Genomic DNA, 106,042 nt, shown 5'->3' with positions numbered 1-106,042 from the left:
ATTTTTTACATCTTTTACTCCACTAAATTCCTAAAGAAAATAATGTACTTTGTACTCCATACATTTTCCCTGACACCCGAAAGTACACTTCGATTGCTTAGCAGTACAGGAAAATGGTCCGATTCAAGCACTTATCAAGAGAACATCCCTGGTCATCCCTACTGCCTCTGATCTGGTGGACTCAGGACTCACTAAACATAAATGGTTCTTTGTAAATTATGTCTGAGTGTTGGAGTGTGCCCCTGGCTATCCATAAAAAATACAATTGGGCCGTCTTGTTTGCTTAATGTAAGGAATATGAAATGATTTATACTTTTACTTTTGATACTTCAGTATATTTTAGCAATTACATTTACTTTGGATTCTTAGGTATATTTAAAACCAAGTACTTTTAAACTTTTACTCAAGTGGTATTTTACTGGCTGACTTTTACTTGAGTCATTTTCTATTAAGGTATCTTTACTTTTAATCAAGTATGACAATTGGGTACTTTTTCCACCACTGACCAGACCAGAGGCACAAGAGATATGCGGCGCTAAAGTAGTGTTGGTGCGATAAACCCAATCCCCTATTCTCTCACGAGAATTCACGAAGTTTCCGGTGTTGTGTATATTTCCGGAAACATGGCGGCAAGCATCCGTGGCCGTCCTATCCGAAGTCTTCGGATGCGAGGTAAGCCTGAAATCACACCCCGACTTAAGCTTTATGATCTTGAAATTCTATGCCACTATTTTATTTTATTTCTGATGACCCAGGTGGGTAGCCTTACAATGTCCCCGTTGTCTTGGACAGGTCGGAATGACAGCGGGGAAGAGAACGTACCGCTCGATTTGACAAGAGGTAACGATAAGTAAATAACCTCTTGAGTTGTCAAAATGGCAAATTGGGCAGACCAACTGTGACGCCCAGGGCAAACAGGGAAATCATCCAGTTGGAAGTTAGCTAGTAATAGAAACTGCAACTGTCGTGACCCGACTTCAAATTAACCTATTGGCTAACGTTAACTAGCTAGCTATAATAATTGAATAACGTTAGTTAGATACCACAATGCAAATATAGGAATGTAACGTTAGCTAGTTAGCCAGCTATAACTAACGTTACATGCCCAAATCATTAGCCAGGCAACGTTAGCTAGCTAAATGGGTAACTACCTTGCTCATCCTGGCCATAACAACTACATTTTATAGCCAAGCTAGCTAGATAATGCTAGCCCACTAATCAAAACAACACTCAATAGAAGAGCGTCATCTTGATTCGGATGGCAGATAATGTTAGGTTAGCTACGCCTCTTTGGTGCTTGAGACTCGGCAAGCTGGTTATCAAAGAATTCAGCTACCAATAATCAGAATGCATTTTCATCGATTTCCCAGGCTCATTTCCCAGCCTCATCAACATAAGTTGCTGCAAACAATACCCATTATAACAATACTAGCTTTCACTCGGTGTGAACCCCTAACGTTATGGTTGGATATAGCTGACAGTGAGTATGAGTATTTACTAGCATCCTACATGCATACCCTCATATTGTTCACGATGCCACTTCCTCTCCCACTCTGAAGGCACCAGACTGTGTCTGTGACGGATTGTAAACAGATCAATAGCGGTTAATCAGTAATACTTTCAATAAGGCTGGTGCATGGCATTGTAAACAACAGCCTTAAAGCGTTGCATGCAAGGTCTATATCTTCACCAACACCAATTTATCCCTCAGTGTTACTTACTACTTGGATCACATTTTCACTGTGCAGTAGAATGGATTCCAACCTAAGCTTAGTGGCTGGCTGAGCACCCCTTTTCTCTGTTGGCTACATCATTATTTATATATATATATATATATATATATATATATATATATATATATATATATATATATATATATATATAGTACCAGTCAAAAGTAAGGACACACCTACTCATTCAAGGGTTTTTCTTTATTTTTACTATTTTCCACATTGTAGAATAATAGTGAAGACATCAACACTATGAAATAACACATGGAATCATGTAGTAACCAAAAAAGTGTTAAACAAATGAAAATATATTTTTGATTCTTCAAAGTTGCCAAGTAGGCTTGATGACAGCTTTGCACACTCTTGGCATTCTCTCAACCACCTTCATGAGGTAGTCACATGGAATGCATTTCAATTAACAGGTGTGCCTTGTTAAATTGTGGAATTTCCTTAATGCGTTTGTGTTGTGACAAGGTAGGGGTGGTACAGTGCCTTGCAAAAGTATTCATCCCCCTTAGTGTTTTTCCTATTTTATTGCTTTACAACCTGTAATTTAAATGGATTTTTATTGGGATTTCATGTAATGGACATGCACAAAATAGTCCACATTGGTGAAGTGAAATGAAAAAAATAACATGTTTCAAAAAATTATAAAAAATGGAAAAGTGGTGTGTGCATATTTATTTTATTTCACCTTTATTTAACCAGGTAGGCAAGTTGAGAACAAGTTCTCATTTACAATTGCGACCTGGCCAAGATAAAGCAAAGCAGTTCGACACATACAACAACACAGAGTTACACATGGAGTAAAACAAGCATACAGTCAATAATACAGTAGAAAAATAAGTCTATATACAATGTGAGCAAATGAGGTGAGATGAGGGAGGTAAAGGCAAAAAAAGGCCATGGTGGCAAAGTAAATACAATATAGCAAGTAAAACACTGGAATGGTAGATTTGCAGTGGAAGAAAGTGCAAAGTAGAAATAGAAATAATGGGGTGCGAAGGAGCAAAATAAATACAGTAGGGGAAGAGGTAGTTGTATGGGCTAAATTATAGATGGGCTATGTACAGGTGCTGTGAGCTGTTCTGACAGCTGGTGCTTAAAGCTAGTGAGGGAGATAAGTGTTTCCAGTTTCAGAGATTGTTGTAGTTCGTTCCAGTCATTGGCAGCAGAGAACTGGAAGGAGAGACGGCCGAAGGAGGAATTGGCTTTGGGGGTATATGTGTTCAACCCCTTTGCTATGAAGCCCCTAAATAAGATCTGGTACAACCAATTACCTTCAGAAGTCACATCATTTGTTTTAAGTTTCACATGATCTGTCACATGATCTCAGTGTATATATACGCCTGTTCTGAAAGGCCCCAGAGTCTGCAACACCACTAAGCATGGGGCACCACCAAGGAAGCGGCACCATCAAGACCAAGGAGCTCTCCAAACAGGTCGAACTTGAAGGAGAGGGAGCAGTTTTTCATTGAAGAATGGGCAAAAATCCCAGTGGGTGATGTGCCAAGCTTATAGAGACATACCCCAAGAGACTTGCAGCTATAATTGCTGCAAAAGGTGGCTCTACAAAGTATTGACTCTGGGGGGGTCAATAGTTATGCACGCTCAAGTTTTCAGTTTTTTGTATTATTTCTTGTTTGTTTCACAATAAAACATATTTTGCATCTTCAAAGTGGTAGGCATGTTGTATAAATCAAATGATACTAACCCCCCAAAAATACATTTTAATTCCAGGTTGTAAGGCAACAAAGTAGGAAAAATGCCAAGCGGGGAAATACTTTCACAAGCCACTGTTTACAGAAGATAACATAGACTAGGTCTTTTACCAAATAAGGTTATGTCAAGAACAGCTGAAATAAGCAAAGATAAACAACAGTCCATGATTACTTTAAGACATGTTTTCAAGAACTTTGAAAGTTACTTCAAGTGCAGTCGCAAAAACCATCAAGCACTATGATGAAACTGGCTCTGATGAGGACTGTCACAGGAAAGGAAGAACCAGAGTTACCTCTGCTGTAGAGGATACATTCATTAGAGTTACCAGCCTCAGAAATTGCAGCCCAAATAAATGCTTCAGAGTTCAAGTAACAGACACATCTCAACCTCAACTGTTCACAGGAGACTTCGTGAATCAGGTCTTCATGTTCGAATTGCTGCAAAGAAAACACTACTAAAGGACACCAATAACAAGAAGAGACTTGCTTGGGCCAAGAAACACAAGCAATGAACAGTAGACAGGTGGAAATCTGTCCTTTGGTCTGATGAGTCCAAATTTGAGACTTTTGGTTCCAACTGCCGTGTCTCTGTGAGAGGCAGAGTAGGTGAACGGATGATCTTTGCATGTGTGGTTCCCACTGTGAAGCATGGAGGTGGGATGGTGTGGGGCTGCTTTGCTGGTGACACTGTCAGTGATTTATTTAGAGTTCAAGGAACAGTTAACCAGCATTATTACCACAGCATTATACAACGATACACCATCCCATCTGGTTTGTTCTTAGTCCCACTATCATTTGTTTTTAAACAGGACAATAACCCAACACACCTCCAGGCTGTGTAAGGGCTATTTGACTAAGAAGGAGAGTGATGGAGTGCTGCATCAGATGACCCGGCCTCCACAATCACCCGACCTCAACCTAATTGAGATGGTTTGGGATGAGTTGGACCGCAGAGTGAAGGAAAAGCAGCCAACAAGTACTCAGCATATGAGGGAACTCCTCCAAGACTGTTGGAAAAGTGTTCCAGGTGAAGCTGGTTGAGAGAATGCCAAGAGTGTGCAAAGCTGTCATCAAGGCAAAGGGTGGCTACTTTGAAGAATCTAAAATATATTTTTTCATTACTACATGATTCCATATGTGTTATTTCATAGTTTTGATGTCTTCACTATTCTACAATGTAGAAAATAGTAAAAATGTAAAACCCTTAGATGAGTCGGCGTGTCCAAACCTTTGACTGGTACTATATATAATATACAATACATTCCATTTAGTAGATACTTTTATCCAAAGCAACTTAGTCATGCGTGCATACATCATTTATGTATGGGTGGCACGGGAACCGGGCTCAGTATTACTGGAATATTAAGGCTTTGTAATGTTTTGATTGTATTTCACCTCCCTTTTCTTTCACAGAACCCTCTGACAACTTGCGTGAAATCCTTCAAAATGTCGCCAAGCCACACGGCATCACCAACATGCGGAAACTGGGCCACCTGAACAATTTAATAAAGGTAGTACTGATTTATGTAATGCCGATTATGGCGACTGCCCTCATTATTGAAATATATAGTGTAGCGCTGCAGTATTGTGCCCCAACTTAACATTGTTGGACTGTCTTTAGTAGTTTGGCGGTCAAAGGTAACTGTAAATGTCACATCTTATAAATGTCATTGACCCTTTAGGCGAAAAACACAATTAATTGGAAGGTAGTATGAGATCAAACTAAAGAAAAGAAGAAATGGGACTAGTAAGATCACGATTCATGTTTGTGTTTGTGTGTGGAGAATCAGAGCAATCATTTTGTCTGCTGAAGCCGGTCGTAAAGACCCATTATTGGTCAGTTTGGACTGGAGGTGGTCTATTGTAAATTGTATGGCAGATATGTAGTTTCTTGCATCTTTAGTAGACAGTGTTTGGTTTAGGTGTCTGGTGCTGCTTCGTGCATCAAGCTGTTAGTTGGTTCAAATGCCACTTTCACCTTTCTTCACTCGTCAGGTGACAGTGAATTACTGGCAGGCATGATACTGTTTGCAAGTTTATTGCTTTCACCTAGCTTTTCAGATCAGTGCTGATGAACACTACTGAAATCCACCCAGGGCTAGGAACATGAAATGGCATACCCCCTTCATTTAGGAAGGTTAATTTAGCTTTAGTTTAGGAAGCCACTTAACACTATTGAGATGCACCCGCTGAACATATTCTCCTGAATGTAACCATTGACCTCTCCTTGGCCCTATGGTCCTGTGTGTCGTCATTGACTGTTCCTTGGCCCGCTGGTCCTGAGCTGCTGCTGGCAGGCCTAGCTGAGCTTGTCATTGTGATGCTGACAGGCAGTGATGGTAACAGGAGCTCAGGCCATGAGGCAGAGCTGTGACCTCATGTGCGTCAACACATAACTTTGAAACCAGAGATTTCCAGCGGTTGTCTAGTAAAAGTTGTTCTTTAGAAACTGGAGATACTGCATGTGATCTCTGTTTTCCAAGGTTGCAGCAAGTACATCTGCAGGTTTAGTTGTCATCCAGACCATGGGTATTATTTTCTGTGTTTTATCTTTACCTTTCTGCAAGAAAAATGAAGAATCCTACGTTAACGCGACCCATTGCCGAGAGTGTGTGTATGGCATCGAGGCCTGCATCTCCTTTTGTATTTGTATTTATTAGGGATCCTCACTAGCTGCTTTTTTCAATCTGATTCTACTGCTTGAATCAGTATCCTGATGTGGAATAGTGTTCCATGTAATCATGGCTCTATGTTGTACTATGCGCCTCCCATAGTCTGTTCTGGACTTAGGGATTGTGAGGAGACCTCTGGTGGCTTGTCTTGTGGGGTATGCATGGGTGTCTGAGCTGTGTGCTAGTAGTTTAAACAGACAGCTCGGTGCATTCAGCATGTCAACACTTCTTACAAAGGCAAGTAGTGATGAAGTCAAACTCTCCTCTACTTTGAGCCATGAGAGATTGACATGCATATTATTAATGTTAGCTCTCTGTGTACATTTAAGGGCCAGCTGTGCTGCCCTGTAGTAATTTTCCTAAGTCCCTCTTTGTGGCACCTGACCACACAACTGAACAGTAGTCCAGGTGTGACAAAACTAGGGCCTGTAGGACCTGCCTTGTTCATAGTGTCATGACATTGCCCTGTTGGGTGAGGTTATAAATACCTTTCCCCTTTTCTCTCCACTCTCAGAATGGTCTCCTGGAAAGCCCTTTGATAACATCAAACGTTTTGTGGAATGGAACAATATTTCCCTTTCTCAACCAGTTGAAATTGTCTGTTGGTACTTAAAGAATATGATGTCAGATCAGTTGTTGTCTGGGACATTACAGTTGAAGTCAGAAGTTTACATACACCTTAGCCAAATACATTTAAACTCAGTTTTTCACAATTCCTGACATTTAATCCTAGTACAAATTCCCTGTCTTAGGTCAGTCAGGATCACCACTTTATTTTAAGAATGTGAAATGTTAGAATAATAGTAGAGAAGGATTTATTTCAGCTTTTATTTCTATCATCACATTCCTAGTGGGTCAGAAGTTTACGTACACTCAATTTGTATTTGGTAGCATTGCCTTTTAAATTGTTTTACTTGGGTCAAACGTTTCGGGTAGCCTTCCACAAGCTTCCCACAATAAGTTGGGTGAATTTTGGCCCGTTCCTCCAGACAGCGCTGGTGTAACTGAGTCAGGTTTGTAGGCCTCCTTGCTCGCACACACTTTCAGTTCTGCCCACAAATTTTCTATAGGATTGAGGTCAGGGCTTTGTGATGGCCACTCCAATACCTTGACTTTGTTGTCCTTAAGCCATTTTGCCACAACTTTGGAAGTATGCTTGGGGTCATTGTCCATTTGGAAGACCCATTTGCGACCAAGCTTTCACTTCCTGACTGATGTCTTGAGATGTTTCTTCAATATATCCACCCAATTTCCCTTCCTCATGATGACATCTATTTTGTGAAGTGCACCAGTTCCTCCTGCAGCAAAGCACCCCCACAAAATGATTCTGCCACCCCCCGTGCTCCACAGTTGGGATGGTGTTCTTCGGCTTGCAAGCGTCCCCCTTTTTCCTCCAAACATAACAATGGTCATTATGGCCAAACAGTTCTATTTTTGTTTCATCAGACCAGAGGACATTTCTCCAAAAAGTACAATCTTTGTCCCCATGTGTAGTTGCAAACCGTTGTCTGGCTTTTTTATGGCGGTTTTGGAGCAGTGGCTTCTTCCTTGCTGAGCGCCCTTTCAGGTTATGTCGATATAGGACTTGTTTTACTATGGATATAGATACTTTTGTACCTGTTTCCTCCAGCTTCTTCACAAGGTCCTTTGCTGTTGTTCTGGGATTGATTTCCACTTTTCGCACCAAAGTATGTTCATCTCTAGGAGACCGAACGTGTCTCATTCCTGAGCGGTATGACGGCTGCGTGGTCCCATGGTGTTTATACTTGCGTACTATTGTTTGTACAGATGAACGTGGTACTTTCAGGCGTTTGGAAATTGCTCCCAAGGATGAACCAGACTTGTGGAGGTCTACAGTTTTTTCTGAAGTCTTGGCTGATTTCTTTTGATTTTCCCATGATGTCAAGCAAAGAGGCACTGAGTTTGAAGGTAGGCTTTGAAATACATCCACAGGTACACCTCCAATTGACTCAAATTATGTCAATTAGCCTATCAGAAGCTTCTAAAGCCATGACAGAATGTTCTGGAATTTTCCAAGCTCTTTAAAGGCACAGTCAACCTAGTGTATGTGAACTTCTGACCCACTGGAATTGTGGTACAGTGAATTATTACTGAAATCTGTCTGTAAACAATTGTTGGAAAAATTACTTGTGTCATGCACAAAGTAGATGTCCTAACCGACTTGCCGAAACTATAGTTTGTTAACATGAAATTTGTGGAGTGGTTGAAAAACGAGTTTTAATGACTCCAACCTAAGTGTATGTAATCTTCCCACTTGAAATGTGTGTGTGTACACAGTGAGGGGAAAAAAGTATTTGATCCCCTGCTGATTTTGTACGTTTGCCCACTGACAAAGAAATGATCAGTATATCATTTTAATGGTAGGTTTATTTGAACAGTGAGAGACAGAATAACAACAAAAACATCCAGAAAAACGCATGTGAAAAATGTTAGAAATTGATTTCTATTTTTATGAGGGAAATAAGTATTTGACCCCTTTGCAAAACATGACTTAGTACTTGGTGGCAAAACCCTTGTTGGCAATCACAGAGGTCAGACGTTTCTCGTAGTTGGCCACCAGGTTTGCACACATCTCAGGAGGGATTTTGTCCCACTCCTCTTTGCAGATCTTCTCCAAGTCATTAAGATTTTGAGGCTGACGTTTGGCAACTCGAACCTTCAGCTCCCTCCACAGATTTTCTATGGGATTAAGGTCTGGAGACTGGCTAGGCCACTCCAGGACCTTAATGTGCTTCTTCTTGAGCCACTCCTTTGTTGCCTTGGCCGTGTGTTTTGGGTCATTGTCATGCTGGAATACCCATCCACGACCCATTTTCACTGCCCTGGCTGAAGGAAGGAGGTTGTCACCCAAGATTTGACAGTACATGGCCCCGTCCATCGTCCCATTGATGCGGTGAAGTTGTCCTGTCCCCTTAGCAGAAAAACACCCCCAAAGCATAATGTTTCCACCTCCATGTTTGACGTGGGGATGATGTTCTTGGGGTCATAGGCAGCATTCCTCCTCCTCCAAACACGGCGAGTTGAATTGATGCCAAAGAGCTCCATTTTGGTCTCATCTGACCACAACACTTTCACCCAGTTGTCCTCTGAATCATTCAGATGTTCATTGGCAAACTTCAGACGGGCATGTATATGTGCTTTCTTGTGCAGGGGGACCTTGCGGGTGCTGCAGGATTTCAGTCCTTCATGGCGTAGTGTGTTACCAATTGTTTTCTTGGTGACTATGGTCCCAGCTGCCTTGAGATCATTGACAAGATCCTCCCATGTAGTTCTGGGCTGATTCCTCACCATTCTCATGATCATTGCAACTCCACAAGGTGAGATCTTGCATGGAGCCCCAGGCCGAGGGAGATTGACAGTTCTTTTGTGGTTCTTCCATTTGCGAATAATCGCACCAACTGTTGTCACCTTCTCACCAAGCTGCTTGGTGATGGTCTTGTAGCCCAATCCAGCCTTGTGTAGGTCTACAATCTTGTCCCTGACATCCTTGGAGAGCTCTTTGGTCTTGGCCATGGTGGAGAGTTTGGAATCTGATTGATTGATTGCTTCTGTGGAGAGGTGTCTTTTATACAGGTAACAAACTGAGATTAGCAGCACTCCCTTTAAGAGTGTGCTCCTAATCTCAGCTCCTTACCTGTATAAAAGACACCTGGGAGCCAGAAATCTTTCTGATTGAGAGTGGGTCAAATACTTATTTCCCTCATTAAAATGCTAATCAATTTATAAAATTTTTGACATCCATTTTTCTGGATTTTTTTAATGTTATTCTGTCTCTCACTGTTCAAATAAACCTACCATTAAAATTATAGATTGATCATTTCTTTGTCAGTGGGCAAACATACAAAATCAGCAGGGGATCAAATACTTTTTTCCCTCACTGTATGTAAATTGTATGTGTATGTATATTATGTATGTGTGTGTAATTCTGTGTGCTTGTTTAGATATTTAGTAAATAAATAATTAAGCCAATTTTTGTATTGCTAATTGAACTTATTAGCTAGGGTTCGTGCAGATAACCAAGTACTTACGACAATCAGAATGCGCCCAATCGAGGTAATGATTAATAATTGACTTCTATTGATATTAAAGATCTTCAGATCTGGCACTTTTGGAGTGCCAACAGAAGAAGATCATCAAAGGTAAGGCAATTATTATATCGCTATTTTTGACTTTCGTGGCGCACCTCCCTGGTTGAAATATGTTTTTCATGGTTTTGTATGCGGGGCACTGTCCTCAGATAATCGCGTGGTGTGCTTTCGCCGTAAAGCTTTTTTGAAATCTGACACAGCGGCTGGATTAACAAGAAGTTAAGCTTTATTTTGATGTATTACATTTGTGATTAGATGAAAGTTAAATATTTATAATTCTGTAGTTTGAATTTTGCGCTCTGCAAGTTCACCGGATGTTGGCCACCCCTCAACCAGTGTTCTACAAGGGCACAGACACACCGATCTCTACATTGCAGATGAGCTGAAGGCAGACATCAATGACCTTGGACCATATAAGGTATTTGCACTGGTGACAGACAATGCTGCGAACATGAAGGCTGCTTGGTCTAAAGTGGATGAGTCCTACCCTCACATCACACCCATTGGCTGTGCTGCTCGTGCATTGAATCTGCTCCTCAAGGACATCATGGCACTGAAAACAATGGATACACGCTACAAGAGAGCCAAGGAAATGGTTAGGTACATGAATGGTCATCAAGTTATCGCAGCAATCTACCTCACCAAGCAAAGTGAGAAGAATAAGAGCACCACATTGAAGCTGCCCAGAAACACCCATTGGGGTGGTGTTATCATCATGTTTGACAGTCTCCTGGAGGGGAAGGAGTCTCTCCAAGACATGGCCATATCACAGTCTGCCAATATGGACAGCCCCATTGAGGATCCCCCTGGATGATGTATTTTGGGAGAGTGTGGTAAGCAGCCTGAAACTCCTGAAACCTATAGCAGTAGCCATTGCATGGATTGAGGAAGACAATGCTATCTGATGTTCAGACTATGCTTGCAGATGTAAGAGAAGAAATCTGCCCACTTCACTGTTGCTCCAAGCAGAGGAAACTGTAGTTCTGAAATACATCAAATAGCGTGAAGACTTCTGCCTGAAGCCCATACATGCTGCAGCGTACATGTTGGACCCCAAGTATACTGGCAAGAGCATCCCGTCTGGTGCAGAGATCAACAAGGCCTATGGTGTCATCACTACCGTGTCTTGCCACCTTGGCCTGGATGAGGGCAAGGTTCTTGGCAGTCTGGCGAAATACACTTCCAAGCAAGGGCTTTGGGATGGAGATGCAATATGACAGTTGTGCCAGTATATCTCATCGGCCACCTGGTGGAAGGGACTTTGTGGATCTGAGGCTCTTTCCCCTGTTGCCTCCATCATCCTCCAAATCCCACCAACATCAGCCGCCTCAGAGCGCAACTAGTCCTTGTTTGGGAACACACACACCAAAGCACGCAACAGGCTGACCAATAGAAGGGTCGAAAAATTGGTGGCCATCCTGCAGATTCTAGGCTTTTTGAGCCTGACAACGAGCCATCTTTAACAAGGTTGGAAAGTGACACTGACGATAAGGTTTCAGAGTCTGATGTTCAGGAGGTGGACATTGAGGAGGTCCAGGGAGAAGACATGGAAGCCTGAGAAGAAGTCAACCAAAGCTTTAGTTTCAACAGATGTATGTTGAAAATGTTTTTGGGGGATGCGATGGATCATTGGGGATCATTCAATATTCCCTTTTTGTTGTTCAGTGAAATCATCCCATGTGAGGAGTCAACTCATTTAATTAAAGTTCAACTCGTAACTTGTTTTTTTATTCCTATTGGAAGGATTTAATCATTTGCAATTATGTCTACTTATGATAAGGTAAAAGGTTTATGTTTCTGTCTCCATGTTATGGTAAATATATCCAATGAAAAAAAAATCTACATTTAAATGGTATTACTATTAATTTGCATATTCCCGTTAATTCCTGTTAATTCCCACGGAAAGTTTCCACCTCTGAATATTCCCCAAATTGTGCTAGCCTAGTCTGAGCCATTGAATTACGACTCCACTTTGTCTCTATACTGACGTTTTGCCTGTTTGATTGCCTTGGGTAGGGAATAACTACACTGTTTGTATTCTGCCATATTCCCCAGTCACCTTGCCATAGTTTAATGTGGTTGTTCGCTCTTTCATTTTTGCACGAATGCTGCCATCTGTCCACGGTTTATGGTTAGGATAGGTTTTAATAGTCAGTGGGTACAACATCTCCTATACACTTCCTGATAAACTCAGTCACCGTATCAGTATATACATCAAAGTTATTCTCTGAAGCTACCAGGAACATATCCCAGTCCACGTGATCAAAACAATCTTGATGCATGTATTCCGATTGGTCAGACCAGCGTTGAATAGTCCTTAGCACTGGTACTTCCTGTTTGAGTTTCTGCCTATAGGGAGTGAGGAGCAAAATGGAGTGGTGATCTGATTTGCCGAAGGAGGGCGGGGGAGGGCCTTGTAAGCATCCCGGATGTTGGAGTAGCAGTGGTCGAGTGTTTTAGCAGCGCGAGTACTACAGTCTGTGTTGATAGAACTTTGGCAGCCTTTTTCTCAAATTTGCTTTGTCCGCTTCAATAAATGCGTCCTCAGGATATGTGGTTTCCAGTTTCCATAAAGTCCAGTGTTCTTTTGAGGGCCATCGTGGTATCGGCTTGAGGGGGGATATACATGGCTGTGACTATAACCGAAGGAAATTCTCTTGGGAGATAATACGGTCGGCGTTTGGTCGTGAGGTATTCTAGGTCGGGTGAACAAAAGGACTTGAGTTCCTGTATGTTATCACAATTACACCATGAGTCGTTAATCATGAAACATACACCACCGCCCTTCTTCTTCCCGGAGAGATAATTATTCATGTCTGCGTGATGAACTGAGAACCCAGCTGGCTGGACCGACTCAGACAGTAAATCCCGACAGAGCCATGTTTCTGTGAAACAGAGTATGTTGTAATCTCTGATGTCTCTCTGGAAAGAAACCCTTGCCCTGAGCTCCTCAGCTTTATTATCCAGAGACTGAACATTAGCGAGTAATATACTCGGAAGTGGTGCGTTGTGTGCACGCCTCCTAAGTCGGACTAGAAGACCACTCCGAGTACCTCTCCTTCGCCGGTGTTGTTTTGGGTCGGCCTCAATTGCCCTGGTGGGTGCGAACGAAGGATCCGCTTCGGGAAAGTCATATACCTGGTTGTAATGCTGGTAGTGCTGGTGAGTTACCGCCTCTCTGATATACAATAGTTCTTCCCGTCTGTATGTAATAACTCAAAACATTTTCTGGGCTAATGTAAGAAATAATAAATAAAAAAACAAAATACTGCCAAGTTTCCTATGCTCTAAAAGCAAGGCAGCCCTCTTTCTGTGCCATTTTTTGGTCAAAAGAATACCCTTTGTGTTCTGTTAGAAGGGAAACTTTTTATCCTCAATATAGCAGGGGGTGTAAATCCATAACACATACGTTTTTCCAGCAGTAGACTATGATCTGTAATGTCAAATGCCGCACTGAAGTCTAACAAAATAGCCCCCACTATCTTTTTATCATCAATTTCTCTCAGCCAATCATCAGTCATTTGTGTAAGTGCTGTGCTTGTTGAATGTCTTTCCCTATAAGCGTGCTGAAAGTCTGTTGCCAATTTGTTTACAGTAAAATAGCATTGTATCTGGTCAAATACAATTTTTTCCAAAAGTTTACTACAGGTTGGTAACAGGCTGATTGGTTGACTATTTGAGCCAGTAAAGGGGGCTTTACTATTCTTGGGTAGTGGAAAGACTTTTGCTTCCCTCCAGGCCTGAGGACACACTCTTTCTAGTAGGCTTAGATATAACATATAGAAAATAGGAGTGGCAAAATCGCCCGCTATTATCCTCAGTAATTGTCAGACCCCGGGGGCTTGTCATTGTTGATAGACAACAATAATTTTTTCACCTCTTCCTCATTCGCTTCGTGCAACTCCAACTCTAAAAAGTTCTGGGACATTGTAAAGTCCATGGAGAATAAGAACACCTCCTCCCAACTGCCCACTGCACTGAGGATAGGAAACTCTGTCACCACCGATAAGCCCACTATAATTGAGAATTTCAACAAGCATTTTTCTACGGCTGGCCATGCTTTCCACCTAACTACCCCTACTGCATTCAACAGCACTGCACCCCCCACAGCTACTCGCCCAAGCCTCCCCCATTTCTCCTTCTCCCAAATCCATTCAGCTGATGTTCTGAAAGAGCTGCAAAATCTGGACCCCTACAAATCAGCTGGGCTAGTCAATCTAGACCCTCTCTTTCTAAAATGATCTGCCGAAATTATTGCAACCCCTATTACTAGCCTGTTCAACCTCTCTTTCGTGTCGTCTGAGATTCCCATAGATTGGAAAGCAGCTGCTGTCATCCCCCTCTTCAAAGGAGGTGACACTCTTGACCCAAATTGCTACAGACCTATATCCATCCTACCCTGCCTTTCTAAGGTCTTCGAAAGCCAAGTTAACAAACAGATTACCGACCATTTCGACTCCCACCGCACCCTCTCCGCTATGCAATCTGGTTTCAGAGCTGGTCATGGGTGCACCTCAGCCACGCTCAAGGTCCTAAACGACATCGTAACCGCCATCGATAAGAAACAATACTGTGCTGCCGTATTCATTGACCTGGCCAAAGCTTTTGACTCTGTTAATCACCACATCCTCATCGGCAGACTCAGTAGCCTTGGTTTCTCAAACGATTGCGTCGCCTGGTTCACCAACTACTTCTCTGACAGAGTTCAGTGTGTCAAATCGGAGGGCCTACTGTCTGGACCTCTGGCAGTCTCTATGGGGGTACCACAGGGTTCAATTCTTGGGCCAACTCTTTTCTCTGTATACATAAATTATGTCGCTCTTGCTGCTGGTGAATCTCTGATCCACCTCTACGCAGACGACACCATTCTGTACACTTCTGGCCCTTCTTTGGACACTGTGTTAACAACCCTCCAGACGAGCTTCAATGCCATTCAACTCTCCTTCCGTGGTCTCCAACTGCTCCTAAACACAAGTAAAACTAAATGCATGCTCTTCAACCGATCGCTGCCTGCACCTGCCCGCCTGTCCAGCATCACTTCTCTGGACGGTTCTAACTTAGAATTTGTGGACAACTACAAATACCTAGGTGTCTGGTTAGACTGTAAACTCTCCTTCCAGACTCACATCAATCATCTCCAATCCAAAGTGAAATCTCGAATTGGCTTCCTATTTCGCAACAAAGCATCCTTCACTCATGCTGCCAAACATACCCTCGTAACACTGACCATCCTACCTATCCTCGACTTCGGCGATGTCATTTACAAAATAGCTTCCAATACCCTACTCAACAAACTGGATGCAGTCTATCACAGTGCCATCCGTTTTGTCACCAAAGCCCCATATACTACACACCACTGCGACCTGTACGCTCTCGTTGGCTGGCCTTCGCTTCATAATCGTCGCCAAACACATTGGCTCCAGGTCATCTACAAGACCCTGCTAGGTAAAGTCCCCCCTTATCTCCGCTCACTGGTCACCATAGCAGCACCCACCTGTGGCACGCGCTCCAGCAGGTATATCTCTCTGGTCACCCCTAAAGCCAACTCCTCCTTTGGTCGTCTCTCCTTCCAGTTCTCTGCTGCCATTGACTGGAACGAACTACAAAAATCTCTGAAACTGGAAACACTTATCTCCCTCACTAGCTTTAAGCACCAGCTGTCAGAGCAGCTCACAGATCACTGCACCTGTACATAGCCCATCTATAATTTAGCCCAAACTACTACCTCTTCCCCTACTGTATTTATTTATTTTATTTATTTTGCTCCTTTGCACCATATTATTTATATTTTATCTCTGAACTTTCTTCAAACTACAAATCTACCATTCCAGTGTTTTTCTTGCTATACTTTATTTACTTTGCCACCATGGCATTTTTTTGCCTTTACCTCCCTTATCTCACATCATTTGCTCACATTGTATATAATCTTATTTTTTTATTTTATTTTATTTTTTATTTTATTTTCTACTGCATCATTGATTGTATGTTGTTTTACTCCATGTGTAACTGTGTTTTTGTATGTTGTCGAACTGCTTTGCTTTATCTTGGCCAGGTCGCAATTGTAAATGAGAACTTGTTCTCAACTTGCCTACCTGGTTAAATAAAGGTGAAATAAAAATAAATAAAACTCACTTTATGGAATTCAAAATGACAATGCTTGTCTTTCAAAATTTGGTCAGTTATACTTGGATGTGTAGTGTTGTCGTTTGTTGCTGGCATGTCATGCCTAAGTTTTATAATTTTGCCAATGAAAAATAATTAAAGTAGTTGGCAATATCAGTGGGTTTTGTGATGAATGAGCCATCTGATTTCACATTTTTTACTATCATTCCTTATATCATTTATTTTTGTTTCATAGTATGGTTTCTTTTTATTCAGTTTAGTCACACACTTTCTCAATTTGCGCTACGTTCGCCAATCGTTTGTACAGCCAGACTTATTTGCCATTCCTTTTGGCTCATCCCTCTCCACCATAACATTTTTCAATTCCTCATCAATCCAAGGGAATTTAAGTTTTTACAGTGAATTTCATAATTGGTGCATGCTTATTAGTAACTGGAATAAGTCATTTAATGTGTCAAGTGCAGCATCTTGTTGCGAGAGGTGATCTTATCCCCCTGTTGAGTGTCACAAGCCCCCATTCCTCCTGCCTGCCTGGGCTCTGACGTCACTTCTGATTCCAAACACACACACACAACCTACCCCACCACCCTGCTCCACTCCCGCATCCTGCAGCATCTCTGGACCCTGGGGTTTACGGTGTGAGAATGGCAGTTTTGTTTCAACCCTACAGCAAAGTGTTTAAGCTCATTGATTTATAGCAATAAAACAAAGCTTTTGTCAGATTGACAATGCAAAAGATGCCATAACCATACAAGCCAGAACACAAACAGAACCCGAACCAGAAACGAAAGTGATCTATGCTGTTCCGGAACAGCACTGTTATTTTTAAAAGCATGGGAACCGGTTAATAATGTTCTTTTACATTCCGGCCATTTGTTTCCAGTCCCACAAATATTGCAACAAATCGCCTATTCAAAGCCTTCATTCTGTCACTAAGAAACGTCTGCCTGCCAGCTGGAAATCTTTGCAAGTGGCTGTGTGTGTGTGTGTGTGTGTGTGTGTGTGTGTGTGTGTGTGTGTGTGTGTGTGTGTGTGTGTGTGTGTGTGTGTGTGTGTGTGTGTGTGTGTGTGTGTGTGTGTGTGTGTGTGTGTGTGTGTGTGTGGGCTACCTGCCCCTTCCCTCTGAAACATAGGTTGCTGTAGCCTACTGACAACGTTACAAGAATTATTCCGAAATTAGGTAGAGATGTTTAAAAGAATGGATTAACTTTTTCAATGATTGTTAAGGATACTATAGTTGTTAAGTTTCATATTGGATTCATTAACTACAAAAAGTTAAGACGTGTTTAATTCTAGTGCTGCTCAAAGACCGTCCTTAGAAGCCACTCCTCTGTAAGTGTAATTCTGTGGGCCTAATTCAGATGAAGCGCTGTGCATCTTATGACATGCATTAAGGCAAGCATCCTCCATCCTCTCTCGCTCTCTCCTCAACCGCAAAATTTCAGTTGCATCTCGCGCCCTACATAGTGACTGGCAGCACAGTGTATGTGTTTGTCTTACATTATGATTAAACCATGCTGTTTGCTCTTAATGACTTTGTATACAGATTGCATTTCTTACCTGCTCTATAGCAAGCTGCTCTATCCGCACCGATTGGGGAAGTAATTTAATGTCAAGGTAAATGAGAAAAAAAAATTGATTTCAGAGTTTTAAAAAGAAACATAAAGGAACAATATACAGTGCATTTGGAAGGTATTCATACTTCTTGACTTTTTCCACATTTTGTTATTCTAACTTTGAATAAATCGTTTTTTTCCTCATCAATCTACAAACAATACCCCATAATGACAAAACAAAAACAGTTTAGACATTTTTGCAAATGTGTTTAAAAAAAATAAATAATAAGATTTCACATTTTACGTAAGTATTCAGACCCTTTACTCAGTACTTTGTTGAAGCACCTTTGGCAGCGCTTGCAGCCTCTTGTCTTCTTGGGTATGATGCTACAAGCTTGGCACACCTGTATTTGGGGAGTTTCTTCCATTCTTCTCTGCAGATCCTCTCAAGATGTCAGGTTGGATGGGGAGTGTCGCTGCACAGCTATTTTCAGTTCTCTCCAGAGATTGTAGATTGAGTTCAAGTCCGGGCCCTAGCTGAGCCACTCAAGGACATTCAGAGACTTGTCCCGAAGCCACTCCTGCGTTGTCTTGGCTGTGTGCTTAGGATCGTTCTGGAAGGTTCTCCTATTTCCACAGAGGAACTCTGGAGTTCTTGGTCACCTCCCTGACCAAGGCCCTTCTCTCCCGATTGATCAGTTTGGCCGGGCAGCCAGCTCTTGGAAGAGTCTTGGTGGTTCCAAACTTCTTCCATTTTTAAGAATGGCCACTGTGTTCATATGGACCTTCAATGCTGCAGAATTCTTTTGGTACCCTTCACCAGATCTGTGCCTCGACATAACCCTGTCTCGGAGCTCTACGGACAATTCCTTTGACCTTATGACTAGGTTTCTGTCTGTAATAAAGCCATTTTTGTGGGGATAAACTCATTCTCATTGACAGGGCCTGGCTCCCCAGTGGGTGTGCCTATGTCCTCCAATGCCCACCCATGGCTGCACCCCTGCCCAGTCATGTGAAATCCATAGATTTTGGCCAAATTAATTTGTTTTAATTGACTGACTTCTTTTTATGAACTGTAAGTCCAAGCACACCAAGACAGTTGTGAAGAGGGCATGACAAAACCTATTCCCCCTCAGGAGACTGAAAATATTTGGCATGGGTCCTCAGATCCTCAAAAGGTTCTACAGCTGCGCCATCGACAGCACACTGACTGGTTGCATCACTGCCTGGTATGGCAACTGCTCGGCCTCCAACCGCAAGTCACTACAGAGGGTAGTGCTATCGACCCAGTACATCACTGGGACCAAGCTTCCTGCCATCCAGGACCTCTTTACCATGCGGTGTCAGAGGAAGTCCCTAACAATTGTCAAAGACTCCAGCTACCCTAGTCATAGACTGTTCTCTCTGCTACCGCATGGCAAGCGGTACCGGAACGCCAAGTCTAGGTCCAAGAGGCGTCTAAACAACATCTACCTCCAAGCCATAAGACTCCTGAACATCTAATCAAATGGCTACCCAGACTATTTGCATTGCCCCCCCCCCCCCCCCCTCTTTTACACTGCTGCTACTCTGTTATTATCATCTATGCATAGTCACTTTAATAACTCTACCTACATGTACATATTACCTCAATTACCTCGACTAACCGGTGCCCCCGCACATTGACTTTGTACCGTTACCCCCTTATATAGTCTCGCTATTGTTATTTTACTGCTGCTCTTTAAATACTTGTTCCTTTTATTTCTTATTCATATTTTTTCAACTGCATTGTTGGTTAGGGGCTTGTAAGTAAGCATTTCACTGTAAGGTGAACCAGTTGTGACTAATAAAATTTGATTTGAACTCATATAAATCTTTTGAAATTGGCGCATTTTGCGTTTTTATATTTTTGTTCAGTGTACTGTAAATGTCAGGAAAATAATCCTAATGATTTTAACTATAATGTACATTCCCAAAATGTGTGTCTGTCTCAATTAATGTGTTCACTAGCCAATACAGTGCCTTCAGAAAGTATTCATACCGCTTGATTATTCTACATTTTGTTGTCAGCCTTAATTCACAATGGTTTCAAAAGTTATAATTCACCCATCTACACACACTACCACATAATGACAAAGTGAAAAGATGAGTGAATACTTTGTAGAAGCACCTTTTGGCGGCGATGACAGCTTTGAGTTGTCTTGGGTAGTTCTGTATCAGCTTTGAGTTGTCTTGGGTAGTTCTGTATCAGCTTTGCACATCTGGATTTGGTCATTTTCTCCCATTCTTCCTTGCAGATTTTCTCAAGCTCTGTTAAGTTAGATGGGTAGCGGCGGTGAACTGCAAGTCTTTCCACAGATTTTCTTTATGGGATTCATGTCTGAGCTTTGGCGGGGCCACTCAAGGACTTTCACATTCTTGTTCTGAAGCCATTCCAGCATTGCTTTGGCTTTATGCTTGGGGTCATTGTCCTGTTGGAACGTAAATCTTCTCCCCAGTCTGTCGTTTGCACTCTGAAGCAGGTTCTCATTATCGATTTGGCTCCGTTCATAGTTCCCTCTAACCTTACCAGTCTCCGAGTCCTTGCAGCTGAAAAGCATCCCATAGCATGATGCTGCCACAACCATGCTTCACGGTAGGATAGTGCTGCCTGCTTTTCTCAAGACATAGCACTTTGCATTCAGGCCAAAGAGTTACATTTTTGTATCATCAGACCACAGAATCTTTTGCCTTATGCTCCGAGTCACATGCCTTTTTGCAAAGTCCAGGCGCGCTGTCATGTTCCTCCCTTCTGGCCACTCTCCCATAAATGGTGATGTTCTGTAGAGACTGTTGTCTATGTATTAAATTGTCTTCAGCCTGTTATGGATAGCCAATGCATCCTCTGTCAGCTGATACTAAGTCTAGTCCTCTGTGTCCGTTTCAGCTGCTAAGCAGCATTGGCCATTGCGAGGAGAAGTTTGGGTTTACATATGAAGAAATCATCATCTGGTAAGTGTCACAATTTTTTTTTATCCCAATGTTCTAACTGAACTATTTTATAGCTTTGACAAATTCCCAGAGGTTGTAAGGCTCTGGTTAATGAAGAATCAGACAAAGTCCCAATCTGCAATAGATCAACACTTTATTCAGAGAGCGCTCTGTCTTCAAAATGAGAACACAATCTTTTTATAGCGCACGCACACACACACACACTCACACAAATGAACTCACATCAGTAGAAACTCCACCTCTCTTTAGGTGGACTGTATTTTTTCCAAAGTTCACATACATTGTTTGTCACCCTTCTGCAACATGTTTCATCCTCTTCTGCAAGCCTAGCCATTTCGAACAGTTTTTCTCCTCCCTAGGGTGGGGAGGCCTCTTTCCAGTTATTAGTTTCACCGTTATCACAAGTCGACAGTTCAGTTGTCCTTGAATGTCTCCACTATACCCAGCTCATATTGTGAAATAGTAACACAATGGTCTAGTCACACACATTATTGGATTATGACTCTAACACATTTCATACAATTATATGGTTTCAGGTTGGAATACTTTAGTCATTATCTTAAACATACAAATTCTTCTATCAGTAAGTAGTACCGTATAGTATAACCAAGAAAACATAGTAGGCTATTTGTATGTGGGATATATCCTAACCTGGTCAATAAATGGAAGTGAATTAATCCAAATGAGTCATCGGTCATTGCAGGCATTTTTTGGGGTCAAACTATCCGATTTGTCCATTCTTTTTCAGTATGTGTTTCTTTTCCATTTAGTTTCAGTATCTGAGCTGTTTTGTGTCCCCTCCCCAGCCTGCGGTTAGCCTTGCTGAACGAGGCCAAGGAGGTGCGTGCTGCAGGGCTGAGGGCTCTGAGGTACCTCATCAGAGACAACAATGTGCTGCAAAAGGTCCTCAGACTGCAGGTGGACTACTTGGTCGCCAGGTGAGAGCTATTCTCTGTCACCTCACCGCACCTGCATAAAGACACACTGGATTCACTGTGGATCACTTAACATAGCGTCGCTGTCGGATCAAAACCACTTATTTCCAAAACAGGAATCTAAAAAACGGATATGTCATACCATTAACTAACATACAATTTTGAAACTTCAGAAGCTTAACCCCTGTGCGGCCTCCGTCCTGTATGCGGGACGGACATCCAGCGAAAAATCATATCGCTATTAGCATAACAAAATTTAATAATTATTATTTCATTTTTTTTTCAAATGATATCGTTTTATTGATACACCTCTCCTGAATCGAACCACGTTGTCCGATTTCAAAAAGGCTTAACAGCAAAAGCAAAACATTAGATTATGTTAGAGGAGTATATCGTAAAAGTAGCCACATAGCCATTTTCCGACCAACCACATGCATCACAAATAACCAAAAAACAGCTAAATGCAGCACTAACCTTTGACAATCTTCATCAGATGACACACCTAGGACATCATGTTACACAATACATGCATTCTTTTGTTCGATAAAGTTCATATTTATATATAAAAACAGCATTTTACATCGGTGCGTAACGTTGACTAACTATTTTCCCTCAAATGCATCCGATGAAACAGAGCTACAATTTACTAAATTACTATTCGAAAACATTTTTAAAATGTAATATTGTCATTCTAAGATTTATAGATGAATATCTCTTGAAAGCACCTGTAATGCCACATTTAAAATTAACTTTACTGGGTAATCATACTCTGCGATGAAAGGGGATGCGATACTCTGAAAAATAGGCTAACGTTACAGGTCAGCGCCATCTTGGAACAATCGCATATCACATCTAGTCTTGTATACTATTGTCAATAATCCCTTACCTTTGGTTGTTGTCTTCATCAGTTGTCTTCATCAGAAAGCACTTCCAGGAATCCCAGGTCCACAACAAATGTATTTTCGTTCGAAAAAGTTCATCCATTATGTTCCATTAGCTTGTTCTTGTTAGCGCGTCTGAAGGCTGATCCAAATCCTCCGTCGGGCGCGGGACAGCCATTTCGACAAAAAGCATTTTTTTCCCATTTAGGTTCATTCAAACATGTCAAACATTGTATAACATAAATCTTCAGGGCGTTTTTCAACAAGAGAGCCAATAAGATTCGAGGGGGACGATTGCATTGTGTTTAAAGACGTTTCGAAAGGGGAGGGTAACCAGGTGCGCCGGCGTCATAATGGTGATGGCCCTCTCCGTGTGACCACGTTCCACAGCGTCTCATTCATTCAGTTTTCACAGTAGGAGTCTCAAATCACTTTGTAAAGACTGGGGACATCTAGTGGAAGCAATAGGAAGTGCTCAATGAACCATAGCTCACGGTGTGATTAATAGGCAACGTGATGAAGTTGAGTTCGCAATTCAGAATTCCACTTCCTGTTTTGATCTGTCTCGGGGTTTTGACTGCCATATGAGTTCTGTTATACTCACAGACACCATTCAAACAGTTTTAGAAACTTTAGGGTGTTTTCTATCCACAAGTATTAATTATATGCATATCCTAGCTTCTGAGTTTGAGTAGGAGGCCGTTTAAAATGGGCACGATTTTTTTTCAAAAATCGCTTTAGCGCCCCCTATCCTAGGGGAACGCCAAGAGCTATGTTTAATATGGGCAATTCCACGGTTACGGAATTACGCTTTGTCTCAATTTTTTTACTCTAAAATGGGTGCTAAACAAAAAAACACTATTTTCAACGCTTAAGAAATCATATCTCTATGCACAAGGACTACTTTGAACAATTTACACACAGTTTCACAAATACACATTTATTGGAAGAACTGTGCAGATGCAAATTCTGGTAACTGGATGGCGGTAAAATCTCCCACAAAGGTAGAAATATGCAATATCCTTCTTTTGCATATTTGGGTATTCTACAGACTGGCTATTATTGTAATGAGCTCCGCCCCAAAACACGACCACACCATTTTTCATTTTATTTTTGTAATACTTCAAGATGTCTTAAAATCCAAATCATTTACACTATACAGTACCAGTCAAAAGTTTGGACACACCTACTCATTCCAGGGTTTTTCTTTATTTTTACTATTTTCTATATTGTGGAATAATAGTGAAGACACCAAAACTATGAAATAACACATATGGAATCATGTAGTAACCAAAAAAGTGTTAAACAAGTCAAAATATGTTATATTTGAGATTCTTCAAAGTAGCCACCCTTTACCTTGATGACAGCTTTGCACACTCTTCGTATTCTCTCAACCAGCTTCATGAGGTAGTCACCTGGAATGCATTTCAATTAACAGGTGTGCCTTGTTAAAAGTTAATTTGTGGAATTTCTTTCCTTAATGCGTTTGAGCCTATCAGTTGTGTTGTGACAAGGTAGGGATTGTATACAGAAGATAGCCCTATTTGGTAAAAGACCAAGTCCATATTATGATAAAAACAGCTCATATAAGCAAAGAGAATAGACAGTCCATCATTTATTTTATGACATGGTCAGTCAATGCAGAACATTTCAAGGACTTTGAAAGTTACTTCAAGTGCAGTCGCAAAAACCATCAAGCGGTATGATGAAACTGGCTCTCCTGAAGACCGCCACAGGAAAGGAAGAACCAGTGTTGCCTCTGCTGCAGATGATAAATTCATTAGAGTTACCAGCCTTAGAAATTGCAGCCCAAGTAAATGCTTCAGAGTTCAAGTAACAGACACATCTCAACATCAGCTGTTCAGAGAAGACTGCGTGAATCAGGCCTTCATGGTTGAATTGCTGCAAAGGAAACCACCACTCAAGGACACCAATAAGAAGGAGAGACTTGCTTGGGCCAAGAAGCATGACCAATGGACGTTAGACCGGTGGAAATCTGTCCTTTGGTCTGATGAGTCCAAATATTTGGTTCCAACTGTCGTGTCTTTGTGAGACGCAGAGTAGGTGAACGGATGATCTCCGCATGTGTGGTTCCTACCGTGAAGTATGGAGGAGGAGGTGTGATGCCGTGAGGGTGCTTTGCTGGTGACACTGTCTGTGATTTATTTAGAATTCAAGGCATACTTAACCAGCATTGCTACCACAGAATTCTACAGCAATACACCATCCCATCTGGTTTGCGCTCAGTGGGACTATCATTTGTTTTTCAACAGGTCAATGACCGAGCACATATCCAGGCTGTGTAAAGGCTATTTGACTAAGAAGGGTGATAGAGTGCTGCATCAGATGACCCGGCCTCCACAATCACCCGACCTCAAACCAATTTGAGATGGTTTGGGATGAGTTGGACCGCAGAGACAGCTGCATAGTCAGCCGGAAAAGCAGCCACATATGTGGGAACTCCTTCAAGACTGTTGGAAAAGCATTCTAGGTGAAGCTGGTTGAGAGAATGCCAAGAGAGTGCAAAGCTGTCATCAAGGCAAAGGGTGGCTACTTTGAAGAATCTAAAATATATTTTGATAGGTTTAAACTTTGTTGGTTTCTACATGATTCCATATGTGTTATTTCATAGTAGTGATGTCGCTATTATTCTACTATGTAGAAAATGGTAAAAATAAAGAAAAACCCTGGAATGAGTAGGTGTGTCCAAATTTTGAATAAACAGTACCAGTCAAATGTTATGTGGACGCCCTTTCAAATTAGTGTATTCCGCTATTTCAGTCACAACCGTAGCTGACGGGTGTATAAAATCGAGCACACAGCCATGCAATCTCCATAGACAAACAGCTCAGTGACTTTCAATGTGGCACCGTCATATGATGCCGCCTTTCCAACAAGTCAGTTCATCATATTTCTACCCTTCTAGAGCTGCCCCGTTCAACTGTAAGTGCTGTTATTGTGAAGTGGAAACGTCTAGGAGCAACAAGGCCCATTCCTGTTTCAGCATGACAATGCCCCTGTGCACAAAGCAAGGTCCATACAGAAATGGTTTGTCGAGATTGGTGTGGAGGAACTTGACTGGTATGCACAGAGCCCTGACCTCAACCCCATCGAACACCTTTGGGATGAATTGGAACGCAGACTGCGAGCCACGCCTAATCGCCCAACATCAGACCCCGACCTCACTAATGCTCGTGGCTGAATGGATCAAGTCCTCACAACAATGCTCCAACATCTAGTGGAAAGCCTTCCCAGAAGAGTGGAGGCTGTTATAGCATCAAAGGGGGACCTCCTCCATATTAATGCCCATGATTTTGGAATGAGATGTTCGACGAGTAGGTGTCCACGTACTTTTGGTCATGTAGTGTATATACTGTATGCATTAATTTCTCAAAAATATAGAGTCTTAGCCTTCATTTGACATGCTCCTATGGACTTCACATGTTGGTGCTCATGGGTCCTTTTAAATGGAAATGCCCATATGTTACAACACCGTAGTTCATTAAAAGAAAGGCGTTAAGTTATTGCACTACTGTGGTAGTCTGTTGCTTGGAAAGTTATTACTACACATCATCGGTACCATAAAACAAGGACTATTCCATGGTGATGTTAGCATGGTGGGATATGATCCTGGCTGGGATCTCATACCTACTGTGTGCTGTGATCAGGTGCATTGACATCCAGCAGAGCAATGAGGGGGAGAGGACTCAGGCCCTCCGGCTGGTCAGAAAGGTAAGATCCATGCTCTTCTGTCTTCATATCGCACAAACTCTGTAATATCATGTGTATAATTACAATTGACATGGACACAGTAATTACTCATTACTTTTACACTGCAAGTGACTATTCTACACTGCATGGTCTACTTAATATTTGTACTTTAACTGGCAGCACAGAATAGTAGCATAGTATGCATAGACTGTTATTGGATGATCTGTGTTGGGCTGGGGTATTTTTAGCACTCTGCAGTTTACTGGTAACACTACCACACACACATATTACAATTAACAATGCAAATCTAACCCTATACAAAGGAATAAAGTATAGGCCTAAATACTGGATTCAACTTAAATGTTTTAACCTTGGAATGCACAGTAGAGGTCATTCTGCAACACCTGCGGTGAAATCAGAAACCTGAGGTAGATACTTGGCTACATTGACAGTAGCCCAAGTTGGTCAGCCAGCTAGCCTGTTCCAGCTGGTGGTCTGGGTCCTTTCCAGTTAATGGACCTTAGCTCAGGGGAACGTGTCTGGGAGGAAGGGCCTCAGATGCACAGACCTGCTTTACTCACACCCAGATTAGACCCACCACCTTCTGAATGTGGCAGAAGGGGGGAGGAGAGACCTATGTCTGCTTTTAAAATAAGCTTACAAAACAAGTGCTGTAGCCTTTGCACTTTCTCTCTCTGCTCCCCCTCTGACTCCCTCTCCTGCGCTTTCTCTCTTTCCTCCCCCTCTGACTGTCTCACTTCTCCTCTCCCATCTGACCGTCTCACTTCTTCTCTCCCATCTGACCGTCTCACTTCTCCTCTCCCATCTGACCGTCTCTCGCTGTCCCGTCTCTCTCCGTCTCTGTAGATGATCACAGTGAACCCCCTGCTGTTCCCCAGCTCTGTCACCAACTCTCTGATCGCCGTGGGAACAGACGGGCTGCAGGAGAGGGACCGCATGGTCCGTGCCGCTATCGCCATCGTCTGCGAACTGGGTGGGTGGCGTCTCGGCATACACATAGTTACTGTGTAATAACACTTTGTCTTCATGTGTCTTCATGTCAACCCCTCTCTGCAGCGTTGAAGAACCCGGAGGTAGTGACCAAGAGGGGGGGTCTCAGCGCCATCTTAAAGAGTGTGATTGACTGTCAGCTGAGCCGCATCAATGAGGCTCTGATCACCACCATCCTCCACCTGCTCAACCATCCACACACCAGGCAATACATACGCAATGATGTGGAGCTGGAGGTACACACGCTACCATGCGTGCACACACACATACAGACTGGGGCTGTGGCGGTCATTACATTTTGTCTGCCGGTGATTGTCAAGCAAATAACTGCCGGTCTCATGGTAATTGACTGTTAATTAACATAAACACGTTTAGCATCTCTTGGCTTCCATGCATAGCCTAAAAGCCACTGATGCAGACCTTTGGAACATCTACATGTAATATAACCTACACCATCACAATAAATCCATTATTTATTTTAGACAGGTCTAAAGAAACATGATATGAAGAAAATGTAGTCTATTTCAGAAGAACAGAATAGCATACGGTGAGTTGTCCCTGTGTTAATGGGGCCGGAGGGAATGGCTGCCATTTTATGGTCTCCTAACCAACTGTGCTATTTAGTTTTTTTATTTGCACGTAATGTTGCTACGCTCTCTTATGACCGAAAAGAGCTTCTGGATATCAGAACAGCGATTACTTACCTCGAACCGGACAAAGATTTTTTTCTTTAATGAGTCCGACACAAAGGATTTAATGCCTCCCCGAGACCAGGCCCAAATCTCCGTCATTCGCGTGAAGAAAAGACGGAAATACTGGGGGCGGAGATCGGGGTGCCTTGTGAGAATTTGTCTGTGAGTGGGTAACCCGCCTCTACAATCCGTTCTATTGGCCAACGTGCAATCACTGGAAAATAAATTGGATGATCTCCGTTCAACATGATCCTACCAACGGGACATTGAAGTCGTGGCTGAACGACAACACAGATAATATAGACCTGGCTGGGTTTTCCATGCATCGGCAGGACAGAACAGCTATGTCTGGTAAGACGAAGGGTGGGGGTGTGTGTCTATTTGTCAATAACAGCTGGTGCGCGATGTCTAATATTAAAGAAGTCTCGAGGTATTGCTCGCCTGAGGTGGAGTACCTCATGATAATCTGTAGACCACACTACCTACCAAGAGAGTTTTGATCTATATTATTCAGAGCCGTCTATTTACCACCACAAACCGATGCTGGCACAAAGACCAGACTCAACGAGCTGTATAAAGCCATAAGCAAACAAGAAAATGCTCATCCGGAAACGGCGCTCCTGTTGGCCGGGTACTTCAATGCAGGCAAATTTAAATCCGTTTTACCTAATTTATACCAGCATGTCACATGTGCAACCAGAGGGAAAAACACTCTAGACCACCTTTACTCCCTCGCCCTCCAGATGGCAAATCTGACCATAATTCTATCCTCCTGATTCATGCTTACAAGCAAAAATAAAAGCAGAAACTACCAGTGACTCGCTCAATAAGAAAGTGGTCAGATGGCAACATCCGCACCGAGCTAAAGGTTTGAGCTGCCACTTTCAAGGAGCTGGGCTCTAATCCGGACGCTTATAAGAAATCCGACAATGCTCTCAGATGAACCATCAAACAGGCAAAGCGTCAATACAGGACTAAAATTGAATGCTACTACACCGGCTCTGACGCTCGTCGGATGTGGCAGGGCTTGCAAACTATTATGGACTACAAAGGGAAACCCAGCTGCGAGCTGCCCAGTGAAACAAGCCTACCAGACGAGCTAAATGCCTCGATGCAAGCAACACTGAAGCATGCATGAGAGCACCAGCTGTTCTAAACGACTGTGTGATCACGCTCTCCGTAGCTGACATGAGCAAGACCTTTTAACCTCTCTAGGGTCGGCGGGACGAAATCGTCCCACCTACGTAACAGCCAGTGGAATCCTGTGGCGCGTTATTCAAATACCTTAGAAATGCTATTACTTCAATTTCTCAAACATATGACTATTTTACACCATTTTAAAGACAAGACTCTCGTTAATCTAACCACACTGTCCGATTTCAAAAAGGCTTTACAACAAAAGCAAAACATTAGATTATGTCAGCAGAGTACCCAGCCAGAAATAATCAGACACCCATTTTTCAAACTAGCATATAATGTCACAAAAACCCAGAAGACAGCTAAACGCAGCACTAACCTTTGATCTTCATCAGATGACACACCTAGGACATTATGTTATACAATACATGCATGTTTTGTTCAATCAAGAACATATTTATATCAAAAAACAGCTTTTTACATTAGCATGTGACGTTCAGAACTAGCATACCCCCGCAAACTTCCGGTGAATTTACAAAAAATTTACTAAATTACTCACGATAAACGTTCACAAAAAGCAAAACAATTATTTTAAGAATTATAGATACAGAACTCCTCTATGCACTCGATATGTCCGATTTTTAAAATAGCTTTTCGGTGAAAGCACATTTTGCAATATTCTCAGTAGATAGCCCGGCATCACAGGGCTAGCTATTTAGACACCCAGCAAGTTTAGCACTCACCAAAGTCAGATTTACTATAAGAAAAATGTTATTACCTTTGGTGTTCTTCGTCAGAATGCACTCCCAGGACTTCTACTTCAATAACAAATGTTGGTTTGGTCCCAAATAATCCATTGTTATATCCAAATAGCGGCGTTTTGTTCGTGCGTTCAAGACACTACGAGCACGGCGCATTTCGTGACAAAAAAATTCTAAATATTCCATTACCGTACTTCGAAGCATGTCAACCGCTGTTTAAAATCAATTTTTATGCAATTTTTCTCGTAAAAAAGCGATAATATTCCGACCGGGAATCTGCGTTTAGGTAAAAAGACGAAAGAAAATAAAGCACGGGGTCGACTCGTGCACGCGCCTAAGCCCATTGTCCTCTGATCGGCCACTTGCCAAACGCGCAAATGTGTTTCAGCCTGGGGCTGCCTCAATATCATTCAGCTTTTTTCCCGGGCTCTGAGAGCCTATGGGAGCCGTAGGAAGTGTCACGTTACAGCAAAGATCCTCAGTCTTCAATAAACGGAGACAAGAAGAACAAGATCTTGTCAGAGAGGGCACTTCCTGTAAGGAATCTTCTCAGGTTTTTGCCTGCTATATGAGTTCTGTTATACTCACAGACACCATTCAAACAGTTTTAGAAACTTTAGGGTATTTTCTATCCAAAGCCAATAATTATATGCATATTGTAGTTACTGGGCAGGAGTAGTAACCAGATTAAATCGGGTACGTTTTTTATCCGGCCGTGTCAATACTGCCCCCTACCCCCAACAGGTTAAACATGTCAACATTCACAAGGCCACAGGACCAGACGGATCACCAGGCCGTGTACTCAGAACTGGCAAGTATCTAAACTGACATTTTCAACCTTTCCCTGACTGAGTCTGTAATACCTACATGTTTCAAGCAGACCACCATTGTCCCTGTGCCCAAGAAAGCGAAGGTAACCTGCCTAAATCACTACCGCCCGTAGCACTCACATCAGCACCATCATCCTGGAAACCCTAGACCCACTCCAGTTCGCATTCCGCCCCAACAGATCCACAGTGGATGCAATCTCAATCGCACTCCACACTGCCCTTTCCCACCAGGACAAAAGGAACACCTATGTGAGAATGACATAGTGCCCACAAAGCTCATCACTAAGCTACGGACCCTGGGACTAAACACCTCCCTCTGCAACTTGATTCTGGTCTGACTGGCCACCCCCAGGTGGTAAAGGTAGGCAACAACACATCTGCTACGCTGATCCTCAACAATGGGGCCCCTCAGAGGTGCGTGCTTAGTCCCCTCCTGTACTCCCTGCTCCTCCACGACTGCGTGGCCAAGCACGACTCCAAATCCATCATTAAGTTTGCTGATGACACAACAGTGGTAGGCCTGATCATCAACAACAATGAGACAGCCTATAGAGAGGTCAGAGACCTGGCAGTAACCTCTCCCTCAATGTGAGCAAGACAAAAGAGCTGATCGTGGACTATAGAAAAAGGAGGGCCGAACAGGCCCCCATTAACATCGACGGGGCTGTATTGGAACGGGTCGAGAATTTCAAGTTCCTTGGTGTCCACATCACCACCAAACTATCATGGTCCAAACACACCAAGACAGTCATGTAGAGGGAACGACAACACCTTTTCCCCTTCGGGAGACTGAAAAGATTTGGCATGGGTCCCCAGATCCTCAAAAGATTATGCAGCTGCACCATCGAGGGCATTCTGACCGGTTGCACCACTGCCAGGTATGGCAACTGCTTGGCATCTGACCAAAAGGCTCCTTAACAGCTTCGACCCCCAAGCCATAAGACTGCTGAACAATTAATCAAATGGCCACCCGGACTACCTATAATCTATGCATAGACACACTACCCCTAGCTGTTACTTTTTATTACATTTTTTTACTTTAGTTTATTTTGTAAATATTTTCTTAACTCTATTTCTTGAACTGCATTGTTGGTTAAGGGCTTGTAAGTAAGCATTTCACGATGAGGTCTACACCAATTGGATTCGGCACATGTGACAAATAACATTTGATTTGATGTTAGGCCCTGATCTAGCTATGGCTGTGGGCTACACTAGTTTAGCAGACAAGATTTGTTTAAAATTCGTGCCATTATTTTATAGTATGCTAAATTGTATTCTTCATATCTGAATAAAATAGAAAGGATATTTTCTCCAAACAATTTCCGAGGGAGTGCACACATGAGGCTATTCTGTGTAAAATGGTTAACAAAGAAACAGGTCCTCCTATATGCTTAATTTAGAGTTATTTCTGCAACTTTAGTTGTGATACAAACATTTGGCTGTGTTTTGATTTTTAATACATTCTGAGGCAGCGTGATGGGACTCTAATAAGGATTTGAAAAAAGTAATTAAAGGCATGAGCTATGCTTTGTTTCTTGCGCAGGCTGTACACACTTCATCAGTCTCTCATTGACAATTTGACAAGCACTTGATAATATTCTCACCAGTCCTCAAATTTCTCGGCGGCATCCCCCTTGTGTGGCCGTAATGCCCCCTAAAAAATCCATACTTTGCGTTGTGCCCTTGGGCTGAATATAAGAATTATAATGCCCTACTTCCAGCTGCCAATCGTCATGCTCTGAAGCACCTCTCACTCACATGGCTCTCTCAGATATCTCAATTCTTATTAGCCAATGCCCGTCTTGTGATCGGGTCCTTATCACCGGCATCTCGGCTCCAAAGTAGGCTACAAGTGAAGACGGACACATCAGGGACGATATATTGAAGATGTTAGAAGAACTGTCCACATTTTAGTTTTCGTCAGCCAACAAGAAAGATGAGTAGGCCTAACAAACAGCAAAAGCACTAGCCTATATCAATCTACTATCCCCCATACTACAACAGTTGACATTCTATTGGTCAACTTGTCCTTCTGTTCGAGAAATAAATATTCCCAACATAGTCTGGGACAGTTGTGGGATGTGATAGATCCCAAATTAATACAACTCACATTTTTTTAAAGCAATGAAGCTGATGCAACAGATCAGAACGTTTAGCTTAAAATGTTGATAAAATATTAGGCTATTCACATAAGTGCAGCAAAGCGCACACCGCAGTAGGCTATAAACACTAATGTTGCAAAATGAAATCAATTAGCGGGAAAACACGGTTCTCAAAAGTGACCACAAATGCGGTCATGCATGTAATGCTTTATTATAAAGGTGCATTTTTATGGTGAAAATGATCTCCCCGAAACTTAAAGCTCACTCGCAGCCTATGAATGCCAGTTAGGCTCTACACCGGTTGTAAAGCGGATTCATTTGTTTATTTTTAAGAAGTTATTTGGCCACTTTAGATGTGATACAAACCTTATCAAAACATGTGCAACTATGATTTTAAAAAGTTGCTAAAAAAAAGGCATGCGCTGTTTCTTGAGTTAATGCACACCCTGGGCATCATTCACAAGTGATAATAAAGACGACATTCAAAAGTGATATTTCCATTCTTAATTTTATTTTGTCTTTACATATTCTAAATAATATATGTGTGAAATTAGTTTTGATTTAGAATGGACCATTATCATGCACCTGCCTCGGATCAGGGGCTGGGGGAAAAAATACATGTAATCTATGCACTTAAATAGCAAATGGAGGACGCTTTCCCCGTGGTTCATTTTCATGACAGCCAGGTAGGCTATACTCTTGTTGTAAAGCGAAGAAATGTGCTTAATATTAGGAAAGTTGAAAAATAAATATACTATGCCTAGCCTATAGAAAGCTGATGGGATCCTCCTCTTTTTAATAGAGGCCATCAATACTCTTTTTCATGCAATTGTATAGCCCATAGAAAGGTTACGCAACATGAGCTCATGGGTTCTCATGAAGTGTTTGATATGATTTTCGATTACATTTGCATTGATGTCAGAGTGAATAGAGGGACAATGGAGTGCTGAGCATCAGGCAGTTAGAATGTTTGGTAGGTTACTGATGACCATCAGCAGCATGAGAGCACAGTTTTTTGGAGATGCCTAGTTACCGTGAGTAAACGGTCACATGTAATTTAACTCTGGTCATGACACGTGACCGCCGGTGTGGCGGTATTATGGTCACCGTAACAGCCCTAATACAGAGAGAGCATGAGAGAGACACACACACACACCCCCAGGCATGTGCCAGTATGTACACACAGGCATCGAGCTCGAGGTTCACACCCAACACATCACACTTTGTCAGTCTACGGTGGCTTTCTTTCATCGTCTCCAGGATAGGTGAAAGCAATATGGTGCATTTGTTGTCATTTCTGTGGGAAGATACCTCTTGGGGAATTGGCTTTTTCCCCATCAGTGCAGCCTGAGGAAAGGAGAGGAAGTCAGTGTAGACTGTTGAGAGACAGCCACTAGGCTGTGAGCCATGCCAGTCAAGACTCACCCTTGGGTTGTCTTTCTCTTTCCCAGGCAGATTACAGTGATCAGTTTCATCAGCTCTCTGAAGCCTCTCTCTCCAACACATCCTGTCTGTGCAAACTGATTCTCCTCGCCCTTCCTTCATACCTGTAGCATGGCCACTCCAGTAACAAATCAGTCCTAACAGGCAGCGGTCTAAGGCGCAATGCATCTCAGTGCTTGAGGCGTAACTACAGCCCCTGGTTCGATCCCAGGCCGTGTCACAGGCGGCCGTAACCGGGAGACCCATGAGGTGGCACACAATTGGCCCAGCATCGTCCGGGTTAGGGGAGGGTTTGGCTGGTTGGGAATTCTTGGTCCCATCGCGCTCTAGCGACTCCTTGTGGCGGGCCGGGCGCCTACTTCGGTCGGCAGCTGGACGGTGTTTCCTCCAACACGTTGGTGCGGCTGGCTTCCAGGTTAAGCAAGCAGTGTGTCAAGAAGCAGTGCGGCTTGGCAGGGTCGTATTTCAGAGGACGCATGGCTCTCAACCTTCGCCTCTCCTGAGTCCGTCGGAGTTGCAGCGATGGGACAAGACTGTAACTACCAATTGGATATCACGAAATTGGGGAGAAAAAGGGGTAAAATTTACCAAAATAACTAGAACTATAAAAAATAACTGATGGCCCGCTCTCCCGAGCGCAACAAATAATTCAGATTAAAGATTCGGCGGACTTGCTTTGATTTGTGGACGCATACAATGGCTGCATTAGATTTAGTTGGGGGAGAGAAAGCAGCGAGGTCGAGTGGTGGCCATTTCCTCCTTTTAATGAGTTGAGATCTGTCGGACATTTCCTCCCCACCTAATTAAAGCTTTCTGGCCCAGCTGCACATGATTTAAAGGGTGATTTCCAGCAATTCCATGGGCTTTTTTTCCGCATATGTGATCTATTAGGATCAATAAATATCTTTGTCCACATGAATCTCCAGCCAGGAAAAAGTGGTTGTGAAGATGTTTAAAAAATCTGGCCTATTGCTGCAATGCTTGATCGTTTTGTACCGTTTAAGTATAATACCAGCAATACGAAAAATGTATCCACTCGTGATATTGTTCAATTATTTAGCCTTCAATGCTGATGATGAATACATATACACATTTTTAGTTATTCTAATAGTGCTATGTAAGCTAACGCTACTCTACTACTCTCTTGTTCTGCTCCGGCTTTCAGCAAATCCTAGCACCTTTCACAGACTTCCACTACCGCCACAATGCCGACACATCAGAGAGCCAGCTCAAGTGAGTGTTGTAAACATATAGTCTCTGTTCCGATATTCTGTTGGCCTATATCAGGGATCATTAACTAGACACAGCCGCGGGTGAAGCAGCTGGTCAGGCTGACGGAATATAATTGCAAATCAAGTGTGGACTGCAAATTGACCGTAAGAAGCCCAAACAAATATAATATTTGACTAAAGCATAATCATATTAAACTTCGCTTACATTTGTATTCGATCACATATCGCTCTGTTAAGTGTGCGAATACTTTGGCACAGATTAACAACATGTAAAATCACTTGGAGCTGATTTGCTGGTGTTTTTAGTCTTTTATGTCCAACAATAAAAATATATATATATGTAAATATATGATTTTTTTGCTGTGAAGTTTGGGGGGGGGATCATCCTCGGGCCAGTTGGGGAACCCTGCTGTAGAGTGTCTCTCTGTCAGGTGTAGAGTGTCTCTCTGTCAGGTGTAGAGTGTCTCTCTGTCAGGTGTAGAGTGTCTCTCTGTCAGGTGTAGAGTGTCTCTCTGTCAGGCGTAGAGTGTCTCTCTGTCAGGCGTAGAGTGTCTCTCTGTCAGGCGTAGAGTGTCTCTCTGTCAGGCGTAGAGTGTCTCTCTGTCAGGCGTAGAGTGTCTCTCTGTCAGGCGTAGAGTGTCTCTCTGTCAGGCGTAGAGTGTCTCTCTGTCAGGCGTAGAGTGTCTCTCTGTCAGGCGTAGAGTGTCTCTCTGTCAGGCGTAGAGTGTGATCATATTGTGTTTGTGTCCCCAGGGAGGACCGTGAAGCTTGTTTCCTGTCCAGCAGGATGGCTATAGTAGCTTCCTTCCGTTCCTGGTCTGGTTAGTCTCTCTTCTTTCAGCTCTCCATTCAGTTTCTCAGCTGGTTCCCTTTGCATTGGGGCATAGTGGTTGCATCATAACTTGAAGCATACAGGTATTATACCAACAGCTTTAAACAAGTCACAATGATCACAGTCAAACACCCTACTGAAGAGAATGCAAGGTAGTAGACTCACTTTATAAGCTAGTATCACATAATTTCCTCTGAGTGTCTTCACTTTTGCCAAGTCAGGAAAGTGTTAATGGTTGACTGTCTTTATGGCGATCCAGGTATCATTAACCTCTGTAGGGCCGGGAACTCTGGGATCCAGTCCCTGATTGGTCTGCTGTGTATACCAAATATGGAAGTGAGGGTGGGTAATGAAATATGATACTTTTTTCAATGAATGAAATGCCAATTACGCCTTCTCAATCTGTTCTTCAAGAACCACTATTTATTTCTGTCTGTTGAGCTCCTTTCTCCTTCCCCCTGCAGGAAGGTTTAATGGAGGTGTTGTATGAGATATTCAGGCTTCCTCTCCCCATCGTAACCCAGGACTTTACTGAAGCACTTCTCAGCGTGGGTGAGTATTGTTAACATGACTTATTTCTTTAGCCCATAATGCCCTGCTCATACACGTTAATCAGACTTGCGTATAATACAACTTCTGGTGTTGACTAGTTTTCTGTTGTTGATGCGTATTGTCCGGTGTTCTCCTGCAGACCCCAGTAGGTGCCAGGACAGCTGGAGACTGTCTGATGGTTTTGTGGCTGCAGAGGCTAAAGTCATCCTGCTCCATGGAGCCAGGTCCAGGTAAGACATGACACCACAGACAATTAATCAATATCTTTATTGTCCCATTAAGTAAATTCTTTGTACCGCCAGGAATTCAAAATATAGAAGATATTAATATGCCATATTAGAAGAGATTTATACACCCTATTACACTTAATAAAAAAACGGTGAATATGGGTGCCTCAGATCCAACCACCAGTGTATTCCTGCAATATCTCTTGTGGTTGTAATGACTGTCTGTCTTGCTGCTGTTTCAGGCCTGACCTGATAGATAACTACCTGGCCTTGTTACTGTCTGCCTTCATCTCCAGTGGCCTGCTAGAGGTAAGGAGACGGGGACGTCCAGATAAAAAAACGGTATTATATACTACTTATATACCACGGCTAAGGGCTGTTCTTATACACTACGCAATGCGGAGTGCCTGGATACAGCCCTTAGCCGTGGTATATTGGCCGTATATCACAAGCCCCTGAGGAGCCTTATTGCTTTTATAAACTGGTTACCAACGTAATTAGAGCAGTAAAAAAAAATGGTCATACTGGGTGTTTCGAGCCCTCAATACTGATTGGTTGACAGCCGTGGTATATCAGGGGTATACCACGGCTGTCAGCCAATCAGCATTCAGCGCTCGAAACACCCATTTTCTAAAGATATTTATTTCCTACATTTCCTTCTCTCTCCCTCCTGTAGGGTCTGGTAGAGGTGGTGACCAGCAGTGAGGCCCAGATATCAGTGAGAGCCACCATCCTACTAGGAGAACTACTACACATGGTAACACAGGGCCACCGCTCTCTGATGATCTGAATATGCTGTAACTTTCTGAGAGGCATGTTGCTCTGCTGTGGATGTGGCTCTATTCGAAGACAGTTTTTTCTGCTGTGGGTGAATGGTTTGTTTTGATCAGTTTGCGTCAACGTCTCTTTCTCACTTTCTCTCTCGTTCCCTCCCGCTCCCTCCTCCTCTCTCCATCTCTCTAGGCCAACACCATCCTCCCTCACTCCCACAGTCACCACCTGCACTGTCTGCCCACCCTCATCAACATGGCTGCCTCTTTTGACATCCCCCAGGAGAAACGCCTGTGAGTACACACACACACACACACACACACACACACACTTTTCCACTTCCTTTTACCCCCCCCCCCCCCTCCTTTTCTGTGAATTTTAGTCGGGCGAGTGCGGCGGTCAACCACTTGAAGTGTTTCCATGACAAGAAGAAGCAAGGACCCAAACCCCATAGTCTGTATCTCGACCATATCATCCGCAAGTCTGTGACACACACACGAGTACACAGAGACATCTATACTATTATGGTACGCCTCAAACACACGTCTCTGCCATCAAGGTTAGTTTTCCCCCAAGCGCCCCAAAGCCCTTCAGAGAAGCAAACTGTGTGTGTGTGTGTTGTAGGACACAGAGGAAGCACTGATGTTGAACCTGAGGGACAGTCAGATCCTCAACCACAAACAGAACCTTGACTGGAACTGGCTCCTCATCGCAACCATCCTCAAGGTCAGCCATAATAATACTGTAATACACCTGTAGAAGACTGAATGTCTAGATGTATTTCACTTGGTTTGTTGCTATTTACATGTCATTTCACATTCTCTCCCAGTGGCCCAACATTAACCTCAGGAACAACAAAGATGAACAGATGCACAAGTAAGACCCACTCTCCATTGACTATTATTATTACTACTACTAGACGTCAACGACCATTACCACCACTACTCCTACTATTACTGCCACTATTACCACTACTCCTACTATTACTGCCACTATTACCACTACTCCTACTATTACTGCCACTATTACCACTACTACTACTGCCGCTATTACCACTACTCCTACTATTACTGCCACTATTACCACTACTCCTACTATTACTGCCACTATTACCGCTACTACTACTACTGCCACTATTACCGCTACTCCTACTATTACTGCCACTATTACCACTACTCCTACTACAACTGCCGCTATTACCGCTACTACTACTACTACTACTACTGCCACTATTACCACTACTCCTACTACTACTACTACTACTGCCACTATTACCACTACTCCTACTATTACTGCCACTATTACCACTACTCCTACTACTACTGCCACTATTACCACTACTCCTACTACTACTGCCACTATTACCACTACTCCTACTACAACTGCCAATATTACCACTACTCCTACTATTACTGCCACTATTACCACTACTCCTACTATTACTGGCACTATTACCGCTACTATTACCACTACTCCCACTATTACCACTACTCCCACTATTACCACTACTCCTACTATTACTGCCACTATTACCACTACTCCTACTACTACTGCCACTATTACTGCTACTACTATTACCGCTACTCCTACTATTATTACCACAACTCCTACTATTACTACCACTACTGCTGCTGCTACTACTACTACTATTACCACTACTCCTACTATTACTGGCACTACTGCTGCTACTACTACTGCTATTACCACTACTATTACTGCCACTACTGCTGCTGCTACTACTGCTATTACCACTACTCCTACTATTACTGCCACTACTGCTGCTGCGACTACCACTACTCCTACTATTACTGCCACTACTGCTGCTGCGACTACCACTATTACCACTACTCCTACTATTACTGCCGCTACTGCTGCTGCTACTACTACTATTACCGTTACTCCTACTATTACCGTTACTCCTACTATTACCGCTACTCCTACTATTACCACGACTCCTACTATTACTGCCACTATTACCACTACTCCTACTACAACTGCCGCTATTACCGCTACTACTACTACTACTGCCACTATTACCACTACTCCTACTATTACTGCCGCTATTACCACTACTCCTACTATTACTGCCACTATTACCACTACTCCTACTATTACTGGCACTATTACCGCTACTATTACCACTACTCCCACTATTACCACTACTCCTACTATTACTGCCACTATTACCACTACTCCTACTACTACTGCCACTACTCCTACTACTACTGCCACTATTACCACTACTCCTACTATTACTGCTACTACTATTACCGCTACTCCTACTATTATTACCACTACTCCTACTATTACTACCACTACTGCTGCTGCTACTACTACTATTACCACTACTCCTACTATTACTGCCACTACTGCTGCTGCTACTACTACTATTACCACTACTCCTACTATTACTGCCACTACTGCTGCTACTACTACTGCTATTACCACTACTATTACTGCCACTACTGCTGCTGCTACTACTGCTATTACCACTACTCCTACTATTACTGCCACTACTGCTGCTGCGACTACCACTACTCCTTCTATTACTGCCACTACTGCTGCTGCGACTACCACTATTACCACTACTCCTACTATTACTGCCGCTACTGCTGCTGCTACTCCTACTATTACCGTTACTCCTACTATTACCGTTACTCCTACGATTACCGCTACTCCTACTATTACCACTACTCCTACTATTACTGCCACTACTGCTGCTGCTACTACCACTATTACCACTACTCCTACTATTACCACTACTCCTACTATTACTGCCACTACTGCTGCTACTACTCCTACTATTACCACTACTCCTACTATTACCGCTACTACCACTATTACCACTACTCCTACTATTACCACTACTCCTACTATTACCACTACTACTACTATTACTGCCACTACTGCTGCTGCTACTACTACTATTACCACTACTCCTACTATTACTGCCACTACTGCTGCTACTACTACTATTACCACTACTATTACTGCCACTACTGTTGCTGCTACTACTACTACTATTACCACTACTCCTACTATTACTGCCACTACTGCTACTGCGACTACCACTATTACCACTACTCCTACTATTACTGCCACTACTGCTGCTGCTACTACTACTACTACTATTACCACTACTATTACTGCCACTACTGCTGCTGCTACTACCACTATTACCACTACTACTATTACTGCCACTACTGCTGCTACTATTACCACTACTCCTACTATTACTGCCACTACTGCTGCTACTACTACCACTATTACCACTAGTCCTACTATTACTGCTACTACTACCACTATTACCACTACTCCTACTATTACTGCTACTACTACCACTATTACCACTACTCCTACTATTACTGCCACTACTGCTGCTACTACTACTATTACCACTACTCCTACTATTACTGCTACTACTACCACTACTCCTACTATTACTGCCACTATTACCACTACTCCTACTACTACTGCCACTATTACCACTACTCCTACTATTACTGCTACTACTATTACCGCTACTCCTACTATTATTACCACTACTCCTACTATTACTACCACTACTGCTGCTGCTACTACTACTATTACCACTACTCCTACTATTACTGCCACTACTGCTGCTACTACTACTGCTATTACCACTACTATTACTGCCACTACTGCTGCTGCTACTACTGCTATTACCACTACTCCTACTATTACTGCCACTACTGCTGCTGCGACTACCACTACTCCTACTATTACTGCCACTACTGCTGCTGCGACTACCACTATTACCACTACTCCTACTATTACTGCCGCTACTGCTGCTGCTACTACTACTATTACCGTTACTCCTACTATTACCGCTACTCCTACTATTACCACTACTCCTACTATTACTGCCACTATTACCACTACTCCTACTACAACTGCCGCTATTACCGCTACTACTACTACTACTACTACTGCCACTATTACCACTACTCCTACTATTACTGCCACTATTACCACTACTCCTACTATTACTGCCACTATTACCACTACTCCTACTATTACTGCCACTATTACCACTACTCCTACTATTACTGCCACTATTACCACTACTCCTACTATTACTGCCACTATTACCGCTACTATTACCACTACTCCTACTATTACTGCCACTATTACCACTACTCCTACTACTACTGCCACTACTCCTACTACTACTGCCACTATTACCACTACTCCTACTATTACTGCTACTACTATTACCGCTACTCCTACTATTATTACCACTACTCCTACTATTACTACCACTACTGCTGCTGCTACTACTACTATTACCACTACTCCTACTATTACTGCCACTACTGCTGCTGCTACTACTACTATTACCACTACTCCTACTATTACTGCCACTACTGCTGCTACTACTACTGCTATTACCACTACTATTACTGCCACTACTGCTGCTACTACTACTGCTATTACCACTACTCCTACTATTACTGCCACTACTGCTGCTGCGACTACCACTACTCCTACTATTACTGTCACTACTGCTGCTGCGACTACCACTATTACCACTACTCCTACTATTACTGCCGCTACTGCTGCTGCTACTACTACTATTACCGTTACTCCTACTATTACCGTTACTCCTACTATTACCGTTACTCCTACGATTACCGCTACTCCTACTATTACCACTACTCCTACTATTACTGCCACTACTGCTGCTGCTACTACCACTATTACCACTACTCCTACTATTACCACTACTCCTACTATTACTGCCACTACTGCTGCTACTACTCCTACTATTACCACTACTCCTACTATTACCGCTACTACCACTATTACCACTACTCCTACTATTACCACTACTATTACTGCCACTACTGCTGCTGCTACTACTACTATTACCACTACTCCTACTATTACTGCCACTACTGCTGCTACTACTACTATTACCACTACTATTACTGCCACTACTGTTGCTGCTACTACTACTACTATTACCACTACTCCTACTATTACTGCCACTACTGCTACTGCGACTACCACTATTACCACTACTCCTACTATTACTGCCACTACTGCTGCTGCTACTACTACTACTACTACTACTACTACTATTACCACTACTATTACTGCCACTACTGCTGCTGCTACTACCACTATTACCGCTACTACTATTACTGCCACTACTGCTGCTACTATTACCACTACTCCTACTATTACTGCTGCTACTACTACCACTATTACCACTACTCCTACTATTACTGCCACTGCTGCTGCTACTACTACTACTACTATTACCACTACTATTACTGCCACTACTGCTGCTGCTACTACCACTATTACCACTACTACTATTACTGCCACTACTGCTGCTACTATTACCACTACTCCTACTATTACTGCCACTACTGCTGCTACTACTACCACTATTACCACTAGTCCTACTATTACTGCTACTACTACCACTATTACCACTAGTCCTACTATTACTGCTACTACTACCACTATTACCACTACTCCTACTATTACTGCCGCTACTGCTGCTGCTACTACTACTATTACCGTTACTCCTACTATTACCGTTACTCCTACTATTACCGCTACTCCTACTATTACCACGACTCCTACTATTACTGCCACTATTACCACTACTCCTACTACAACTGCCGCTATTACCGCTACTACTACTACTACTGCCACTATTACCACTACTCCTACTATTACTGCCACTATTACCACTACTCCTACTACTACTGCCACTATTACCACTACTCCTACTACAACTGCCACTATTACCACTACTCCTACTATTACTGCCACTATTACCACTACTCCTACTATTACTGGCACTATTACCGCTATTATTACCACTACTCCCACTATTACCACTACTCCTACTATTACTGCCACTATTACCACTACTCCTACTACTACTGCCACTACTCCTACTACTACTGCCACTATTACCACTACTCCTACTATTACTGCTACTACTATTACCGCTACTCCTACTATTATTACCACTACTCCTACTATTACTACCACTACTGCTGCTGCTACTACTACTATTACCACTACTCCTACTATTACTGCCACTACTGCTGCTGCTACTACTACTATTACCACTACTCCTACTATTACTGCCACTACTGCTGCTACTACTACTGCTATTACCACTACTATTACTGCCACTACTGCTGCTGCTACTACTGCTATTACCACTACTCCTACTATTACTGCCACTACTGCTGCTGCGACTACCACTACTCCTACTATTACTGCCACTACTGCTGCTGCGACTACCACTATTACCACTACTCCTACTATTACTGCCGCTACTGCTGCTGCTACTCCTACTATTACCGTTACTCCTACTATTACCGTTACTCCTACGATTACCGCTACTCCTACTATTACCACTACTCCTACTATTACTGCCACTACTGCTGCTGCTACTACCACTATTACCACTACTCCTACTATTACTGCCACTACTGCTGCTACTACTCCTACTATTACCACTACTCCTACTATTACCACTACTCCTACTATTACCACTACTCCTACTATTACCACTACTCCTACTATTACCACTACTCCTACTATTACTGCCACTACTGCTGCTGCTACTACTACTATTACCACTACTCCTACTATTACTGCCACTACTGCTGCTACTACTACTATTACCACTACTATTACTGCCACTACTGTTGCTGCTACTACTACTACTATTACCACTACTCCTACTATTACTGCCACTACTGCTACTGCGACTACCACTATTACCACTACTCCTACTATTACTGCCACTACTGCTGCTGCTACTACTACTACTACTATTACCACTACTATTACTGCCACTACTGCTGCTGCTACTACCACTATTACCACTACTACTATTACTGCCACTACTGCTGCTACTATTACCACTACTCCTACTATTACTGCCACTACTGCTGCTACTACTACCACTATTACCACTAGTCCTACTATTACTGCTACTACTACCACTATTACCACTACTCCTACTATTACTGCTACTACTACCACTATTACCACTACTCCTACTATTACTGCCACTACTGCTGCTACTACTACTATTACCACTACTCCTACTATTACTGCTACTACTACCACTATTACCACTACTCCTACTATTACTGCCACTATTACCACTACTCCTACTACTACTGCCACTATTACCACTACTCCTACTATTACTGCTACTACTATTACCGCTACTCCTACTATTATTACCACTACTCCTACTATTACTACCACTACTGCTGCTGCTACTACTACTATTACCACTACTCCTACTATTACTGCCACTACTGCTGCTACTACTACTGCTATTACCACTACTATTACTGCCACTACTGCTGCTGCTACTACTGCTATTACCACTACTCCTACTATTACTGCCACTACTGCTGCTGCGACTACCACTACTCCTACTATTACTGCCACTACTGCTGCTGCGACTACCACTATTACCACTACTCCTACTATTACTGCCGCTACTGCTGCTGCTACTACTACTATTACCGTTACTCCTACTATTACCGCTACTCCTACTATTACCACTACTCCTACTATTACTGCCACTATTACCACTACTCCTACTACAACTGCCGCTATTACCGCTACTACTACTACTACTACTACTGCCACTATTACCACTACTCCTACTATTACTGCCACTATTACCACTACTCCTACTACTACTGCCACTATTACCACTACTCCTACTATTACTGCCACTATTACCACTACTCCTACTATTACTGCCACTATTACCACTACTCCTACTATTACTGCCACTATTACCGCTACTATTACCACTACTCCCACTATTACCACTACTCCTACTATTACTGCCACTATTACCACTACTCCTACTACTACTGCCACTACTCCTACTACTACTGCCACTATTACCACTACTCCTACTATTACTGCTACTACTATTACCGCTACTCCTACTATTATTACCACTACTCCTACTATTACTACCACTACTGCTGCTGCTACTACTACTATTACCACTACTCCTACTATTACTGCCACTACTGTTGCTGCTACTACTACTACTATTACCACTACTCCTACTATTACTGCCACTACTGCTACTGCGACTACCACTGTTACCACTACTCCTACTATTACTGCCACTACTGCTGCTGCTACTACTACTACTACTACTATTACCACTACTATTACTGCCACTACTGCTGCTGCTACTACCACTATTACCACTACTACTATTACTGCCACTACTGCTGCTACTATTACCACTACTCCTACTATTACTGCTGCTACTACTACCACTATTACCACTACTCCTACTATTACTGCCACTACTGCTGCTGCTGCTACTACTACTACTACTATTACCACTACTATTACTGCCACTACTGCTGCTGCTACTACCACTATTACCACTACTACTATTACTGCCACTACTGCTGCTACTATTACCACTACTCCTACTATTACTGCCACTACTGCTGCTACTACTACCACTATTACCACTAGTCCTACTATTACTGCTACTACTACCACTATTACCACTAGTCCTACTATTACTGCTACTACTACCACTATTACCACTACTCCTACTATTACTGCTACTACTACCACTATTACCACTACTCCTACTATTACTGCCACTACTGCTGCTACTACTACTATTACCACTACTCCTACTACTATTTCTACCACTATTACCACTACTACTACTTTTTCTGCCACTATTACCACTACTCCTGAAATACTGAGCTGAGCTTGACTGTAGTAAGGTGTCCCCCTTCTCACCGTATGCGTGTTCCATTTTGTGTAAAGGGTGGCAGGTAGCGTAGCGGTTAACAGCATTGACCCAGTAACCGAAAGGTCACTGGTTAGAATCCACGAACCGACTAGGTGAAAAATCTGTTTGTGCCCTGGAGCAAGGCACTTAACCCTAATTGCTCACTTAGCGTCTGCTAAGTGACAAAAATGTCAAATGTGTGTGTGTGTGTGTGGTCCAGGTTTGTGCGGAGGCTGCTGTACTTCTATAAGCCCAGTAGTAAGCTGTATGCAGGTCTGGAGCTAGACCATCCTAAAGCCAGACAGCTCACTCTGGTAGGATGCCAGTTCATCGAGTTCCTCATAGAGTCTGACGAGGTGAGGAAATAGAACAGAAAAATAAAGGTTTAAAGGTTAACTTCTATGTCGGACATTTTTTATTTTTTTTGGTGTCACTTTTTTTCTTTTTGCCTAGCCTTGATATTTACCTAGCTCCAAACCAATAGCCTCTTTCTCCTGGTTTTTGTCATTGTTGAGCTCCTTGTTTCTCCTCCCTCTCCCAGGATGGCCAGGCATACCTGGAGGAGCTGGTGAAGGACATGGTGGCCTGGCTGTCCTTGTCCTCTGGCCTGAAGCCTGACCCCTGTCTCCAGAGCAACGGGCTGCTCACCACCCTCAGCCAGCACTACTTCCTGTTACTGGGGACCCTCTCAGCCCACCTACACGGGATTAAACTGCTAGAGAAGTGCAGCCTCTTTCAGTGGTCAGTCTGGACTATTGACTAAAATAATTGTCAGTATGAGCTTGAACAGGATGAAAGCACTGATTGGTTGAAATAACAGCAACAAACCTTTTGGCCAGATGAGTCCAAGGCAACAAGTAGGCTATTGAGTGCCAAAGGTCGAGGGACTGTTGTTTGGTCCGGGCTTCTACAGAATGTCTAGGTTATGGTGAATACGGTGCCTGCCGAGACAGAACCCAGATCACTACCTGATTCCATGTGTGTGTTCTTCTCCTCAGTCTGCTGAACCTGTGCTCTGTGAAAAACCAGGACGTTGTGTTGAAGCTGGCTGTGTCTACTCTGGACTACAGCAGAGATGGACTGGCCAGAGTCATCCTTTCCAAGATCCTCACTGCCGCCACTGATGTAAGGCCTGGCCTAGGAATGATGGGTGGATGGATTCAATGGGCTTTTATTTGGGTGATGATGGAATAGTTGTTGTTGAAACGAAACTTAGCCTGAACAATCCCTCTATGTCCATCCACAGACGTGCAGGCTGTATGCCACCAAGCACCTGCGTGTGTTGCTGAGGGCAGGGGTGGAGTTCTTCAGTAACTGGGGCATGGAGCTGCTGGTCACCCAGCTGCACGACCACAGCAAAGCTGTCTCCTTGGAGGCCCTGGACATACTGGACGAGGCCTGCGAGGACAAGGTGGGACTGGGCCTGGTGGAGAGGGGCTGGGGCCTGGTGGAGAGGGGCTGGGGCCTGGTGGAGAGGGGCTGGGGCCTGGTGGAGAGGGGCTGGGGCCTGGTGGAGAGTGGCTGGGGCCTGGTGGAGAGGGGCTGGGGCCTGGTGGAGAGGAGTTGATGTTTGTTTTGTTCCCTCAGGCTAACCTCCATGCTCTGATCCAGCTCAAACCAGCTCTGTCCCACCTGGGAGACAAGGGCCTTCTACTGCTCCTCAGGTCAGTTAACACACACACACACGCATTAAGAATTACACTGAAAAAATATATAAACGCAACATGTAACAATTTAAAATATTTTTCTGAGTTGCAGTTCATATAAGGAAATCAGTCAATTGAAATAAATTCATTAGGCCCATATCTATGGATTCACATGACTGGGAATACAGATATGCATCTGTTGGTCACAGTTACCTTAAAAAAAAAAAAAGGTTAGGGTCGTGGATCAGAAAACCAGTCAGTATCTGGTGTTACCACCATTTGCCTCATGCAGCACGACACATCGCCTTCATATAGAGATGATTAGGCTGTTGATTGTGGCCTGTGGAATGTTGTCCCACTCCTCTTCAATGGCTGTGTGAAGTTTCTGGATATTGGCGGGAACTGGAACACGCTATCATACACGTAAATCCAGAGCATCCCAAACATGCTCAATGGGTGACATGTCTGGTGAGTATGCAGGCCATGGAAGAACTGGGACATTTTCAGCTTCCAGGAATTGTGTACAGATCCTTGCGACATCGGGCTGTGCATTATCATGCTGAAATATGAGGTGATGATGGCATGACAATGGGCCTCAGGATCTCATCACGGTATCTCTGTGCATTCAGATTGGCATAGATAAAATGCAACTGTGTTCGTTGTCCGTAGCTTATGCCTACCCATACCATAACCTCACCACCACCATGGGGCACTCTGTTCATAACATTGACATCAGCAAACCGCTCGCCCACACAACGCTGCAATGTTGTCTGCCATCTGCCCGGTACAGTTGAAACCGGGATTCACCTATGAAGAGCACACTTCTCCAGCGTGCCAGTGACCATTGAAGGTGAGCATTTGCCCACTGAAGTCGGTTACAACGCTGAACTGCAGTCAGGTCAAGACCCTGCTGAGGATGACAAGCACGCAGATGTGCTTCCCTGAGATGTTTCTGACAGATTGCGCAGAAGTTCTTCGGTTGCCCAAACTCAGTTTCATCAACTGTCGGGGTGGCTGGTCTCAGGCGATCCGGTAGGTGAAGAAGCCGGATGTGTAAGTCCTGGGCTGGCGTGGTTACACGTGGTCTGTGGTTGTGAAGCCGGTTGGACGTACTGCCAAATTCTCTAAAATGACGGTAGAGAAATGGTATGGTAGAGAAATTAACATTTAATTATCTGGCAACATGCTACCTCTACTTGAGACACCTGTAGGCATTGTGTTGTGTGACAAATCTCCACATTTTAGAGTGGCCTTTTATTGTGCCCAGCACAAGGTGCACCTGTGTAATGATCATGCTGTTTAATAAGCTTCTTGATATGCCACACCTGTCAGTGGATGGATTATCTTGGCAAAGGAGAAATGCTCACTAACAGGAATGTAAGCTAATTTTTGCACAAAACTTGAGAGAAATAAGCTTTTTGTGCGTGTGAAACATTTCTGGGATGTTTTATTACAGCTCATGAAACATGGCACTAACACTTTACATGTTGCGTTCATATATTTTTGTTCAGTGTAGATGCACAGGTGTGCTGTGACGTTGTTCCCACTCTTAAACCAGTCTTCTCTGTGCAGGTTCCTGTCTATTCCTAAGGGCTTCTCTTACCTCAACGAGAGGGGCTACGTCAGCAAACAGTTGGACAGATGGCAGAAGGTAAGCCTGCTCTTTTATTAATTTACCCATCAGCTGCTAATTTAGCAACAGCTACTCTTCCATTGGTCCACACTAAACACAGTACAAAGAAATCGTTCCCAGATTGGAAAAACAAAATACACTCGCTATCAATACAAATGTCAAATCTAATCCAGTGATGAGTTTTTATGTGTGTCCCTGACTGTGTGGTGACAGGAGTACAACCTGAGGTACGTCGATCTGATAGAGGAGCAGCTGAATGAAGCGTTAACTACATACCGTAAACCTGTGGACGGAGACAACTACGTCAGACGCAGCAACCAAAGGTGAGACTGCTTACCTTGCAAAGCTGGACAGGTAGCCATGATCCAGTTATCACCAGCCCTGGTGCTGGAGGGCTACAGGAAGTCTGCAGTTGTCACCAGCCCTGGTGCTGGAGGGCTACAGGAAGTCTGCAGTTGTCACCAGCCCTGGTGCTGGAGGGCTGCAGGCAGTCTGTGCAGTTGTCACCAGCCCTGGTGCTGGAGGGCTGCAGGCAGTCTGTGCAGTTGTCACCAGCCCTGGTGCTGGAGGGCTGCAGGAAGTCTGTGCAGGCTTTTTGTTTGAGCCAGCACTAGCTCGCCTGATTTGGCGCATCAGTGCTGGGCTGAAACTGAAGCCCTCATACCTTGTTGCGCTCTACCACCACAAATCTATCAGATGGGATATTGAACTCCAACTCCCCGTGTACCTCTCCTCACAGTTGTTGAAAGTTTGTATATTGTCTGTGTTTTGTTTCTAGGTTACAGAGACCAAATGTTTATCTTCCTGTGCACTTGTATGGTCAGCTGGTCCATGATAAGACAGGCTGCCATCTACTGGAGGCTCAGGTAACTCCCTTCATATTAATATTTACGTTTAGATATCCAAACGTCTTTCTTTATTGTGAGGAACCTATGAGTTTTTGTAACTAACTTAGCGTTTCATGTTCTCTCTGTAGAGTGTGGTTCCTGACCTCAGCTACACGGTTCGCTGCCCGATGCTGGACACCTGGGAGGGCATCAAACAGCTGAAGGCAGCCCTCTGGGCTCTGGTCAGTCTTCCTAACCACCAGGCACATAACTCACAATGTTGTTTGATCAGTGTTCTTGTCTCTTGTTAGTTACAGTAAGAAATGATACTATTGGTTCATAATGGTCTTTATTTCCTTTCTCTTGGCTAGACACTACAGACAGTTGGTCTGTGTCCTCCACTGCTCTGGCTTTGCTAGTGTCTGTGTCAGTATGGAGACAATGTGTTAATGACAGTGAATGTGGCTGTTTCCAGGGTAACATTGGCTCATCCAACTGGGGTCTGAACCTGCTGCAGGATGAGAACGTCATCCCTGACATCCTGGCTTTGGCACAACACTGTGAGGTCCTGTCCATACGTGGGTAAGGATACAGAGAGATGAACCAATAGCGTTAGCCTGACGGCTCACCCACAGTTACATGTCTGTTCTCTCTCTCTCCAGGACTTGTGTGTACGTCTTAGGCGTGATCTCCAAGACACGGCAGGGCTGTGAAGTGTTGAAACGGTATGGCTGGGATGCGGTCAGACACAGTCGGCGGACGCTGTGGCCCGTCACCCCTGACGAGGTGGACACACTGATGACCTCTGAACTCTCCTCCGTACCAAGCACGCTCAGTCTCGACTCCGAGTCCACTAGCTCCCAACACAATAGCGAGAGCGAGTCCCAGCCCCGTGAGTTATTCATGACACTCCTCAGCAAGCAACAAGGACAGACGGGGTTTCTGTTCCATATGATACAAAACACAGCATATATGACCTAAAATATATCATATGATACAAAACACTGCGTTATATGACCTAAAATACATCGTATGATACAAAACACAGCATATATGACCTAAAATACATCATATGATACAAAACACTGCGTTATATGACCTAAAATACATCATATGATACAAAACACAGCATATATGACCTAAAATACATCATATGATACAAAACACAGCATATATGACCTAAAATACATCATATGATACAAAACACAGCATATATGACCTAAAATCCATTGTATGATACAAAACACTGCGTTATATGACCTAAAATACATCATATGATACAAAACACAGCATATATGACCTAAAATACATCGTATGATACAAAACACAGCATATATGACCTAAAATATATCGTATGATACAAAACACTGCGTTATATGACCTAAAATACATCGTATGATACAAAACACAGCGTTATATGACCTAAAATACATCGTATGATACAAAATACAGCATATATGACCTAAAATACATCGTATGATACAAAACACAGTATCACATGAGCAATGGACAAATGAAACAAATACCAAAAGGTAGTTTTCCTTCAAGTACATCCTTAGCAGCTCTTGCTTTCCTAGTTTTTATTCTACTTTTATATACTATGGATGTATGTGTTCTTATTTATTTGTGTGTGTGTGTGTGTGTGTGTGTGTGTGTGTGTGTGTGTGTGTGTGTGTGTGTGTGTGTGTGTGTGTGTGTGTGTGTGTGTGTGTGTGTGTGTGTGTGTGTGTGTGTGTGTGTGTGTGTGTGTGTGTGTGTGTGTGTGTGGTGTGTGTGTGTGTGTGTGTGTGTGTGTGTCCTCAGACATGTACATCCTGGATGATTACAAGTGTGACATGTTGGACCAATCAAACGATGCCTCCCTCTACCTGCACTCCAAACCCGGGAAGGACCGCAGCCCCTTCACCATCCTGGCCTCGACCCGCTTCGTACGCAACCGCTTCCTCAACTCCCTGACCCTCCCCAGAAAGAAGCTGCGCTCCACCAGTGACCCCAAGGCAGTGGGGGGCAGCTGCACCCCCACCGAGCCCAAACTGGGGGGGCTGAGAAGGAACAGGACGGTCACAGAGCCCTCTATCTACTCCTCATCGCAGGGCGACGTGTTTACGCCTGTATTCAATGGGAGAGGCTTACCCAAGAGTCCCACAGTCAGCCTGGAAACCTCCTTTGTGGTGACCAGCGGCTCGGGGGAGGGGTCAGAGGGGCAGCTGGTAGAGAGGAGGCTAGACCAGGCTGGTGGAGGGGGTACTGGGCTGCGGGGTCCTGGAGAGCCTCCCTCCAGGGAACAGAGTAGCCGGGAACGTCTAGCGGGAGGAGATGGTGGTTCCTCTTCCTCCGGAGGGGGGGGAGGAGGAGGGGGAGGAGGAGGGGGAGGGACTCAGTTTAAAAGCCGCAGTCAGAGCTTCAACACCACCACTAGCGGCATCAGCTCCATGAGCTCCAGCCCCTTCCGTGAGACCGCTGGAAACCCTGAGCCCGAACCAGACTCCTCGGACTGCGTCAGCCTTAACACAGTGGTCTCGGCCAAGACCGTAAAAATGCTGTACTCCCTCAGCCCAACCCAGGCCCAGACCAACCACCTGCCCCTTTCCAAGTCTAACTCTGTCTCCCTGTTCCCCGCTGGCTACTCACATACCCTCCCCCGCAGATCCCAGAGTCTCAAGTCTCCCTCCATGACGGCTATTAAGAGCCTGGCGGACTGCAGTTTCATGTACACCAGCCCGCGGGATGCGCTAGGCTATGCTACTCTGAAGAAGCTGCAGCAGCAGAGGATCCATCCGTCTCTGTCTCATAGTGAGGCGTTAGCGTCGCCCGCTAAAGACGTACTGTTCACTGACGCTATCACTATGAAGACTGGTAGTCTGGACTCGAGGCTGATGCCGCGCAGGTCAGTTAGGTCTCTCACACACACACACTAATGCACATAGGCTATGTGTGCTGCACACACACACGTATGGGTAATGCAATATACGCGCACAAACACACACATTAACATATACAGGTAATACACAACTTCTCCTGTTGTGTTTTCAATGTTATCTTGGCTGCTAGCTGTCATCTTGGCTGCTAGCTGTCATCTTGGCTGCTAGCTGTCAGCTCACATGCTTTTCTCAATCGTACATGATTGTCTGTCTGCGTCTCTGGTCAAATCAATGTTCTCCTGCTCTGTTTAATCATTCTCCACTCTCCTTTTCATCTGTGTGTCTTTGTTGTGGCCATGTGTGTGTGAGTTTGGGTGTGCTTGTTTGTGAAGACATTGAACTCTCCATTTGTTCTAGCTCAGATTGGGCTCCTGAGGGGTTCTTCCCCACAGCCTAGTCTTGGTCGGTAGACAGAGAGAAGCAGACTGAGGTGGAGTACCTCAGGTTGTCTGCTAAGAGAGTGAGCTGTCCAGGCTCCAGCCTCGCTGATGCACATCGCAGGCCATCCAGAGTCTACCTCCCTCGGTGGGTGGACATCTCCACAGTAGTGTGTCCACCCACCCACCCCACGTTTAGATACCTGGATGTGATGGTGCTGTCAGCTTGTCTGAGAAAGGGTTAGCTGTAGTCTCTAGTAGCAACACTGGTGTGTGTGTGTGTTGTAGTGCCACCGGTTATTAGTCCTCTTTAGCAGCAACGGTGTGTGTCTGCTGGTTCAGAGCAATAACAGCTGTGTGTGTGTGTGTGTGTGTGTGTGTGTGTGTGTGTGTGTGTGTGTGTGTGTGTGTGTGTGTGTGTGTGTGTGTGTGTGTGTGTGTGTGTGTGTGTGTGTGTGTGTGTGTGTGTGTGTGTGTGTGTGTGTGTGGTGGGGGGGGGGGGCTCTCAGGTTGTCTGCTAAGAGGGTCAGCTGTCCAGTTGTCCAGCCACACCGCAGGATGTCCATCTCTATGCCTTGGTGGGTGGAGCCCCTCGTAGATACATTTAACCCCTGTGCTTATAGAGCACCTCTCCATCCCATTTGTAGAGCAGTTTTCTCCAGTGTTGCAGAACCCTTGACTTTTTCCACGTTTTTTTTTTTTTTAAGTAAACAGTTTTTCCTCATCAATTTACACACAATACCCCATAATGACAAAGTGAGAAGTGTTTTTTTTTGTGCAAATTTATTAAAAATGAAAAAACAGAAATACCTTATTTACATAGGTATTCAGACCCTTTGCTATGAGATTCTAAATTGAGCTCAGGTGCATCCTGTTTCCATTGATCATCCTTGAGATGTTTCTACAAGTTGATTGGCATCCACCTGTGGTAAATTCAATTGATTGGACATGATTTGGAAAGGCACACACCTGTCTAGATAAGGTCCCACAGTTGACAGTGCATGTCAGACACAAACCAAGCCGTAAATTGTCCGTAGAGCTCTGAGACAGGATTGTGTCGAGACACAGATCTGGGGAAGGGTACCAAAAAATGTCTGCAGCATTGGAGGTTGCCAAGAACGCAGTGGCCTCCATCATTTTTAAATGGAAGAGGTTTGGAACCACCAAGACTCATCCTGGAGCAAACTAAGTAATCAGGGGAGAAGGACCTTGGTCAGCGATGTGACTAAGAACCCGATGGTCAATCTGAAGGTTCACCTTCCAACAGAACAACGACCCTAATCACACAGTCAAGACAACGCAGGAGTGACTTCCAACAGGACAACGACCCTAATCACACAGTCAAGACAACGCAGGAGTGACTTCCAACAGGACAACGACCCTAATCACACAGTCAAGACAACGCAGGAGTGACTTCCAACAGGACAACGACCCTAATCACACAGTCAAGACAACGCAGGAGTGACTTCCAACAGGACAACGACCCTAATCACACAGTCAAGACAACGCAGGAGTGACTTCCAACAGGACAACGACCCTAATCACACAGTCAAGACAACGACCCTAATCACACAGTCAAGACAACGCAGGAGTGACTTCCAACAGGACAACGACCCTAATCACACAGTCAAGACAACGCAGGAGTGACTTCCAACAGGACAACGACCCTAATCACACAGTCAAGACAACGCAGGAGTGACTTCCAACAGGACAACGACCCTAATCACACAGTCAAGACAACGCAGGAGTGACTTCCAACAGGACAACGACCCTAATCACACAGTCAAGACAACGCAGGAGTGACTTCCAACAGGACAACGACCCTAATCACACAGTCAAGACAACGCAGGAGTGACTTCCAACAGGACAACGACCCTAATCACACAGTCAAGACAACGCAGGAGTGACTTCCAACAGGACAACGACCCTAATCACACAGTCAAGACAACGCAGGAGTGACTTCCAACAGGACAACGACCCTAATCACACAGTCAAGACAACGCAGGAGTGACTTCCAACAGGACAACGACCCTAATCACACAGTCAAGACAACGCAGGAGTGACTTCGGGATAAGCCTCTGAATGTCCTTGAGTGGCCAAGCCAGAGCCCGGACTTGAACCCAATATAATATCTCTGGAGAGACCTGAAAATAGCTGTGCAGCAACGCTCCCCATCCAACCTGACAGAGCTTGAGAGAATCTGCAGAGAAGAATGGGAGAAACTCCCCAAATATGCAGTAGCTGTGCCAAGCTTGTAGTGTCATACCCAAGACTAGAGGCTGTAATCACTGCCAAAGGTGCTTAAACTAAGTACTGAGTAAAGTGTCTGAATACTTATGTAAATGTGATATTTCTGTTTAATTTGCTACAATTTCTAAACCTGTTTTTGCTTTGTCATGATGGCGTATTGTGTGTTGATTGATTAGGGGAAAATACAATTGAATTCATTTTAGAATAAGGCTGTAATGTAACAAAATGTGGGGAAAGTCAAGGGTTCTGACTACTTTCAAAAGGCACCGTATTGGTTTTAGGACTAGGAGGCTAGATTCCCACAGTCTCATGCAGATGAAGCCTGTGGTCTTATAGATGCACTGTTTAGATGTGGTGCGGCATGCCGATTAGGAATCCCACACATTTCATTTGTTTTTGCGTTATAGTTCTCTCTTTGTCCATGTTTCCGTTTGTTGTTCATTCTCTCTCACACTCTACCTCTCCGTATCTCTGTCTCTCTCTGCCTCTTCTGTTTCTTTCCCCCGTCCCTCTCCGTCCTGTCATCCCTCTCACCTCTCTCCTTCCGCCTGGCAGGTTTCTGAAGGCGTTGAGCTTTGCGTCTCTGGACAAGGAGGATCTGCTCAGCCCCATCAACCAGAGCACTCTGCACCGTTCCTCCTCAGTGAGATCCATGGTGTCCAGCGCCACCTACAGCTGTAATGACGACTACGTGGGCCTGGCGCTGCCCATGGACATCAACGACATGTTCCACATCCGAGACGCGCCTTACTTCCAACAGAAGACCAGCCTGCCTGCCGAGTGCCCATTCTACTTTGGAGACTCTGAATGTAAGGGAGGATGGAGAGATGGGTGGATAGTGGTGGTAGTTTCATGTGAATGCTGGAGATACTTCCAGTTCAGTATGTGTTTGTGTGACAGAGTGTGTGTGTTCTCTACCCTGTGTACCATAGGTGACGGTGGTCGTCCCTATCCCCGTATTCCACTGCTGAAGCAGCAGTTCAGTATCTCAGAGCTGATGGCCAGCAGAGAGAACAACCAGAACCACATCCTGGGTGTAGAGGAGACGGGTCTACAGGAACACACTGATGACAACTGTCTCTACTGCGTAGGAACTACTGTACTGGGCCACCACACACAGCCTCAGATCAACAACACATGCAGAGGTGAGGGAAAACAGTTACACAGACACTCGCACACAGACTACTCTGAACAAACACACACACGCACTGATGATTTAACCCTCCCTGTGTTTTACCAAAAAGGCTCAGATGTTTGTGTTTCCACCTCCACGGCCTCAGCAGACCTGCTCCAGGGACTCACTGGGCCACGGCCTCAGCAGACCTGCTCCAGGGACTCACTGGGCCACGGCCTCAGCAGACCTGCTCCAGGGACTCACTGGGCCACGGCCTCAGCAGACCTGCTCCAGGGACTCACTGGGCCACGGCCTCAGCAGACCTGCTCCAGGGACTCACTGGGCCACGGCCAAAGCAGACCTGCTCCAGGGACTCACTGGGCCACGGCCAAAGCAAGGCTGCTGGGGCTTTTTGGGCGGCATTTACATTTACATTTACATTTTAGTCATTTAGCAGACGCTCTTATCCAGAGCGACTTACAGTAGTGAATGCATACATTTCATACATTTCTTTTTTTTCTCTCTCTCTCTCCGTACTGGTCCCCCGTGGGAATCGAACCCACAACCCTGGCGTTGCAAACACCATGCTCTACCAACTGAGCCACACGGGACAATGCTTACATAACAATGGCTAACTGTTTACACCTTCGGCGGTTAAAAGCGTCAGCATGCTTCAGTTCGACTGGCGGCTACCCGAAGTCGGCTAGCGAACCGAACGAGTGTGCTCGCAGATTCCCTTAAAAGACCCTCGCTTGAAAAACTAGAAAAAAGCGGCAATAGTACTGTTTGTCCATTTTGAGAAGCCGTAGCCAGTATACACTTCCTCAAAATAGTCTGAATTAGTCTATGGTAACTCATGAAATCTGTTTTAATTGTGAGGGTTTTGACGAAGAGATTTTACTACCGTGACTCCACCACACTGAGTAGTGGTTGTGTTGTTGAAAAGCAGAATTGGACTACTGTGACTCCACCACACTGAGTAGTGGTTGTGTTGTTGAAAAGCAGAATTGGACTACTGTGACTCCACCACACTGAGTAGTGGTTGTGTTGTTGAAAAGCAGAATTGGACTACTGTGACTCCACCACACTGAGTAGTGGTTGTGTTGTTGAAAAGCAGAATTAGACTACTGTGACTCCACCACTCCACCACACTGAGTAGTGGGGGGTGTATGCCTTATGATTAACGAGACGTGGTGTGATCATAACAACATACAGGAACTCAAGTCCTTTTGTTCACCTGACCTAGAATTCCTTACAATCAAATTCTGACCGCATTATCTACCAACAGAATTCTCTTCGATCATAATCACAGTCGTGTATATCCCGCCCCAGTCAGACACATCAACGGCCCTGAAAGAACTTCATTTGACTCTATGTAGACTGGAAACCACATTTCCTGAGGCTGCATTTATTGTAGCTGGGGATTTTAACAAGGCTAATCTGACAACAAGGCTCCCTAAATTTTATCAGCATATCGAATGCGTGACCCAGGTTGGCAAAACCCTGGATCATTGTTATTATAAAGTCCTCCCCCACCCTCCTTTCAGAAAATCTGACCACAACTCCATTTTGTTGCTCCCAGCCTATAGACAGAAACTAAAACAGGAAGCGCATGTGCTCAGGTCTGTTCAACGCTGGTCCGAACAATCGGATTCCACACTTCAAGATTGCTTTGATCACGTGGACTGGGATATGTTCCACATAGCGTCGGACAATAACATTGATGAATACGCTGATTCGGTGAGCGAGTTTATTAGCAAGTGCATCGGTGATGTTGTACCCACAGCGTCTATTAAAACATTCCCCAACCAGAAACCGTGGATTGATGCCAGCATTCGCGCAAAACTGAAAGCGCGAATCACTGCTTTTAATCAGGGCAAGGTGACCGGAAACATGACTGAATACAAACAGTGTAGCTATTCCCTCCGCAAGGCAATCAAACAAGCTAAGCATCAGTACAGAGACAAAGTAGAGTCGCAATTCAAAGGCTCAGACACGAGAGGTATGTGGCAGGGTCTACAATCAATCACGGACTACAAAAGGAAAACCAGCCCCGTCGCGGACCAGGATGTCTTGCTCCCAGACAGACTAAACAACTTATTTGGTCGCTTTGAGGACAATACAGTGCCACTGACACGGCCCGCTACCAAAACCTGTGGGCTCTCCTTCACTGCAGCCAATGTGAGTAAAACATTTAAATGCGTTAACCCTCGCAATGCTGCCGGTCCAGACAGCATCCCCAGCCGCGTCCTCAGAGCATGCGCAGACCAGCTGGCTGGTGTGTTTACGGACATATTCAATCAAACCTTATCCCAGTCTGCTGTCCCCACATGCTTCAAGAGGGCCACCATTGTTCCTGTTCCCAAGAAAGCTAAGGTAACTGAGCTAAATGACTATCGCCCCATAGCACTCACTTCCGTCATCATGAAGTGCTTTGAGAGACTAGTCAAGGACCATATCACCTCCACCCTACCTGACACCCTAGACCCACTCCAATTTGCTTACCGCTCCAATAGGTCCACAGACGACGCAATCGCAATCACACTGCACACTGCCCTAACCCATCTGGACAAGAGGAATACCTATGTAAGAATGCTGTTCGACTACAGCTCGCATTTAACACCATAGTACCCTCCAAACTCGTCATTAAGCTCGAGACCCTGGGTCTCGACCCCACCCTGTGCAACTGGTTCCTGGACTTTCTGACGGGCCGCCCCCAGGTGGTGAGGGTAGGAAACAACATCTCCACCCCGCTGATCCTCAATATTGGGGCCCCACAAGGGTGCGTTCTCAGCCCTCTCCTGTACTCCCTGTTCACCCACGACTGCGTGGCCATGCACGCCTCCAACTCAATCATCAAGTTTGCAGACGACACTACAGTGGTAGGCTTGATTACCAACAACGACGAGACAGCCTACAGGGAGGAGGTGAGGGCCCTCGGAGTGTGGTGTCAGGAAAATAACCTCACACTCAATGTCATCAAAACAAAGGAGATGATCGTGGACTTCAGGAAACAGCAGAGGGAACACCCCCCTATCCACATCAACGGGACAGTAGTGGAGAAGGTGGAAGGTTTTAAGTTCCTCGTTATACACATCACGGACAAACTGAAATGGTCCACCCACACAGACAACGTGGTGAAGAAGGCGCAGCAACGCCTCTTCAACCTCAGGAGGCTGAAGAAATTCGGCTTGTCACCAAAAACCCTGACTAACTTTTACAGATGCACAATCGAGAGCATCCTGTCGGGCTGTATCACCGCCTGGCACGGCAGCTGCTCCGCCCACAACCGTAAGGCTCTCCAGAGGGTAGTGAGGTCTGCACAACGCATCACCGGGTGCAAACTACCTGCCCTCCAGGACACCTACACCACCTGATGTCACAGGAAGGCCAAAAAGTTTATCAAGGACAACAACCACCCGAGCCACTGCCTGTTCACCCCGCTATCATCCAAAAGGCGAGGTCTGTACAGGTGCATCAAAGCTGGGACCGAGAGACTGAAAAACAGCTTCTATCTCAAGGCCATCAGACTGTTAAACAGCCATCACTAACATTGAGTGACTGCTGCCAACATACTGACTCAACTCAAGCCACTTTAATAATGAAACATTTATGTAATAAATATATCACTAGCCACTTTAAACAATGCCACTTAATATCATGTTTACATACCCTACATTACTCATCTCATATGTATATACTGTACTCTATACCATCTACTGCATCTTGCCTATGCCATTCGGCCATCACTCATTCATATATTTTTATGTACATATTCTTATTCATTCCTTTACACTTGTATGTATAAGGTAGTTGTGAAATTGTTAGGTTAGATTACTTGTTAGATATTACTGCATGGTCGGAACTAGAAGCACAAGCATTTTGCTACACTCACATTAACATCTGCTAACCATGTGTATGTGACAAATAAAATTTGATTTGGTTGTGTCGTTGAAAAGCAGAATTAGACTACTTTGACTCCACCACACTGAGTAGTGGTTGTGTTGTTGAAAAGTAGAATTAGACTACTGTGACTCCACCACACTGAGTAGTGCTTGTGTTACTCCCCGTGTTCTCTACATAGAGTTCCCGTGGTTTAGTCAGACCAGCCATCGTCTCTAGGTGATGTCTCAGTCCAAGTTCTCTGGTGTCTCTGGCTGCAGCGACGCTGCTGTATCACAGGGATGTCTCCTGCTAACATAGTGCTGGGTACGCACACACACACACACAGACCCTGTGTGAATGGAGCTCTCTGATAGGCTGTTGTGTGTGTTTATCAGGTGGCAAGGGGATATCTTACGACGGCCCGGCCTGTCGGGTTCTGCTGAGGAAGGAAGTGCTTCGCCTCGTCATCAACCTCAGCTCTTCTGTTGGAACCAAGGGCCACGAAACAGGACTACTGACGTAAGACACACCCACACACCCTCTCCCCCGCTCTCTTTATTGGTTAAAGGATACGTGTCTTTATTAGTGATGGTGGGGGGAATCGATACAGTTATATATCGCAATAATATTTTATCGATACTTCTACTCTGTATCGATTTGTTAGGTAGCGTTAGCTTGCTCTAGTCAGCTGTACTGGCGCCAAAGCTCCAGTATTTTTCATCCTATAGCTTGTTCTCCATCTTCTTTTTAAATAGTGAGTCAGCATGTTTTCAGCACATTTATTTCCATGACTGATTTAAAAACTACCGTAATATAAGCCGCACCCACTGAATTAAATGTTTTATTTTATTTTGAACATAAATAAGCCGCACATGCCTACCGGTACATTGAAACAAATGAACTTTACACAGGCTTTAACGAAACACGGCTTGTAACAAAAATAAATAGGCTTTAATGAAACACGGCTTGTAACAAAAAAAAAGCTTTAGAGTCAATTCCTCACGCTGCTGTTTCCAACGTCTCATCATTGACTCATTAAGACCAAGCTCCCGTGCAGCAGCTCTATTTCCTTTTCCAACAGCCAGATCAATCGCCTTCAACTTGAAAGCTGCATCATATGCATTTCTCTGTGTCTTTGCCATGATGAGGGTGACAAAATGACTACCGTAATCAGAATGATGGGAAGTTTGAGAGCGCTCGATTTAATCTAAACAGTAAACAAAAAAGTTGTTTGACCTTAACCCGTTCGGCAATTTCATTGGTCTAATGAAAGCTTCATGCCGCCAAAAAACTGAGCACGTCACAGAATGTGTTTTTTTGGAGAGAAAAAAAATTGAAAGCCGGAAAAATCCATATATTAGCCGCGTCATTGTTTAAGCCGCGAGGTTCAAAGCCTGGGAAAAAAGTAGCGGCTTATAGTCCGGAATTTACGGTAGTTTTCTCATGGTCTCTCGTGTCTCTGCAGCAGACATATAGTTAGCAATATGTTTGGAACATCAAATCGTGATAAAATCACAGTATGAATCGAATCACAATACGTTGAGAATCGTAATATACAGTGCATTCGGAAAGTATTCAGACCCCTTGACTTTTTCCACATTTTGTTACATTACAGCCTTATTCTAAAATGGATTAAATAGATTTTTCCCCACATCAATATACTCACAATACCCCATAATGACATCACAATACCCCATAATGACATCACAATACCCCATAAGGACATCACAATACCCCAAAATGACAAAGTGAAAACAGGTTTTCAGACATTTGCACATTTTATTTAAAAAAAAAATAATATATATTTACATAACTATTCAGACCCTTTGCTATGAGACTCAAAATTGAGCTCAGTTGCATCCTGTTTCAATTGATCATCCTTGAGATGTTTCTACAACTTAATTGGAGTCCACCTGTGGTAAATTTAATTTATTGGACATGGTTTGGAAATGCACACACCTGTCTATATAGGGTCCCACAGTTGACAGTGCATGTCAGAGCAAAAACCAAGCCATGAGGTCCCCATCCAATCTGACAGAGCTTGAGAGAATCTGCAGAGAAGAATGGAAGAAACTCCCCAAATACAGGTGTGCCAAGCTTGTAGCATCATACCCTAGAAGACTCAAGGCTGTAATCGCTGCCAAAGGCGCTTCAACAAAGTACTGAGTAAAGGGTCTGAATACTTATGTAAATGTGATATTTCTGTTTTTTATTTGTTTTGCAAAAAAATCTAAGCTGTTTTTGCTTTGTCATTATGGGGTATTGTGTGTGTGTGTGTATTGATGAGGGGGAAAAAACGATTTAATCCATTTTAGAATAAGGCTGTAACATAAAAAAATGTGGAAAAGGTAAAGGGGTCTGAATACTTTCCGAATAAACTGTATTATCGGAACCTACCGTAATTTCCGGACTATTGAGCGCACCTGAATATAAGCCGCACCCACTGAATTAAAAAATATATAATATTTTGAACATAAATAAGCCGCAGGTGCCTACCGGTACATTGAAACAAATGAACTTTACACAGGCTTTAACGAAACACGGCTTGTAACAAAAATAAATAGGCTTTAACAAAAATAAATAGGCTTTAACGAAACACGGCTTGTAACAAAAAATAAAAAATTTGCAGTAAGCTTTAGTTGTCTTTTTGCACTGAGTCAATTCCTCACGCTGCTGTTTCCAACGTCTCATCATCGACTCATTAAGACCAAGCTCCCGTGCAGCAGCTCTATTTCCTTTTCCAACAGCCAGATCAATCGCCTTCAACTTGAAAGCTGCATCATATGCATTTCTCTGTGTCTTTGCCATGATGAGGGTGACAAAATGACTACTGTAATCAGAATGATGGGAAGTTTGAGAGCGCTCGATTTAATCTAAACAGTAACCAAAAAAGTTGTTTGACCTTAACCCGTTCGGCAATTTCATTGGTCTAATGAAAGCTTCATGCCGCCAAAAAACTGAGCACGTCACAGAATGTGTTTTTTTGGAGAAATAAAAATTGAAAGCGGGAAAAATCCATATATTAGCCACGTCATTGTTTAAGCCGCGAGGATCAAAGCCTGGGGAAAAAGTTGCGGCTTATAGTCCGGAAATTACGGTACTGTAAGTGTCGTGATTGTATCGTAAGGTCCCTGGCAACATCCAGCCTTACTCTGTGTTTTATGGTGTCTGTCTTTACTTATTCTGCCTTCTCTCTCACTCTCTTTCTCTCTCCCTTTCTCTCTAGGATAAAGGAGAAGTTTCCCTATGCGTTTGATGATATCTGTTTGTACTCTGAGGTGTCTCACTTGCTGGCCCACTGTATGTTCCGCCTGCCATCTCGACGCTTCATACAGGAACTCTTTCAGGATGTACACTTCATACCGGTAAGGTCCTCTATACTCGCTCTCTCTACACTTATATCATCAAATTAATGAAACTTGGGTAATTTAAGATATGTTAAACTATATTTGTATGTGTGGATTAATTTACTTTTATCCAAGGTTTTCAATTCTGAAAAAATAATAATGCAATCAAAGGCATCAGGTAGAAGTAAATGAATCCACGAATACAAATATCATTTTACGTATATCTCAAATGGCCACGTTTTCATGAATTTGATATAAGCTTGAAGCCATTCAAAAACAGTACGGGACTTGAACCAGGAAGTAGGCGGGACTTTCATAGCGTATACATTGGTTAACGCTTCCAACACACTGACAGCGTCATTGAGCAAAATAGTACGCAGCATCATCTGGATATGTATGCAACAGAAGTTCAACATTTACGTTCTGCTACCATTTGTCAAGCCGTCTACACATACAGTTTGATGCACAAGTTCGAAAAATCCAACATCTGCACCACACAGAACGCGCTGCCACTGCCTCTGCAATGCAATGCTGCAAGGCAAACGCAGCGTTCCATTGGAAATGAATGTAGTTCTGGTGTACCAAAATGCAATGACACTGTCGGTGTGATCGAAGCGTAGGGGTCGAGGAGCAACTGTCTCACCTCTCTGCCACACTTCTGATTACATCAGAAATATGTATCTCATATGACCTCTGACCTCATGCTGATGTCACATCCTGCCCCCTTAGATGTACGAGGAAGCAGAAGTGATCCTGTCGAAGCCACCAAAGCCTGTCGGAGTGGATATAGACCGTCCCACGGAATCCTGATCATCGTCCCCATCGTCCCCATCCCCACCCCGTCTCCCTGTCAACCCCCCTCCCTCCAACCTTCACATAGAGATAACGACAGCAACGGAGTGGGAGAATAGAGGGAGCGGCAGGTAGCCTGGTGGTTAGAGCGTTGGACTTTTAACCGAAAGGTTGCTAGTTTTAATCCCCGAGTTGACAAGGTAAAAATGTTTCTGCCCCTCAACAAGGCTGTTAACCCACTGTTCCTAGGCCGTCATTGAAAATAGGAATTTGTTCTTAACTGACTTGCCTAGTTAAATAAAGGTAAAGAAAATGGGGGGTGAAGAGAATGAGGAACGGGGCTAAAACAGGATGGGATACCCACAGTATGTTGTTGAAGCTTAGGATGGAGGGAGCACGGATGAGAGGAGCGGAGGATCATGGATGTTAAAGAACGAGGAAAAGGGTTGTCTCCCTCCCATCGCTTAAAAAAAAAGAGGAGATGGACTGTCTGAGAACAAATGAAACCTGACACACCTCGTCCTGTTCCTCCCCATCTCCAACAGGGGGAGCAGTTTTCCCAAAAAGGGGATGTTTAGTCCGTCCAGGTCAGTGCTGGTCCCATCCTCTTCTCCCTCCATATGGAAACACTACAGAAGGTTCCAGGAGCCTCCCTCATAGTCATACCCTCAGTATGTTTCTCCTGTGTCCCCGTGCGTTTATCCATTTCAACTCTGCTCAAAGACTCGTTCTAGTTCAAACAACTGTTTTTCTATTCATTTCTACAGACAATCAAACATCAGTAGTGTTTTTTTATTATTTAACCATCACTCTCTTCCCATCTGGACACATAAAACAGAACTTCTGTGCCTTGCTGTCTGTTAAGCCTTGTGTAATTCCTCTGTCTCTGACCCTGGTCTGAAAAGACACTGCTTCTGACAATGCCAACAGCCGTGTTCTCTCACCTTTCATTGGTTATTTTTATGGATGTTGTCAGAAACTGCCATGAAATATGCTGGTACGTAACGTGTAGTGTATTATTGTTTCATCGATTGTACATATTCAAAGAGCGAGAGGCTACAGCACCTGGTTGCCCTTCCCAAACCCTACCTCTGTGCTTTGTTCTTACTGCATGTGCAAACAGCATATTGAAATATTACATCATCATTGTCACTATTCTTCTGGAAATTATTAATATATTTCTTCCAAATGCTTCTAATACTTTCATTGTCTTAAATCATGATAGGTTGTCATCACTTATTTACAAACTGGGGAAAGTAACGGTCCCTAAGTTATTTTCTCAATGCAACATTGCTGTCTATCATTGGCTGAGATGAGGGACAGGTAGATGTGATATTTTATGGATTGGCATAAGATTTTCATGGGAAACGTTTTGTTTTGCTATTATGCTGCTACACATGTGGACTTATAGGGATGATTTATAGATTGGCTGAGTGATGTGAGATCTATTTATTATATATCTGTACAATAGCAGAGAGAGAGAGATGAGAGAAGAGAAAATGTATTTATTTTTTCCTTGATACTGTATTATAATTTTAAATATTTTTTTTATTTTTTGTTGCCTGAATCGTGGTTTCCCTTGTGTAATGTGGGTCGTGTGTTTTGGGGTATTTCTGACCTATAGAAGCATACACTCTATCAAAGGGATGCATTGTTAATAAAAACTAATGTCATGAACAATCCAAATGGAGTGGTGGTCTGTTTATTTGTTGTCTGTAACAGTGTTGGTTTGGACTGTAGTCATTTAAGATGTGAGGAACAAGTTGTAAATGTTGATAGCTATTATACATTTGAATCAGCTTTTACATACACATTTTTCTCAAATAATTCTGTTCATATCATAGTGTGTATCCTCAGTATGAGTATGTGTGGTGCTGAAAGGACAGCGCCGCTAAACGACATGTATAGACATGGCAGTTGTCATGGTGAACTTATTGGTGCTGAAGGACAGCTCCAACATTCAGCCAATTCTAGAGATCTCACTGATAGACTCACTTATGATGGGTTACAAATATATCCTCAATGCACACTTAAAGTAGCCTAGCTGATAGACTACTAAGGAAAATTGAGAATGTATTCAAAGTTGATCTCCTAGGTCTACTTATTTTCAGAAATGATTTTGTTGTTTGAGTAGACCCTATATGAGTTAACGTCACACACTTCAAATCCGTAGCACGCTGAACGTTGCAGATATAAATCAGTGGCGGTAGGTGATGAGGGAGGATGATCATTTTTTTTATGAGCATGGCCGTATTTCTATTACAGCATATTGGATGACTCATTCATAGTCCATTCACCCAGCTCAATGTAATGTTGATAGGTTTAGACTACTACATGACACTTGAATTTCCCCTATACCCATCATGAGGTTGTTACAACATAGCCAATGAAGGAAAGTTTACAATGTACAGTGGGGGGGGAAAGTATTTGATCCCCTGCTGATTTTGTACATTTGCCCACTTACAAAGAAATTATCAGTCTATAATTTTAATGGTAGGTTTATATGAACAGTGAGAGACAGAAAAACAACCAAAAAATCCTGAAAAACGCATGTCAACAATGTTATAAAATGATTTGCATTTTAATGAGGGAAATAAGTATTTGACCCCTCTGCAAAACATGACTTGGTGGCATAACCCTTGTTGACAATCACAGAGGTCAGACGTTTCTTGTAGTTGGCCACCAGATTTTGTCCCACTCCTCTTTGCAGATCTCCAAGTCGTTAACCTGTTGGGGCGAGGAGGCAGTATTTGCACGGCCGGATAAAAAACGTACCCGATTTAAACTAGTTACTACTCTTGCGCAGAAACGAGAATATGCATATAATAGTAGATTTGGATAGAAAACACTCTAAAGTTTCTAAAACTGTTTGAATGGTGTCTGTGAGTATAACAGAACTCATATGGCAGGCCAAAACCTGAGAAGATTCCATACAGGAAGTGCCCTGTCTGACAATTTGTTCTCCTTCTGTGGCATCTCTATCGAAAATACAGCATCTCTGCTGTAACGTGACATTTTCTAAGGCTCTCAGAAGGCGCCAGAAAGTGGAATGACGTCTCTCCAGTCTCTGGGCGAAAAACAGCAGGAGATTTTGTGAGTGGTCAGGCTGAGAACAGTGACACTGGAGATGCGCATTCATGTGAATTCTCCATGTTTTTCTTTCTCTCTTTGAATGAATACAACATCGCCCGGTTGGAATATTATCGCTATTTTACGAGAAAAATCGCATAAAAATGTATTTTAAACAGCGTTTGACATGCTTCGAAGTACGGTAATGGAATATTTAGACATTTTTTGTTAAGAAATGCGCTCGCGCGTCACCCTTCGGATACTGACCTGAACGCACGAACAAAACGGAGGTATTTGGATATAACTATGGATTATTTCGAACCAAAACAACATTTGTTGTTGAAGTAGAAGTCCTGGGAGTGCATTCTGACGAAGAACAGCAAAGGTAATCCAATTTTTCTTATAGTAAATCTGAGTTTGGTGAGGGCCAACCTTGGTGGGTGTCAAATTAGCTAGCCGTGATGGCCGGGCTATGTACTCAGAATATTGCAAAATGTGCTTTCGCCGAAAAGCTATTTTAAAATCTGACACCGCGATTGCATAAAGGAGTTCTGTATCTATAATTCTTAAAATAATTGTTATGTATTTTGTGAACGTTAATCGTGAGTAATTAAGTAAATTCACCGGAAGTTTGCGGTGGGTATGCTAGTTCTGAACATCACATGTTAATGTAAAAATCTGTTTTTTGATATAAATATGAACTTCATTGAACAAAACATGCATGTATTGTATAACATAATGTCCTAGGAGTGTCATCTGATGAAGATCATCAAAGGTTAGTGCTGCATTTAGCTGTGGTTTTGGTTTTTGTGACATACTATATATGCTTGCTTTGAAAATGGCTGTGTGATTATTTTTGGCAGGGTACTCTCCTGACATAATCTAATGTTTTGCTTTCGCTGTAAAGCCTTTTTGAAATCGGACAGTGTGGTTAGATTAACCCTACTCTTGTATTTAAAATGGTGTAAAATAGTCAGTTTGAGAAATTGAAGTTATAGCATTTATGAGGTATTTGTATTTCGCGCCACGCGATTCCACTGGCTGTCCCACCTTGCCCAGGGAGGTTAAGGTTTCAAGGCTGACCTTTGGCAACTTGAACCTTCAGCTCCCTCCACAGATTTTCTATGGGATTAAGGTCTGGAGACTGGCTAGGCCACTCCAGGACCTTAATGTGCTTCTTCTTGAGCCACTCCTTTGTTGCCTTGGCCGTGTGTTTTGGGTCATTGTCATGCTGGAATACCCATCCACGACCCATTTTCAGTGCCCTGGCTGAGGGAAGGAGGTTCTCACCCAAGATTTGACAGTACATGGCCCCGTCAAATGATGCGGTGAAGTTGTCGTGTCCCCTTAGCAGAAAAACACCCCCAAAGCATAATGTTTCCACCTCCATGTTTGACGGTGGAGATGGTGTTCTTGGGGTCATAGGCAGCATTCCTCCTCCTCCAAACACGGCGAGTTGAGTTGATCCCAAAGAGCTCCATTTTGGTCTCATCTGACCACAACAATTTCACCAGTTGTCCTCTGAATCATTCAGATGTTCATTGGCAAACTTCAGACGGGCATGTATATGTATTCTTGAGCAGGCGGACCTTGTGGGCGCTGCAGGATTTCAGTCCTTCACGGCGTAGTGTGTTACCAATTGTTTTCTTGGTGACTATGGTCCCAGCTGCCTTGAGATCATTGACAAGATCCTCCCATGTAGTTCTGGGCTGATTCCTCACCGTTCTCATGATCATTGCAACTCCATGAGGTGAGATCTTGCATGGAGCCCCAGGCCGAGGGATATTGACAGTTCTTTTGTGTTTCTTTCATTTGCGAATAATCGCACCAAATGTTGTCACCTTCTCACCAAGCTGCTTGGCGATGGTCTTGTAGCCCATTCCAGCCTTGTGTTCGTCTACAATCTTGTCCCTGACATCCTTGGAGATCTCTTTGGTCTTGGCCATGGTGGAGAGTTTGGAATCTGATTGATTGATTGCTTCTGTGGACAGGTGTCTTTTATACAGGTAACAAGCTGCGGTTAGGAGCACTCCCTTTAAGAGCGTGCTCCTGATCTCAGCTCGTTACCTGTATAAAAGACACCTGGGAGCCATAAATCTTTCTGATTGAGAGGGGGTCAAATACTTATTTCCCTCATTAAAATGCAAATAAATGTATAACATTTTTGACATGCGTTTTTCTGGATATTTTTGTTTTTATTCTGTCTCTCACTGTTCAAATAAACCTAACATTAAAATTATAGATTGATAATTTCTTTGTCAGTGGGCAAACATACAAAATCAGCAGGGGATCAAATACTTTTTTCCCCCACTGTAGGTGCACAGGTGGACAGAAATTTGAGTAATCAAGGTGACAGACATTGTCACATTCAATTCCGCTTTGCACACTCTTGCCTGCATCTAACTGATCTAGGGTGTAATCATTAGTCCCACAGTTGCGAACTAGAGTTTCTATTGGACAAATTCAGGTATGTTTATCCCCGTTTCGTTCTGTTTGCTTCCGTTTAAGAAACATTAACAGAATAGTCGGAATGAATCCACCCCTGACCACATGCCAAAAGTTAACTTTCATAGCAGCCACATAAAAGCATGATCCCTTTGATCGTTGTATTCCTTCTCACATCTACAGGCTCTCCTCCACGCACCTTTTCCCTTCACTTGTGGATCAGCTTTCTGTGACCAGTCGAAAAAAACCTTTCCAAGTCAAACTTTCATATCATATATGCTAACTGCTGCATTCAGCCTACATCATTGTGTAGCCTTTTGTTATGACTCATTTTGGCGTAATGTATTGAGGCACTTATTTTGTTCCTTGGGACCTTTCCTTTGAAAGCAATAGTATTCACAGGGGCACCTACGCCTGTCAAGAGAGGGTGGGAACAAAACAAACAAACAACTATCACCGAGACTGCTTGGCTGTATCTCTTTGTCCAGGAGAAATCCAACCACAGGTAATAGTTTTCCGTTGCAACTCGTGTTTTATTTGTTTCCTTCGAAGCCACAATTCCTCTGGTGGAGATGGTGTTAAATACCTTCAACAAGAAATAAGGTTTACAAACTGGTGACAGCGGTACTTGGCTATGCTAAGTTAGCATAGCATTCTCACCAACCAAGGCAGCATCAACACTGATTGCATTATCTGACCGACTACATTAGCTAGTGGTGAGTGGACATTGGAAATAAATCACCCAGAGTGTTTGTTTCAAGGCAAGAATTTAGTTGTCAAGTAGTGAACACCAGCACTATTTTAACCATGGAGGAAGCCGACAATGACAATCAACCACAAGGTGGGGATGGCGATCTGCAAGTGAAGGGACATGTGCCTCGGGCTCCACTTGGTAATACCACACGGGTAATCAAATCGAATTATATTTGTCACATGTGCGGAATACAACAATCGTGAATTGCTTACTTACAAGCCCTTACAACCCCGGGGTTCCACTCCCCTCTAGTTTTCATGGAGATGGCAAATATAAGGAAAGTTTTTCTCTGTGCAAATCAAGTTTAGATCTAGCTGTTAAGGCATGCAATGATGCTCATGGACAGGTCCTGGCAATATTATTACCAACACAGCTAAGTGAGGATGCTTTTGGCTCTCACTACCCCCAGATACGCAGGGTGACTACAAGGAGGCTGTAGCTAAACTGAATGAGGTTTTTGGAAGAAAGGAATTTTTGCATCACTTTAAAACATTCATCAATGCCTAGCATCATCAGCCCAGAGAACCCCTAGAGGTACATGCAGCATAAATAACTGGTCTAGTGCTGGAGGCATTCCCTGACCACGACCAGTCAACAGGGGAAACAGAACTTTTCAGAAGGTTCATAGTAAGTCTTGATCCAGTGTTGCAACCAAAATGTTCTGAACATGGAGCTGCTACCTTAGAGGTGGCCTTGGCTGTGGCATGCACGTGTAAACGTGCTCAAGAGGCACTGAAAATGGCCCCAGTCTATCAGGCCAGCCCCACAACACTACTCACACTAGAGACATTGCCTGACTACTCACAGAGGTAACCGCTGTCTACCCTGGTGTCCTCCACAGCTCACACTGACCAATCCCCTGGAATAATGCAGGCCATTCAGGATCTCACAGCTGACGTTAAAGCACTGACTTGATGTGAGTCATCTGAAACAAACACAGGAACGACTGCCCCCTGCACCCAGTCACCAGAATGAGTCATACAGAGCCCCTCCTCCAGGCAGTGACGACCCACAAGAGCAGGGGCATCGAGTCTGCTACAACGCAGAGGAGACTTCACACCAGTGACGACCCACAAGAGCAGGAGCATCGAGTCTGCTTCAACGCAGAGGAGACTTCACACCAGGTACGACCCACAAGAGCAGGAGCATCGAGTCTGCTTCAACGCAGAGGAGACTTCACACCAGGTACGACCCACCAGGGAGCAGGAGTATCGAGTCTGCTTCAACGCAGAGGAAACTTCACACCAGGTACGACCCACCAGGGAGCAGGAGCATCGAGTCTGCTTCAATGCAGAGGAAACTTCACACCAGTGACGACCCACCAGAGAGCAGGAGCATCGAGTTTGCTTCAACGCAGAGATTTCACACCAGGGAAATGAGTGCTAGCAAGCACTGAGGGCCAAGTGTCTGCTGTTGAAGAAAATGGGCCTGACAGGCTTACATCCTATGTTTTTGCTGTTATTGAGGACGCTGCAGTACGAGCATTCCTTGATACAGGCTCAGAAATCTCCCTCATTAGTGACAGCCTCCGCATGTCAATCCCCTCACTTAGGAAGAAACCACTCCAAAAATCCAATGTGTTAGCACAGTCAGTGACTGGCGAGTGTCTTGATACCCTAGGTACCCTCTCCATTGCTGTTAGAATAGGAGAAGAAATGTTCACCCATAATGTACAAGTAGTCAGAAACTAGTCAGTCATTCATTCTGGGCTGGGACTTTTTCCTCGCATCACGCTGTAACAGATCTGGGAGAGAAACAGTTATGGCTGTGGAATTGGACTGGTCCCTTGCTGTGTTCTTGACACAATGACCCACTCAGATGCAATGCTGTTACTTTAGCTCCCCTGTGCATCCCCACCATGTTCCAAATTAACATTTTAGCTAAAGTACGACCCCCAACTGAGCATCAGTCAATGTCCTCCAACTACATTGGTCTACTTGAACCTGAACTTAGCAGCTTCCCAGATCTGTATGTGGCACATACTTTGTTCCAAGTAAAAAAATATGTCACATTCATCTGTGTAATGAACCCCACCAATGAGGAATGGCGTATCCCAAGTGACACCTTGCTAGGAATACATTGTAGTTGAGACCGCCTTTAACAATGTGCAGGCAAAACCACAGGCTCTTCCCAAACCTGACCTCCAGCACTCACCAGTGGACAGTTAGCAGCGCCAGCAGCTGGACAGCTTGGTGCACAAATACTCTGTCTTCAGTGCTCAGGATCATGGACACACAGATCTCATCAAACACACTATCAACACAGGAGACTCCCCGCCCATCCTTCAGTGTGCATACAGGACATCGCCCAAAGTGAGAAAAGAACTGGACAGGCAAGCTGAAAAGCTGTTAGTTCTAGACCATATTTAGGAGAGCAACAGCCCCTGGGCTTCTCCTGTTGTGCAAATGCCTTGATTTCAGGAAGCTGCCACGGACATCATCCCCTGCCACGGACATCAGATGCTTTGGACAGCTTATCAGGTGCATGCTGGTCCAGTATAATGGACTTATCTAGTGGTTACTGGCAAGTTGAACTAGCTAAGGAAGACTGAAAGAAGACTGCCCTTTGGTTCAGTATAATGGACTTATCTAGTGGTAACTGGCAAGTTGAACTAGCTAAGGAAGACAGAAGACTGCCTTTACGACTGGCAGCTCCTTGCACCATTTTAAGGTCATGCCGGTGGGCCTCACGGATGCTCCTCCCACTCTTCAGAGATTAATGGAGCTTGTACTCCGTGGCCTACATTGGAACGTGTGTCTCATCTACCTTGATGTGTTGGTTTTCAACAGGACCTTCATGGCACACCTACAGACTGGAAGAAGTGTTCATCCGGTTCCAAAAGGCTGGCTTGAAGCTCAAGACAAGCAAGTGTCATCTTGCTCACATCTAAGTCACATTCCTTGGACATGTCATATCTGTGGATGGCTTGCCGCCTGACTCAAAGAACCTAGACAAGGTCAGAGACTGGCCCACACCCAGAACGTCTTCTGAAGTGCAAGCCTTCACAGGTTTCTGCTGCTACTACACAAGGTTTGTTAAGAACTTTGCTTTCTGTTGTGCCTCCATCGAATGCTCTGACACAGAAAGAGGTTAGATTCCACTGGAGCTCTGAGTGTGAGAAAGCATTTCACACACTTAAAACGCTCTCGCTAACCCCCCCATTATGGCACACCCAGTGTTTACAGAGCCATTCATACTCTACACTGACACATCACAGGCTGCCGTTGGGGCAGAACTTGCACATTGCCAAGACAACCGGGAGTGTGTCAAGCATACACCAGTCACACCCTCTCATCATCAGAAATTTGGCCACCTATGACCGTGCGTTATGGGCTGTTGTGTGGACTGTCAGAAATGTAATGCACTTCCTGTCCGGCAGTTTTCAGTTATAACAGACCACAAGCTTTTACTCAGCCTCAAGAAATGTCCAGTGGATAGTGACTCCACAGGAAGGACAGGACATTGGATCTTGGAATTGGATGTGTATCACTATGTCATGGTACAAAAGGAAGGAATTTGACACGGAGACGCCATGTCACGGAGACCTGAACACACACAAATGAACAAAGAGGTACAGTGTTAAATCACTCACCTCAGCCCGGTGTCTGAGCCTCCTCTCCCCTCCCCTCTTCCTCCATCTGAGGCCCTATACAACGCTGCACACCCTGCTCCTATTTCAGACACTTCTGAGACACTAGCCATTGACTTGGAGGAGCTACGGCGACAACAGCAAGCGAATGCGTGCCTCAGAACAGTAATGTAATTGACGGACGCAGGGGGACTTAGACCTTCACTGGGGTACATCTAACATTCCTCTGCAGCAATGAGGAAGCTCTGGGTTTCCCTGCTTAACAATACAGAGTGGAGTCTTGTGTTGGAAAGTCACAGCTCTCACTCAGAAAACAGTCACCTACCAGGTACTGCTTCCAGAGTCACTCATCCCAAAAGCTCTGACCTTCCTGCATGGATACGTGTTCAGTGGAGTGTACTTTGCCGAGAGCTCGTAAACTGTGTTATTGGCCCTACATGTCTCGTGACATTCACAAATATTGTGCGAACTGTCTCCCATGTCAGACCCGCAGCTCCCCAACTCCCACTTCGAGGGCCCCGCTGCAGTCCATCAATGCTGAGCGGACATTCCAGAAGGTCGCAGCTGACATCACTGACTTGCCCATCACCTCCCAAGGCAATAGGTATGTGTTAGTTGTAACAGACTTTCACACGCTTTGTTAATCTTTACCCCCTTAAAGCGTGCCACTGGTGTAGCTTATTGCAGCTTTGAAGACTACATACGCCAGCATAGAATTTTTGCGTCCATTCATACTGATCTCGTAAAACAATTATGCAAACTACTGGACATTGAAAAAACATGCACATCCCCGTATCATGCTCAGTGTGATGGCATGGTAGAGAGGCAGAACCGGACTCTGAAGGACCACCTTGTAAAGTACATTAGTCAATACAGTCGGGAATGGGACAAGTATATCCCTCAGGTGGAGCTGGCCTACAATTCAAGTGTGCACTCGAGTACAGGCTTCACCCCTTGCTTTCTAGCTCGTGGCAGAGAGCCTCTTCTGCCAGTGGATGTCTTTTTTTTAAACTGTAACTCCTCACTCATAACCAACAGCCCCCACCACACCTGCTGCTTATGCCCAGGACCTGACCACACAACTCACACAGGCCCTCATATGGAGGTGGACCAGCAGTCCACAATGGCAAAACTGCAACAGAAACATCATTACAATGGAAAGTTGGTGTTCTTGCTCGTACAAGGAAGGGGATTTGGTTTTCTTGGATGACCCAGACCAGCAAATGAGCAAACTTGCACAAAGATGGAAGGGTCCATACAAGGTGCTGAAGAGGATGGATAAGGATGGGAGCACAGGGGTGACGTATGAAATCACAGACCCCAAGAGATTGGTGGTTCTTCACAATCTCCTAAAACCATGCAACAGTGATTTGTCTGACTTGCCTGAACCCCACCCCAGTGTTACCTCAGGCCGGTGATAGGGATAGTGCTCAAGTTAGACATAGACCCACTCCCACCTCATTGTCCGGGACTCTGCCTTACTGCCCTCTAGCCCGGGTGTCAGCCTCTATCCCTTTCCGTGTGCTAGTCGATGCCCTAGCCCCAGCCTCTGTCCCTCCACCTGCCCCCCCCCCCCCCCTCACTTGCCCTCTGGGTATCAGGCAATACCTCCACCCTCCCAGGGTCACCTTAACCCTGCATATGATGCTGAATCGAACGGGCCACCTCCTGTGAAGAATCCTTCCAATTTTTAGGACTTTGCTACTTCGAATGATTAGGTTGACAGGGTGTTCTCAAGTTGTCCTTGAAATGGGGACATGTCCTTTTCTAGGGGGGACAACAGTAGCCTTTTGTTATGACTTTTATTTTGGCGTAATGTATTGAGACACTTATTTTGTACCTTCCAGACTTTTATTTTGAAAGCAATAGTATTCCCAGGGCCACCTGCGCCTGTCGGGTGAGGGTGAACAAAAAGAAAGAAACAAACAAAAGGCGCAGAGTGAATCTTCGTGACTGCTTGGCTGTATTTGTTGGTCCAGGAGAAATTCAACCACAAGTAATAGTTTTCCCTGTGGACACATTTTTTAAAACGTGTTTTATTTGTTTCTGTCGAACCCACAAGTCCTCCAGTCCTCCAGTGGAGATAGTGTTAAATACCTACAACAAGAAATAAGGGTCACAATAGCTACTAGAACTGACACGTTACAACCCGCTACAATCATGCAGTACAGTGTACAGTCAGCAAGAGTTCCAGTGTTGGATAGCTATAGCCAGCTAGCTAACATAGCATCCCTCACTCTGCACCTTTTGTTTGTTTGTTTCTTCTTTTTGTTCACCCTCACCCGACAGGTCCAGGTGGCCCTGGGAATACTATTGCTTTCAAAATAAAAGCCTGCAAGGTACAAAATAAGTGCCTCAATACATTACGCCAAAATAAAAGTCAAAAGGTTCTACAGCTGCACCATAGAGAGCATCCTGACTGGTGTGAGAACTACTCGGCCTCCGATCGCAAGGCACTACAGAGGGTAGTGCGAACGGCCCAGTACATCACTGGGGCCAAGCTCCCTGCCATCCAGGACCTCTATACTTAGCGGTGTCAGAAGAAGGCCCTAAAAATTGTCAGAGACTCTAGTCATAGACTGTTCTCTCTGCTACCGCATGGCAAGTGGTACCGGAGCTCCAAGTCTAGGTCCAAGAGGCTTCTAAACAGCTTCTACCCCCAAGCCATAAGACTCCTGAACATCTAATCAAATGGCTACCCAGACTATTTGCATTGCCCCCCCCCCCCCCTTTTTTACACTGCTACACTCTGTTATCATCTATGCATAGTCACTTTAATAACTCTACCTACATGTACATATTACCTCAACCGGTGCACATTGACTCTGTGCTGGTACCCCCCTGTGTATGGTCTCGCTATTGTTATTTTACTGCTGCTCTTTAATTACTTGTTGCTTTTATTTCTTATTCTGATCTGTATTTTTTTTAAACTGCATTGTTGGTTAGGGGCTCGTAAGTAAGCATTTCACTGTAAGGTCTACCTGTTGTATTCGGCGCATGTGACTAATAAAATTTGATTTGATTTTGTTTGAGTAGGCTGAGCGAGGTAATTGAAAGTGAAAAAAAATACAACTAAATATAGCTCTCACTCTCTTGCTTAATTTTTTGTTCAAAACTGTTCAACTATTGTCTTCTCTCGCTTTGTCAACTACTCACCACTTTTTATGCAGTGCTAGCTAGCTGTATCTTATGCTTTCAGTACTATATTAATTCTCTGATCCTTTGATTGGGTGGACAACATGTTAGTTCATGCTGCAAGGTAGGTAATGGAATGGCATGAAACACATGGAAACCACGTGTTTGGTGTATTTGATACCATTCCGCAACAGCCATTACAACCAGACCGTCCTCTCCAATTAAGTTGCCACCAACCTTCTGTGGGCAGAGACAAACACGAGCCTATTCTAGCATGTATTTGCATATTTCCGTTAGGGAACACCTACTCTGGGAAGTGGAAAGAGTAAAGTCTACAAAAATGTGTCCACTGTTCGTAACAGATTTATTTTAGAAACCAAACTGTATTGAGATCAAATGTTTCATCGATTAGCAGAATGTCGTTCATTCTCCCACTTGAGGCCACCAGCTTCCTCTCACCACCATCTTTGGTAGTGAGTGGAAACGCCAACTTTATACATCCGGTGAATTATCGGTCTCATTGTTCTGTGCTTCAGCCATCAGCCAGAGGGAACACTCCTTTTGAAATCAGTGAAAGCTGCCCGCATTGCGTCACGTCCAATGGCAGTGTCCAAACTCAAGGATCGCCAAGGTTGAATTCTCAATGGCTGACGCGCCTTGGCATCTGGTGTGTCAGGTAGAACGTCACATTGATAATGCTGACTTGTAAAAGGTCAAGATTCACCCATTTTAAAGAGTTCTTACTACCACTATCTATCCCGCTTAATAGATGACAGTTAAATATGCTCAAGCAAAGCCTTGAAGGGAATTTCTATCTTTGCTAGGAATTAAGCCCCAGGAATAGAAAAATCACACAGGTGATGTATAATAACAGTATAAAGAGCATTTATTTTTTATCATAAATACAAAATATTACATTTACAAATGACTTTTTATACAGAATTATTGTGGCATCATGTCTGGAGGACACTCATAACTACATCAAGGAGCTGGAGAGGCTGACAAAGGCACTGAACGGTACGTAACCCACGAGGGTAACATCAGCCAATCATTTGCAGATCAGCTAGATCGCTGTTGCTTATTGGACTCAGCCTGCACCCAAGGCACTGGGGTTTTACTACACCTGTGGAGGCCCATCCTACACTCAGCTAATGCTGTGTCCTCAATCACCAGTGGAGCACCAAATGTGAACACTCAATGAGAAAGCCTACTTTAAACTGTCATAAGCACGGCAAGTCATAAGAACTGAACTCAATTTGGAACAGAAGATTTAACGAATATGCATGTAGTGGTAAACAATGGCTACTGTTTTTCAAATATTGTGCCATGCTTGTGACAGAGCTAAAGCTAAACTTGTGCTCTGCTCCGGATCCTGCAAGAACAGTACTGCACTACCTCTTTCCGATCTGGCTTCAAATTCACACCGTCATTTCTGTTGGACATAAATACAGTTTTTAAAGTAGGCGAACAACTAACATCAGGAGCAGGTTGGCGTTGAAGATTTCTCAGCACCAGTAGAGGCTGTGACTCAAACCAGAGAAGTGGGTGAGGAATATACAAGAGAGGGGGTCACCACAAATATGCTCCACTCAGTATGTGAACATCATGTAAACATCAGTTCTTACTGGCACAATGGTTTTCCTGTACCCCTCCACCATTACAGGTGTACTATGGGTAGGGCTCAGAGTTTTTCCCAGCCATGAGACAAGACCCAGGAAATAATTCAGGCCCTAACTGGGAGATGGCCCACATACTCAGACAAAATCGCCCTCAAGGCTAGACTCAATAACATAATATATATATAAATGTTTATAATTAAATGTACAAACAAATGTATAAAAAGTACAGGTATTGAAAAATAAAAAACAGCTGAAAGCAAGGTCACACAGCTGAATCCTACAGCCAAACTAGAGAGGTTCATCACCAATTCTAAACAGCAGAGGAGAACAGGTCATAGGAAGTGTGGGTTATTCAGGCTGGTTTGACAGAACGGTCTCACCATTGGCTAACCTACTAACACTTATCTAGCGTTCAAAATCTGTTTATTAAAAACAGACTCACCCTGAACAGGAAAGTAAAGCACAGGTATAAAAATGGAAAATATGTAATACAAAAGTACAGTACAGCTTTGGGTCAAAGCTTTGAGAGATTGCCTTAGCAGAGAGAACAGAAGAGATCAGAAGGTCCAGAGGATTGGGGTCAATTCTCTTTGAATTCAAAGGTGCACTGACTTTTATATTGGAAATCCATGTCTAATTTCAGTTGCTGAATAGGCTGATATTCAAATACGATCAACCCCCAATCCTTAGCCTGATTTGCTGGACACCCTGTCACTCGTTCTTGTCGTGATGGAAACCATTCCCGTTGGTTATTTCACTATTGTTTTGGCCGTTGGTTTTGTTGTAGGGGTGGGCCCAAGTTTTGGCCTGAAGGACCTTGGGCAGCCTCTTGCCCTTGGTGTAGGCGTGGTACCAGAAGTTGAGGAAGAGGAGGAGAAAGACCAGGCCGTAGAGGCCTATTATGTAGATGAAGATGGGGAACTGGTAGGGACAGTCCTTCATGAAGAAATACTGCCAGATGTGGGTGGTCACCATCACAAACTGGATCTGAGGACAGACAGGAAGGTTATATGTTACTTGTTTTGAACATAAGGAGACCATCCCAAGAGGCCCAACAGAATAATATCCTTGTCCATAAAAACCTATGGGTGGCTCTCTCGTATTGGCTCAAATTCAAGTCCCCCACTAGTGTAGTAGTGAAGTGTGGTACATACCAGCTGAATGGTGGTGAGGTACTTCTTCCACCAGAGGTACTTCTGGTAGGCGGGGCCCAGGGCAGACAGGCCGTAGTAGGAGTACATGATGACATGGACCACACAGTTCAACAGGGCATGGAATGTCCCCTGGCCACCTGGAGAACGACACCAGCAATTAGCAGTCATGATTTGCTGTTCAATAGGGCAATGTTATCCCTAGATGGACAGGTTTCCATGTTCCACTTCCTAAGGAAGATGACCTGCTGAATACTGACATTTTTCTGGGACAGACCATAATTATATAGATCTGGTAGTATGCCCATTTGTAAGTAGTTTAATACATTCATGGGAGTAACTCAAGTTCTTGTCTACTGTACCTGCAGCGAAGCGGACACCAAACCACCAAGTAAAGGGCATTATGGAGTGATGGTAGACATGGAGGAACGTAATCTGGCCGTTCTTCTTCCTCAGAACAAAAAAGATCTGACAGGAGGGAGAAGTCAGCCATTTAACACAGAACAGAACAAGGCTGAAAATGACAGAAGGGGAAAGGGGGACACCTAGTCAGTCGCACAACTGAATGCAGTCAACCAAAATGTGTCTTCCGCATTTAACCCAACCCCTCTGAACAAGCGAGACACAGATAGTCAGAAAGCTGTACTAAAAAAGAACCAACTCACCGTATCAAACATCTCTATGAACTTTGAGAAGTAGTAGAGCCAACACGTCCCTGCCATCTAAGGAGTGAGAGAGGTTATTAGTCACAAGGATAATTACGTTACTTACAGATAAGCAAAACGTGTACCTGTCACAGCACTGAACTTTTAAAGTAAATATGATTTTCCTGTTTTATATGCATTTACACAATATTAGGTTAGAATAATACTGTGAAAATGATTATAATGCCCTTTTAGTGTAAGAGCTGTTTGAAAGACTGCAGGAATAGTCAGCCTGCTTTGGTAGGATGGCCTAACAGGCCTCACCACACAACTAATGATATTATGCAACACAGGAAACGTGGTGTGAATCACTCCTATGGAATGACCTGCTCTCAATGCTTCTTTGTTCCAACAGCTTGTTGGCATGCTAGAGTCAGTGGGGGATTCCACAGGTGAATGGGTGTTCATAAGAAGAGAGGAACGGCCAGTATAAGTTCTCTGCCTGTCTGTTGCAGGTAGAGGCACATTCCACAGCTCTTACCCTCACTGCCTGCGGCGAGTCCGAGTAGTCCACTAGGTCACAGTGGAACGTGTAGCCCGTCCCCCAGCCCGACATCACATACTACAGGAAGAAGAGGCAATGAATTAAAAACCTACTCCAAATCACAACACACTAGTTGTTGCATGGTTCTCCTTTATGCAAAGATTAGACGTCAATAAAAATGTATCATCTTCACACATCCATAAAAATGTATCGTCTTCACACTGAAATTAAAAAAAGTATTACCAATGACACCCCCCTCCCCCACACACACACACACGTTTCTTATTACCAATGACACCCCCCTCCCCCACACACACACACACGTTTCTTATTACCAATGACACCCCCCTCCCCCACACACACACACACGTTTCTTATTACCAATGACACCCCCCTCCCCCACACACACACACACACACACACACACGTTTCTTATTACCAATGACACCCCCCTCCCCCACACACACACACGTTTCTTATTACCAATGACACCCCCCTCCCCCCCCACACACACACGTTTCTTATTACCAATGACATCCCCTCCCCCACGTTTCTTAATACCAATGACACCCCCCTCCCCCACACACACGTTTCTTATTACCAATGACACCCCCCTCCCCCCCACACACACGTTTCTTATTACCAATGACACCCCCCTCCCCCCCACACACACACACGTTTCTTATTACCAATGACACCCCCCTCCCCCACACACACACACACACGTTTCTTATTACCAATGACACCCCCCTCCCCCACACACATTTCTTCATACCAATGACACCCCCCTCCCCCACACACATTTCTTCATACCAATGACACCCCCCTCCCCCACACACATTTCTTCATACCAATGACACCCCCCTCCCCCACACACATTTCTTAATACCAATGACACCCCCCTCCCCCACACACATTTCTTAATACCAATGACACCCCCCTCCCCCACACACATTTCTTAATACCAATGACACCCCCCTCCCCCACACACATTTCTTAATACCAATGACACCCCCCTCCCCCACACACATTTCTTAATACCAATGACACCCCCCTCCCCCACACACATTTCTTAATACCAATGACACCCCCCTCCCCCACGTTTCTTAATACCAAGTACACGTTGGTGTTTGGGTGACAACCATTAAACCTTGACAATCTGACAAACGAGTGGTACAAAAAATACATTTCACTTTATGGCATGTGGATCATGACCTGCATTTCCTGCTCAAGACAGGTTCTGCACACCAGTCAACAGAAAGGAATTTGGCCCAATACACAAGACAAAAAGGCATCCTTTCCTGCTTCCTTGAGGTAAATCACTGATCTGTGCCCCTACAATGAACTAGTGTCAAGCAAAAACCCTAAATCATCTTCCGGTTTCATGCATGAGTTATATGAACGCAGAGGGTGGTGCAGTCTGCCCAACGCATCACCGGGGGCAAACTACCTGCCCTCCAGGACACCTACACCACCTGATGTCAAAGGAAGGCCAAAAAGATCATCAACCACCTGAGCCACGGCCTGTTCACCCCGCTATCATCCAGAAGGCGAGGTCAGTAAAGTTGCATCAAAGCGGGGACAGAGAGACTGAAAAACAGCTTCCATCTCAAGGCCATCAGACTGTTAATTAGCCATCACTAGCCAGCTACCACCCGGTTACTCAACCCTGCACCTTAGAGGCTGCTGCCCTACATAGACTTGGAATCACTGGCCACTTTAATAATGTTTAAATACTGCTTTACTCATCTCATATGTATATACTGTATTCTATTCTACTGTATTTTAGTCAATGCCACTCCGACATTTCTCTCATTCATATACACATACATACACACACACACACACACACACACACACACACACATCTTAATTCCATTATTTTACTTTTAGATGTGTGCATTGTTAGATATTACTGCACTGTAGGATCTAGGAACACAAGCATTTCACTACACCCGCAATAACACCTGCTAAATATGTGTATGTGATTTGATTTTGAACAATTGGTATAAAAACATCTCATGCAAATAAAAAAAGGCTCCGACTATTTTGCGATTTAGTTTGTTTTTCCGCTGACAATGTAATGACCAGAAGAAAATAATTAAGTATGAAATGATGCATCATTGTGATTCTGAAGCATAGCCTTCTTCATAAAACTTCATAACAAACTTCTTCATAACAAACTTCTTCATAACAAACTTCTTCATAACAAACTTCTTCATAACAAACTTCTTCATAAAACTTCATAACAAACTTCTTCATAACAAACTTCTTCATAACAAACTTCTTCATAACAAACTTCTTCATAACAAACTTCTTCATAACAAACTTGAGAAATCCCAATTGCTTCATTTTTTTGCCGCTCGCCTCACAGACTGTCCTGCTTGACGAGGCAGTATAAAACACTACAGCCTGTCAGAAGTCCACTGAGAAAGAGACCCACCTCATAGCACATGTAGAGGGACAAGGCAACGACGCTGAAGTTGTAGATGATGAGAACTTCTTTGAGGTGGAAGGCCTTGCGTTTCTCCATGAGCCTGGGCCCCAGCCGCGTCACAAAGTAGATGTACGCCACGATTACTACGGTCTGGGGGAGCGGCGATGACATGAGAAACCAGTCTTCTGTCCTGGGGTCTTGACAGCAGAGAAGGGTTGAGTGTATGATTCAATAAAATAAATCAATACATCATGTCATCTAGCCAAGCATTCAACTGAGATGCACCAACAATATGTTTAAGAGGGTAGGTTACAGTTGATTCTCATGGCTTGTAATGATGATCAGCGCTATTTCATCAACCCCAGAAGACCAACCTCCACTAGATACACAGCCAATATCTGTCCACTTCCACCAAGGAACACATAGGAAGAGAATGTTGCATAATGCTTTCATTCGTTATCCTCTGGCTTCTACTGAAAACATACTTTATTTTAAATATATTTTTGTATTTAACTAGGCAAGTCAGTTAAGAACAATTTCTTATTTACAATGACGGCCAACCCCGGACGACGCTGGGCCAATTGTGCGCCGCCCTATGGGACTCCCACTCATGGCTGGATGTGATACAGCCTGGATTCCAACCAGGGACTGTAGTGACACCCCTTGCACTGAGATGCAGTGCCTTAGACTGCTGCGGCACTCGGGAGACCCATTTGCCTAAAACCCATTTGCCTTTTTAACACCAAAACTCAATATATTCATCGTTGTTGCACAGCAGTTAGTGATGGATCCTCACCTGCATTTTTCATGAAGTTCTCATACCAGAGTCCGACCCTGGTCGTTAGATCCCTGAACTCCATGTCTCCCGGAGCTCCTTTAGCTGTTCTGGAGGAAACACACGGGTCATAGGTAAAAGGCCCAATGCAGCTGTTTTCTTTAATCTCAATAATCAAATAATTTATGGCTAACAAAAAACACATTAAGGTAAACCGTTACCTTACTGTGTTCTCAATTAAAATAGTCAAAAATAAACAAAAATGGCTTCTTACAAAGGGCAATTTCTCAAGCAATAATTGTTTTGCTTGGATTGTCTGGGAGTGGTCTCATTTAAAATGGCCTGTTTTCTAAATATCATTATAAACTGGGTGGTTTAAGCCATGAATTCTGATTGGCTGAAGGCCATGGTATATCAGACCGTATACCACGGGTATGACAAAACATTTAGTTATACTGCTCTAATTACGTTGGTAACCAATTTATAATAGCAATAAGGCTCCTTGGGGGTTTGTAGTATATGGCCAATATACCACTCTGCGTTGTGCCTAAGAACAGCCCTTAGCCGTGGTATATTGGCCATAATACCACACCTCCTCTGGCCTTATTGCTCAAGTATACCATTCCCAGGACAACATTCCTGTTGCTAGGGAGGAGGGAAGGTTACACACATTAGATGAGTAATTTAGCAGTTGCTCTTATCCAGAGCGATTTACAGAAGCAATTAGGGTTAAGTGCCTTGCTCTTGGGTACAGACAGATTTTTCACCTAGTCGGCTCTGGGATTCTTTTTGGCTACTGGCTCCTTGCTCTTAACCACAAGGCTACAGACAATAAAGACCAAAACTGAATCGGTGAAATAAAATTGTATTGGTTGCGTAAAAATATTTTGCATATATTATCGCGGGTGTAGGGCTGGGCGGTATAACCTATTTTACTATACACACCGGTATTTATGCACGGACAGGTTTGGGTTTTTACTTTACCTTCTATAACGGTATTTGAATGTTTGGATTGTTAAATGTGCTACGCCGTGTGTAACGTCCATTTTTATAGTTTACTCCGCTCTCCATGCCGCTTGCCACACAGACCTGGTCTCACCCCGTCACTCAAGGAGCGCATGTTGTTGTTGCTTGATCCACTTTCGTTCAGTCTGCAATGTAAATGCAGCACATGCAAACATGATGACACCGATGTTTCCACTTTGATCTGAATATAAATCCCCAGCGTTCTATAATTACAATATTAGTTTGTTTCTTACATCTGCAAACAGCTCATTTGTATTTTCTTAGCAAGTTACGCTAAATCGTGTTAGCCACTAATGCTAATCGCTGACTAGCTACTAAAAGTACTGATACCAGTACTGGTGGAGGCTTAAATCAGCATGTTGTTTGTGCAACAGTATCTTCTAAAACAAAGAGGAATAGGCGAAGCATGCATATCCTGGCTATATGAATAAAGATTTAATGTAGCCAAAGATTATAGGGTCCCCTAGGAAACACTGAATATCAATGTGGTTCCTACCCTGTCACAATAACTCGTCCATGGCATTTTCATTCGTTGTCATGTCAAACACTGTATTCAAAGTGCCCACTATTATTTATATTCTAACTATAGAATAATATTAAACATTACATTTCCATGATTCCAAAAGTTCACACAAGTGTTTTGATCTAAATCGCAATTGCAACATTTGGTTAAAAATAAGGCCTAGTTTTTTTGCCCATATCGTGGCAGTGTGGAAATGATCTCAAATGAGTGCAGGAAATGCAGAAATTGATGGAAATGCAGGAAATTATTTTAGGTTGAAATTGAATTGAACAGTATAAAACAATCAGAATGGAGAAAGACCCATTGAAATCATTTAGAATTATTGATATGCCACCCTAGCACTACTCATAAAGCACATGTAGAACTTTTATTAAATCAAAAACATAAAATACTGTCAAACTTGAAAAATACCATACATGATATTTTGGCCATATCACCCAGCCCTACGCAGGTGTAACGAAAAATGCTTATGTTCCTAGCTCCAACAGTGCAATAATACCTAACAATACACGCAAAAGTCTCTCCTTCCAGTTCTCCGCTGCCAATGACTGGAACGAACTACAAAAACCTCTGAAACACTTATCTCCCTCACTAGCTTTAAGCACCAGCTAGCCCATACAACTACCTCTTCCCCTACTGTATTTATTTATTTAGCTCCTTCGCACCCCATTATTTCTATTTCTACTTTGCACTTTCTTCCACTGCAAATCTACCATTCCAGTGTTTTACTTGCTATATTGTATTTACTTTGCCACCATGGCCTTTTTTTGCCTTTACCTCCCTTCTCACCTCATTTGCTCACATTGTATATAGACTTATTTTTCTACTGTATTATTGACTGTATGCTTGTTTTACTCCATATGTAACTCTGTGTTGTTGTATGTGTCGAACTGCTTTGCTTTATCTTGGCCAGGTCGCAATTGTAAATGAGAACTTGTTCTCAACTTGCCTACCTGGTTAAATAAAGATGAAATAAAATAAAAATAAAATGGACAGTATTGTAATAGAAAAACGTGTATACAGCAGTAGTTATATAGGATGAGCCTTGGCTAGAATACAGTATATACATATGAAGTGGGTAAATCAAGGATAGCTCCCTCCCTGTTAATGGGTAAGGATAAATGCCATGCATTTACAGAGAGAACAGCTACATGCGACGAGCATTTCTATCCTGTCGTCATCATCATCATCATCTCTATTCAATAATACCACAGCCTGAAGACACAGAATGCCAAGCCATGGAACAAAGCTGCATTGTATAACAATTAGGCCAACACTCAACACAACTGGATTGCTGACTGACATGTACACCATGTCCAAGTCAGATTTCCTTTCAAACTGTCTACTGCAAACTAAACCAGTAGATAGCTAAGCCATCATGCCACACATCTTCAAGCAGGAGAGGATGGTTACTTTTATAAACCATGAGATACAATGCTCTTCAAGATTCAGCATAACATGTACTAGCCATTACTTGGGCCTACAAGAAGCCTGCATTTAGACAACCACGTGAAGCAGTCACTTTAAAATTCTAGAGGGGTAGGGCTTTTTGAATAGGAACTTCAGTTTTCTTGATATTCACTAGTATGGGAAATTCCTCCCAGGCCATTCAAATGAAGTGAATAATTGAGTAAAAGGTCTGATTTGTGAGGGGCATCAATAAGAGAAGACAAACTGAACCCATCACTGGGGACACCAACAGATGTAACAATTCTAAAGATCCACACAATGCAAAATCAAATCTGCCTGAAAAATACTTCCAAAGGACAATGTAGTTGACTTTAAAGTATTCCAAAATACCAACAACAAAAAAACACCCAATACATTTACTGAATACAGTATTGTGTGCTGCATGTACAGAAGAGACTTATCTCCATCTCAAACGTGTAAATCAACATCACAGTATACAAGGTGGTTATGAAATCTAACAGACCCGTGTAAAGTTCCAGAGTATTGGATACACAGGGTTATCTGACAAAGCCTACCTCGTGAAACTACCTTAAGAAAAGAATGTAAGCTTTAAACAATCAAATGCTGTCTGACTGGTTTATTTTAAGGGAACAGTATACATACAGTAAGAGGGGAAAGGGAGCAGATCCCATTTCAGCACAAACCTCAACCCTATCCAGGGCCTTCTCACACAAGCAAGGGGATGCATGGAACATTCAAAACTAGATTTCCCTATATAAAACATAGATCAGAGTACTAATAAGTCTACAGGATATACCTGACCTGGCTTTAAGTGTTTAAGCACCGAGTTGCCCTGTATAAAACTCAAATCATACGAGTTGAGCCAAGGGCAAATAATGCCTAGTTAAATAAACAAGTCAGTTAAGAACAAATTCTTATTTACAATGATGGCCTACCAAAAGGCCTCCTAAGGGGACGGGGGCTGGGATTAAAAATAAAATAAAAAATACATTTAAAAAAAAAAACTACCGTAAACAATAGATCCAAACGCTGAACACATGTCATCATTACCAAATGGCAAAAGATCATAACATAATCAAATAGACTACATGACAAAAAGTATGTGTCGAACATCTCATTTCAAAATCATGGGCATTAATATGGAATTGGTCCCCCCTTCGCTGCCATAACACACAATAAACCATGACAAAATATCACATTTGCAAAAGTAGTCAGACCCTTTACTCAATACTTTGCAGAAGCACCTTTGGCAGCGATTACAGCCTCAAGTCTTCTTGAGGGGGAGTTTCTCCCGTTCTTCTCAAGCTCTGTCAGGTTGGATGGGGAGCGTCGCTGCACAGCTATTTTCAGGTCTCTCCAGAGATGTTCGATAGGGTTCAAGTCTGGGCCACTCAAGGACATTCAGAAATGCAACCCTAGCGTTGTCTTGGCTGTGTGGTTAGGGTTGTTGTCCTGTTGGAAGGTGAACGTTTGCCCCCAGTCGAAGGTCCTGAACACTCTGGAGCAAGGATCTCTCTGTACTTGACTCCATTCATCTTTCCCTCAATCCTGACTAGTCTCCCAGACCCTGCCACTGAAAAACATCCCCACAGCATGATGCTGCCACCGCCATGCTTCACCGTAGGGACGGTGCCTGGTTTCCTCCAGATGTGATGCTTGGCATTCAGGCTAAAGAGTTCATTCTTGGTTTCATCAGACCAGAGAAACTTGTTTCTCAGGGTCTGAATGCTTTAGGTGACTTTTGGCAAACTCCAAGCGGATTGTCATGTGCATTTTACTGAGGAGTGGCTTCTGTCTGGCCACTCTACCATAAAGGCCTGATTGGTGGAGTTCTGCAGAGATGGTTGTCCTTCTGGAAAGTTCTCCCATCTCCACTGAGGATCGCTGTCAGATTTACCATTGAGTTCTTGGTCACCTCCCTGACCAAGGACCTTTCTCCACCGATTGCTCAGTTTGGCCGGGTGGCCAGCTCTAGGACGAGTCTTGGTGGTTCCAAACTTCTTCCATTTAAGAATGATGGAGGCCACTGTGTTCTTGGGGACCTTCAATGCTGCAGAAATGTTTTGGTACCCTTCCCCAGATCTGTGTCAACACAATCCTGTCTCGGAGCTCTACGCTACGGACAATTCCTTTGACCTCATGGCTTGGTTTTTGCTCTGACATGCACTGTCAACTGTGTGAACTTATATAGACAGGTGTGTGCGCCTTTCCAAATCATGTCCAACCAAATTGTAAAAACATCAAGGATGATCAATGGAAACAGGATGCACCGGAGCGCAACTTCAAGTCTCAAAGCAAAGGGTCTGAATACTTATTTTTTATAAATTTGCAAACATTTCTAAAAAACCTGTTTTCACTTTGTCATTATGGGGTATTGTGTGTAGATCGAAAATGTTTTATTTAATCAATTTTAGAATAAGGCTGTAACGTAACAAAATGTGGAAAAGTCAAGGGGTCTGAATACTTTCCGGATGCAGCGTATAGTGTAGTAGGTGATTACTTGAGATAATACACTACATGGATCTACACATGGCACTTTACAGGTCAGATCATGCAAGTTTCTCTTTTGACCAATAAGGCATGGTGTCTTGACACCACACAAGAGGATAGCACTCTGGTCTGAGTCATTCAAAACCTTGGTTGACATGGTGACCCCATTAGATGCACACTTACGCACGCTTTGACATGTTTGTTTCAGTTTATGCAACTCTGGACACACCATTCCTGTCTGACAGCTCCCATACTGATGAAGCATCAAACATACCCAATTAAACTACAGTACTTCAAATAGACAAATGACTACGTCATGGCCGAAGAACACCAGAGGAAACACCTTGAGTTCTACTGAGGGAAGAAGTTGAAGACTACTCAGAACAGATTTACCCTGAGTGAGAGATCTGACTACAGTTTAAATACAGGACTGGGTTGGTGAAAGGAGGAACCCTTACTTTCAACTCTCCAGACATGTAAAATAAGTGATTATGTCAAGGGTGAATGCATTTTTTAAGCATTCCAATGGGCCCAGAAGACCCCATCAATCAGGTTACACAAAGGATTTCAGTCATCCATCCCAGTAGTAACTCATCAGTCAAGACTCATCGCACATCACCCCCCCCCCCCCCCCCCAGTTCACACAACAGGTTCGACATGGTAAAGGTAACCTCCACAATTATTGGCACCCTTGATAAAGATGAGCCAAAATAAATACTGTATAAAACAAATATTACACTATAGTGTATGCTCACAAAAATGTCAATTATTGGCAGGCTGAAAGGTTATTATTAATGCAATCAAACAAAATCTGCATTAATTCTACTTGTTCTTCTCAGCTTATAGGAAAATACCACACGACCAAAAGTATGTGGACACCTGCTCGTCGAACAGCTCATTCCAAAATCATGGGCATTAATATGGAGTTGGTCCACTCCTTTGCTGCTATAACAGCCTCCACTATTCTGGGAAGGCTTTCAACTAGATGTTGGAACATTTATGTGGGGACTTGCTTCCTTTCGGCCACAAGAGCATTAGTAAGGTGGGGCATTGATGTTGGGCGATTAGGCCTGGCTCGCAATCTGCGCTCCAATTCATCCCAAAGGTGTTCGATGGGGTTGAGGTCAGGGCTCTGTGCAGGCCAGTCAAGTTCTTCCACACCGATCTCAACAAACAATTTCTGTACCTCGCTTTGTGCACAGGGGCATTGTCATGCTGAAACAGGAAAGGTCCTTCCCCAAACTGTTGCCACAAAGTTGGAAGCACAGAATCGTCTAGAATGTCATTGTATGCTGTAGCGTTAAGATTTCCCTTTACTGGAACTAGGGGTCCTAGCCCGAACCATGAAAAACTGCCCCAGACCATTATTCCTCCTCCACCAATCTTTACAGTTGGCACTATACATTGGGACAGGTAGCATTCTCCTGGCATCCGCCAAACCCAGATTTGTCTGTCAGACTGCCAGGTGGTGAAGCGTGATTCATCACTCCAGAGAAAGCGTTTCCACTGTTCCTGAGTCTAATGGCGGCGAGCTTTACACCACTCTAGCCGACGCTTGGTATTGCGCATGGTGATCTTAGGCTTGTGCGGCTGCTCGGCCATGGAAACACTTCTCATGAAGCTCCTGGCCAACATTTCTTGTGCTGACGTTACGTCCAGAGGCAGTTTGGAACTAGTGAGTGTTACAACCTAAGTGTCTGGTTAGACTGTAAGCTCTCCTTCCAGACTCACATCAAACATCTCCAATCCAAAGTTAAATCTAGAATTGGCTTCCTATTTCGCAACAAAGCATCCTTCACTCATGCTGCCAAACATACCCTCGTAAAACTGACACCGACTTTGGCGATGTCATTTACAAAATAGCCTCCAATACCCTAATCAATAAACTGGATGCAGTCTATCACAGTGCCATCCGTTTTGTCACCAAAGCCCCATATACTACCCACCACTGCGACCTGTACGCTCTCGTTGGCTGGCCCTCGCTTCATACTCATCGCCAAACCCACTGGCTCCAGGTCATCTACAAGACCCTGCTAGGTAAAGTCCCCCCTTATCTCCGCTCACTGGTCACCATAGCAGCACCCACTGTATTTATTTATTTTGCTCCTTCACACCCCATTATTTCTATTTCTACTTTGCACTTTCTTCCACTACAAATCTACCATTCCAGTGTTTTACTTGCTATATTGTATTTACTTTGGCACCATGGCCTTTTTTTGCCTTTACCTCCATTATCTCACCTCATTTGCTCACATTGTATATAGACTTATTTTTCTAATGTATTATTGACTGTATGTTTGTTTGACTCCATGTGTAACTCTGTGTTGTTGTATGTGTCGAACTGCTTTGCTTTATCTTGGCCAGGTCGCAATTGTAAATGAGAACTTGTTCTCAACTTGCCTACCTTGTTAAATAAAGGTGAAATAAATAAACAAACAACCGAGCGATTCAGTACTTAGCGGTCCCGTTCTGTGAGCTTGTGTGGCCTACCACTTCATGGCCGAGCTGTTGTTGCTTCTAGACATTTCTACTTCACAATAACAGCACTTACAGTTGAGTGGGGCAGCTCTAGCAGGGCAGACATTTTACGAACTGACTTGTTGGAAAGGTGGCATCCTATGACGGTACCACGTTGAGTCACTGAGCTCTTCAGTAAGGCCATTCTACTGCCAATGTCTGTCTATGGTGATTGCATGGCTGTGAGCTAGATTGTATATACCGGTCAGCATGGTTGAGGTTGAATTAGCCAAATCCACATACTTTTGGACATGCTGTATCCAGACACTCTGCGGTATATCGGCTAGTTGGAGAATCACAGTACTTGGTCACATCTTGGGGTCACCAAGTTTGTTAATCCACAATTAGATGCCACCTGCCAATAGGCTCTTTAGAAGGGTTGCCAGAATAAAAAAAAACTTTTGTTGAGAGGAACCAACAAAGGTAAACACCTGTAGCTTGTTAAACAGTATTGGTAATGTAGACTGGAACCAGGCGCTATGGACAATTTTATGAGACGAAAATAGAGGTCTTTGGGGGCAATCTAATCCATAAACACAGACTGAAGGATATCAATAATCTGGGAAGATTCTGGATGGAGGAATTGTATTATATATGACCCACCCAAATGTGTTCTCCAATATCAGAACATATAGAAAAAGGCTCAGTGCCATTTTCCTTGAAAGGAGAGGGTGCACAAAATATTTTTCTAAAACTGGGGTACCAAGAATTGACATCTTTTTGGCAGAAAAGTATTACTTAAATATCTTTCTGAACAATAACGATTATCATTGTTTGGAGAATACAATATAGCTCAGTATTTCTATTGTAGGCCTAGTCTTTGCTAATCTTTATCAGTGTTATAAAGTCGGATATAGTCTCCATTTGTTTCTGCACTAGACAAGAAATTCGCAGCTAGATAGCAAGGTAATGTGCAACACCTGAATTAGAAAACTGGGCTCGAGGAGAAAATACCAATAAAAAGGCCCACCGATGATCATTTGCCACAACGTTTATCAAACTCCTAATTTCCCACAGCAATGGGTTGTGATTTGATAATTATGCGCCACACTCTCGACATTACATCTAAAATAAATTAGGGAAGCAAGATTACAAAAGTATTTAATTTAGTAAAATAAATGTTTCCTCCCTTATCGCCGCCCCTGAAGACCGGGTTAGATTCAACAGCTGATTGAAAGGAACGAGACCTGATAAAAACAGGAATCTTTCAGGGCTGCAGCAGGACAGACCAGGAATCTCAACAGGTGCAAAGATGGATGCCGTATAACACGGACTTCAAGCAAATCCCTTCAACCTCAGTTTACACTTAAGAGAAAATGCCGGACAATGTGTGACAAAAAAGAATAAGTGTGAGGCGTTTAGCCTACTGTATATAGTCTACGTTAATGACACTTTCATCCTGCTGAGACTGCGTACACAAACAAGGCAGAAGTTGTTATTATTCAGTGTATGAATAATGTAGCAACACAATATGGTATAGGCTACCGTAAAATAATTCACAAACCTCCAATACTGTGAGAGAAGTATCCTACTCGGTCTTGTTACTACTCCGGCTCAGCTGTAAGCAACTGACGACAGGTGTGTCAAATGTAATTTTCAGGGAGTCGCTTCCCTACTGTGCAACTGCCGTCCAATGAGTGAGTTATATTAACTTGAAGCGCGGGGCACCGGTCTATGGCCCTTGACGTGAATGGGCAAAATCGGTGAGGGAGGAGCGCTGCTCAGTCATGTTGTCAAGATGGCAGTATACTACATATCGTCCAGAAACATAAAACATATATTTTCCATAAAAAAATATGTTTGAATTTTCAAATTCATTTTCATTGGGAGGCAGATAAAGCGTGTTCATCAAAAGCAATCACTTTTGTATGTGAAAACACATGCACACACATACATACATACATACATACATACATACATACATACATACATACATACATACATACATACATTTAAAAATATATATATATATTTCCTGTATTACCCTCCAACCCCTCCCCCAATTGGAGCAAACTAGTGAACAACAACGCTTAGGCTTGTATTTCCAGTTTATACATACATTTTATGGACACCGTCTATTTTACAATATATATATATATATATATATATATATATATTTTAACTCTTGTCCTTCCTCTACCTTCAACCTCTCCCATATATTTATGATGTCCATCCGATTTGATTTCCATTTGCCACATCTTTCAAACTGTACTCTTTCTAAAAAGTTCCTAACATATATACGTTTTACGGGCACCGTATGTTTTATATTAGTTATCTTGTTGTTATTAGTCTCAACATTCAGCTCCATCAACCCCTCCCATTTATCTCTTAACACCATCCATATTGGATTTCTATTTGCCATATATTTTTCAACTGTGCTGTTTCGCAAAAGCTCTGAACCTTTCCATTGTCATTGTTTCTAAAGATTGTAAATTGAAAATATATTTTTTTGCTAAAAGTATTATTTTATTATTGATCGATTGACTATGACTTTTCAGATCGCCCAGTAATGCTATCTGCAGGGTTAGCGCCAGGTAAATATTGCAATACTTCAGCCCTTCCTGGAGGGCTGAACAAGCTACATATGGACAGTACCAAAACAAACAATCTAATGATTCTGCCTCTTCGCAGCAAATACTGCAGAGCTGGGAAGGTTGTATCCGCCATATAAATAACATTCTTTTGGTTGCAAGAATTCTGTATATTATTATTTGACCCTGAACATCTTTGCCATGTTCTGTTATAATCTCCACCCGGCACAGCCAGAAGAGGACTGGCCACTGCTCATTGCCTGGTTTCTCTCTAGGTTTCTTTCTAGGTTTTGGCCTTTCTAGGGAGTTTTTCCTAGCCACCGTGATTCTACACCTGCATTGCTTGCTGTTCGGGGTTTTAGGCTGGGTTTCTGTACAGCACTGATATACCAGCTGATGTAAGAAGGACTTTATAAATACATTTGATTTGTATAATAATTTAAATAGAAAAATTCAAAGTTTGGACTCCGACGTCATTTTGCTTATCAGTTCATAAACCATGTGCCATGGAATCAGTACTCAAAAATCTCTTCCCAACTATATTGAAATCTATATGGCACTGCTATACCATTTTACACTGGTATACTTTTTCTTTTGTCACAATTTTCTTTAACCAATTATGGCCTTTAATGCAGGGCCGACAGACTTGTTCCTTACTTTTTCCCCTTCCACTTTCCTCTTCCATTTTTGCAGTCATTTCACAATTAGTTGGTTGTAATTGTAAAACATTTCCATGTTTTAGTCGTATTTATAACATCATTTACGAAATTATTTTTTGAAAGAATGTTTAAAAAAGGTCATGTTTTTTTTATTTTTTATATCAATTAGTATATTTGAGTCCAACCACAATATTTGTTGAATTATTTGTCTTTTCTGGTGGATTAAATTGAAATTGCAATCAACTTTCTATGGCTTGTTTTAAAAATAGCAATATTTTGGAGATGATTTCCTTTTCAAATAACTGAAAGTGAGTAGGTGTAATCTGAATAAAAGGAAAAATGCATTTCTTGAACATAGGGTGAAACATTCTTACTAATTTGCTAGAGAACCAGTTCGGATTTAAGTAACACTTTTGTATGACTGAAGCCTTTAGTGAGAGGTCTAATGCTTTAATAATTTCTGCCCTCCGAATTGATATTTATTATAAACAGGCCCGTTTAATTTTGTCTGGCTTGCCGTTCCAAATAAAATGTCATCTTCTTTTCTTATATAATAAAAAAAAAGTTCACGAGGTGTAGACAAGACCATAAGCAAATAGGTAAACTGGAATATGACTAAAGAGTTAAGCAGGGTGATTTTTCCACAAATAGAAAGGTATTTACCTTTCCATGGTAGCAAGATCTTATCTATTTTTGCTAACTTTCTATTAAAATGTATTGGAAAGAGATCATTTATTTATTTCGGGATATGTATACCGAGTATATCCACATCACCGTCAGACCATTTTATTGGTAAACAACATGGTAAAGTAAAAGTAGTATTTTTTTGTGATCCAATACGTAATATAGTACATTTATCATGATTTGGTTGTAATCCAGAGAGGTTAGAACAATTATCTAGATCCTCTATAAGACTGTGGAGTGATCCAAGTTGTGGATTTAAAAGAAAACATGAATCATCAGTTTTCAATGACACCTTTGTTTTAAGCCCTGTATTTCTAATCCCTTGATATTATTGTTGGATCTGATTTTAATAGCTAACATTTCGATAGCCATAATAAATAGATATGCCGATAGTGGACAGCCTTGTTTTACTCCTCTTGACAGTTTAAAACTTTCTGAGAAGTAGCCATTATTAACTATTTTATACCTAGGGTTACTATACATGATTTTAACCCATTTTATGAGAGATCCTCCAAAATTGAACTGTTCCAGGCATTTATATATAAACTCCAGTCATACTTTATCAAAAGCCTTTTCAAAGTCTGCTATGAATAGCAGGCCTGGTTTCCCAGATTTTTCATAGTGTTCTATTGTTTCTAGTACTTGCCTTATGTTATCTACAATGTATGTCCATGTAAAAAACCTGTCTGATTAGAATGAATAATGTCTGACAATACCTTTTTAATTCTATGAGCTATACATTTTGCATTGCAACACTGAAGTGTAAGGGGACTCCAATTTTTTTAATGAACTGATTCTTTATATTTCCCACTTGTATCCTGTTTCAGTAATAATGAAATCAGACCGTTTTGGGTGTCTGATAATCTACCATTTACAAAGGAGTGGTTATAACGGTCCTCATACCTCAACTGGTATGTCATCCAGCCCTGGAGTTTTCCCGGACTTAAAGGCTTTAATTGCATCAAGAAGTTCCTCCTCTGTAATTTCACCTTCACATGAGTCTTTCTGTATGGCTGTTAATTTGACAAATTTAATAGAAAAAAATTGTTTTGGTTAGAGGAGATGGTTTAGACTGAAACGAAAGCATATGGTTAAAATACATTGCTTCCTCTTTCAAAATATAATTTGGTGAATCATGGGTAACTCCGTCATTTGTAACAAGTTTCAGTAAATTCTTTTTGGTAGCATTTCTATGTTAAAGATAAAAAATAATTTCCCCCCATATTCCATCCAGGTTGCTTTATTATTATCCTCCATTTCTTTTTATTTTTCCTCTAACTTATTCTTAACCTCTATGGTACATTTTTTATTGCTATCTATCTGTTCTGATAGACCTATTTCCTTTGTTAGTATGGACTCCATTGATCTAAATTGCTTTTGGTTTAGAGATTAGTACTGAATTGCATGGCCTCTAAATGCACATTTAAAAGTGTCCCATACAATAAGCGGATTTGCTGTACCAATGTTATGTCAGAAAAATTCAGTTATAAATTCCTATGTCCTAGTTAAAAACAAGTTATCATCCAATAGGCTTTGATGAAATTTCCAATATCCCTGCCCACGTGGAAATTCAGGTAGAGTAATGTATATGCCAATTATCTGATGGTCCGACCACATTCTATCCCCTATCAACACTTTTTTCACTTTTGGTGCCAATGAGAATGACATAAGAAAGAAGTCAAGATGACTAGCTTGATTGAGCCTCCGCCATGTACTGTATATCTCACTAGGTCAGGATATTTAAGCCTTCAAATATCCACTAGTTCCAATATATCCATGCCATTAATGAATGATTTCCTTAAGAGCATGAGGGTGATAGTTTGTAGTGTAATTTCCTTTACGGTCCATTGGGATATTTAAAACAGTATTATAATCTCCCACCATAATAATAGTCTTGTATTGCTTGCAGGGTTAATTATATATATTTTCAAAGAAGCGTGGATCATCATTGTTTGGTCCGTAAACGTTAATGAGCCATATCTGTTTATGGTTCAATAACATATTTAAAATCGTCCATCTACCTTGCGGATCTGTTTGGACTATTTGCACATTCGGATCAAAATTACTGTTAATTATTTTCATCACCCCTTTTGAGTTTCTTTGCCCATGGGAGAAGTATATTTCACCCCCCAGTCCATTTTCCACTCACCATCTAAAATTGTTGAATGAGTTTCCTGTAAACAATATATATTATATTCCTTCTCTTTGAGCCAGGTAAATATTGTTTTTATTTTCTTATTATCTGCTAAGCCATTACTATTATAACTGGCTAGACTTATTTCACCATAATGAGATACAAGATTCAAATCTATTCATCATAATATATGTTTGTAAATTTACCATTAAAAAGTACCATAGTGATTGAGTATCCATAATGCTACTAAGTAACCCTCCAATTGTTCTCCTCTACTCCACCCACCAAAGCCCCTCCCAAGTTGGGTTGTCATCCCAGTGACCAGCAGACCACACGTCCCCCCAGATCCCTAGGCCCTCGAAAGTCCAGGAACCATCCTTCGAAAAGAGCACACAGTGCCACCCACAGAACAGAAGCTGATCAACTGCAAAAAGTATTTCCAATGACCTCACCTCAATCTGCTTTATATATTGCTATTAAAAAAATATATACACTACCGTTCAAAAGTTTTGGGTCACTTAGAAATGTCCTTGTTTTTGAAAGAAAAGCAATTTTTTTTGTTCATTAACATCAAATTGATCAGAAATACAGTGTAGACATTGTTAATGTTGTAACTGACTATTGTAGCTGGAAACGGATGATTATTAATGGAATATCTACATAGACGTACAGAGGCCCATTATCAGCAACCATCACTCCTGTGTTTCAATGGCACGTTGTGTTAGCTAATCCAAGTTTATCATTTTAAAAGGCTAATTGATCATTAGAAAACCCTTTTGCAATTATGTTAGCACAGCTGAAAACTGTTGTGCTGATTAAAGAGGCAATAAAACTGGCCTTCTTTAGACTAGTTGAGTATCTGGAGCATCAGCATTTGTGGGTTTGATTACAGGCTCAAAATGGCCAGAAACAAATAACTTTCTTGTGAAACTTGTCAGTCTATTCTTGTTCTGCGAAATGAAGGTTATTCCATGCGAGAAATTACCAAGAAACTGAAGATCTCGTACAACGCTGTCTACTACTCCCTTCACAGAACAGCGCAAACTCTCTAACCAGAAGAGAAAGAGGAGTGGTAGGCCCCGGTGCACAACTGAGCAAGAGGATAATTACATTAGAGTGTCTAGTTTGAGAAACAGGCACCTCACAAGTCCTTAACTGGCAGCTTCATTAAATAGTATCTGCAAAACACCAGTCTCAACATCAACAGTGAAGAGGCGACTCTGGGATGCTGGCCTTCTAGGCAGAGTTCCTCTGTCCAATGTCTGTGTTCTTTTGCCCATCTTAATCATTTGTTTTTATTGGCCAGTCTGAGATATGGCTATTTCTTTGCAACTCTGCCTAAAAGGCCAGCATCCCAGAGTAGCCTCTTCACTGTTGACATTGTGTCACGGTTGTCGTAGGTTAAAGTGTAACAAGACGCAGCGTGGAAATGTGCACTCATCTTCTTTTTATTTAAAAATCAGGTAAACCAAAATAAATACATACACAAAAAAACCACAACGACAAAATAACAGGCCGGTAAGGCACAGAGCTATACACAGCACAATCTCCCACAAAATACAAACACATACCTATTTATAGGACCCTCAATCAGAGGCAATAAGAAAACACCTGCCTCCAATTGAGAGTCCAACCCCCAATTACCTAAACATAGAAATACAAATGACTAGACTAAACATAGAAATACATAAACATAGAACATTGCCCAAAACCCAGAATAATAAATCAAACACCCCACTAAACACACAACCACCCCAAACCACATAAAACAAATACCCCCTGCCACGTCCTGACCAAACTACAATAACAAATAACCCTATTACTGGTCAGGACGTGACACGTTGAGACTGGTGTTTTGTGGGTACTATTTATTTCTAAGTGACCCCAAACTTTTGAAAGGTAGTATATATATATATATATATATATATATTTATTAAGTCAGAAGTTTACATACACCTTAGCCAAATACATTTCAACTCAGTTTTTCACAATTCCTGGCATTTAATTCTAGTAAACATACCCTGTCTTAGGTCAGTTAGGATCACAACTTTATTTTAAGAATGTGAAATGTCAGAATAATAGAGATAAAAAAAAAAAATTCTACTTTTATTTCTTTCATCACATTCCCAGTGGGTCAGAAGTTTACATACACTCAATTAGTATTTGGTGGCATTGCCTTTAAATTGTTTAACTTGTGTGAAACGTTTTGGGTAGCCTTCCACAAGCGTCCCACAATAAGTTGGGTGAATTTTGGCCCATTCCTCCTGACAGAGCTGCTGTAACTGAGTCAGGCTTGTAGGCATCCTTGCTCGCACACGCCTTTTCAGTTCTGCCCACAAATTTTCCATAGGATTGAGGTCAGGGCTTTGTGATAGCCACTCCAATACCTTGACTTTGTTGTCCTTAAGCCATTTTACCACAACTTTGGAAGTATGCTTGGGGTCATTGTCCATTTGGAAGACCCATTTGCAACAAAGCTTTAACTTCCTGACTGATGTCTTGAGATGTTGCTTCAATATATCCACATAATTTCCCTTCCTTATTATGCCATCTATTTTGTGAAGTGCACCATGATGCTGCCACCCCCGTGCTTCACGGTTGGGATTGTGTTCTTCGGCTTGCAAGCCTCCCCCTTTTTCCTCCAAACATAACGATGGTCATTATGGCCAAACAGTTCTATTTTGTTTCATCAGACCAGAGGACATTTCTCCAAAAAGTACGATCTTTGTCCCTGTGTGCAGTTGCAAACCGTAGTCTGGCTTTTTTATGGTGATTTTGAAGCAGTGGCTTCTTCCTTGCTGAGCGGCCATTCAGGTTATGTCAATATAGGACTCATTTTACTGTGGATATAGATACTTCTGTACATGTTTCCTCCAGCATCTTCACAAGGTCGTTTGCTGTTGTTCTGGGATTGATTTGCACTTTTCGCACCACAGTACGTTCATCTCTAGGAGACAGAACGCATCTCCTTCAGGAGCTGTATGACGTCCGCGTGGTCCCATGGTGTTTATACTTGCGCACTATTGTTTGTACAGATGAACGTGGTACCTTCAGGCGTTTGGAAATTGCTCCCCATGATGAACAAGATTTGTGGATGTCTACAATGTTTATCTGAGGTCTTGGCTGATTTCCCCATGATGTCAAGCAAAGAGGCACTGAGTTTGAAGGTAGGCCTTGAAATACATCCACAGGTGCACCTCCAATAGGCTAATTGACATAATTTGAGTCAATTGGGTGTGTATCTCTGGATGTATTTCAAGGCCTACCTTCAAACTCAGTACCTCTTTGCTTGACATCATGGGAAAATCAAAATAAATCAAAATAAATCATCCAAGACCTCAGAAAAAAATTGTTTTTTGAGAAAGCATGCAAGATTGAGCAAAAATGTGAGATTTGATTAACCATTGTCAAGTCCTAGGTGATGGAGATCAGATTCCCCCCCGATCTCCTGAAACACACACATGCTGGTCCCCCGTTGTGACCATTTTCCCAACAATCTCTCTGCAGTCAGACATTTGATTATTTTGTGCCACTAAGGCCACAACAGTATGCCTCCTCGCTGATTGGAAACAGAATCTTACTCATTACTCCAGGTGTTTAATAATCTAGCCTAGACTACATTACTTTTGTTTTGAGCCGACTTCGTCATTATCCAGAACAAGACAGCCAGCTCATGCCCGGAAGGCAGCCCGGTTCCAAAACAAATGCAATCACTTTTCACCCGTTATAAACTCCCCTCATCGGGGTAACCTCAGCCAGATAATCAAATCCCTTCATTGATGGGAAAGAAGGGCAGAGGCTGTGCCTGACATTTGGTTTATTCTGGAAACGTCGACGAAACGGATTGACCATGTTCTAATTTATCACAAGAAGGTTCAAGAAAAAGGAAGAATACATTAAAACCAGACGTTATCAAAGATTCTTAAATCGGTCCTGGCCGCCCAGGTAGGAGTAGTTTGCAATAGGTGAAAAGTGATTGCATTTGTTTTGGAACCAGGCTGCCTCCTATGCATGAGTTGGCTGTCTCGTTCTGGCCGACGGCGAAATAGTCTCAAAACAAAATTGACATTGGTCAAAGACGTGGAGAAATTAGTAGGATAGGATTCTGTATTCAAATGCAGTGATTGCCTTTGATAAAAATGCTTTATCTGCCTTGGCAATGAAAAGTAGTTTGAAAATTTGAACATATATTTATGGAACTCCTTCAAGGCTGTTGGAAAAGCATTCCAGGTGAAGCTGGTTGATAGCTTTGCACACTCTTGGCATTCTGTCATCAAGAGAAAGGGGTGGCTACTTTGAAGAAACTCAAATAACACTTTTTTTGGTTACTACATGATTCCATAGTTTTTTTGCCTTCACAATTATTCTACAATGTAGAAAATAGTAAAAATAAAGAAAAACCCTGGAATGAGTAGGTGTCCAAACTTTTGACTGGTACTGTACGTAGACACAAACAATTACACTACTTTGTCATATCCTTCACTTGAGTAGCCAGGAGGAAGGCATGGCCAGCTGTAAAGAAATGCTTATTGAAATGTTATATTATCATGGATTTATCGGTGGTGACCGTGTTACCTATCCTCAGTGCAGTGGGCAGCTGGGAAGAGGTGCTCTTGTTCTTCATGGTATTTACATTGTACCAAAACTTTTTGGAGTTAGAACTACAGGATGCAAATTTCTGCTTGAAAAAGCTAGCCTTTACTTTCCTGACTGACTGTGTGTATTGGTTCCTGACTTCCCTGAACAGTTGCATATCGCGGGGACTATTCGATGCTATTGCAGTCCGCCACAGGATGTTTTTGTGCTGGTCAAGGGCAGTCAGGTCTGGAGTGAACCAAGGGCTATATCTGTTCGTAGTTCTGCATTTTTTGAAAGGGGCATGCTTATCTAAGATGGTGAGGAAATTACTTTAAAGAACGACCAGCCATCCTCGACTGACGGGATGAGGTCAATACCCTTCCAGGATACCCGGGCCAGGTCGATTAGAAAGGGCTGCTCGCAGAAGTGTTTTAGGGAGCGTTTGAAAACGATGAGGGGTGGTCGTTTGACCGCGGACCCATAGCGGATACAGGCAATGAGGCAGTGATCGCTGAGATCCTGATTGAAAACAGCAGAGGTGTAGTTGGAGGATAATGTCTATGATTGTGCCCATGTTTACAGATTTAGGGTTGTACCTGGTGGGTTCCATGATGATTTGTGTGAGATTGAGGGCATCTAGCTTAGATTGTAGGATGGCCGGGGTGTTGAGCATATCCCAGTTTAGGTCACCTAACAGAACAAACTCTGAAGATAGATGAGGGGGGGGATCAATTCACATATGGTGTCCAGGGCACAGTTGGGAGTGGAGGGGGGTCGATAACAGGCGGCAACAGTGAGAGACTTATTTCTGGAGAGATTCATTTTTAAAATTAGAAGTTCGAACTGTTTGGGTATAGACCTGGAAAGTATGACAGAACTTTGCAGGCTAACTCCTCCCCCTTTGGCAGTTCTGTCTTGACGGAAAATGTTGTAGTTGGGTATGGAAATCTCCGAATTTTTTGTGGCCTTCCTAAGCCAGGATTCAGACACGGCAAGGACATCAGGGTTGGTGGAGTGTGCTAAAGCAGTGAGTAAAACAAATTTAGGGAGGAGGCTTCTAATGTTAACATGCATGAAACCAAGGCTTTTTCGATCACAGAAGTCAACAAATGAGGGTGCCTGGGGACACACAGGGCCTGGGTAGTGTCAAAAAGTGTCAAATGTTCTACATAGAAGAGCATACCAAATCCTAGGACATAGTGTTTATAATACTGTAATAAGCTTACATAATTGCTGTCACAAACTCCACACAGTTGTCACTGACTGGTTGGATATTTATACTCATTTCCCACTGAGCAAACAATTTCACTACTTACAGCATTCATATCAATTCATTTATAAATTAATTTCAATGTTTTTGGCTGACATTTTTTTATTGACATGTCAATAAAACCCATGAACGCAACCGTTTATGTGAAATTGTTTTGTGTTCTACTTGAGCTCTGGTTATCCTGAAAAGAAAACTGTAAAACACTTAATTGTGAGGCTAAATATAAGGGCTAGACATACAGATAACTGAACATCAGATAAATGGAACGTCAGATAAATGAAAAGTCGATTTTTGCTGGAATCTAGGTGTTAATTGTAGGTAGGGTTTCCTAGAGGTTATAAGTATGCAAGTATGTAAGAGAGGATATGTGTTCTATGGAAAATAATGAACGACGTGGAAGGTGTGTTCCATGCAGAGTGGAACTGACCTTCCACAGAGTTGTTT

The 106,042-nt window shown here is 43.1% G+C and overlaps 3 protein-coding genes across 22 annotated transcripts in view; 1 reads left to right on the top strand and 2 right to left on the bottom strand.

Annotated features, from left to right (window-relative positions):
- The first annotated feature begins 574 nt into the window (after positions 1-574).
- On the top strand, positions 575-67,279 carry LOC106580589 (rapamycin-insensitive companion of mTOR). Of its 10 annotated transcripts, none has more exons than XR_014381840.1 (36): positions 575-672; positions 793-840; positions 4,865-4,962; positions 20,817-20,881; positions 21,688-21,819; positions 26,366-26,429; positions 27,276-27,402; positions 27,486-27,655; positions 35,550-35,617; positions 36,370-36,437; positions 36,708-36,790; positions 36,913-37,000; positions 37,140-37,230; positions 37,470-37,536; positions 37,904-37,984; positions 38,191-38,291; positions 38,381-38,525; positions 38,623-38,724; positions 38,828-38,874; positions 47,022-47,157; positions 47,343-47,542; positions 47,800-47,926; positions 48,048-48,212; positions 48,389-48,465; positions 50,020-50,098; positions 50,294-50,403; positions 50,859-50,946; positions 51,057-51,149; positions 51,383-51,489; positions 51,570-51,799; positions 52,711-53,794; positions 54,715-54,783; positions 57,011-57,264; positions 57,388-57,600; positions 57,700-61,973; positions 64,681-64,819. XR_014381840.1 is itself a non-coding variant. In XM_014161813.3 (36 exons), exons 1-36 carry the CDS (start codon positions 4,337-4,339, stop codon positions 65,609-65,611), a joined length of 5,115 nt encoding a protein of 1,704 aa, XP_014017288.3. In that variant the 5' UTR covers positions 4,247-4,336; the 3' UTR covers positions 65,612-67,279. The 10 variants fall into 10 exon arrangements, 2 of the variants coding, with proteins under 2 accessions (XP_045559261.2, XP_014017288.3); XM_014161813.3 differs by lacking the exons at positions 575-672; positions 793-840 and adding exons at positions 4,247-4,478; positions 65,531-67,279 and having other exon boundaries at positions 61,850-61,973; XR_014381842.1 differs by lacking the exon at positions 793-840 and having other exon boundaries at positions 590-672.
- A 12,174-nt stretch (positions 67,280-79,453) lies between these two features.
- On the bottom strand, positions 79,454-95,384 carry LOC106580590 (very long chain fatty acid elongase 7). Of its 8 annotated transcripts, XM_014161820.3 has the most exons (9): positions 87,015-87,221; positions 86,845-86,906; positions 85,777-85,860; positions 84,987-85,177; positions 82,541-82,621; positions 82,021-82,077; positions 81,718-81,823; positions 81,359-81,495; positions 79,454-81,191 (listed from the first exon to the last, which is right to left on the bottom strand). In XM_014161820.3, the coding sequence occupies exons 1-9, from the start codon at positions 87,029-87,031 to the stop codon at positions 80,916-80,918; spliced, it is 1,011 nt and encodes a 336-aa protein (XP_014017295.1). In that variant the 5' UTR covers positions 87,032-87,221; the 3' UTR covers positions 79,454-80,915. The 8 variants fall into 8 exon arrangements, with proteins under 8 accessions (XP_014017295.1, XP_014017297.1, XP_014017300.1 ...); XM_014161822.3 differs by lacking the exons at positions 86,845-86,906; positions 87,015-87,221 and adding an exon at positions 95,247-95,384 and having other exon boundaries at positions 85,777-85,865; XM_014161825.3 differs by lacking the exons at positions 86,845-86,906; positions 87,015-87,221 and adding an exon at positions 95,247-95,384.
- Positions 95,385-105,581: 10,197 nt separating this feature from the next.
- Positions 105,582-106,042, bottom strand: part of ercc8 (excision repair cross-complementation group 8) — an 18,003-nt gene continuing 17,542 nt past the window's right edge. For all 4 annotated transcript variants that reach the window (XR_006760921.2, XM_014161831.3, XM_014161830.3 and 1 more), the window contains one exon: positions 105,582-106,042. This exon is cut by the window's right edge and continues 2,144 nt beyond it. The gene's annotated coding sequence lies outside the window, so the exon portion shown is untranslated.

The sequence above is a fragment of the Salmo salar genome, chromosome 20, assembly GCF_965601325.2.
Source record: "Salmo salar chromosome 20, fSalSal1, whole genome shotgun sequence".
NCBI classification, from domain to species: Eukaryota; Metazoa; Chordata; class Actinopteri; order Salmoniformes; family Salmonidae; genus Salmo; species Salmo salar.
Note: the sequence above shows the minus strand (reverse complement) of the source record. Positions and strands in the feature narration are given on the sequence as shown.

Excerpts from the sequence above, each read along its gene's own strand:
- LOC106580589 (XM_014161813.3), top strand. The coding sequence starts at position 4,337 with ATGACCCGGCCTCCACAATCACCCGACCTCAACCTAATTGAGATGGTT. Across the intron at positions 35,618-36,369 it reads ACATCAGAGAGCCAGCTCAA|GGAGGACCGTGAAGCTTGTT; the intron begins GTGAGTGTTGTA and ends TTGTGTCCCCAG. Across the intron at positions 47,158-47,342 it reads TCCTCATAGAGTCTGACGAG|GATGGCCAGGCATACCTGGA; the intron begins GTGAGGAAATAG and ends TCCCTCTCCCAG.
- LOC106580590 (XM_014161820.3), bottom strand. Across the intron at positions 81,824-82,020 it reads TCATAGAGATGTTTGATACG|ATCTTTTTTGTTCTGAGGAA; the intron begins GTGAGTTGGTTC and ends CCCTCCTGTCAG. Across the intron at positions 81,192-81,358 it reads ACCTCACCACCATTCAGCTG|ATCCAGTTTGTGATGGTGAC; the intron begins GTATGTACCACA and ends GTCTGTCCTCAG.